The sequence below is a fragment of the Neovison vison genome, chromosome 1 (genome assembly GCF_020171115.1).
Source record: "Neovison vison isolate M4711 chromosome 1, ASM_NN_V1, whole genome shotgun sequence".
Lineage (NCBI taxonomy): Eukaryota > Metazoa > Chordata > Mammalia > Carnivora > Mustelidae > Neogale > Neogale vison.
Window position 1 is genome coordinate 83,384,447 of NC_058091.1, and position 144,179 is coordinate 83,528,625.

The 144,179-nt window shown below is 40.9% G+C and overlaps 2 protein-coding genes across 2 annotated transcripts; one reads left to right on the forward strand and one right to left on the reverse strand.

Annotated features, from left to right (window-relative positions):
- The first annotated feature begins 25,361 nt into the window (after positions 1-25,361).
- On the forward strand, positions 25,362-59,975 carry KCTD20 (potassium channel tetramerization domain containing 20). Its single transcript, XM_044250200.1, has 8 exons — positions 25,362-25,451; positions 44,933-45,136; positions 47,681-47,954; positions 51,473-51,575; positions 51,927-52,047; positions 53,308-53,505; positions 54,880-54,990; positions 56,315-59,975. The coding sequence occupies exons 2-8, from the start codon at positions 44,977-44,979 to the stop codon at positions 56,605-56,607; spliced, it is 1,260 nt and encodes a 419-aa protein (XP_044106135.1). The 5' UTR covers positions 25,362-25,451; positions 44,933-44,976; the 3' UTR covers positions 56,608-59,975.
- A 3,857-nt stretch (positions 59,976-63,832) lies between these two features.
- On the reverse strand, positions 63,833-106,069 carry STK38 (serine/threonine kinase 38). Its single transcript, XM_044250209.1, has 14 exons — positions 105,834-106,069; positions 100,561-100,696; positions 88,384-88,435; positions 87,376-87,498; positions 85,517-85,600; positions 81,498-81,621; positions 79,037-79,191; positions 75,059-75,161; positions 74,184-74,245; positions 68,829-68,946; positions 67,657-67,780; positions 67,349-67,444; positions 66,328-66,422; positions 63,833-65,846 (listed from the first exon to the last, which is right to left on the reverse strand). Exons 2-14 carry the CDS (start codon positions 100,689-100,691, stop codon positions 65,716-65,718), a joined length of 1,398 nt encoding a protein of 465 aa, XP_044106144.1. The 5' UTR covers positions 100,692-100,696; positions 105,834-106,069; the 3' UTR covers positions 63,833-65,715.
- Between the last annotated feature and the right edge of the window lie 38,110 nt (positions 106,070-144,179).

The window sequence follows — 144,179 nt, forward strand, 5'->3', positions numbered from 1 at the left end:
ACCCCAAACCACAATGCATGAAAATGGAAAATGGATCGAGGCGGGTGAAGGACTTAGTCAGGCCTAAGTGTTTGGAGAAGGAGAAACCAAGGAGAAGCAAGGCGGGTCACCCTGAGGAGCCCTGAAAAGACTCATGAACTAGAAGTAGGTAAAGTGCAGAGAGAAGTTAGAATGGAGATGGGAGGGGTGTAATGCTGAAAAGGAGATTTGTTTGAAAATCCGTTTAACAATTGGACAGATCCCCCACGTTGTCATTCCACCTGATAGAATCAGGCTATTGCTTTTACCTCCACAGGAAACAGGAAATGCCACCTTTGGAGAAAGTAACCCAAAGGAGTTATAGTTGTGGCAACACAAGGCATAGATCTGACTGAAAGAAAAGAGGAATTAAGTCTGAAACTGAAAATGAGGCACCCAGTCTGCTTCTCCGGCTCACAGAACTCTGCCACCAAGTTCTACTCTCTAGCAAAGAATAAAAGAAAAAAATGAACCATGCCAGAAAAAAGAGCCACAAATACTGACATTTGGAGGTCCCCAAAGGAAAAGCCTTTAATTAACAAGACTCAGACACAAATCAGGGCATCTGCTCAGCTTTTAGGACTTCACTCTTAAAATCTGAATGATAAAAATCACCAGATACCAGAGGGAAAACTTCAACATGAAAAATTTAAAAAACCTCCGACATATAAGAATCAGGGAGAGAAAAAGAATCACAAAAAAAAAAAAAAAAAAAAAAAACAAAACCAGAGACAATGCAGGGAGCATAAAAATACTTCAAAGAAAAACACCTGGGTGTCTCAGTTGGCTAAGCATAAGCATCTGCCCTCATCTCAGGTCATGATCCCAGGATCCTGGGATGGAGTCCCACATCAGGCTCCCTGCTCAGCGGGGAGCCTGCTTCTCCCTCTGCCTGCCACTCACCCCGGTTGTGCTCGCTCGCTCTCTCTTTCTCTGACAAATAAATAAAATATTTTTTTAAATACTTCAAAGACATTGTAGTGTCATCAGAAAATTATTGTATCCATGAAACAAGAACAGGATGAGAAAAGAAAAAATCATCTAAGAGCAAGGAGAGCAGCTGAAAATTACAAATACTAAAATTCAGTAAATTCAGTAAAAAACTATATATTGAAAAAAAAAGATAAGTCCTCTGAAATAGAATAACCTTAGAAGTTGATACAAGTCAAAAAAAAAGTCATGAGGACATTCTACAAAAATAACTGGCTGGTCTTTTTAATAAAATTAGTCTCATAAGGAGATAAAATAATAGGCAGATGGACATTGCTCTAGATTTTAAAAAAAGCTAAAGAAATAAAACAACCAAATGCACTGTGTGAACTTTGGATACTAGCTTTAAAAAAAAGAAAGAAAGAAAAGAAAAGAAAAACTACTATTAAAAAAGTTATTGAGGAAAAAAAAAGTTATTGAGGAATTATTGTTTCCTTTCCTGAGCACAATAATGCTATTACAGGCATACAGAGATTGTCCTTATTTTTAGGAGTTACATTTTAAAATATTTGGAGGTGAATATCATGTTGTCTGCCCACTTTCAAAAGATCAGCAAAATAGCTAAATAAATATATAAAGCAAATATGGGGAAATGTTGACAATTGCTTAATCTAAGTAGTGGATATATTAATGTTGATCATACAGTTCTCTCAACTTTGAAATTTTTCATAATAAATTATTACAAAAATAAGATAAATATGTCTAAATGTTGATTATTGTTGCATCTAAGTAGTGGTTACATTTTTGTTGAATGTATCATATCCTCATTTTTTCTTTGTGTTTGAAATTTTTCATAATAAAAACTTATGGGTAAAGGTCATGAGAGAGATCTAAAATTTTATAGACCTTTGTGTTAATTCTGTAAGAGTTGTGGCCTCTTTTGTTGTGTGTGTTTACCAATTTGTGATTTAAATTCAACTTAGTTAACATAGTGTATTATTAGTTTTAGGGGTAGAATTTAGTGATTCATCAGTTGCATGTAACACCCAGTGCTCATTACATCAAGTGCCCTCCTTAACACCCATCATCCAGTTATCCCATCCCCCACCCACCTCTAACCCCTCCAGCAACCCTCAGTTTGTTTCCTCTTATGGTTTGCCACCCTCTCTGTTTTTATCTTATTTTTCCTTCCCTTCCCCTGGTTCATGTTCGTTTCTTAAAATCATATGGCATTGGCTTTCTCTGATTTATTCCACTTAGCATAATATCCTCTAGTTCCATCCGTCATTGCAAATGGCAAGATTTCATACTTTCTGATGGCCAAGAAATATTTCATTGTATATATAATCTGCATCTTCTTTATCCATTTATTTATCTCTTGATGGACATCTTAGCTCTTTCCATAGTTTGGCTATTGTGGACACTGCTGCTATAAACATCTGGGTGCATGTGCCCCTTTGAATCACTATGTTTGTATCCTTTGGATAAATACCTAGTAATGCAATTCCTGGGTCATAGGGTAGTTCTAGTGTTAACTTTTCGAGCACCTTCATACCGTTTTCCGGAGTGGCTGTACCAGTTTGCATTTCCACCAACAGTATAAGAGGGTTCCCCTTTTCCTGCATCCTCACCAACATCTGTTGTTTCCTGAGTTGTTCATTTTAGCCATTCTAACCAGTGTGAGGTGGTATCTTATTGTGGTTTTGATTTGCATTTCCCTGATGCTGAGTGATTTGGAGCATTTTTTCATGTGTCTGTTAGCTATTTGTATGTTTTCTTTGGAGAAATGTCTGTTCATGTCTTCTGCCCATTTCTTGACTGGATGTTCTGGGTTTCGGCTATTGAGTTTGGTAAGTTCTTCTTCTTCTTTTTTTAAAATATTATTTGTTTATTTGACAGACAGAGATCACAAGAAGGCAGAGAGGCAGGAAGAGAGAGAGGGAGGGAGGCAGAGCCTCTGCTGAGCAGAGCCCCAGTGAGGGGCTCCATCCCAAGACCCTGGGATCATGACCTGAGCCGAAGGCAGAGGCTTTAACCCACTGAGCCACCCAGGCGCCCCCTAACTCCTTATTTTTAAAATATTGATGTTTGGTTGATACCATGCCAGATATCTTAGAGTGTACCACAGGTGCCCCAAGTTTGGTAAGTTCTTTCTAGATTTTTGGATGCTAGTCCTTTATCTAATATATCATTTGCAAATATCTTCTCCCATTCTATAGGTTGCCTTTTAGTTTTGTTGACTGTTTCCTTTGCTAATGAAGTCCCAATAGCTCATTTTTTGTTTTGTTTTCCTTCGATAGTGCCTCTTTTGAAAATAATTCAAAATAGAATGAAGCTGTCAATAAACTGGCTGAATCCAGTCAAATGGGGTTGCTATTATAAGTCCTAATCAGATTGAAAATTAGTTAATGATATAATTGAAATCCTCCTTAGTTTAAGTGGAACTGTTTGGGTGTATAAAGGCCAAATGAAATCAAACCTATATTTCAGATATCCAAGAGAATTTGGCATATAAGAGAACTAACAATCACTCATATTTATAAGTTTATTAGGCTTACAATAATGCACAAGTACTTGAAAAGTCTTGTCAGTCAAACAATTATGGCATGCAAAAAAGAAAATAGTTTAAATGTAAGTAATTTGAAAAGATTTCTATTTAGTTAAGCAATCAACTGCTAAAATGTGTAGACTTTCAACCAAAGTAATAAAATGTATCAGCTAAAATGTTAACATTTTCTTTTTATTCTTCTTTTAACAGTTTAGGGGGGTTAATTTCTGAGTAATATTTTTCTGTGGTTAAAACCCTTCTGAGTAATATTTTTCTGTGGTTAAAACCCTTCTTGAAGTTATTAAAAGTCAAACATATTGACAAAAGAAGAAAAAGAGAAGACTAGAGGATCTAGAAAGTACAATATCTAAATAATAGGAATTGCTGGGGTGAAGGAGAGAAAACACAGAGGAGGGAGGGGCTCATCAAAAGAAAGAAGTAAACCAATAATGATGGGGGGCAGGGGGGCATAACAAATTCTTTATCAATGATTGCTTTCAAAATTATGCGCCTGGATTTTTTTTAAGATTTTATTTATTTATTTGACAGAGAGAGACACAGTGAGAGAGGGAACACATGCAGGGGGAGTGGGAGAGGGAGAAGCAGGCTTCCTGCTGAGCAGGCAACCCAGTTCGGGATTGATCCCAGGACCCCGGGATCATGACCTGAGCTGAAGGCAGCCACTTAACAACTGAGCCACATAGGCGCCCCCCTGGTTTAGCTTTTTAAAATTTAAAAAAATAATAATAAGGAAGCAAAGCAAAAGGAAGCCAGTGTGATTGAAGAATAATGGATAAGTAGCCCCCAAAAGAAAAGATTTATAGACAGGAGTCAAATCATTCAGGGCTCATATGTCCTGCCAAGAGCTTTAGATTTTATCCCAAAAGAAGTGAGATGGGGTGCCTAGGTGGCTCAGTTTCTTAAGCGTCCAACTCTTGATTTTGGTTCAGGTCATGATCGCAGGATCATAAGATTAAGCCCCCAGGTGGGGCTCCACACTAGACTGGGGCGTGCTTGAGATTCTCTCTCCCTCTTGCCCTGTTCCTCCCCTGTTCATACTCTCTTGAAAAAAATAATAACAATAAAAAAATAAAAGAAGTGAGACACTATTTGTGGGATTTAAATAAGGGAGTGACAAAACCAGATTTTTGTTTCAAAAGACCACTCTGGCTACTGAATGGAGGGGGTTTGCAAACAGACAAGAGATGACTATATTTCAGTAATCCACTAGGGTGGTAGCAGCGGAGATGGAGAAAAGTGGTTACATTTGAGAAGACTGAAGTAGAATTGACTGATTAGAAAACAGGATGAGTAAAGCCTAGGGGGTTCAGTTAGTTAAGCTTCTGCCTTTGGCTCAGGTCATGATCTCAGGGTCCTGGGATCAATCCCTGAATCAGGCCTCTCTGCTCAGTGAGGAGAGAGCAGATCTGCTTCTCCCTCTCACTCTCCCTCTGTGCTCACTCTCTCTCTCAAATAAAGTAGATCTTTTAAAAAGGAGAGAGAGAGAGAGAGAACAGGATGATAAGGAGATGCCCAAATTTTTGTTGAGGAAGTAAGTGGATTATGGTGGCATATACTAAACCAGAGAACTCCAGCATAAAATTAACATTCTGCCTTGTTTGATGATAGGTTTTATTTGGGAGAGGGGTATTGGTGACAGGAAATGGTAAGTTGGATATATTCAATGATGTCTCTGAAAATCATTCAAGTAAAGAAGTTAAGTGAGCACTTGCCAAGACAAATTTGGAGCTCAGAGGAGAGATCAGGGCTGGAAATTTAAATTTGTGAGTCATTATCCTAGAGAAGATGAAAAATGCAGTGTAAGTGAAAAGAACACCCTTATGTTCAATCACTAAAGAAATATTTAATAAATTCCTACTATGTGCTAGACAATATGCTAGGCACTAGGTTACAATTGTGAGCAAAACCTTTATGATACAGGATATATAAGTGGACTCCACTGTTGTTGAAAACAGTGTGGCGTATTTGTATAGTGATATTAGTGGGGGGTTATATTCAGATTTAACACGTCCAATCAGGTATCATAGACCTACTCCAATGCCTGCCAAGATCCTGCCCACAAAAAAATTGTCCTACAACCTATATGCTATTATTTGTACTATTCCTCTGGATATTCATGTAGGTTAAAAAACTATATACATCATGTATAATTACCTAAGTTTAGAATTTAAGGCTGTTTCGCATATAAATCCAAAGATTTTTTGCATGGATTTTATATACACTGGAGTTTCTAAGAATGCATTACAGTATAAATGCAGAGAAATCAAGAGAAACATACTTTTATTGTTACTATTTTTCTGAACTTTGCCAAAATTCGTTTACTATATCAGAAAATCAGATCATAGACTACACGCCACACATGGTAATCGAGTTCCTAATTTAATATACCTTATCAGACTGTATTTGTGGCTGTCACATTTCCAGTGATTCTATGTATAAGTGCAACCAAATGACTACTTAATTGAGTTTTCTCTTGTATTATATCTGAACATATATTGAAAAATATATATACAGTAACTGCTATTGTAAATTACTTTCCGTTCTTTTTTTCTTTTCAAAGATTTCGTTTATTCATTTGACAGAGAGAGAGACAGAGAGCACAAGTAGGCAGAGCAGCAGGCAGAGGGAGAGTGAGAAGCAGGCTCCCCGCTGAACAGAGAACCTAACATGGGGCTTAATCCCGGGATCCCGAGATCATGACCTGCGTTGAAGGCAGATGCTTAATCAGCTGAGCCAGCCAGGCACACCAATTAATTACCTTTCATTCTCCTCTATGAGAAGATAATTATATAGATTTTTTTAAAAATTGGATTTGTACATAGTTCCTATAAACCATACATGTCATTCCAGGATAGAAGATGAGGTGTGACAACACAGTTGTTTTAAAAAGTGACTTTCAGGGATGCCTGGATGGCTCAGTCGGTTAAGTGTCTGCCTTCAGCTGAGCTCAAGATCCCAGGGTCCTGGGATCAAGGCCCACACTGGGCTCCTTGCTCAGCAGGAAGCATGCTTCTCCCCCTGCTTGTGCTTGCTCACTCTCTGATAAATAAATAAGTAAAATCTTTAAAAAAAAATAAAAATAAATCAATCAATAACTAAAAAGTGACTTTCAGAATGTTCTAAGGCCCTTATATTATTCCAGAAGAGGTAAAAGTACAAATGTAAATTTATGTTATACTTAGGAAGTTATACTTTTTATATGATATAAAATTAGATCTGTATGAATGGCTTCATGAAACTGTGACAGTAATGGCAGTGTGCTAGCTCCAACCTGGGCCTGAAGAGGCCTAGTGTGTGTCTCTGTTTGCCCTTTTGTACTTCTTGCCATCTCCAGGAGAAGAGTTTTCCCTCCCTGGGTAGCTGTTGCCCCTCAAACTGAGCACCAGAAAGAATGCCAAACAGAAGCCAGGAAAATGGCTAGAATTAGGGATTCTTCCCCCTCCCTTTTCCCAAAGAAATGAATTAGCAATTCTTTATTCCACTCCCTATTTTCCAAATTTTCTAAATAAGCATAAATTACTTTTCATACTCAGAAGATAGAAAGGTTACTAAAGAAATGAAATCATTAACTCTTCTTGCAGTAGAGTAATGCATATTTATTTTTCCTAGGACACGAATTTATTAGAGTGCACACTGTAGGCAATAAACATTTGTTGATGAAAAAAGGAACCCTCTTAACTCTTCTCTGCTCGGCAAGTCTGTTTGTTCTTAGTCTTTCTCTCCCTTCTAAGACCAGCTTCCTCCTTTTCTCCACTTCTGGTTTCTCTCTTCCTGACTCCTCCTTCTCCTTCCCTAACCCTTTTTTTTTTTTAAGGATTTTATTTATTTATTTGAAAGAGAGACAGTGAGAAAGAGTATGAGATGGGACAAGGTCAGAGGAAGAAGCTGACTGCCCGTGGAGCCGGGAACCTGATGCAGGACTTGATCCCAGAATTCCTGGATCACGACCTGAGCCAAAGGCAGTTGCCTAACCAACTAAGCCACCCAGGCACCTAGCTTTTTAAATAATTCATTCTCTATATTGTCCCAGCATTTTGTAATTTTGGGGGGGGAGTGCAGAGAGATGGGGAGGGAGAGAATCCATAAGCAGACTCCCTGGCTGAGCACAGAGTCCAACTCAGGGCTCTATCTCAGGACCCTGAGATAATGACCTGAGCCAAAATCAAGAGTCAGTTGCTTTAGTAACTGAGCCACCCAGGCACCCTCTTCCCTAACTGTTCTTAGTCACTCTTCTTTTCCTTCTCTCCGGCTCTAATTTTTCTTCCCATGTTTCTCTCCTTTTCTTTTTTCTCCCTTTTCTCTTTAATTTAGCATTGCCTCCCCCCCTTCTTTCTTCTCTCCTCCTTCCATGGCAATTCTACCTCTTAACTAGCCACAATAAATAATTATTTATAATGTTTATTGAAAGTTTTATTTACAGAAATTTATCCTGTTTTTAGTGTTTAAATAATTTTAAAATGTAAAAATAGATCAATACTTGTGCTTAATTTTTTAAAGTTTTTTTGATGACACATTAACAGCTAAATTAAATTCCTTTTTCATTATGTGTGATTCTTTTTTGACTTTTCGGTGGTTGGTGATTCTAGGTGAAAGTTTCACTACCTCAATTTATATGTCTCCAAAGAAAAGGACTGTCCTCCAGTGACCTGACCTTCAGGTCAGGAATTTCCAGTGACCTGGAAATTCCACTTATTTGGACAGACAATATTTACCAACATAACCAAGGTCATCTTTAAGAAGCTTTAGGAACCCAGTCCAAATTCCACCTCCTGACACACCTTCTTAAATATATATTTCTACCCAGGTAGAGAATCAGGTTACAGAGTATTCATTATAGGCAAACCCGGAAGGGAAAATAAGTTACAACCATGAGCTGATCACTCATCCTCTTTGGATCTTAGATTCCTTCTTAACAACTGAAAAACCTGACACTTATGATTTCTAAGGCCCTTTCCACATTTGGCATTTCATGACTGAATCCCAAACCATGAAATTTCTAAAAGGGAAACATGAAACCCAAGGGGTAGAATTTTCTCAGTAATCCTAGAATTTCAAAGCTAAATTGGTTCCATGGAGTTCACCTAATGTGGCCTAAAATAACTTCATCTCTTTGAGCCTTGATTTCTGTATCTGTAACATGGAACTAATAAACCCTGTCTTGCCAGGCTGCTAGGAGACTTAGAGCTACTATCTGCCTACTGGTAAAAAAATAAGACAATAGGCGCAAAATGGGATTGCTTCTGCTAAGCCCCACATCACCAAATGGAGACGTAATTACAGGTTTGGCTCTCTCAGGAATGGAATCTTAAACCAGTCAGTCAGGAACCACTGATCAGCACTAGTGAGGTAATCTACCTAACAGACCCCCACCCTCCAAAAACCCACAAAAGGAAAGTAACTTTGCAACAACCAACCCGCTTTTCTTGCCAAGTAATAACTTCCTTGTTCCTGCTCCCTTCTGCCTATAAGTCTTTCATTTTTACAACTCCTCAGAGCTCCTCTGTCTACTAGAAAATAAACTCTTAATTTTTTAACTTATGTATATTTATTGAAGACAAATTGACATACAATATTGTATTAGTTTCCAGTGTACAACACAGTGATTCAATATTTATAGACATTATGAAATGATTACCACAGTAACTCTAGTTACCATCTGTCACCACACAAAGTTGTTATAATATTATTGACTATATTCCCTACCCTCTATGTTTCATCTCTGTGTCTTATAACTGGAAGATTGTACTCTTAATCCGCTTCACCAATTTCATGTGTCCCCTCCTCCCTGCCACAATCTTCAGTTTGTTCTCTGTATCTATGAGTCCGCTTCTGTTTTGTTTTATTGGTTCATCTGTTTCTTAGACTCCACGTATGAGTGAAATCATACAGTATTTGTCTTTCTCTTATTTCACTAAACATAATACTCTCTAGGTCCACCCACATTGTTGCAAATGGCAAGACTTCATTCTTTTTTTATGGCTATAAACTCTTAAAATTTTTAATGTGCCTCAGTTTATCTTTTAACACTACCCTATGGAAGGCGGCCAATAATGGCAGCTATCATTTGATCTAAAACTCCTGACCTAAATTTCTTTTAAGATTTATTTACTTATTTGAGAGAGAGCGAGAACGAATGGAGGGAAGGGTCAGAGTAAGCAGGAAAAGCAAGCTCCCCGATGAGCAGGGAGCCCAATGGGGGACTCAATCCCAGGACTCTGGGATCATGACCTGAGCTAAAGGCAGCCGCTTAACTGACTGGGCCACCCAGGTCCCCTAAACTCCTTTTAGATGAAAAGAAATTACATATAGAGCTAATGACTGACCCACAGGCAACCAGGCTGGCACCAGATGCCTGATCAGCCTTCTTTCATCTGACTCCTTCTCAAAGTCACTTTCTAAGTACAGGTTTCCCCCACTACCTGAAAGTAGAGCGTCCTCATGAAAACTTTTGTAACCCAAAATGGCATAAAGAAGAAGAAATCACCAGTTATTTATGTAGAACATTTTTTGAACATTCTCAGACCCAAGCAAATAACCTCTCTTAAGCTTTTCTTATACCTTAAGGACACATCTTGCTAACAGATCCACAAAATACACTGAGATAAAGCACAGGTGTTCAGGTCATGGCACCTTGATGCCGAGATGCTGAGCACAGTTCTGGGGGAGAAAACTTATGCTCAGGTGTGAGCTGCTTGAACAGTTTCTTGTGAGATAAACACTGAATGCTGTTTTTCTTTTTTGCCTTTTTTCTTGTAAAAAATGAAAATCCTCTTCGGATTTCTCTCATTTGGCAAAAACAGTTACTAATGTGGGTCTCTTGTGAAAGTAAAGTAGCATAAGTTGAACTTTCAAAAATCAAGGGGTACTTGTGTATGCTATCCTCTCCAAGGCCTGAACATCTACTAATTTTCAGCATTTTAGGGCCTATCAGCATTTACAAGAAGCAAGAGAGAATACCCCAAATTGCTATCTAAACTTAGGGTTAAGTGCCTTAGAAACCAGAAGCAAGAAGACACTCTTTTTTAAATTTGTATTTAGATTCAATTAACTAACATATAATGTATTATTAGTTTTGTAAGGGCCTATTTAGCCCGAGCAATTCCATCTTGTTTAACAGCGATTTTGTTGTTTATGCAGTAAAACTTAAACTGACCCTATCTCCCCGCTCCCCTTCAGAAAACTTACTTAAAAGCAAGTCAGGGAACCCAGACCCAGGTAACAAAGCCCAAATACAAGGGTGGGTCAGGCCAGGTGGAGACATCCAATCAGTGGGGCGCACATACCGTCTCCCTAGCTACCAAGGAGTGTGGGTCCCGCCTTTTGGGCGCCAATTCTGACCAAGGTGATAGGCTAGTTCAAATAGCTACTAAGGTAAATTGTAATTCAATTGGCCACCCGTGTGTGACCTAGCATGACTGTGCAGCTTTCTCTGTGTGCTACAATCTTATCGGCCACCTGTGTGTGGCCAGGCCCAACCCCAGGGCCTTTGCTCTAAAAAAAAGTTAGTCTGGGGGTGCCTGGGTGGCTCAGTGGGTTAAGCCTCTGCCTTCGGCTCAGGTCATGATCCCAGGGCCCTGGGATCGAGCCCCGCATCGGGCTCTCTGCTTAGTGGGGAGCCTGCTTCCCTTTCTGTCTCTGCCTGCCTCTCTGCCTACTTGTGATCTCTGTCTGTCAAATAAATAAATAAAATCTTTAAAAAAAAAAAAAAAAGTTAGTCTGTAAGGCAGGGAGGGGTCGTCCTCTCCGTAAGAGGCGGCCCTAACTGGTCAGTTTGATTCTCGATGCTTGGCATGAAATAAAGCTTTGCTTGACCTTCACTTTGTATCAGTCTCGCTCCTTTGATTATGGACCTAACAGTTTCTGAGATAGAGGTCAGTGGTTCATCAGACTTATATAATATCCAGTGCTGGGCACCTGGGTGGCTCAGTCGGTTGAACATCTGCCTTCAGTTCAGGCCATGATTCCCAGGGACCTGGAATCGAGCCCTACACTGGGCTCCCTGCTTAGTTTCTCCCTCTCCCTCTGCCTGCTGTACCCCCTGCCTGTGCTCTCTGTCAAATAAACAAAATCTTTTAAAAAAAATACCCAGTGCTCATTACATCATGTGCCCTCCATAATGTCCATCATCCAGTTACCCCTTCCTCCTACCCCCACTCCCTCCAGCAACACTGTTTGTTTCCTATGCTTTAGAGTCTCTTATGGTTTGTCTCCCTCTCTGATTTTGTCCTGTTTTATTTTTCCCACTCTTCCCCATGATCCTGTTTTGTTTCTTAAATCCACATATGAGTGACATCATACGATAATTATCTTTCTCTAATTGACTTATTTCACTTGGCATAATACCCACTAGTTCCATCCACATCGTTGCAAATGGCAAGATTTCAATTTTTTTGATGGCTGAGTAGTATTCCAAAGACAAACTTTCTGAATTGCTCTCTTCAACCTTTGTATATGTTGCTATCATGTGATTTGAAAAGAGTGATTGGGGGCACCTGACTTACTCAGATGGTACAGCATGTGACCTTTGATCTCAGGGTTGTGAGTTCAAGCCCTACTTTGGACTTACGTCAAAAAAAAAAAAAAATCAAGCAGTGGCTAAGGAAGGACTGAGTTAGTAATTTCCCACAATTCCTTCAGCTAAGGGAGGGTGTGCATGTGTGTGGGTGTGGGTGTGGGTGCGCACGTATGGCAACCCTTAAAAATAAGAATCTACAAGGACAATTATTTACTACACCATTACAAAACTGCACTAGAAAGCACACATCAGATAGAGAACCAAATGCCCTCTTAAGAAAAGATGTTAAGGGGAGGATTGGGTAACTGGGTGATGGGCATTAAAGAGGGCACTTCATGTAATGAGCACTGGATATTATATGCAACTGATGAATCACTAAATTCTACCCCTGAAACTAAAAATAGACTATATGTTAACTACATTGAATTTAAATAAAAATTTTAAATTAAAAAAGATGTTAAATTCTCTTTAAAAGTAATTCAATTGTTACCAATGACTATGGCTAAAAAAAATACTGAAAATATTTTATCATTATAACATGGTTTATTTTCATTCACACTGCATAATGTTAAGGAAAGCAGTATATTTTGATACATAAACTATTTATGGTTGACATTAATGAGGACCACTTTATGTCACAAAAAAAGTCTTTGGGATTTCTTTTTTTTTAATATTTTATTTATTTATTTGACAGAGAGAGAGACACAGCTAGAGAGGGAACAAAAGTGGGGGAGAGTGTGGGGAGTGGGAGAAACAGGCCTCCCACTGAGCAGGCCGCCCCATGTGGGGCTCCATCCCAGGATCGTGACTTGAGGCCATGGCAGCCACCTACCAACTGAGCCACCCAGGAGCCCCTGGGTGTTCCTTTTAAAGATAATATTGGTTCAGATGGAATGTGTATATCTGCCATTAATAGTCAATACTTCAATAAAAAATTGTTTTAAGTAAAAAATAGCATTAATATTAATAGCACCTCGAATTTCTCTAGTGCTTTGAGATTATGGATTTTTGCATACATTTTTACTATGTTTTCTTCCCCATAACAACCTCAAGGCAAAGGTTAGTCGGTTATTATGTTACAAATTAGGAAATCCAAGCTTATGCATGACTTGCTCAGCCAGTAACTGGTGGAATGGCCTCAAACTGAGGTCATCTGGCTCATCTTCCGATATTTTCTTGCATTACATTGTACTGCCTTATGAATCTGATATCACTTCATGTTTTTGTACTTCCTTTTTCATGTACTTTGTACATTCACAAACACTGATGTGCTTCCAAGTGGGCATGGTAACTCCAAATAAACAAGAACACTTTGGGCTCTTGGTTAGCAAGCAGAAGAGACATTTCTGAATCCACTTAGTTCCTATTATTTATCTTACTATCTGTTCACTTTTCTTTTTTCTTTAAGATTTTATTTATTTATTTGAGAGAGAGACAAAGAGCACAAGCAGGGAGAGGAAGAAGCAGACTCCCTGCTGAGCAGGGAGCCTAATGTGGAGCTAGATTCTGGAATTCTAGGATCACCACCTGAGCCAAAGGCGGACATTTGACTGAGCCACCAAGCCGTCTCTGTTCATTTTTCATTATAAAGCTTCCCAAAGAGTGGAGGTGAGGGGCCAGGACACATGCTTTGGTAAATTTGCCGTATATCAGTCACTGTGAATGTTTGGGGAAAGGAGGATGTATGATTTGAACAAGGTGAAAGAATCTCCTGGTTTTCTATGGTGACTCAGTGGTAACTGGATTCTATTTTGCAAGCCTAAAGCTTATTAGTTCAAACCCTAATTTGAAGAATGTATATTTTGGGGCCTATTTGTTTTCTTTTTCAGATAGAGTTCATTTAAAACTCGTATGAAGTTAAAAAAGAACTTCCCAGCGTTCTTAGTATTGGGTTCAAGAATAAGACTTGTGTGTTTATAAACAGAGGCAATGTGTGTTGACAGAACTGGTGCATGGGATTTCGAAGGTCAGTCTGTTTGCAAACTGTAACAGGAGTAATGACAGATAAACATATTATCAGTTTACACTCAGCCTCTGCTGAAGCCTCAGGATAACATATTTCTACATTTTCTGACTCCTCCATTCTGACTCCCAGCAGGACTTCTATTTACAAAGGTTTATTTGATTCTTGAATCTCAAGCTGAGCATTCTATGTCCTTTTAAAAAATCACAGAATTCTGAGATGAATTGTCCTCACATGTGGATGGGCAAGGGAGGGAGCTCCTGCACTTGGCAAAATCTCAATGGGTAAAGTAATAGATCACTCTCCTGACCATTACTGGAATTTAACCATTAAATCTCAAGAAATTGTTCCTTATCTTTCATCATTCCATTCACCTTTTTCCTAACATTCAAAACACACTCTACTACCTACCTGTCCATCACTTTCTAAAAAAAAAAGACAGTACCTAAACAAAATTCAAAACTGTATTACAATGTGGATTGTCTTTCAAAGGATTCAGGGTTTTTTTTAAGCCTTTTGCTTTTAAAAATAATTTCACCTTAATATTGTTCCAGGAAACCAAACAGATATACTTGCAAATAGCTAGGTGTGGAGAAAATGCATTTCAGCTCTTGGGTAGGACTGGCCTGTCCCTCCAACTCTTTTTTTTTTTTTTTAAATCTTTTTACCATAAAATAAAACACAGAAACAGAAGACACTAGAAAGAAAATGTTCGCCTTAATAAATTATTTTAAGGAAAACCCCCTTGTAACTAACCATCACCAGGTCAAGAAACAGAATTTGGCTACCTTCCCTTAGAAGCTCCTTCCAAGTAAGTGTCCCTTCTTAATCATTCCCGGCCACCACCATCTTCTAAGTGACCATGATCCTAACCTCTGTAGTATCACCTTCACTTCTTTTTTTCTTTAATGGTTTCTCCACCCAAATGTTCACCCCAGACAGTACAGTCTCTCCCCCAACAATTACAACACACTTTAAAAAAATAGTTTTTTATATCTTTTAAGTCATCTTTTTTTTTTTTTTTCAACTTTATGGTTTATCTCGTAAAGAACGGAAGCCCTTTGACTTGTAGAGTTTTCCAGTCAGGACTTTGCAGATTTTATGACCCTGGTACAGTTCAACATATTCCTATATTTCCTACAAACTGGAAGCTGGATCTCAAGTCTGCATTAGATCTAGCTTCAATCTCTTTAGCAGCATTTTCAGTGGCGGTGTGGTCTTCCCTCAGGAGGTACAGAAGGTCCACCTCCCTTTTTATTATCTTAAGAGCTGCTGATGCATAATGCCCATATCTATTAATTCACAGGGAATTACAAACCTAGGATAGCCTATCATTTCTCTTTACTTAATAGTAGAATACTTTAACTAGATTCACTTACCCTTATCTCTTATTTGGTTACCCAAATAAACAAACCCAACTTTTATAAGTTCCTTTAGAGGAGAGATCCTATAATCATTATCTACATAATTCTCTTGGGGTCCTATACCATTGGATTGTGCTATGTTTTTGTTGAATTTGCAGATGAGACATTATAAATGAGACTAAAAGACTCACTGAGTTTGCATGTAAAGCACATTTATACTAAGAAGGATCCAGTAGCAAATTCCAGCCACTAGAAACTCAAATTCGTGATCCTTTGGTTGTTTATGTTTTCAAGATCCAGTCTTTGTTTCCAGTTGGTCATTAGCCTTTGTGACGTTCATGAAGAGACTGCTAACAAAGGTGAACTGATAGAGTAAAGGAAAAAGGATTCTTGTGAATCTATTTTGCAGGGTTCCAGCATGCCCCCAAAAGTCAGAAATTAGTTATTTACATCTATATTTGAGCACAGTTTTGGACTTCCAAATGGAAGTGATTATTCTTTCAAAAAGTCTCATTTTATATGTCTGCAGTAATCCAGAAATCATAAAATCTAGATCATTTAGTTAAAAATGCAAATATGATTACTTTGAGAGTTCAGAAATCTTGGGATTTTTGCACTGTTTTTACATTTACTACATATGATGTAGAAAGGATAGTTTCTTATACAATAACTGATACCAGCTATTACTTTAAAAATATTTTCATTCTGGGGCACCTGGGTGGCTGAGTGGGTTAATCCTCTGCCTTCCAATCAGGTCATGATCTCAGGGTCCTGGGGTCATGATCTCAGGGTCCTGGGATCGAGCCCCAGATCGGGCTTTCCGTTCAGCCAGGAGCTTGCTTCCCCCTCTCTCTCTGCCTGCTCTCTGCCAACTTGTGATCCTTCTTTTTCTGTCAAATAAATAAAATCTTTTCTAAAAATTTTCATTCTAAGATGGAGTTGTTTGGTATTGACAGCTGAAGGCATTTAAGGTATCTCCTGGAAGTTCTCAAGAGTTCACCTGGAAGCAATAAGAGAGAATTGCCACACACTCAGTGGATGCTGAGCAAAACTTTGGGGTCAGATGATCCAAGTTCTCAACCCGCCAGCATCACTCTGTAGTTTAATGACCTTAGATACTTAACTTGTCTATGTCTTGTTTTCCTCATTTGTAAATCTGAGTAATAAAATCTATCCCCCAGGGTTGTTGAGAAGTTTAAGTGATGTGAAATATTGGAAAAGGCATTTTGCAGTATTTGCTAGTAGTGGACAGCATATTCAAGGAGACTTAACACAGTTAATTGTATGAACTGTATTGCCTTTTGAATTAGCCATCATGGCAATGGAAAATTCTAGGTTTGCCAATCTGACATGAGAAAGGGTTTCAGCTTCAGATAGAAATGCATCTGGGGGGTGCCTGGGTGGCTCAGTGTGTTAAGCTGCTGCCTTCGGCTCAGGTCATGACCTCAGGGTCCTGGGATCGAGTCCCACATCAGGCTCTCTGCTCAGCAGGGAGCCTGCTTCCCTCTCTCTCTCTCTCTGCCTGCCTCTCCATCTACTTGTTATTTCTCTCTGTCAAATAAATAAATCAAATCTTTAAAAAAAAAAAAAAAGAAATGCATCTGGGAGGGGATGAGTCAAGAGAAGTAGCAGAAGTCAAGAGAAGTAGCAGGCTGAGGCTACATCAGGTAGCAGGAGATCAGCTAGATAGCTTATCTAAAGATTGCAAACACCTACAAATCCAACAGGAGATCGAAGAGAAGAAGAACAGCAATTCTAGAAACAGAAAATCAACCACTTTTTGAAAGGTAGTACTGGCGGAGAAGTGAATCCAAAGCGATGAGAAGATAGACCGCGGGGGAAGGGGCCGGCTCCCGGCAAGCGGAGGAGCAACAGAGCACAAAATTGGGACTTTTAAAAGTCTGTTCCACTGAAGGACATCGCTCCAGAGGCTAAACTGGGGTGAAGCCCATGCGGGGTCAGCGTGGCTCCAGGTGCCGCATGGTCACAGAAGGATCGGGGGTGTCTGAGTGTCGCAGAGCTTGCATGTATTAGAACAGGGAAGCCAGCTACAGAGACAGAGCCAGGGAGTGAGCTCACAACTCGGGGTTACCTTGAACCAGTCACAGCCTGGGTGAGCTCGGGGCGCGGCCAGAGGCCAGAGGCTAGGGAGACAGGAGTTATTGGGCGCTATTCTCTGAGGGGCCCAGAGCTCTCTGCTCCTCCAGGCTGGAGACTGGGAGGGCCGCCATTTGTATTCCCGTCCTCTGGAACTCTGAAAGCGCTCAGGGAACAAAAGCTCCTGAAAGCAAACCCAAGTGGCTTACTCAGCCCGGCCCCTGGTAAGGATGGTGCAATTCCACCTGGGGCAAAGACACTTGAGAATCACTACACCAGGCCCCTCCCCCAGAAGATCAACAAGAAATCCAGCCAAGACCAAGTTTACCTACCAAGGAGTGCAGTTACAATACCAAGGAGAGCAGCAGAATTCCAGAGGAGGAGAAAGCAAAGCACTGAACTCATGGCTTTCTCCCCATGATTCATTAGTCTTGCAGTTAATTTAATTTGGTTTTTTGGTTTGCTTGGTTTTTGTTTTTTTTTTTTTCATTTTTTTTTCTTTTTCTTCTTCTGCTAATTTTTTTTAACTTTTACCCTTTTTTAACGTTTTTTAACTAGTTTTTCTAATATATATATATTTTTCTTTTTTATATGTTTTCATTATTCGTTTTCTTTTTTTTAATTGTTTCTTTTTTTTTTTTTCTGAACCTCTTTTTATCCCCTTTCTCCCCCCCACGATTTGGGGTCTCTTCTGATTTGGTTAAAGCATATTTTCCTGGGGTCTTTGCCACCCTTTTAGTATTTTACTTGCTCCTTCATACACTCTTATCTGGACAAAATGACAAGGCAGAAAAATTCACCACAAAAAAGAACAAGAGGCAGTACCGAAGGCTAGGGACCTAATCAATACAGACATTGGTAATATGTCAGATATAGAGTTCAGAATGATGATTCTCAAGGTTCTAACTGGGCTCGAAAAAGGCATGGAAGATATTAGAGAAACCCTCTCAGGAGATATAAAAGCCCTTTCTGGAGAAATAATAGGACTAAAATCTAACCAAGTTGAAATGAAAAAAGCTATTAATGAGGTGCAATCAAAAATGGAGGCTCTCACTGCTATGATAAATGAGGCAGAAGAAAGAATTAGTGATATAGAAGACCAAATGACAGAGAATAAAGAAGCTGAGCAAAAGAGGGACAAACAGCTACTGGACCACAAGGGGAGAATTCGAGAGATAAGTGACACCATAAGACGAAACAACATTAGAATAATTGGGATTCCAGAAGAAGAAGAAAGAGAGAGGGGAGCAGAAGGTATACTGGAGAGAATTATTGGAGAGAATTTCCCTAATATGGCAAAGGGAACAAGCATCAAAATCCAGGAGGCGCAGAGAACCTCCCTCAAAATCAACAAGAATAGGTCCATACCCTGTCACCTAGTAGTAAAATTTACAAGTCTTAATGACAAAGGGAAAATCCTGAAAGCAGCCCGGGAAAAGAAGTCTGTAACATACAATGGTAAAAATATTAGATTGGCAGCAGACTTATCCACAGAGACCTGGCAGGCCAGAAAGAACTGGCAGGATATATTCAGAGCACTACATGAGAAAAACACGCAGCCAAGAATACTATATCCAGCTAGGCTATCATTGAAAATAGAAGGAGAGAGATAAAAGGCTTCCAGGACAAACAAAAACTGAAAGAATTTGCAAACACCAAAACAGGAAATATTGAAAGGGGTCGTCAAAGCAAAGAGAGAGCCTAAAAGTAGTAGATCAGAAAGGAACAGAGACAATATATAGTAACAGTCACCTTACAGGCAATACAATGGCACTAAATTCATATCTCTCAATAGTTACCCTGAATGTTAATGGGCTAAATGCCCCAATCAAAAGACACAGGGTATCAGAATGGATAAAAAAACAAAACCCATCTATATGTTGCCTACAAGAAACTCATTTCAGACCCGAAGACACCTCCAGATTTAAAGTGAGGGGGTGGGAAAGAATTTACCATGCTAATAGACATCAGAAGAAAACAGGGGTGGCAATCCTTAGATCAATTAGATTTTAAGCCAAAGACTATAATAAGAGATGAGGAAGGACACTATATCATACTCAAAGGATCTGTCCAACAAGAAGATATACAATTTTAAATATCTATGCCCCCAACGTGGGAGCATCCAACTATATAAACCAATTAATAACAAAATCAAAGAAACACACCAACAATAATACAATAATAGTAGGGGATTTTAACACCCCCCTCACGGAAATGGACAGATCATCCAAGCAAAAGACCAACAAGGAAATAAAGGCCTTAAATGACACACTGGACCAGATGGACATCACAGATATATTCAGAACATTTCATCCCAAAGCAACAGAACACACATTCTTCTCTGATGCACATGGAACATTCTCCAGAATAGATCACATCCTGGGTCACAAATCAGGTCTCTACTGGTATTAAAAGATTGGGATCATTCCCTGCATATTTTCAGACCACAATGCTCTGAAGCTAGAACTCAATCACAAAAGGAAATTTGGAAAGAACCCAAATACATGGAGACTAAACAGCATCCTTCTAAAGAATGAAGGGTCAACCAGGAAATTAAAGAAGAATTGAAAAAATTCATGGAAACAAATGATAATAAAAACACAATGGTTCAAAATCTGTGGGACACAGCAAAGGCAGTCCTGAAAGGATAACATATAGCGGTACAAGCCTTTCTTAAAAAACAAGAAAGGTTGGGGCACCTGGGTGGCTCAGTGGGTTAAAGCCTCTGCCTTCGGCTCAGGTCATGATCCCAGGGTGCTGGGATCGAGCCCTGCATCGGGCTCTCTGCTCAGCGGGGAGCCTGCTTCCTCCTCTCTCTCTGCCTGCCTCTCTGCCTACTTGTGATCTCTCTGTTCAATAAATAAATAAAAAATCTTTAAAAAAAGAACAAGAAAGGTCTCAGGTACATAACCTAACCCTACACCTAAAGGAGCTGGAGAAAGAACAAGAAAGAAACCCTAAACCCAGCAGGAGAAGAGAAATCATAAAGATCAGAGCAGAAATCAATGAAATAGAAACAAACAAACAAACAAAAAAATAGAACAAATCAACAAAACTAGGAGCTGGTTCTTTGAAAGAATTAATAAGATTGATACACCCCTGGCTAGGGGCCTTTCTTCTCCAAAAGAAAAGAGAAAGGACCCAAATAAATAAAATCATGAATGAAAGAGGAGAAATCACAATTAACACCAAAGAAATACAAACAATTATAAGAACATGCTATGAGCAACTCTACGCCAACAAATTTGACAATCAGGAAGAAATGGATGCATTTCTAGAGACATATAAACTACCACAACTGAACCAGGAAGAAGTAGAAAACCTGAACAGACCCATAACCAGTAAGGAGATTGAAACAGTCATCAAAAATCTCCAAACAAACAAAAGCCCAGGGCCAGACGGCTTCCCAGGGGAATTCTACCAAACGTTTAAAGAAGAACTAATTCCTATTCTCCTGAAACTGTTCCAAAAAATAGAAATGGAAGGAAAACTTCCAAACTCATTTTATGAGGCCAGCATCACTTGATCCCAAAACCAGACAAGGATCCCATCAAAAAAGAGAACTACAGACCAATATCCTTGATGAACACAGATGCAAAAATTCTCACCAAAATACTAGCCAATAGGATTCAACAGTACATTGAAAGGATTATTCACCACGACCAAGTGGGATTTATTCTAGGGCTGTAAGGTTGGTTCAACATCTGCAAATCAATCAATGTGATACAACACATTAATGAAAGAAAGAACAAGAACCATATGATACTCTCAATAGATGCCGAAAAAGCATTTGACAAAGTACAGCATCCCTTCCTGATCAAAACTCTTCAAAGTGTAGGGATAGGGGGCACATACCTCAATATCATCAAAGCCATCTATGAAAAACCCACCGCAAATATCATTCTCAAAGGAGAAAAATTGAAAGCTTTTCTACTAAGGTCAGGAACATGGCAGGGATGTCCATTATCACCACTGCTATTCAACATAGTACTAGAAGTCCTAGCCTCAGCAATCAGACAACAAAAGGAAATTAAATGCATCCACATCGGCAAAGAAGAAGTCAAACTATCACTCTTTGCAGATGATATGATACTATATGTGGAAAACCCAAAAGACTCCACTCCAAACTGCTAGAACTTGTACAGGAATTCAGTAAAGTGTCAGGATATAAAATCAATGCACAGAAATCAGTTGCATTTCTCTACACCAACAACAAGACAGAAGAAAGAAAAATCAAGGAGTCAATCCCATTTACAATTGCATCCAAAACTATAAGATACCTAGGAATAAACCTAACCAAAGAGGCTAAGAGTCTATACTCAGAAAACTATAAAGTACTCATGAAAGAAATTGAGGAAGACGCAAAGAAATGGAAAAATGTTCCATGCTCCTGGATTGTAAGAAAAAATATTGTGAAAATGTCTATGCTACCTAAAACAATATACATATTTAATGCAATTCCTATCAAAATACCATCCATCTTTTTCAAAGAAATGGAACAAATAACCCTAAAATTTATATGGAACCAGAAAAGACCTCAAATAGCCAAAGGAATATTGAGGAAGAAAGCCAAAGTTGGTGCCATCACAATTCCGGACTTCAAGCTCTATTACAAAGCTGTCATCATCAAGACAGCATGGTACTGGCACAAAAACAGACACATAGATCAATGGAACAGAATAGAGAGCCCAGAAATGGACCCTCAACTCTATGGTCAACTAATCTTCGACAAAGCAGGAAAGAATGTCCAATGGAAAAAAGACAGCCTCTTCAATAAAAGGTGTTGGGAAAATTGGACAGCCACATGCAGAAAAATGAAATTGGACCATTTCCTTACCACACATGAAGATAGACTCAAAATGGATAAAGGACCTCAAAGTGAGAAAGGAATCCATCAAAATCCTTGAGGAGAACACAGGCAGCAACCTCTTCGACCTCAGCCACAGCAACATCTTCCTAGGAACATCACCAAAAGCAAGGGAAGCAAGGACAAAAATAAACTATTGGGATTTCATCAAGATCAAAAGCTTTTGCACAGCAAAGGAAACAGTGAACAAAATCAAAAGACAACTGACAGAATGGAAGAAGATATTTGCAAACGACATACCAGATAAAGGGCTAGTGTCCAAAATCTATAAAGAACTTAGTAAACTCAACACCCAAAGAACAACTAATCCAATCAAGAAATGGGCAGAGGACATGAACAGACATTTCTGCAAAGAAGACATCCAGATGGCCAACAGACACATGAAAAAGTGCTCCATATCACTCAGCATCAGGGAAATACAAATCAAAACCACAATGAGATATCACCTCACACCAGTCAGAATGGCTAAAATTAACAAGTCAGGAAATGACAGATGCTGGCAAGGATGTGGAGAAAGGGGAACCCTCCTACACTGTTGGTGGGGATGCAAGCTGGTGCAACCACTCTGGAAAACAGCATGGAGGTTCCTCAAAATGTTGAAACTAGAACTACCCTATGACCCAGCAATTGCACTACTCGGTATTTACCCTAAAGATACAAATGTGGTGATCCAAAGGGGCACGTGCACCCGAATGTTTATAGCAGCAATGTCCACAATAGCCAAACTATGGAAAGAACCTAGATGTCCATCAACAGATGAATGGATCAAGAAAATGTGGTATATATACACAATGGAATACTATGCAGCCATCAAAAGAAATGAAATCTTGCCATTTGCGACAACATGGATGGAACTAGAGCGTATCATGCTTAGCGAGATAAGTCAAGCGGAGAAAGACAACTATATATGATCTCCCTGATATGAGGAAGTGGAGATACAACATGGGGGCTTAAGGGGGTAGGAGAAGAATAAATGAAACAAGATGGGATTGGAAGGGAGACAAACCATAAATGACTCTTAATCTCACAAAACAAACTGAGGGTTGCTGGGAGGAGGGGGCTGAGAGAAGGGGGGTGGGGTTATGGACATTGGTGAGGGTATGTGCTTTGGTGAGTGCTGTGAAGTGTGTAAACCTGGCGATTTACATACCTGTACCCCTGGGGATAAAAATACATTATATGTTTATTTTAAAAATTAAAAAAAGAAAGAAATGCATCTGGGAGATTCAGGTTTGGAGAGGCATTAATTTACAAATGAATGATAAAAATCAGCATATACCAGTGCTTTCTGTGAATATACATTTCTCATACTTCATCTACTTGGTGTCTACCCCAAGAAAGTGCCAGGTGTGATACGCTATTTATGACATGAAAGTAGAGACAAAAATAGAACAATTTAGTCTGAACTACTAATTAAGACACAGTCATTCGCCTGATTGTTTGATCTTTCTGCCAGATTTTTGTGTTACAAATCTGCAGAGAGAAAACTTTCCAGAAAGGAAGAATGTGCTTCAAGAACTATCCTGCAGTTCTGGGTAGCTCAGTCGGTTGAGTAGATGCCTTCAGCTCAGGTCATGATTCCAGCAGGCTCCTTGCTCAGCAGGGAGCCTGCCTCTCTCTCTGTTTACTGCTCCCCCTGCTTATGGTCCCCCTCCCAAAAAAAAATTCTTTAAAAAAAAACCTATCCTGCAGGAATATCAAGAAGGTTTTCTTCCTTTCCTTCTTTTCTGCTCTCAGGCATAATATTGTATTTTATAGAAATGGAAATAAAGGCATTAGTTTGAACAATCCTCTACTTTGTTAAGTTTGGATCCTAAGATCCTGGAAGACCTATACAGTCAAATTATAATGAAAAAATTGTATAGCTTCAGCTTTTAAAATTAAAGGTTTTGACCCTGATAACGCAGTTTTGCCATACACACTATAGCAACCTCCTAGAATGAGAGTCAAAACAATTTTCTCATATTCCTACCACTTCAACTCTAATCCTAATCTTTGGCCTCAAATTAGTTTCTAGGGACTTTTGTAACCAACAAAAACAACAAAAAGTTGACTCAGCATTTAAGAAATCATGCTATTAATTTACGTAGTTTTCAACAATTTTTTTTAAAGATTTTTTTATTTATGAGAGAGTGAGGGAGGAGTAAAAGGAAGACAAATAGCCTTCCCCCTCAGCGGGGACCGCTACTCCAGCTCTGTCCCAAGAGCGAGATCACAACCTGAGCAGAAACTGAGTCCCATGCTTAACCCACTGAGCCACCCAGCTGCCCCAGTTTTCAGCAATTTTAAAATAAAACTGTTTGCATAGTAAGTATAACTTACTTTTAAAAATACAAAAATCCCTAGAAATCAGGACAATAAGGACTGATATTATTTCCTTCTTTTATGTTTTCAGCCCTCAAATTATAGGACATTGGCCATACGTTAATATTTTTTGAGCATTGAAATATTTTACTCGTAACAGCCAATTTTCCAATAATTTGCTTTCGGTTGATTTAAAATTTGCAATTCAACTTTGTTTGCTACATATACCATGTGGTTTCATTAATTCAAAGTTTGAGAAAAATGAGGATTTTTTTTTTCTTCTTTGGTCAGAATGCATACCCAGGATAGGGGCTTCTAAGCAAAACGTGTTTAAGGAACTCCGTCATTCTTACTACATACCCTCTGCCCAAACGCGTGAAGACAAGGAGGCTCCACAATGTCATTTAAGCATTAGCTGTCCTGGGGCTGCGCAAGATTATTTTACAACTCCGGTAGCTACTAACGTTCCGTTTTATACCTTTAATAATTGAAAAGGGGGCATCCGCAGCTCGGAAACCAAATCCACCCCCGCAGTGCAGGTGCGAGCCAGTTGTCCAGCAGGACCCGTGGGCGTAGAGGGAAAGACACAGGTTACCTACCAACCGCAGCCCCAGGCGACCGGCCCGGAGCCTGGCCTTCCCGGCGTGCCCCGCGCGCTGAGGGGACTTTTAATATGAAGCTCCGGGTGACTCAGCCGCGTGGCCGCGCCGGCCAGGGCGGGGGGCGCGCGCCGCTGCGGCACGGCGGCTTCTCGGGGCGCCGAGTGCGCGCGCCTCCCGGGCCGGTTCGGGCCCCGAGCGCGAGAGTTCGGCGGGGAGCGTCAGGTAAGTGTGGCTCGGGACCCTGTAGGGCGAGTGTGGCGGCGGACAGGGCCCGGGCTTTGCCTTTGTGTCGGGGGGCTTGAGGGCTGAGGGGGGCCGTCTCCTCAGGCTGCCGCTGGGGCGGGCGCCCGCCAGGTCAGGCCGCGGGACTGAAATCATCGCGAGGAAAAATGTCCGCAAGTGGGTTTCGGCGGCCCGTTTTCGTGTTGAGGATAAAGTCTTACAATCCGGGAAAGGGGTGTCGCCTTATATGGAAATCGTAAACGCAGTCGCGGGGACAGCTAAAGAGTAACTTGACTGTTTTCTGCAGGCCTGGGGTGTTTTCATCCCGCCAGCAGGTCGAGGACGGTAGCGCCGAGTGTTTCTTGATAACGCATTTGCAGACGCGGTTTTTTCCTGGCAGCTAATGGGACTCATTAAAAATCAGGTAGTTGGTGGGACTTCCTGTCAAACTCTGTCTGGAGCGGAGAGTGCGTCTTGCTCACTCCCCACCCCTCCTTCAGAGTCTTCCTTCTCTGCCACCCCCAAATTACTGGCTTTCATTAGAAGTTCCGAGTGCAGATGAGCTGGGCAGAGCCTTACCCGGGGATCTTCTTTTCTTTTGAGTGAAATCCTACTTTTTATAGCAGGCAGTGACTTCAGGTTTACAAGCCTGGTTCTGCACTATCAACACACACACACACAACCAAAACAAAAAGAAAACTCCAACCCCCAAACAAAAACCTCTTATATTTTGGAGTTTGTGATTCTTTCTGAAAATATCTGGGTTGGGCCGGTTTATTTTTAAATAAACCAGTGAAGCCAGTGAACAAACAAACATGGTAAACAAGGCCGTGGAGGAACTCTTTAACCAGTTCATGAAAATGCATTTTCCAGGCCCTTTCATTGTGCCCCTGTGAACTGTTAGAGGACTAGCTGCAGGTTTTACCTGAGAAATTGAGGGTTGTTTTTTTTTTTTATGGTCCCCAAAGCAAAGTAGCCTAGTCATATGTAATGAATCCAGAGTCAAAAGAACCTCACCTTAGTTCCCTATCCCCATCCCTACCCCATCCCCACCTCTCATCCCCCACCCCCATTCTGGGACAGTAGTTCTCAAATGTAAATGTGCTCCTTAAAAATGCGAGTACCACTCCCAGAAATTTGATTCTAGAGATCTGTGATGAGTCCCTGAAACTGCCTCTTAAGCAGGCACCCCCATCCTTAGTGTGGTATACCATACTTTGAGAAACACCACCATAAGGTTGGCCTGGGAATCTTGAGAACTGCCCACCTCCCTCATCCCTTTGTTAATTTACTCTCCCTTCCCTTCCAATCAGTCACAAGCCAAGAAACCAGCCTCTCCAGAGGGAAACAAGCTAGTGCTTTCTTGGACTCTGACACCAAAGTAGGAAATAACTTTCATACATATTCTGGTATTGCCTTGGTGGGTTAGAGATAGCCTGTGCCTACTAATCTGTACTTGTTCCTTCTGGGGCTGCTTCTAGCATCCTCATAATTTAAGCAGTGCCATCAGGCCACATCTTGGCATCCCATCTGACTCAGTCCCAGTCTTCCCTTTAAAACCAGGACAGCCAATGGCATGTAATTTCACTGGAGTCCTCAGATTTCATGGTACCTAGCAGTACTGGTAGCATTTATGAGAGCTTTCAGTTCAGGTGAACTCTAATTCAGTCATTAAATACCCCTGTAATGCCTATTTTGTGCAAAGCCTGTAGGGGGCCGCTTTAGCAACAACATTGAGAAGATTGCACAGAGTTGCATTGCTCCCTTGAGCTGGAAATGAGGACTGTGTAACCTCTACTGCTGAAAGCTTTTTCTCTTTCTTAGTCGTCTTAAATAGATATGTAGGCATGAGGTTAGAGTTAGGCTGTTTGACTTCTGTTTTTGACATCTTTTTTGTCTCATATCTCTTATTAATCTTCTTCTAATTGGTTCACAATTTCCTTCTATAACTCCAGACTTCCTGATTATTGTGTCTTCCTCCTGCCCCTGAATTTGAACATGCCTGCCCCTCTTTGGCTAACTGGAGTAAAAAGTTTAGGAAAGTTGTTGGAATGCTGAATGACTTCTTGCGGGAAGACCCAGAATCGTGGAAATATGAAGCTTAGAGATACAAGGAAAGCTATTACAAATTTATTTAGTGCAGTCCTCTCATCTTTCAGATAAAGAGATGAGATGGCAGAGGTGAGGACCCCTGGCTCCTAGCCCAGTGTTCTTCACGCTAAATCTTCTCAAGAAAGATGCTTCTAAAATGGAAAAGGTCAAAAGAAATTCTGTTATAAGTAGAAGAGGAAGATGAAGAGATTTCCACATGACTACAAAAGCAGTATTTTCTGGAAAAATGGAGATTGAAGGAGAATGTGATGTAACCATATAAATCTGGAGTAAAGTACTAAGGACTCTGAAGCTTGAAATAAGTAGTAGAAGTTCAAATAAGAGCAAACAGATGGTTACCTTGTAATCCTGAGAGACATTACAAACTTAATATTTTTTTCAAGAATTCAGTAAAGGTTAAGATAAGTATATTGGCGAATTTTTATTAAATATTAGATGTTTGAGCAACGTCCAGAATGTTTTAAAGTTGTAGCCATACCTGTTATAAAAGTTATTAGATGTTCTATGGGAGACCATATAAAACTGATCTAACTACTAATCTGATTTAATATGTTTTCTTAGGGGAAATAAGATTAATGACATGCATTTCTAGAATGTAGGAAGGAAATAAGTATGGATAAAAAAAGTTTTTGATAATTTTTTTTCTTTTGAGAGGGGGAGAGAGTGTGAGTGCATGCACTGCATACACACATGTGGGAGAGGGGCAAAGGGTGAGGGAGAGCAAGAATCCCAAGCAGGCTGTATGCCCAGTGCAGAGGCCTATGTAGGGCTCAGTCCCTCGACCTTGAGATCATAACCTGAGCCAAAACCAAGAGTTGGACACTTAACTAACTGAGCCACCTAGGTGTCTCAGGAGAACCTTTTGATATTTTTGCTTGGAGTCCTCAAATTAAACATTGTTGGATTCTCCTATTCTCCTTGTATATGAAAGTAGATTAGAGGGGTAAGGGCTTAATAGTTAGACATTATGTGCCAGACACTGTACTAAATGCTTTTGCATCCATTGTCTTATTTACCTCCATTATAGAGCTGAGGAATCTAAGGTATAAACAGCTTAAGTTTGCCCAAAGTCATACCCCTAATAAGTGGCAGAACCACTGTTCAAACTTAAATCTGCCTACCTCCAAAGCCATTAAGATTTATGCTCAGTAGGGCGCCTGGGTGGCTCAGTGGGTTAAGCCGCTGCCTTCAGCTCAGGTCATGATCTCAGGGTCCTGGGATCGAGTCCCGCATCGGGCTCTCTGCTCAGCAGGGAGCCCGCTTCCTCCTCTCTCTCCCTCTGCCTGCCTCTCTGCCTACTTGTGATCTCTCTCTGTCAAATAAATAAATAAAATCTTAAAAAAAAAAAAAAAAAGATTTATGCTCAGTAGTGCCCTCATTATACTTCATTGGGTGGCAGTTCAGAATGTGGGCATTGAAGTCAGTCTTTCCTGGGTTCAAATCTTAGTTCCTTTATTTATTAACTTGGATAAAGTACTCATCAGTTTCTAGGTCTCTGAAATAGAGATTGTCACAGTTATGATCTCAGAGGGTTATTAGGGTCGAGTTAATTCATGTAAAGTACTTAGAACTACCTGACACAGTAAATTCTCAGGAAATGTTGGCTTTTTTTTTTTAAGATATTCTTTTCTTTAGATTCAGATTATTCTTCCTACTGTTAAAATACTAAGGCTTTATGATAAATATAGATATAAACTTTATCTGTGTTCTTACTAAAATGTGGAGCCTTATGAATATTTTGGAAAATACTGGGGTATAGTGCAAAGATCTGGGACTGGGACTAGAGGGTTTGGTTTTTATTTGTTTCATAGAAAAGTTTGTAAGGATCAGATAAAGTAACAAATATAAATGAAATTAAAATAGTATTTTATATTTGTATAGCATATACAGTTATTAAAAGTAGAGGAAAGTTACAGTAAGTTATTGACAAGATTATTAAAGTCTGACTTCCTTAAAATAGCTATTGATTTACAGTTCTATAGGAAGATCACAGTCTATACATAGAATTATGTAAGATTCCTTCTATGTGTTTGTCCTAAATCTCTTTTGGTGACAGAACCTGAAATTTAATTTTCGCAGTTGTATCTGTATATCATTTTGCTAGGGCTGCCATAAAAAAGTATCACAGACTGGCTTAACCATCAGAAATTTATTTTCCCTACAATTCTGGATGCTGGAGGTCTGAGATCAAGATGTTGGCGGGATTGGTTTCATCTGAGGCCTCCTTGCTTTGTAGATAGACTCCTTCTCCTGTGTCTGTGTGCTTATTTCCTATTCTTAAAAGTCCTATTGGATTAAGACCCACCCTAATAACTTCATTTAACCTTAATTACCTCTTTAAAGTCCTTTTTTCCAAATAGTCCCATTCTGAGGATTTAGGAGTTGAAACCTCAACATATAAAGTTTAGCTCATAACAATTTGTTTAGGGAATTATTTACTTTTTATTTTTTATTTTCTGTTTAGGGAATTATATGCCAGGTAATCTGAATGTTCCTATTGCCTTTATTGTTGAGTGCCCTATACCCTGGGGCTCAAGCAGCATCATCCTTTATCTCTGTGCCTGCCTGTCTATCCTAACTTCCACCTGTTACTTAGAACCATGCTTGCTGTCAAGTACCCTAAGAAACACATCATGCCTCTGCATTAAGTCATTGCATTTGGATTTAAAGCAAGAATCTGCTTGAGAAACTATTCCATATATTTAACCTAATAAATTACTAATTTGTTTGGTAAGCATATTTCTTAATTTTAAATCTCTTGTGTAGTAATATATTTTTTAAACTTTAAAACATTTTTTTTTCTTAAACCATTTTAAGCCTTTTCTAAGAAAAAAAAAAAAAATACTGGGGTGCCTGGGAGGCTCAGTAGGTTAAGCATCTGCCTTTGGCTCAGGTCATGATCCCAGGAGGCAGATGCTTAACCTACTGAACCACCCAGGCATCCCATAATATGTGTATTTAAATTGTATGTTATTGAATATTCCAAAGTCTCTAAATGTGTTATAACTTTTAAAATGGGAAAAAAGAAAAATGTATCTAAAAATGGAATTCTTCAAGAAAATATTAAAATGTTGTTTTGGTTTTTTTTTTGTTGTTGTTTTCTTTTGTTTTAAGATTTTACCTATTTGTCAGAGAGCAGAAGTATACAAGCAGGTGGAGAAGCAGGCTCCTTGCCAAGCAAGGAGCCTGTTGCGTGACTCAATTCCAGAATGTTTTTCCCTTAGAAAAGACTTAAAGTACACTTCTCCCTCTGACCCTCCCTTCGTGCTCCCTGAAATAAACAGATAAAGTCTTAAAAAAAAAAACTACACGCATACATCATGAGCCTACAATGAAGGGAGAATAATTAGTATTTTTAGTCTTCTTTCTATGAATATATTTATTTCAAACTGCCTTTTTTTAAACCTAGTATATCAATACTGTTTCATGCTCTTTTAGGTATTAATCTCAAATCTATTTCTTGGGGTGCCTGGGTGGCTCAGTCATTAAGCGTCTGCCTTCAGCTCAGGTCATGATCCCAGGGTCCTGGGATCAGGCCCCTCTCCCATTCCCCCTGCTTGTGTTCCTGCTCTCGCTCAGCATTCTGGGATCAAGCCCCACATCAGGTTCCTTGTTCAGTGGAGAGCCTGCTTCTCCCTCTCCCACTCCAACCATCCTCATAATGTATTATCCCTTTTTATGTATCTGGATTTAATTTTTTAATAATGCTTAGGATTTTTGTGCTTATGTTTCTGAGAGAAAATAACCTCCAAAAATGAATTGGGAAATAGTCCTTCTTTTTCTATCTTCAGGAAGAGTTTGTATAAGATTGGTGTAATTTCTTCCTTAAAGATAGGGAAGAATTTGCTAGTCAGGCCATTTGGTCCTGGAGTTTTTTTTTTGAAAGGTTTTATTTTATTTATTTATTTTTAAAGATTTTATTTATTTATTTGACAGAAATCTCAAGTAGGCAGAGAGGCAGGCAGAGAGAGAGGAGGAAGCAGGCTCCCCGCTGAGCAGAGAGCCCAATGCGGGGCTCTATCCCAGGACCCTGGGATCATGACCTGAGCCGAAGGCAGAGGCTTTAACCCACTGAGCCACCCAGGCGCCCCAATTTTGAAAGGTTTTAATTACAGATTATGGTTCTGTGTGTATATACATCACAATAACATATATCCTCTATCTATAAATACATACACACACACCTAATATATGTTAAGATATTTATCACAGAAAGTTGGCTTTATAGAACTGTGGGGACTAGGCTAGACCATCAGGAAGGATGTTCAGGTTGGAGCTCTGAACAGGAGTTGAAGCTGCAATCCACACATTAATTTCTTCTTAGAGAAACTTGAATTCTGCTTTTAAAGCTTTCCAGTTGACTTGGTGAGGCCCACTCAGATTATCTAAAATAATCTTCCATAATTAAAGTGATTATAGATTTTTAATCACATGTATCACGTGCTTTCACAGTAACATCGAGATTAGTGGGTTTTTTTTTTTAAGATTTTATGTATTTATTTGACAGAGAGAGATCACAAGTAGGCAGAGAGGCAGGCAGAGAGAGGGGGAAGCAGGCTCCCTGCTGAGCAGAGAGCTCGACATGGGGCTGCATCCCAGGATCCCAGGATTCCAGGATCCTGAGATCATAACCTGAGCCGAAGGCAGAGGCTCAACCCACTGAACCCCCCAGGTGCCCTGAGATTAGTGTTTTGATTGAACTAAGACTGTAGCTTAAGCAAGTTTACATATAAAACTGACCATTATAGCTTCTCTCTAATCTTCAAGTCTTGGCTACTTTACTTAGTTGTCTGATGCCTTCAAGCAGTTGTTTTTGTTTTTTCCATTTTTCTGAAGGATTCCAGGCAATAAGACTAAAATGAAACATGGAAGTCGTGGGTGTGGGGAGGAAGGCAGACTTCAGCTCAACTCAAAAAGGAGAAATGATTTTCCCCAAGGATTGCTATTCAGTGATTGAGCAAAGCAAGAGACTCTTTATTTTTGGATATTTTTAGGTAGACTGGACTGAACTGGTAGAAGTATTTTTGTAGTCCTAGGTAGATTATTGGGATCCAGATTTTTTGAGATTCATGATTGGTAAAATGTGGGGAAGGAAATTGGGAGCGCATCAGAAGGTTGCCAGTATCTTCGTACTTTAAAAAAAAAAAAAATCTGGCCATCATTTTCTGCCCTCATTATTTCATAAAAGACATTTAATACCAAAAAAGAACTGAAGGTTTAATTTAGGTATAAAGGACTATCCTTCCCAAGAAAGCATTACATTAACATATACTATAATTTATACTTTAGTTCAAACTTTAATATTTTTGAAATCATGATGTATCTTAAAGTCATGTATATATCTAATATGCTAGTATTTCTTTTTCCTGCAAAACTATTAGATTGATGATGTCTCAGTCAATGCTCCCTGTCTTTGAACTGGAGTGATCTGTCTGTGTATGTGTAGATTGCATTGTCCTCATTTCTGCCAAGAATTCAGTGAAAACTTTTGACACTAATTGGTACTGGTCCTTGAACCATCTTTTGATAGTGATTTTGGGTTGTCTCCAGAATTTTCAGCATGTTCTGTAGCTACAGTACTGATCCATGGGTCTCTCCCCTAAGACCTTCAGATCTTTCTTGCTATACATTCACTTAGCTTTTTCCAATAAAATGGCCAACTGTGTTGACTGATACATTTTTAAGTTTTGTAATTGCACTGCCTTGCACTGTTCCTTTTAAGACGTTGGTAATAGTATGGCCCTTGGATATTTCCTGGAAGTTTGCCAAAGTAACCTTTTAATTGTATATCTCTTCATTTAAAGAATTATAAGCTTTTAACAAGAAAAAGAGTGTCCTGGCCATTAGGGACCTCACCCTGGAGATTGTATATGTTGACTGGCTTTTTCTTAGGAATCCTAAGCTTTTCCTGGTCTGTTATGTGCCCTGAATTGTTCTTAGCTTAAAGGTGTCACTAGCATGACTACAACTAGTTGAATCCAATCAAAAGATAGAAATACTTGTGTGGAAATTACAGAATTTCATCTATACAGTTTTTAGTTGATAATTTTGAAAGTTAAAGCAGAATTAGATAAGATCTTTGAATTGTGGGAAATTCACACTGTAAAATCAATCCCCGTGTGGAGTTAGTTGATTTAGAAGTCCACTCAACTATTTAAACAGAAAAGGTGCTATATATGCCCATTATTGTCACAGTGAGGTTGTATACCCAGGCCCCAGATCTTAGGCTTGGAATTATATCTCCAAACCTGTGCAACTTAGATAGAAATCGGGAAGTAGATGAGACCTATAGGAGAGGTATCACAGCATGATGGTAACAGTAGACAGTGAAGCCAGAAGCCTGGTTTCTAAACCTGGCTCCACTATTTATTAGCTGTGTGAATGTGGGAACGTTCCCAAACCTTCCTCTGTTTCCTCACCTATTAAATGAGGGTTATAATGGCACCTACTTCCATGAAATTTTTTGACGATTAAATGTTTATGGAGCACCTGGATAGCTCTGTCAGTTAAGCATCTGCCTTTGGCTCAGGTAATGATCCCAAAGTCCTGGGATCAAATCCCATGCTTGTTGTTGGGCCCTGCTCAGTGGGGAGCCTGCCTCTGCCCTTACCCCTTTCCCACCTCCACTCACTCTCTCTGTCTCTCTCAAATACGTATAATCTTTTAAAACTAACATCAAGTACTGAGAACCGTATGTAGCACATGATTCGTGTGAATAAAGTTCATGGCCATCTGTACTTAAAATGTAGGGTTTGTAGCAATTTGACATATTCAACAATCTCAACTGATTCATTTGTGATTCTAATGTAGAATGTGTTCTTGAGTAATTGGGTTTGAGATTTGATTACTCATTTAAGGATGGAAGAAAATGTTGCTGTTTGAGACCTGTTTGAGACTGTTGCAATATTTAAGAACTTGAGATAAACTAGATTCATCAATTTAACTTTTTAGATTTACCAGAGTTTTTTCATTACCTAAAGATTTACTTGGTAGGCAGTGGAAGTGCTCAAACAAGAAAAGAGTATATATGAAGATTGAAGATACAGTTTGAAATATCTGATGGAAATACCAAACTTAGGGTAGTGGCTATAGAGGATTTAATATTACCATGTTTTATATTTTAAACTGGGTGGTAAGTATAAAAGTTTTTATTATATTGTTTAAATTTTTTTGTTTCTAGTACCGTATTTTTTTTAATTTGATAAATTTGTAAAAGAAACTGAGTAAGGGCAGTCTTCGTTATAAATTGAACACAAGGTATTAAGTCTTAACTTAAATCCAAGTAATTATAATATAGCCTTTTTGTGCACAAAACCCATTCTTGGACCTAAGTTATATTGACAAAAAGGTACTGGGGGCAGTAAACTGGGGATGTCAAGTAGAAAAGACAAGAAAATATATCCACGCAATTATGAACTTGTCATTACTATTATTGTGCTTTTATCTGCCAGCCTATTAGCATGGCCTCAGCAATTCACTGGGGAGAAGGAAAGAAAAGGGAAGTGGAAACAGAATTCCAGCCTTTCTGTCCTCTTCTCTCCTGCATCTCTTCTCTCATTGTGACTCTCTTCCAACGTAGAAGAAATGAGGAACAGAAGTGGCTCTGCCAACAGACATCTTTGAAATTTTTTTAAAAGATTTTATTTATTTGACAGATCACAAGTAGGCAGGGTTGGGGGAGCGCAGGCTCCCGGCTGAGCAGAGATCCCAATGGGGGGCTTGATCCTAGGACCCTGAGATCTATGACCTGAGCCAAAGGCAGAGGCTTAACCCACTGAGCCACCCAGGTGCCCCCATCTTTGAATTTTATGCCTTCCCCAACTTCTGTAGTTTTTTGCCTTACATTCTGTTTTGTAGGCTATTAATATAGTTTCACCTTTAACTGGTGATCAAACTTATCCCCTATAGTGGGGTAACCTGGCATTATGTGCCTCTAATGTGATGTTTGGAAGGATACAGTTGCCATCTGTCATATTCTTATTTAATCACAAGAAAATATTTTACTTATATGGAAATAGATCCAGGATGTTGGAACTGACCTATACTTTTTTAAAATGTCAGTTTCAGGGGTGTCTGGGCAGCTTAGTCATTTGAGCTTCCAGCTCTTCAATTCAACTCAAGTTGTGATCTCAGGGTTATGCGTCATGAGATCAAGCCCTGTACCCTGGACAGGGCTCCAGCTTCTTTCCCTTTCCCCGTCTGTCCTCTCTCTTTAAAATAAATGGTTTTTTTTAATGGGGGGGAAGGAATATGTAATATTAAAAGATTGAGAATAGCCAAATGCAAGGAATGGGCCTTGACTGGATTATGGATCCCCAAAAAAGGCTATAGAGGAAAATTTGAGGCCAAATTAGTAAATTTGGTTATGGATTATATGTTGAGATTATAGAATTGTTCGTTTTCTTAGATGAAAACGGTACTGTCGTGTTTTATAGGAGAATGTCATAATTCTTAGACTATGCATACAGAAGTATTAAGGATAGGAAGTACGCCTATCTGTAACTCTCAGGTGATTTGGAAAATGTATGGGGAGGGGAAGGAAGTGTAAGCACACACAAATGAGACAAGATGATCATTGTTAAGTCTGAGGGGTGTATATGAGTGTACTGGTTGTAATGACTTTTCCATTTTCCTGGAGATTTAAAAACTTTCAAAATGAGGGGCGCCTGGGTGGCTCAGTGGGTTGGGTGTCTACCTCCAACTCAGGTCATGATCTCAAGGTCCTGGATTAAGCTCCACATTGGGCTCCCTGCTCTGCAAGGATTCTACTTCTCCCTTTCCCTTTTTGTTCCCTACGGCACTTGTGTGCTCTCTCTCTCTGAATGTCTCAAATAAATAAAATTTTTAAAAAAGAAAGAAACCTAGCTGATAAAAGTGTTTATCAGAATCTTCTGTTAATACAGAAGATTCATTAGAAAGCTATACAGTTTTCTCACTAGATAGAGCACACAGCTCTTGATCTCGGGGTCATTAGTTCAAGCCCTGCATTGGGTATGGAGCCTACTTTCCAAAAAAGAAAGCTGTGTAGTTTTTAGTTCTAAAATTACAGGTTTGGTTTAAAGAAGTAACATGTCTTTTATCAGTAAATGTTTGAAATTAAGAGTTAACAGTGGTATCATAATTGAATTTTATTACCTCTGCAAATGGACACATTCAAAATCCAGCAGTTATTCTTAATATAAAAAGTACAGCTACACACAGATAAATAGAGGTTGTTGGTATTGGAATGGAGATGAGGGATGATGTGGTAGGTAGGTAATAATGCAAGAAAAAAACAAGCAAAGATTTCAGAATATTTTTGAATATGATTTTAATAAGCCTGAAGCTACATTTGAATATATGAATAGTAACAGCTATTTTCAGTGTTTACCATATATCAGAGATCGTACTCAATCTAAAGTATTTGTGATCCCTAAAATAGCTCTTCCAAATAGATATTATCAGTTTACAGATGAGAAAATTGAGTGTCAGAGAAATTACTCATGTGCGCAGATTGACCTAGCAAATAAGTAGTGGAATCAAGAACCAAACTATGCAGTCTGATTTCAGAGCACTTTCTGGCAAATATGGGTGGCAGCATAGGTTATGGTTAAATATAGCTTCCCTTAATTTGAGACTTTTTTAAGAAATGGTACGGTAAGTGGGAAAACATTTTATAGCATCAATTCTTTGAAAAGAAGTAGAAACCTGAAAGATAAAGCAGTTAGGGCAAGGGGGTTGATCTTTACTAGGGATTAATAGGCTCATGTAGAGAGTATGTAAGAAGGGCATGTGTAAAAATCTTGACCGGTATTCAAGAAGTACAGTATCTTGAGTTCTTTTTCTGCATAGAAGTCTTCTAGTATAGCTGCAGTATTAACCTAGACAGCATAATTTCTTTAATGCATATGTATTTTTATGTGTTAAAATAGCTAAGGAAACTTAGGTTTTACTTTGGAATTAAAAATTTGATTAAACAATGTCTCAACAATAAACAGCAAAATTGCTTTAGTTTTAATAGTTTTCAGTTATCCATACATACTCTTAATATTTCATTGGAATGAATTATGGCAGTAATCTTTTCAGGTAAAGTGAATTTTTACTTCCTATAATAAAAGATGGAACAAGTGGGGATCTGGCTGGCTCAGTTGGTGGAGCATGTGACTCTTGACTTCAGGGTTGTGAGTTCAAGCCCCACATTGGGTGTAGAGATTGCTTAAAAAATAAAATCTTTAAAAACAAGGCTACAGTTTGGATAACAAACCCGGTAAAAGGAATCTGTGTGTAATTGCTATCCATTAAATGTAATATTCAATGACTTATCACAGTGATTTTAAACTAAATATGTTACTCAAGGCAGAAAAAATATAAATAATTTAAGACACGATGTTAAAAATTAGAAGAAAAAATTTTCCTGTTTACAACTTAAAAATACCATTTTAGAGGGGTGCCTGGGTGGGCTCAGTGGGTTAAAGCCTCTGCCTTCGGCTCAGGTCATAATCCCAGTGTCCTGGGATTGAGCCCCGAATCTGGCTCTCTGCTCAGCAGGGAGCCTGCTTCCTCCTCTCTCTCTGCCTGCCTCTCTGCCTACTTGTGATCTCTGTCTGTCAAATAAATAAATAAAATCTTTTTAAAAAAAAAATACCATTTAGGAACTTCTAGCTAAGGGACATAGAAAAATGATGGCAAGATTGTTCAGTTGAAATTATACATGACATTGGCACAGAAGTAGATGAATTGGTGGAACAGAGTGTAGAAACCAGATCAAGCATCTATTATCTGTTAGTTTTTGATAAAGGTGACATATCTCAAATCAGTATGGGAAAAACATGGACTCTTAAGAATATATTAAGGCAGTTAATTGGTTAACCATTTGAATTTTGGTACATCCATACCTCATGCTGTATACAAAACAAATTCTCTATGGGGTAAAGATTGAATGTTAAAAAAAAAAAAAGGCAATAAAACATGAAATTTGGTATAACCACATAATAGAATGTTAAGTACCATTGAAAATGATATGAGTGTAATTGTTGACCTACAGGCAAAATCATGGTATGTTGGGAAATATAGCATAATATTAACAGCAGAATTTCAAATTGTAAAAATAAAAAAATATATCTATGTATTTATGCTTAGGAAAGTCTGGAAGAGGAATTATGGGTGATTTTTATCTTAGTATTTTCTGTCAATAGCAATAAATCTGTACTGCCTGAGTGCAGGATTATTCTTTGTTTTTTAAAATTCTGCAGGAGTAAAATAGCTAAAGAAAAGACAGCTTGTCAATAGAAGAGGAAGATATGGTGTTTTCCTGGGTTGAGTTGGGGGGTGGGAGAATGGAAAGACACAGAAGGTCAGGTGCAAATGAAAAATTGGGCAACTGAGGCCAAAAATAATTTGTAGAATTCCAGCAACAGTACAGGGTATCATCTCACTGAATCAAAATGAGGAAGGTGGCTGAAATCAGAACTGGACAATAGTCAGAACGTAAGTATATTCAAAAATAGAGGATGAGTGTGAGGACAGGCTTAGAGAGCTAAAGAAATACTGAGCTGCTGTATGTGGGAGATTGACACATGTCTCCCAAGCTCATCTCTTGCCTTTTGTATGGTGCCTCATGAGTTCTGAGCACTTTGCCCTGCATCCTGTTTGAGAAAGGTTTGTCTGACTTGGTAATGGCAGACATCCTCCTCTATTTTTTTATGAATGAAAATACAGAAGCTTAAAGAATGTTTTGGTGACATGGCTAGTTAGTAACAAAGCCGAAGCCAGAACCTGCTTTGCTTCAGTCTAGTGGGTGGTCTTATAATCATACCTCGTTCTCTCAGACTTCCAGGGAGATGAGAGCAGTCCTGGGAAACACCCAGTGATTCTAGTTCAGCCTGCCAAACTTGATATGAATAAATCACTATTACCTAATACCTGCCGGCATGGTTGTTTTTCCCCACCCACCCAAAGGTAAAATTTTAAGGATCTCAAAGGTAAAATTTTTGATGAAAAAAATAATGGAAATGACTTGTTAATTTATCACATTAAAATGAGCTATCACATTTCACTTACCAGATTAGTAAAGATAAAGAAAACTGAAACACTGTTAGCAAAAATTCTGGAAAAAGTTGTAATTACTTTCTAAATCCAATTATGGCGTATAGGTGAAGGGTAGATTGGTTTATTTACCGAATTCTGTGGCATCCTACCTCCTCTTCACCACCCAGCTTACTCTGAAGTTAAAAAAAGAAAAGAAAAGAAAAGAAAAGATACTGCCTTTTAAAAAAGATCATATTCTGGGGTCCTGGGATCCAGCCCTGAGTTGGGCTTCCACTCAGCAAGAGGTCTGCTTCTCCTTCTTCTTCTGTCCCTCTCCTGTTCATACTCTTCTATCTCATATGAATAAATAAAATCTTTCTAAAAGAATAAATAGGGGCGCCTGGATGGCTAAGTAGGTTAAAGCCTCTGCCTTCGGCTCAGGTCATGATCCCAGGATCCTGGGATTGAGCCCCGCATTGGACTCTCTGCTCAGTGGGGAGCCTGCTTTCTCCTCTCTTTCTCTCTCTCTCTCTGCCTGCCTCTCTGCCTACTTGTGATCTCTGTTAATTAAATAAAATTTTAAAAAAAGAATAAATAAAAGATCATAACCCTTGTACCATTTACAGTCTGAAAGTGTTATGCTTTTGAGATAGATTCATGTTAGGGTTGTTTGCTCCTGACCCTATTATATCTAGATTTTAAAAATCTGAATAGTTTTAGTGCAAGATACTGTACCTAATGGCACAGTGATCCATGTAATTACCTTGTTTTCTTCAGAAATAATTGATTAGAATGAATCCCAAGTAAGAAGAAAATACATAGATTTATTATAACTAGAAGTTATTTTGGATTAATACTCAAGGTGATTATGTTCTTGGGAGAAACTGGTGTGTCTGTTTTTAGGTGCAAGAAATATGTGGAGATAATTCCACTACCAAAGATTGTATCTAAATTTTCCAAGATGGGAGATTATGAAGCTAAGTGGTCTTGCTGTTCCTGGTCTGCAAAATCATGACTTAACAAAATATGAGCCTTCATGTGAGGCCTGTGGGGAAAAATTTTTTTATTAATTATTTATAATTTATATTATAATTTTATAATGTATAATTTTATAATATTATAAATATATAAAATACAATTTTATAATATTACAAAATGCTTACACATACTGTGTGGAAGTGAAGCTCAAGCTGCTTGCTGGATGTTAAGTTTTCTTGATGGCCATGTAGTCTGAGCTCCATTATTAATATATTTCTGACTCCTGGGGCAGCTGGGTGGCTCAGTGGGTTAATCCTCTGCCTTCAGCTTAGGTTATGATCTCAGGGTCCTGGGATCGAGCCCCATATCGGGCTCTCTGCTCAGCAGAGAGCCTGTTTCCCGCTCTCTCTCTGCCTGCCACTCTGCCTACTTGTGATCTCTCTGACGAATAAATAAAATCTTTAAAATATATATATGTGTGTGTGTGTGTGTGTGTGTATATTTATATTTCTGATTCCTACTCCTTTCCTGAAGCAGTCTCGTCAGCTACTGTTCAGTGTGCCAGGGGCAGCACAATCCTTCGGTTTTTGTCATTGTATGCTGCTATGACTTTTTAGGACTGCATTTTGGCCAAAAATAGTTTTTTAGCAATAGAGACTGTATTGTTTAAGTGCTTTGCTTTTTCTTTTTCCTTTTTCTTTTTCCTTAGAACTGTTCTGAGGGCCACAGTTCATTTGGGGGGTGGTTACAGAATTGAACCAGGTTGGCAGTGAAAATACACATTCAAAGTTGAATGAATGCCTCATCCTGCAAGGGGAGTGGTATTAGGTTTAAACGGGCTACTGTAAAATCTTCTGGTGTCACTTAACTTTTTTGGTTTCAAAGTTTAAGAGAGTTTCATTCTGTCATTCTAGGATTATAGAGGAATTAATTCATAGAAGACTTTGGGAAATGTTGCATTAGGCGATTTCTTTTTTTTTTTTTTAATTTTTTATTTTTTATAAACATATATTTTTATCCCCAGGGGTACAGGTCTGTGAATTGCCAGGTTTACACACTTCACAGCACTCACCAAAGCACATACCCTCACCAATGTCCATAACCCCACCCCCCTTCTCCCAACCCCCCTCCCCTCAGCAACCCTCAGTTTGTTTTGTGAGATTAAGAGTCACTTATGGTTTGTCTCCCTCCCAATCCCATCTTGTTTCATTTATTCTTCTCCTACCCACTTGAGCCCCCATGTTGTATCTCCACTTCCTCATATCAGGGAGATCATATGATAGTTGTCTTTCTCTGCTTGACTTATTTCGCTAAGCATGATACGCTCTAGTTCCATCCATGTTGTCGCAAATGGCAAGATTTCATTTCTTTTGATGGCTGCATAGTATTCCATTGTGTATATATACCACATTTTCTTGATCCATTCATCTGTTGATGGACATCTAGGTTCTTTCCATAGTTTGGCTATTGTGGACATTGCTGCTATAAACATTCGGGTGCACGTGCCCCTTTGGATCACTATGTTTGTATCTTTAGGGTAAATACCCAGTAGTGCAATTGCTGGGTCATAGGGCAGTTCTATTTTCAACATTTTGAGGAACCTCCATGCTGTTTTCCAGAGTGGTTGCACCAGCTTGCATTCCCACCAACAGTGTAGGAGGGTTTCCCTTTCTCCGCATCCTCGCCAGCATCTGTCATTTCCTGACTTGTTGATTTTAGCCATTCTGACTGGTGTGAGGTGATATCTCATTGTGGTTTTGATTTGTATTTCCCTGATGCCAAGTGATATGGAGCACTTTTTCATGTGTCTGTTGGCCATCTGGATGTCTTCTTTGCAGAAATGTCTGTTCATGTCCTCTGCCCATTTCTTGATTGGATTAGTTGTTCTTTGGGTGTTGAGTTTGCTAAGTTCTTTATAAATTTTGGACACTAGTCCTTTATCTGATATGTCGTTTGCAAATATCTTCTCCCATTCTGTCAGTTGTCTTTTGATTTTATTAACTGTTTCCTTTGCTGTGCAAAAGCTTTTGATCTTGACGAAATCCCAATAGTTCATTTTTGCCCTTGCTTCCCTTGCCTTTGGCGATGTTCCTAGGAAGATGTTGCTGCGGCTGAGGTCGAAGAGGTTGCTGCCTGTGTTCTCCTCAAAGATTTTGATGGATTCCTTTCTCACATTGAGGTCCTTCATCCATTTTGAGTCTATTTTCGTGTGTGGTGTAAGGAAATGGTCTAATTTCATTTTTCTGCATGTGGCTGTCCAATTTTCCCAACACCATTTATTGAAGAGGCTGTCTTTTTTTCCATTGGACATTCTTTCCTGCTTTGTCAAAGATTAGTTGACCATAGAGTTGAAGGTCTATTTCTGGGCTTTCTATTCTGTTCCATTGATCTATGTGTCTGTTTTTGTGCCAGTACCATGCTGTCTTGATGATGACAGCTTTGTAATAGAGCTTGAAGTCCGGAATTGTGATGGCACCAACTTTGGCTTTCTTTTTCAATATCCCTTTGGCTATTCGAGGTCTTTTCTGGTTCCATATAAATTCTAGAATTATTTGTTCCATTTCTTTGAAAAAGATGGATGGTACTTTGATAGGAATTGCATTAAATGTGTAGATTGCTTTAGGTAGCATAGACATTTTCACAATATTTATTCTTCCAATCCAGGAGCATGGAACATTTTTCCATTTCTTTGTGTCTTCCTCAATTTCTTTCATGAGTACTTTATAGTTTTCTGAGTATAGATTCTTAGCCTCTTTGGTTAGGTTTATTCCTAGGTATCTTATGGTTTGGGGTGCAATTGTAAATGGGATTGACTCCTTAATTTCTCTTTCTTCTCTCATTGTTGGTGTAGAGAAATGCAACTGATTTCTGTGCATTGATTTTATATCCTGGCACTTTACTGAATTCCTGTTCAAGTTCTAGCAGTTTTGGAGTGGAGTCTTTTGGGTTTTCCAAATAGAGTATCATATCATCTGCGAAGAGTGATAATTTGACTTCTTCTTTGCCGATTTGGATGCCTTTAATTTCCTTTTGTTGTCTGATTGCTGAGGCTAGGACTTCTAGTACTGTGTTGAATAGCAGTGGTGATAATGGACATCCCTGCATTAGGCGATTTCTTAATATGTACCACTAAGCGTTAATCCTAGTGAAGGCTGAGAAACCATATCTACAGGTTAAGTGAAACATTGTCATTCAGAACCAGTTAAGCTTAAAGAAACACCCACTTTTGGTCTTTCCAATGTTGGCAATTAGCTCTTTCCAGTTCCATGGATCCTTTTCTTACCCTGTTCTATAGACCTGATTTTGACATCTGAATAAAACTTGAGGGCAGTGGTGGTTTTGACTTTACCAGTTGCTAGGGATCTGTTTTAACTGCTACATGCTACATGTTACTGTCCTTAGTGACCTAATTTCTTCCTGAAATGGTGTTAGCATGCAATCCACTTGGATAAAAATCAGTGGTGATGTAAGATGATTCTTCCACTGAAATTGCAAGTAGAAATCAGTATAATAGAATAATAAGTAAGGTGAACTTCAGGAGTATTTCACATAGTTGTGCATCCCCTAAGGATGGAACGGCTGCAAGGCAGGATTACCTGGAAGAGAGGTATGAAGCTTTTCACATAGTCCCCCCACCCCCTATTCTGCCCGATGAGCAAATGCCTAGCACAGCAAGGTAGCTCTTTATGTGTTCCTCCCATGACTGGACTGCCTGGGGGAGTTAGCCTTCTAGCCAATGATGTCTTGGTGTAATTTTGAGTTTGGGGTTGGGGGTTGAGCATAAGGTACAGAAAGTGAAAGAGAACTTATAAAGAGGAACCTGGGTACTGTAAGTCAAATTTTGCTTGTTTGTTTGTTTGTTTGTTTTTTCTTTAGTGCAGGTGATTTCTTGTTTCAACAACCATAATGCTAATGCAAGATTTGATAGTTTTCATTTCCTAGTGCTTAGTTGTTGCAGGAACACATGTGTCTTGATTATTTTTCACATATGGGCAGGTTTTCTTTAATTGACCTGTTGAATTCTTCCCCTCTTTTGTGACTGTGATCTAAACAACACCAAAATACTGCACTACCATTTAACCTGTAGAACTGATCATGATTGGGACCAAAGTGGTGGGTGTGATGTCTGGTTTTGGATACAGCTTAAAATTATTCTCAAATAACAAGTTGATCAACATTCTTAAATTGTTAGTGATTTGGTAGAGATCATTAAATAAGCCCAGTTCCTCCCAGTATAAAATCACAGAAATAAGTTTAAGATGTCATTTCTTCTTCAAACAAGAATGTGAGCCGTCTGTGAGTTCTCCAGCTCGGCTTTCATGCTTCAGAAGTCCTTGGAAGTCTGTTGGAGAGTGTTCTAAATCCTGCACATTCCTGTCTTCCAGGCTTTTTCTGGCCCAGCAGACAGTTCAGGATCCAGAACTCAAGGATGAACGTTCACCGCGGCAGCGAGAGCGACAGGGCACTGCGGCAAGAGGGCAGCTGCCTAAGCGATGACCCCACAGCTGTGGCCCAGGAGAGAGAAACAAATAGCCTGGCTGCTTCTGCTCTTCAGAGTCTCACTTACCCTCTAGGGCCCAGGAGTGATGGTACGATGGTTAGATCTTGACTGAATTTGGAGGGCTTTCTGACCCGTGAGCGTCCACTCTACCCGGAAGGCATAAATAACCTCTCCAGCAGACTGGCTTAGTTACAGAAGGTTGACTGCCACATAACAGCCCCACTGACTCACTCAGTCCCACACGTCTAACTCAGCGGTAACGGTATGAGAAAGATAGTCCTGGGTCTGGAGTCACAAGACAGATTCAGAGTCTAGCTGTGCTATTTATCATCTATAACGGTGGATGAGCTCCTTAATCTTTCCGAGCCCTGCTTTCTTAATCCGGAAAACAGGGATGTTAATATTCTTACTTCACAGGACTGGGAGACTTCAGAGTTAATGGATGTGCAGGCTCTTGATAAACTGTCCACTTCTTTTTAACTTTGAATAAAGGCAGCGGCAACACTCACAATAGCAGTTACTGTTTATTGAGTGCTCACTGGGCTAGGAACTTCACATACATGTTTTTAGATTAAGGATGGCATACTGTTGCCAAATCTAAATCATTGCCTGTTTTGTACATTTTTAAAATGCTGCCATCATGCCTGTTTGTTTACATATGGTCTTTGGCTACTTTCCAGCTATAGTGGCAGAGACTGTGACCCACAGAGCTTTCTGGCCCTTCACAGAAAATGTGCTGATCCCTGCTTAGAGTCCTCCTCCTTGTGCAGATGAGGAAAGAAAGGAAATTTCAGGAACTTACAGAACGTGCTCAGGCCCACACTGCTAGGAGGTGGGCAGCTGCCATTTGAACTCGTGTCTTTCTAACCAGCCTGTGGTATTCTAGATGCGTCCGCTGGCAGAAGAGCAGGGCATGCCTGCCATCCTAGAGTGTGCCATTGGGGGGAGTTTGTGCACCGAGTCCCCCTTCCCGCTCACCCATGTACACCACGTGGGACTTGAGGCGCCCTTCAGGAATCAGCCCACTGGAACTGCTTCACTGTTGGGGGGTGGAGGGGGTAGGGAACCAAGCATCCTGAATTTATGGTGTGGGTACCTACTTTCATTTATAACAGCATTTTGAAAGTGAAAGCCATCTTGGTGATGTAAGCGTTTCTTGCTAAAAGCTTGTCCATGGGTGGTATGGAAGCTTGGCTCTTGTGCAAACAACAGGGCCACACTGAATTTGTCCAAAGCTGAAGAATGTGAACCCTCAGTTGGTGTTTGGTCTAGATTTTTGTTTCCTTTCCTTCAGAAGCAAATGGGGAAGAAATGTGAGTGCACTCTAGCTCACAATTTATTTGGTTATCTAAGGGCCTGAAATCAGGCTTATTTCCTGCAAGTAAAGAGCAGGTAATCCTGTTCATGAATTATTGTATACAGACTTAAAATTCGTGTGGGATAGGAGTCAGACACTTGGTTGTATCTTTAACCTGTTACTTTTTTCATAAAAAGATTTTAAGAAAATGTAGAAAAGTGAATTAAGCTTGTTAAATCTAGGTGACAAGATATGCATATTGTGTTAACTTTGGTATGTTTGAAATTTTTCGTGAAAGAGACTTTTTTACATTAAAATATATTAGGAGATCTGCCAGTTTAAAAGAATCCTTTGATAATGCTTTCATAAAAATTTCTCCCAGTTGTCTTCTGCATTATATCCAGATTTCACATATTTGGTTTTAAGCCTTTTTTCCATGATATGGTATTAACACACTTTGAAGTGCTCTCACATACTTTAATTCAGTTGATAGAAGAATCCTTTGAGGGAGGTGAAGTGAACATGATTCTCATTTTAGAGACAAGAATGGTGTTTAGAAAATTAAATAAATTGCTTAAAGGAAATGCCTCCTTGGTGATACTAGCACAAAAATGGTTTCCATAAAGGAATTCTAACCCAAGGCCACTTGCACTGGAACCTTTCTGCTGAGGGCAAGCCCTGCCTCTTCAAAAAATGGTCCTGGTGATGTTAGGATTCTCCAGTGCATCGTGAAAATGCATTTTTATGTGAATTTCTAGGAAAGATAATGCGTTAGACAATTAGAGACTGTCATCCCTTCTGGGAAATAACATTTAGAAACATTTGGAAATTTTTAGAAGGATGTGGGAAAGGAAGAGTTTCTGCACCCAGAAGTAACAGTTCCTTAAATAAAACACAGGAACTATGAGAGTATTATTTAGAGCTAAAAGTGTAAACAGAAGTAAAAAGTGACTGCCTCTGTGAAACAAGACTGGGGGAGGGCATGGAGTCTGACAGAACCTTGCTGGTTATCCACAGAAATTCTCTAGTGTTTAAATATTTTTAAGCCATGCACATAATTTACTTTAAAATTTTTAAATCACTTTGAAATGTGGGCATTATTGCCTCCATTCTCTCCTCCCCAACATACAAACCTGTAAAAAAGCTCAGGGGGATCCAATATGAATCTCTAGCTTATTCTTCCTTTACTTGTTCAGGGCAAGAGTTTTTTTGCCTGCGAACACCTAAAAGTTTGAGGGGTTTTGTTGTTGTTGTTTTTTAAAGAAACGAGATTTTTCTTTTCCCCCAAGGCTTTTTGCTGTCTAGTTATTTTGGTTTGTTTGTATGCTCTTTTAGACCTTTCACTTGACTATGCCTCTCAGCCAGCAAATCTTCAGTTCCCTCACATAATGCCACTTCCCGAGGACATCAAAGGCTCCTGCTTCCAGAATGGGAATAAACGGAACCATGAATCCTTTATGGCTCCAGAACGATTTGGAAACAGCACTGTGGGCTTTGGCAGTAACGTTCATTCCCAGGCACCAGAGAAAGTGACACTTCTTGTAGATGGCACACGTTTTGTTGTGAATCCACAAATTTTCACTGCTCATCCGGATACCATGTTGGGAAGGTAATTGATGATAATTTCCTTCCAAATTCACTGTGTTCTCTATGAATAGAAGTACCTGCTGTTTATCTTGCACTAGATGTGAGGAAAAGAAGGCCTGCGATTGCTTATTTTTCTACCTTCATATCTTTGTGAGACAGGGAGGGCAAGCTTGTACAAAGCTATTTATATGTTGACAATTTGGGGGATGTACTCTGTTTACAAAGCCAGTACAGCACAATGGGCCCCCACAGAAGGGCGTGCAGTCAGGACTATGGAGAATAATCTGCTGAATATTCTTCCCTCTTCCTCAATAAACTCCCTCTAAAACAGAAGTCACACACCTCATTTCTTACCCATCTTATCCATAATAAGATGCATAATAAGTACACCCTCACAAAAGTAATCTTGCCTGAGTTCCACAGGTCAAAGACAGGGTTAAGGGGAGATCTAAGTTGTGGGTTCTTTTTTTCTTTTGTCTTTTAATAAAAAATAGAAATGTGGGACGCCTGGGTGGCTCAGTTGGTTGGACGACTGCCTTTGGCTCAGGGCGTGATCCCGGAGTCCCGGGATCGAGTTCCACATCAGGCTCCCAGCTCCATGGGGAGTCTGCTTCGCTCTCTGACCTTCTCCTCGCTCATGCTCTCTCTCACTGTCTCTCTCTCTCAAATAAATAAATAAAATCTTTAAAAAAAATAAAAAAAATAAAATAAAATAAAAAATAAAAAATAGAAATGTGTTCCAAATGACACAATAGCAAAGCTGTTTTATGGAAAAGACTTTTGCCTGCCATCTGTCGCCCACTGTGCTTGGCAGCAGGTGTCATGCTGTCATTTTCTGATACCTCCGTCTCTATTCAAGTTTTCCAAAATGGAGTCTTTATGTCTGCCTGTTGTATTGTTTTGTGCCTGCTCTCTCTTTTCGTCATGTTCCATTCTCTGTGCTGCTTCACTGAGACCACAATCTTACCCTCCTCTCCCCATCTCCTGCCTCCAGCATTTTAGGGTTAGAGTTTAGGAAATGGAAAAAGCCTACCAAGGAGGAGACTGGCCAGAAAGTGTTCTTGGAGCCTGGGCTGGGAGTTAGGACATGCTCCTTCTGGCCAACCGGAGACCTTAACATGAGGCAGAGCAAATTGGGATAAGAGTAAAAATAATAATGTGTGTATGTATATTACACACAGACATTTGGCTTTTGAGGACTTTCATCTACTTGGAAGTAGATCTTATATAAAGATTTAACCTCACTCAGGACTTTGGACTAATTTGAACTGATTTAGAAATCAGAATGGAGGGGCACCTGGGTGGCTCAGTGGGTTAAGCCTCTGCCTTCGGCTCAGGTCATGGTCTCGGGGTTCTGGGATCAAGCCCTGCATGGGGCTCTCTGCTAAACAGGGAGCCTGCTTCCCCCCTCTCCTCTGCATGCCTCTCTGCCTACCTATGATCTCTGTCTGTCAAGTAAATAAATCTTTAATAAAAAAAAGGAATCAGAATGGACCACACTCATTTGTTGAATTTTAGGCTAAATGAAATCCAGCTACTCAAATATGCTTATATTTGAACATATACATACAGATTCATGATGAACCACTTTTAGCCAGAACCAAATCTGAATACTTCTCAAACCTCTGAATTAAGATTAAACTAGAACAAGCAAGCAAGCAAACAAAAAAAGACTAATCTAGAACATTAAAACATTTTCGAGATTGGCCCTACATTTTATCAGATTTGACTTCCTGTCCTCAGTCTTGGGGTCACTACCACTGCCCACCCCACCACCACCATACACACACCCAAAACTGGCTGGCTCTTCAAAGTAGATTGCCTTTGACAGTAGTGATCATAAGAAGAAAGGCAAGCATTTTCTGTTTGATTAATAGATTCTTTTTTTTTTTTTAAGATTTTTATTTATTTGATAGATCACAAGTAGGCAGAGAGAGAGAGAGGGGGAAGCAGGCTCCCTGCTGAAGCAGAGACCCTGATGCCGGGGCTTAATCCCAGGACCCTGAGATCATGACCTGAGCTAAAGGCAGAGGCTTAACCCACTGAGCTACCCAGGCACCCTTGATTAATAGATTCTTAGCTGACCCTCATTCTTTGAATCTAGGAATGAGTTGTTCCATGATGAAAGAGTCTGATTCTTAATCTAGGTGGTTCTTCAGCTGAGGCTATTGCTCCCGAGAGTTACTTAGGTTTGCTCTGTCCAGAGGTTACATACAGTGTTGGTAAGCCTAGTCAGTGAGCTTAAAAAATGTGAGCCATTAGTCACAAGGGGGACGGGCTGAAAGATCGCAAGTGGATTAATGTTCAGCCACACCATTACCAGAAAAATAACTCTGAGCTAGGTCTTGCTGATGAGAATTTGTGGGGGGAAGGGGGCATTGCATGGCATTTTGTTCACTATTTTGATTCATAGCTGTTTTGGTTGGACTTTAACCAGAATGTTCAGAAATGTCAGCATTCTTTGAAGACACTTTTATCAGGATGGATTTCCTATGTATGGTGTTAGTGTTTGGAAAGTATGTGATTTGGAATCTTTTTCAGACCTTTGAAAAGCAGGCAATTTAGGGTAGAGGAAAAGAGTTTTAACACTGAAGAGCCAGCCAGGCTTCCCAGCAGGTTGAGGAAGGAAATGGCGACGGCGCCATTGGGAACTTAAATCAAGCTGGCCGAAGAGCCTGCCCGCCTGCCCTGTCCCTCACACTGGTTTCCCATTCCATAGCTCAGATGTGCAACAGGAGTGGTGGAAGTCAAGGGGCCAGTTTTACTGGAGGGGATCTGAAAGGGAGGGAGGAAGAATGGAAAAGATGAGTAAGAAAAGGCAAGATCTTCCTGTGCCCTCCTGACCTCTAAGTTCATGTACAGAGCAGGTTCGCCTCTCTAAACTATGCCGAACCACTAGATAAGCCTAATACCTCCCATCCCTATCTGCTTGACCCGAAGTTCCTATCATTAGAGTTACTCCTTGGATTGAAGAAGGGTATTTTCCCCAGAGCTCCAGCATCAGAATGTACCAGGAATGGGAGGACAGTAACGTCTGCACCCACCAGGACAGATGCATCTATCACATTAGATATTGAAAAGCAAACCAGAGAACCACTGCATGCTAGATAAGGTAGGTTAACAAAGGAGGGAAAGGACCAGGAAGGGTTGGGAGCAGGAGAAGCACAGTCTTCCTGAGCTGCCGACATATGCATGGGCACTGGGGAGGGCAGGAGAGGCAGCCCTCACACACACCAGAGATTTTCCAAGGGCCAGCTCTGCAGATGCTGCTTTACTTCATTTGCTGTCCTGGAAGTTTACCACTGGTGATCCCTGAAGACTTGGCTGCTTCATTTCTCCTTGCTCCCAAATGCTGCAAGCAATTGCTACCACCTTTAATGTCTAAAGGGAGCTTCTTCATAGGGGTTGGGTCTCACTGATGTGTTTTTAATTTATACTATGAGAACACGGAATGGAGTCTTCCAGAATGAGGTGAAGAAGGGAGTGTTCCTCATGGGTGAAGAATCCAGCTGTCTGACATTGTTGTCTGATGTCTTTCAGAATGTTTGGACCAGGAAGAGAGTACAATTTCACTCGGCCCAACGAGAAGGGAGAGTATGAGATTGCCGAAGGAATCAGTGCAACTGTATTTCGAACAGTGCTGGTGTGTAGGACCCTTCTTGTGGCATCATCTTCCCCGGGGGCAGGCACAGGCAGAAGCCTCGAGAGTTCCATCAAATTGTTACTGACTTTAGGGTCTCTAGTTCCAGTTCCCGTTCCCTCTATTTTCTCTCCCTGAAGTACCTCTTGTTTGTGTGAGCTCAGTCAGCTATCAGGTTGTGATTAAGCACATCAGAGAGCCAGGAGCCACTCTGCCCGCTGACAAGTCAGCCAGCGTGGTGACAGTTCTAGTAACCTACCATTTTAACAGAACCAGGAATGGATGAGGGGTTGAAGAGGTCATTCCTCATCTTGGTTCTTTGCCTACATTTCTTCTTTTTTAAACTTTTTACAGGATTATTACAAAACTGGTATCATCAATTGTCCTGATGGCATCTCTATTCCAGATCTTAGAGATACATGTGATTATCTCTGCATTAACTTTGACTTCAACACTATCCGATGTCAAGATCTGAGTAAGTACAAGAGCAGCTCTGAGCTGCATTTGAGAAGCTGAACTTTGAGTTCGCTTGGAGTCAACTGCTATTCTTATCACTAAAAAGTTTCGAGCGTGGGTTGAAAACCATTCGCAGAGGCAGAGACGTGATACTAACCTTTCCCTCTCCTGCTTCACAGTTCTTTGAGGACGTGGAGTAAACCAAAGAGAATGTGTGACAGGTTCTGAATCCAGCTTGTCCAGTGAGGCACTGAGCTAACTGCTTCCCCTCTCAGGGACCTTGGTGTCTCAGCTAATAAATAAGGACAATGACTCTTGGACATTAGTGAGCAGAGTCAAACAGCATAAATTGGCTGGGTTCTTCTTAGAATTCTTTTTATCATTAACTTCATGTTTACTTAGTGCTTTCTAGATGTGAACTTGCTTAAGTCTTAAAGCAGTGAGCCCTGCAAGTTGGGTAATAACCCCATTTAACAAATGAGAAGACTGAGAAATTAACTTGTTCAAAACTCTAAAAAGCTGGGATTAGAGCTGATCGTCTGACTACAAACGCCATTCTCTTATCATCACCTAGGCTTCCTGAAATTATTTAAAAAATTATTCTTTGAGGTTCATGATACATTTCCCTGCATATTCCATGAAGTTCTCTAGACTTGTGGTCTCTCTACTGGGTCTAGCGCACACTTAGAGCAAGTCCCTTGGTGTCCTCAAACTTCAGATGATCCCTCTTCTGTGGTACCATAACTCCATGAAATTGGGGTCCAGAGCATCTTCAGAAGAGGTACTACAAATGATGGTTCTTTCTCTTGTAGAATTAATGTGTGTGGTTTGACATTGTATCGCTAACAAAACTTCAGTTGGTCAAAGTGCTCAGGGATTATTCAACATGAGGGGGGCACCTGGGTGGCTCAGTTGGTTAAGCATCTGACTTGGTTTCTGCTCAGGTCATGATCTTGGGGTTGTGGGATAGAGCCCCACATCGGCTCCACACTGGGCTTGGAACCTGCTTGGGATTCTTTCTCTCTCCCCTTGTCCCCCACTCCTCTGTCCCTCTTGCTAATAATAAATAAACATGAGAAAAGTTAGAGTGGTAAAATGTGCAACATATCTAACAAAATCTGCTTAATTAGTGCCTCAAAGCAAAAAACCATTTCTGCCTTTAATGGGCTACGTCTCTAGAACTTCTCAGTGATGACAGCCAGTACCTCATAGTCTTTTTCCCGCCAGTAAGATCTGCACTCGGGCCAAGAGGATGCTCACCTACAGCGTCTCTCCCCAGGTGCTTTGCTGCATGAACTGTCTAACGATGGTGCTCACAAGCAGTTTGACCACTACCTCGAAGAACTCATCTTGCCCATCATGGTGGGCTGTGCCAAGAAAGGGGAGCGAGAGTGCCACATCGTTGTGCTGACGGATGAGGATTCTGTGGACTGGGATGAAGACCACCCCCCTCCCATGGGGGAGGAATATTCCCAAAGTAGGCAAAACCTACACGGTATAGATGTTTTCCACAACAAACGTGCTGCCCAGAGTAGCATTCCCGAAGCACCGGGAATATCACTGTTGAGCTGGTGATGAGTACACTCACCTGCACAAGCAGTGTGCTTGCTGCAGGGCTAAAGTTTGTGCCGAGCCTCCAATGTGTACACCTTCCACTGCTGCCCCTGGTTGTCTGTCGGAGACGGTGGTGATACGGAGGCCACACTGAGGCCCTTAAATGGTGTCTTCTCTCTGCTGGTTTCATTTTTAAATCCTTTGAATTGGTAACAACTCAAAGAGTACAAAAGGATGGATATACATTGAAAAGTCTTGATCCTAACCCTGCCTCACCCACCCGGTTTTCCTCCTGTTTTTTTTATATCCTTCAGATGTAGTTAGTGCACATACATAAGCAATTACACCCACGGTTTTTCCTTTTCTCCAAACGCTTCCATATCAACATATTCAACACCATGTCTAACATAGAAATTTTCCACGATCTTTTTAATGGCTGTATAGTATTCCACCATGCGACTGTGCTGTGACTGATTTAACTAGCTCTGTTGTTGGACTTTGAAACTATAAATTACAAATGATGCTGCAGTAAATACCTCTTAAACAGTCTTCACACATGTGTATCTCTAGAGAATAATCTTCCTAGAAATGAAATTTGTGTGCCAAAGCTTTGTTATTTCATAATTTTGATAAATGTTGCCAAATTCTCCATATTACACTTACAAAACAATATATGACAGGTTTGTTTCCCACATCCTCACCAAAACAGTGTTTTACTGAACTTCTTTGTCACACCGATAGGTAAAAAATAGCATTGCATTTATGTTTTAATTTGCATTTCTCATTTCATGATCAACACTTACCATCTTTTTAATTTCTAAAAGCCTTTTAATTTCCTTTTCTGTAACTTTATATGAGCTTTTGCTCATTACAGAACTGATCTGTGAAGGCTATTTGTGACCACTCTATATATAGTAAGAAAATTAGCCCTTTGTAATGTGAGTTGCAGGTATTTTTTTCCAATCGACTTTTGTTTTCTTTTAGCTTAGTTACAGTGGTTTTGGCTAAGCAGAGATATTGTATTTTTAGGTAGTTGAATGTATCAATTTTTATATTATGGCCCCTGGTTTTATGTTGTACCCAGAATGGTCTTCCCCACCCTGAGACTAGAAGAATTTCTCATGTCGTTTCCTTCTTATGTTTGATCCATTACTTAATATTTCATTTGTGATCCAGCTGGATTTTTTTTTTCCCATCAGAGTCAGGTATACCTTTCATTAGGCTGATTCTTTTAGCTCATCTCCCTCCTCTTTTAGAAGTCTTTACTGTATGGCTAACTCAGTTTTTCTTTTTCCAGTTCTCTATAGCTCCAAGCTCTATAGATTCTTCAAATACATTGAGAATCGTGATGTCGCTAAAACAGTGTTAAAGGAGCGAGGCCTGAAAAATATTCGCATTGGAATTGAAGGTAATAAATATCCCAGTTAGTGTTCAATTTGCATGGCTCAAGAGAGTAGGCTGTATCTGTAGGCACAGCTTATGTCCTTAAAACCCGGCTTCCAGAGGACCTGGAGAATAGGCACACATGAAAACCACATTCCTACCTGTGTGAAGGATTCCTGGTTTTGTTTTTGTTTACCCTTATATTTTTCATTTTATTTCCAGTCATAAATGCTTTAAAGCAGTTGCAGAAATAAGTTCGGGTGTACTGCTTTGGGATAAAGAGCAGTGAGGGCTAAGGACACTGGGGGGTAAATGGAGCAGGGCCCGTGGGCTTACCAAGTGAGAGAGCCATTCTACCAGCAGTTTGGTGAGGATCTTTTGGGGATCGGGAAGGGTCCTTCTGAAAACTGTAGCTTTGGAGACTCAAAATTTGGATTTATTCCACTACACACCTTTGAGGAATGTCTGTGTGTATGGGTAGAATGGTTTGAAATGGTCGTGAGCAGGTGGCTCCCAACCTGTGTTCTCCATGGAAGGGTCTGAGACACTGATTCTTTGAGAATGCTGAAGCCATCCTGGTCTCCCCTCATGAGTGTTTGACTCTTTTGTTTTTCTGTTCTTGCTGTCTCAGTCTTACCTACAGAACTCATCAGGTCTTCACTGTGTGTGACTTAGGTTGGAATTGCAGGTGGGAAGAGATTTTTGAGGTCTATTAAACCTCTTTCCATTGTGTCCCTCCTTTGTCACTGGAAACCCCGGGAACAGGGTGATAAGGATTATTCCATTTCCCAGAGCAGCCCATCAGACTGTCCTACCATTAGAACATTCTTCCATGTATCCAGTAGATAACTTCCAATCTCTTCAGTCTTCCTTCTAGTTCTAGCCTCTGAAGCTACTCTAAAATTTCTCCCATTTCCATATGGTAGCCTTTCAGATATTTCAGGCAAATTCCCTGTTTTTTCTTTAAGCTACACATTACATGCTTTCTTAACCTTCTCCTACAGTGTGCTCTCTAAGCACTAGAGACTGGACTTCACCATGGCCTAGTAGGATTTCTCTTCTTTGGCACTGGTGCCAGTAAGTACAGGCTTCTGAAATTACTAAGAGGCTGTTCTTGCCCTGCCATTAGAGGAGATACAATTTTTGTTACTTCCATTCCAGGAACAAGACCTACTAACCTGGATGGGTGGGAAGTGAGCATGTGTAGAATGTTGTTGGGAGTGGCAGGGCATGGTCAGAAGTCATTTCCCCAGCCTTTGAATTTAGGAGGAAATTAATGTGGTTAGAGAAGAGAAAGCATGGAGTGGGTAACTTCCCGGAGTCATAAGAATGGCCTTCTTCTGTTTCAGGTTATCCTACTTGCAAAGAAAAAATTAAGAGAAGGCCTGGTGGCCGCTCTGAAGTAATCTATAACTATGTGCAGCGCCCCTTTATCCAGATGTCCTGGGAAAAGGAAGAAGGGAAGAGTCGCCATGTGGATTTCCAGTGTGTCCGAAGCAAATCCCTCACTAATCTGGTAGCTGCTGGTGAAGATGTCTTAGAGGACCAGGAGATATTAATGCACCACCCACCTCAAGTGGATGAACTTGACCGGCTGAATGCCCCACTTTCTCAGATGGCATCTAGCGACTTTCAGGATTAGGGCCAGCTGTGGACTGTGCCTCTTCGGAGCCCTTCTCTGTCTGGGATGCCCACAGCCAGTCCTTTCTATGGTTTGTCTCCCCCTGAGTGTCAGGAGACCTGCTTCTCCATCCTTTCCCTTTCTCCCACAATTAGCGTATGTCCTTGTCATTACTGAAAAGTCTGTGCCTCTAGCAAGGGATAAAAAAGCACTCACTGGTAAATAAGCTACCGGCTTTGCAGCAGCCCTGGTAACTTGAAAAATTTGGGTCTGGTGCCATTTACGGAGTCTTTGCACAACTGCAAAAAGCAGGAAAGGAAGTCAAGGCTCCTATTGCCTCATATTCATCAAAGCTGTCCTCTCATCCTTTATACCTTGTTTTTGGCTTTTTTTGTTTGTCTTATACCAGGCAAGTTACTTAGCAGCAAAGGGACCAAACCTTAAAAAGAGACAATCTCTAGCTTCCATAAGCAGGCAGTAATAGGATTCTCATTAGGGGTCCGTGAAGATCCCATTCCTGGTGGCCTCTGTGCCCAGACCTGCATCTGGGAAGAACTAGGCTCTCATCTAAAACATTCAAAAGGAGATTTCTTAAGAGTTTAAATTAAGTTTTGTTTTTCATTAATGCAATGAATAGTTCAAAACCACACAGCTTCTTTGACAGAAGTCTGGTAATAGTGTAACAATGTTTATGAACCCTTTTTATGTTCAAGGTTTTTGAGTCTAAAGAAATTATTTGGAATGATCATTTGGAATGAAATTCACAACTCAAGTAGAAGAACCTGTTCAGATTAGGCCACTTTGATTATCATGGCTTGGAATGTGGTGTGAAGCCACAGGTCTTCTCCCTAAGCAGCACATTGCTGTGAGTGTGGCTGGGAAACTTTCCTTAGATGATATGACTGAAAGGCTTGCAAGAGATGGGCAGAAATTTCTCACAAGTGCTCTGTTTCTCCATAGACTTGTAAAAGCTCCAGGGAAGAGGGCATTTAGGGTGAAGCTGGGTAGGAAAACATCACTTGCCCAGCCCTTGTCCCAGTGCAGGATTTTTCTTTGTATTTCTTTGTATATTCTTTACATACTGTGGGATTTTTTTTGGATCAGGATATTTGTCCTTGAAGTAGCCTTTCACACTGCTCACACTGGGTTAGAAAACCATACTACTGTCATCCCCAAAGGACAGATGAATTGAAGGGGTATTAGGCCTAGTAGTTTTGTTTCATCTGTTGGCTCCATTAGTAATGCATGGTGTGTGACAGCCCAGACCACTCCTCCCAGTACTGAACCATTTTCCCTTGTGTCCTCATGGCTATTAACAGCAGAGCTAAATTCAAGAGTCTAGAGTCAGATGTTAAGTATCTAGGGATAATCTCCCATTTTATGGTAAAGGTTGGCCTTCTAATCACCTACCCAGAGCCTTTACTCATCACAGATTTCAAAAAGGTACATAGATTCCTTTAAGTTCTTTAAGATAACATGACTAGTTTTCTTAAATTCCATTCCCATTAAGATACCATAGGGCAAGTTAGGTGATTCCATTTTGACTGCCCTATTTGTAGTCCTCCAAAGGTAAAGTCGATGGCTGTCAAAAGCTGCTCTTTCCAGGCTTGAAGAACAAGAATGTTCTTAAGAAGGGTGTTCTCTGCACATGTGACCACAATCACAGTGGAGATCAATGCTCCATTCGTTATTCAGAAAATAGTAGTAGTAAGGGGTTTAACTGAGCCATCTCCCACCCAGAGTTCTGACTACCACTAGCATCTAGCTTGTAAGGCTGATGGTAAGTGTTAAAGTTTAGGGTGAGGGTTTTTTGTAGCCAGAGGGTAATTTTATGTCTGTGAAACTCCTTGACTCCTATTTGAAGTCAGTTTGTTTTTGACCATGCCAGTATTTCATTCTTCCCCACTGATAGGTGTCCAGCCCAGATAATCATTTAATGGTGCTTCCTTTCTGCTTCTCAGTTGACACCACAAAGGAAATCTGAATGAACTGTGTTAGTCTAGCAAGTGTAACTTCTGTTCTCCAGCTTCTCCATTAACATTCAAGTGTGAACATGCTGCAGCTAACACTCTAAAACCAGTTAGTCCTTGCTTAGGTAAAAAGCCAGGTATGAAAGTATGGTGTGTACTTCGCACTCTGTTCTGTGTAAGTGATTAATTCCCTCAGGCTTTCAAGTATTAGGTCTCCCTCCCTCCCTCCACCACCCAAACTGGGTTAATGTGCTTTTGGCCCCAACCCATGGGATGAACTGGAAATCTATACAGGTAAACCTGCCAGTGTCACTAGATGGTGGTGACGAAGGGAAAGGTGGGGCCCATGGGTCCCTTCTGGTGAAGAGGGAGGTCTCTTCTGCACCCACCACCCTCCTGGCTTGGAGCCCAGCATCACTAATTTAGAGCTCCCCTTAGCCATAGTTGCTCTGTTCCTGGGGCCAAGACAGTCCATGATGGCAGGACTGCTCAGTCCCCACAGGGACAAGGGCTGGGGTGCAGTTATTCCCTTCAGAGTCCGTTACTGGCTAGCTGGGCAAGAGCTATTTCTAATAAAGGTGGAACTCAGGTTTGCTGGGTCTTTTGTTTTTCTTCTAAGTGCCTAAATAAGTAAGCCAGGCTGTGTATACTGAACCATCTTCATAAGATGGTTTTGCTCAGACTGTCTTACTCAGAGGTAGCTCAGCAAGCCAAGAGGAACCTGAATTTGAGATTTAGAATGCATCATTATCATGTGTTATTGATTGGGAAACATTTGGCATTGAGCTGGAGAGTGGGCAGAGTGGGCATGAGATGATCATGGTTTCTCCAAAGTGGAGGAAGAATACTGAAAAGAGACAGCAAAAATGGTAAGGAAGCTAGAAAGTACATTTAGTGTGTAATACATAATAGCAAATATTATTTTACACTAAATTCCAAGAAACCAGTATGTCATCTAATGTATACAGGTCTATGAAAATACTGTGGAATAAGCCCAGGAAGGAAGGAAGGATATATTTTCAGAAAACAATTGGCATAGGCTTTAAGTCAAATTGTCAAAGTGTGATATGGAGTCTTTTTTTTTTTTTTTAATCAAGTTTCAATAGAAAGTTAAGAATCGAGGGGTTTTAGTAATTTATTCAATGCCACTTCTTGCCATTGTTTTGAAATTGTTAAAATGGGCATACGAGTTCAGAAAGCATACCTGCTGCCTTCACTGGGGGACATGGAGCCACATTCGTGCTCTGGGTGGGATCACTTCTGCAGGAGAACATTACATATTCTCTTAAAGGCAAAATGCTTGTAGATTTTGCCTCTTTACTTTGTATTTACTTTTTTAAATTGCACTTGTTCACCTACAGTGTTTACGAAATCCTTTATGTGGGATGCTTTTTCTATAATAAAATATTATCATTTGTGTCCATGTTGTTTTTTTAGTAGAAAATAAAGCCAAAAGTCAAGATTTTCAAAGGGACCCAAAACAGCAGCATCTTGACTGCCCAGAACAGAACCTCTTTTCTGTGCCACAGGGTCACTTTGAGTCAGGGCATGCCCTTCCCATTCTACTAACTCACAGTTCCAGAACCCTAATATTCTGCCTTCTTGAGTTCCTGGCTAATTTACATTCAAGACCTCCTGAATCCTCATATCCAACCAAGTAGGACCCCCACAAAGCCAAGTATAAATCTGGAATGTAAGAGGACTCATAGACTTCTATGTTCTGGTTTCAAACAAGCGAGGAGCCATGGCAGGAATGAAAGGCAGTTCCCTTGGAAACATTGCTGTAAAGCTTCTGGCTCCTCCTTTGATCTGATTTGGCCCAACTCTAGTCAGGTGCCTCTGGAGTTCCTCAGCTCACTTAGCCTGGGAGCTTATTGGTGATCCAACTTCAAGTGGCACTAAAGCCAGCATCTCCCCAGCAGGCCCGCCTTTACCAGCAGAGGTAAGGACATGCTTTGAAGACATGACCTGCTCGGTATATTCTGTGCCAAGCACTGCACGGCCACAGGGACACAATGACCAGAACGTTAGTTCCTCTTCCTAGGGGTTTTTATACTTGCGGGGAAAACAGATCTATGAATAGTCCAGGTCACTCAGGAAACCCAAAAGGATAGAGCAGCCACTTTTTACCATGAGAGTTCACAAGAGAATTCTAGAAGTGATAACGTGAACCAAGCCATGAAGAATGAATACTAGTTGTTCATGATCCATGAACATGCAGGGAGGAGGATTTCAGACCAATTAACTATGAGCAAAGATGCGAAGGTGAAATGATCAGGGAAGATGGGGTGATGGGGTGATGCAGAGATGAAGCCAGGCGAGGAACGGCCCTTCTACCTCAAAGGTGTTTGCTCTCATTTATATAAACCACTGGGAGCCTGAACAGGTTTTATGCAGGAGAACGACATGATCAAACCTGAAACTTGAATTTCTTTGGCAGCAGGTAGGGCAGCGGACTTGAAAGGGGAAGGACCAGGGACAGAGTTCAGCTAAGGGGTCACTGCAGTAGATGTAGAAAGAAACGAAGGCACTGGTGGGACAGATGGCCATGCCCCAGAGTTGTGCTTGTTTACGACAGGAGCTGTATAACACGTTTCCAACTGGACAGCTGAGTAGACGGAGTCAAAAAGGTAATGGGGGGCGCCTGGGTGGCTCAGAGGGTTAAGCCTCTGCCTTCGGCTCAGGTCATGATCCCAGGGTGCTGGAATCGAGCCCCGCATCGGGTTCTCTGCTCAGCGGGGAACCTGCTTCCTCCTCTCTCTCTGCCTGTCTCTCTGCCTACTTGTGATCTCTCTGTCCAATAAATAAATAAAATCTTAAAAAAAAAAAAAAAAAAAGGTAATGGGATGCAAGAGGAACTCCATTTGGAGTAGTGTTAGTTTGAGCCTTAACAAGCCTTCCAGATGGTGATGTCTAAGGGCTCTTGGCTATATGGGATCTAGAGTTCTGGGGATGGAGCTGGGAAGCTGGTCACTTTGATGACTTCACCACAAAAAATGGAAGCTGAAGCCACAGTGTTGGGGAGATCACTGAGATCACATGAGTAAAAAGAGGGCAAAGGCATTGCTTGGATGATTACTAGCATTTAAGTGGTGGCAAGGGAAAGAAGTCGGGTAAGAACAGAGTTTTTTGCGGGTTTTTTGAAGTTAACAGTATGCGTGCAACAGGTTGATCAAGTAAGATGAGGGCTGAAAGGGCTCCTGGGTGACTCAGCTAAGCAAGCTGCCTTTGGCTCAGGTGCTGATCCTAGGGTCACAGGATCAAACTCCACAGTTGGGGGGGGGGTCCCTGCTCAGCGGGAAGCCTGCTTCTGCATCTGCTGCTGCCCCTCTTCCCCCCCGCTCTCCTCTTTCAAATAAATAAAATAAAAAACAAAAACCCACAATGAGGGCTGAAGGGGAGTCAATGGCTACGGCAGTCAGGACATGCATGACCAGAGCAATGACAATGAAAATGAATAGTATGCTTTATACCTGGGCCAATGAAAACATGTTTTCACATTTAGTACAGAAATTAGATGAGGTGAAGTGGAAGAAGGAAATGAGGAAGTAACAAAGACCCCAGAGTGTTCCTTCCAAAGTAACAACTCCACGACTCTGCCATAGCACAAGACCAAACCTACTAGCCTCCAAAATCCTGGGCTGTATCACCTCTACAAGTCACTGCAACTAAAAAACTTCTGGAAGCTTCCCTCAGCTTCCCTAACAACTCTAGGTCAGCTTCACAGTACTGCTACACCGTGGTACTGCGTGCTGTTAAGCCACTTGGTGGGAATTCTCCAATTGCTCTGCAGTTCAGGACCATGATAGGCTCCCCAGTGCCTCCCAGAGTGCCCAGCACTGTGCTCTGTGCGTGATGGACGCTTCAGTATGATTTGGGCTGAAAGTATGCCTGAAAATGCATCACGGCGGTTGTTTTTAGGTCAGTGTTGACTTTCACAGGTCATTCCAGGGAAATGTAAACTACCTTGCAAAGGAAACTACATAGGCCCAGGAGAGACAAACAGGAGAGAGTGAAACCCGAATACGCCTTCCATATAAGCTATTCAGAGAGAAAGCATTAGCAGTTGATGGCAGAGAACTCCTATTACGCCATACAGATGAGCTTGGAACCTGTGACCTGCTATTCAGAGCCTGAATATTAATCCCAAAGGAACTCATCTGTAGCTTACTTTTGAAAGTAATTCTAAAAAGAAACAGGTACTGGGGGGCACCTGGCTGGCTCAGTCGGTAGAGAGTGTGACACCTGATCTCAGTCGTGAGTTCAAGCCCAATGTTGGGTGTGGAGCCTACTTTGAAAAAACCTAAAAAAGAAAAACAGGTACTGAAGAAAATCCTGATGCACCCCTGAATCAAGAAGAGACTGGGTGACATCAGTATGCAGTTTCACTTCTGTGGGCAGTATGGTTCGAGTCCTATTTCCTAACCCCCCCTTAAGAGAGTGGGAAGCAGAACTATCTGCGAGGAGCACCAATACCAAACCAATGGTTTCCAACATATTTCTTGAAATCCTTAAGTTTTGCAAAGACAACATACATTCTGGCTGTGTTCAGCTTCCTCCTACCCGCACTTCAGACCCTGGATGGCCTTTGCTCTTCTTGCCTCTTTCTGAAGCTCCTCTCCCTAACCCAGAGAAGGGGCTAATGAGGGGACCCCACAGGACTCCGGCTCTGGTGAACCCAGAGGGCTTGGCAGAAGTCCTGTCCTAAGAGCCTGTGAGGTTCCTGGTCAACCCCAGGCTGGGTAAACAGCTGTACGAATGTCCACCAACTGACAGCACTTGTTGGCAGGTGCCCCCTTAGCCCTGCTGCAGGGGGAGAGCCCACTGCCCCACAAGCCTGAGCCAGGTGGGAAGAACACATGCAGCCAACAGAAGATGGGTCTCTGTGTACAAACCAACTCAGAAGACTCCTCAGGGAAAAAAACAGGCCCCAGCCTCCCTGAGACAGAAAAGCATGTTGCCTAAACATGGTGATGAAGTGTTCCAAAGGTACACAAACGGGTTCAAAGAAGCCACCAGCAATCTGGTCCCTGTCAGTTACAAGCCACATTTGCTTTATTTTTTTTTTCCTTTCAGATTTTATCTATTTGAGAGAGAGCACAAGCGGGGTGGGGGGGAGAGGGCAGAGGGAGAGGGAGAAGCAGGCTCCCCACTGAGCAGAGAGCCCAATGTGGGGCTCGAACCCAGGACGCTGAGATCATGACCTGAGCCGAAGGCAGACGCTTAACCGACTGAGCCACCCAGGCGCCCCCACATTTGCTTTAAAACACATCATATTCACACTGTTTTCACACTGTTTATTCAGAAGTCTAAAATGTGGGCATTTTCCCCTAAAACAAATCATCCCTTGCCACTCCCCACACACAGTCTATCACCACTCCTGTGAACTTTTCTCTACCGTGCTTACCACACATACTTGCAAAACACCGGGGGGTCAAAACCTCAACTATTTGGTAATACAAAGGAACTACAAAGTGACACAAAAGAATCTCATTTACTTCCTTTTCACTAGCAGAGCATGAATGAAAGATTAAGGGGCAAACATTACCTTCATCCAAAGTTAATACTTCCCTAATTTCTCTTTTTTCTTCCTCTAAGACATTAAAACCCAAAGCAGTTTCGTTTACTACTATAACTCTGATATCCCATTTTTCGTTTCTGAATGGCTCAGCCAGGACATACTTTCAAGTTGATCTTATCCTCAAGACTGGCAGAAAGCGGCCTCCCAGCTACAGCTTGGCCATGATGCTTTGCAACAGGCAAAATCACCACACAGGTTCAAATGATGCTTTCAGAGTTATCAACAATTTTAAAATGCATTAATATGGAGCCTCCACATTTTTCTGATGCAGCAAAATTCCTCTGAAGGTGGCGGCATCTGTGAAAGAAAAGGCACTTTGTGCTAAAATTCCGAGGGTCTCTCTTGAGAATGCCACAGCAGAGGCCTGGTCAGCCCAGGCTGCAGGCTACCCTTTAGGGTAGAGAGGAGCATCCCCCAGGAAGGCATCTGCAAAGGAAATATCTGTAATCATGATTCCAAGGCAAAATGGTTACTTAAATTGGAGAGGACAAATACAAAGACCGACAGAAGACAAAGCACAGTTGCACCAAGGACTGGGGAGTGAACTTTACAGGGATTGGTAGGCTGGCTCTGCACTTTCTATTGGGCTGGTTCCTTCGCTTCCAAGGAGGTTCTGGAGACCAAGCAGGAGCAGCACCTTAGCCAAGAGAGTTCCAGGCCTGCTGCCTCAGCCTGGACTCTCCCTGCTGTGTTCCCAGGACCAGAGTGAGTTCCTGCTGGCAGCACCTGTGGCTACCGCTGGTCCACGACAACATCCGTCTGAGGGATTTTCTGATCCAGCCATGAAGAGACGGGAAGGGTTTGCCACATGATCTGGCAGTCCTTGGCAAAGCCCAATGGCTTGGGTCTTCTGAGATCAACAACAGATCACACTATTATCCCCCATCAACACTCAGAAAAGCAGCACGAGTGTTTTAGACGGGCAGGAGGAGAGAAATCAATGGATTGAGGGTCTTTATCCTAGTACCATAAATAAAGTGCACCATGAATGGAGGCTAACAGGAGCCACTCGCCCCAGGCCGAGGTACGGGGAGAAACCACCATCACCACCCACTCAGAGGATGGTGGATCATTTCCTTCAGCCAGAATGCTGGCTGCTGAGGCTTTCGTTATTGCTTTATTTCCTTAGTACTATGGAACTTTTAGCTGTAAAGGAAAAAGAAATACTTGGTGGGCTTGGCAGAAAGCATGTCTGTCATAAAATCACAGAAATTGGCTAACAGTCAATAAGTCTATGTTACAATCTCAGTAATATTTGATGATGGATGTTGTTTCTTCATTCTGATGAACTTAGGAAAAAAAAGTTTTTCAAAACCTCTATCAAATTGGCTCAGGAGGCTTCTAAAGAAGCAGTACAGCTGTTATGGCCGATGTGGTAGAAATGGCTGTCTCTGTTCTACAGGTTTCCAGTGTATTATGGAAGAGAATTCACTTACTGTCACATTCAGGAGAGTTTACCATGACACACTGGGGGGGTTCCATAAACTTCTTGGAAACTCTTTCAAAAGAGTGTGTAAGAGGAAAACCGTGATGATGTACCAATAACTCCGCTCCACTGAGAATTCTGTTTCAAGGATACTATTTGGCTGCTTTCATGTAGGAAGGTATTGCCCCCCGAGCCGTCAGGCCCTCAAAGCGCTTGTATGTGTAATTGATGAAGACCCAGTCTTTATTCTTGTAGTCAGTCTCAGGGTGATTACTGGTAGCCACTGGGAAAGAAACAGATGTGAGAGCTGATTCACCGTCTTACCCCAAGGGACTACTCAGTACCGAGGACAGGACATTGGGAAGAAGGGAACCACAGTTTCTACTTGGGAAAAATTGTTTTTCAATCTGCAAATCGTCTACGTTTGCTTATCTATGTTCTTTGAATCTCCTATTTTTCACAAATATTTTTAAAGTTTTACTTCCCCATTTCTGTCACTTCAGGTTACCTAACCTTTAATTTAATAAATAAAAACAAAAGAAAAAAAGTTATGATTTCCCCACCCCATCCAGCACTGAGCATGGGAGTCTGTATTCATTCTCCATTGAATAGGGCACCGCTGCTTCCCAGCACCAGCACTAGAAAACACTTAAAAAAGAACGTGAAGAACTAAAATTCCTCTGGCTGACCTATAAACACAACCCCCAGACTGAGGGGCAATAATGTGCTTATAATGCAGCAGGAGGCACTGTTGGTGATGTTACCTGTTGGCTTAAGAATATCAGATTCTGGAAACTCATCGAAGTTTGAGGTATCATCAATGCTTTTGATCTCAATAGATATTGCAGCAGGTCTCTCTCTGCCAAGAACAGACATGATTATTATGGTTAGTAACCATGTGGATCACAGCTAATTAAGTCTTTCTCCACAGAGCCCCTGGCCTGACATGGGGAGAATATCCACTGGCGGGCAGGAGCTATTTTCTCTGAAAAGCTTCTGACACTGAGCAACCATGCCACCTGGCCACATCCAAACAAAATGAGAAAACAGAACTAACAATGATCCATAGCTGGAAATAAAGACAAAAATCATGAGAAAAATTAAAATCCCAAGTTAATGCACTGCCCTCATGACTGTAAAAAGGGGAACCCTTTGGGCGCCCCCTCAGGTGGGTTTCTGCCCTTCTACTGGAGGTGCTAATGAAGAAAGGGTTAAAAACGTGGCAAAAAGAAGCCAAAGGTAAAACTGTGAATAATGCAAATCAGAACTCAATCATGGAAGAGAGGACAATATATTCACCTTTGGTTTGGCAACTGCCCAATGCCAAACACCAGGTGAGAAGGGCTGCTGCGGGCCACCCTCCACAGTCCTCCACAGTCCTCCACAGCCCCTGAGGTGGCCAGCTCACTCTCCCTCCACACGCCCCTTCTGACTCCAGCTTCCTGTGGCCAGGGACAGCCCTGTTGGCAGCTCCCAACACTTCAGAAGTTGGAGTATTCTAGGTAAGAGCAAGGGCAACACACTTCTTAGGTGCTCCCTTCACCATGGAACCCAAATGTCCCTTCACTCAGGAAATAACTGCTGGCTTCACCACATCCCCTGGCACATGGCTGATGGAAAGCCCCAGCTCCCAACCCTCACCACGAAGGAAAATCAAGAGAAGACCCTAAGTTTCTAAGAAGTCCTCTTTCCTTACCTGGTTTGCCAATAATAGTGCTTCTAAATTAGTATGAAGCAAATTATAGCCTTTCTGAAATAATCCTGAAAGTTTTTATATGGATATACCTGATGTGTTCCCAGTCAACGCCTTCAAAAAAAGGATTGCTTTTGATTTCCTCAACTCCAGGGGCTCCAATTCTATGTTCCCACTCACAGCAGAATCTGGAAAAGACAGAAGCCTTTCAGCATACCTCACATAGTCTCTTTGGAAAAAGAAAAGGAATAACTCCTCCCCCACCACCTTTTTTTAAAGAGAGAAATGGGAGAGAGCAGGGGACAGACCCAGGTAATAATTTAAGTTTTAAAAAAAAAATGAATTCACTCATGTCAAAAAACCTGGATGGGAGGTGGGGGAGATGTTCTCTGACTAATACCTCAAAATTAGATCCTTGGCTTTCTCAGAGATAGGAACTTCTGGAGGAAAAGTCAAAGTTTCTTTCCAGTTCATCACCTTCTTATATGTCTCTTGAGGGGTCTCAGAACAGAAAGGTGGGTAGCCTGTAATAAAAAAGGAACTTCGGAGCTTTGACACTCCAGAACTTTGAATCTGACGAAGAGCATTCTCCTTAATATGATTCTATACATCTTTAGCCCTCCACATAACCTCTTCTGTGACTTCCATTCATTCCAGAAAACATCTAATTTTTCATTTTCCCCTCAAACTCCTAAGCCTAAAGTGAATTTGTGCTTCTGGTGCCACAAGGGAAGCAGCTAACAGCTGAAGCTGGAAAAGGAAAGGAGGACAAGCACAGCCTTGCACATGTGCACACTGTGCTCCAAGAAGAAATGAAAGGATGAAACAACATCACTGAGAAACGACCTTGTTCTTGGAATATCATTACATAGGTAAAGTGCTAAACAAGTTGAAAAGGAAAAAAGCATAGGTTTTAAAGGTGACAACCATACCTCTTCTTGAGAACAACAGACAAGGGGATAAATACTCTCAGACCATATTACTTGGCATGGCCTCCACACAGATCATATCCACCTCCACAGGCATCCATCCAAAGTTCCCAAAGACAGCGCAGCCAGAAGCCATACTAGTCGGCCGCCGACTCCCGCACTCAGGACTGCCATGGACACTCATGCTCTCGGGCACATGGCCACCCACCCCGTCACAGTGTCCCCTAAATACACAGACACACCATACCAATAAGAGAGAGAGAGATCAGAGGGTTCCATGCTCTGAAGGCTTAGAGAGAGGAAGGGGTCAGCAAGAAAGTAGAGTACGTGAGGCCAACGCCCAGTTAAAGTTCTCGCATACAATGAAGTGGAAGAAATGCTAGAGACTCAAAGAGCTGCTAGGAGAGGATGAAAAAGGGGAAGAAGAACAGGATAAATGAACAACAAAGCAACCACAAGGTGCCAGGAAGCCAGACACTAAAGTTGACTATTTGAAGGCCACAAGCTTTCTATCTACGAGACTTCATGTTAAAAGACAAGAGGGGAAAAGTGCTTGGATCACCCCCAACTGAAACAGTCTATTATCAATATGGGACTCTTTCCTGGCTTTACAGAAAAAGTCCTCTGAAAGCATGCAACTTACCGATGAGCATCTCATACATGATCACCCCAAGCGACCACCAATCACAGAGCTTGTTGTACCCGGTCTGCATGAACACCTCAGGAGCAATGTAGTCAGGAGTGCCTACCGTGGAGAAGGCCTGAAACACGTACCATACATCAGGGGGGCCCCACAGGCAGGAGGGTGCCCAGAGTTCTGTTCTAGAGACCAAAGGTTCCAAGAACCACCTACAGGTACCCACAAACTAACTGAGTAGGATACCCCATAGCTTCACGGCAAAACTGATTTTGATTATGATTTTGCCATTTACTCATGTAGCTCTGGCTTTGCCAGAGCACTTCCAAAACAAACAATAACACTTGGTCAGGGAGGCAAGAGACCATTCCTAAATAGAGCCAAAGCCCATGGTCAATCAGGACAGAGATATCCATCTTAACAACTTGTACCATGGTTCACTGAGCACCCAGTGAGTGAGTGCACGGCTCCATACTTCTTGTATACTTCGGAGCCTATTTCGTCCTGACACAACTTAGCAAAGGGCTTTACCAGAAGATAAAAAAATGTGACGCCCAAAACAGCTTTGTTCATGGGCTCAGGACTAATTAAGTGGCAGAACTCAGTTTGAAAATGAAATACCTTGTCTAAATTATCCCTTTTTCTGTTATAAATATTCCTTGATTTGGCAAAGTCAGAAAGGGAAGCTTTATTATTACAAGTTACTCATATCCTATAGGTTAGAAATGTATGTCTATTTACCAAACATACTCATTTATATAAACGGTTCTTAGGGGAATCTTTTCTAAATTCAAGTAATCTACTCTCATATACCAGGACTACAATACTCAAAGCCTGCCAGTGCACTCAGCATTTGAGGGTTTATCACATAGAAGGCTCTAATCTAAGCACTTTGATATTATAGAATTTCTAACATTAAAAATAACACCTGTGTTGTCTTTTGAAAATGTTTATTACAGAATGCTGCAAACATACAGGAAAAAAAAAAAACCAGCATACAACACACCTGTACCTATTGCCCATATTAAACAGAGGTTAATCATCTGCCATATTTGTTGTAGATCAGTTGTTTCTTTTTAAAGACAAAAAACTATAGGAACAATTAAAACCATAGTCCCTTCCTCCTTCCCTACTGAAGTCAAAACCACCCTGAAGTTGCTGTGCTATGCTTATATGAAGATTTGCATAAATGACATAATATTACTTCCTGAATACTTCCACTTTTAATAAAGGGTTTCACTTGGTACTTGTTAGTCTACAATGCTACAACTTGTGTTGACTCAACATTATGATTTTGCCATTTACTCAGGTAGCTCTGGCTCATCCATTTCACTGCTATACAAGTACTCCATTATACAAATGTAACGATGTTTTGTTTTTTATCCATTCTCCTGTGGCTTCCAATGTCTCACTATGACAACACCTGAATAAACACTCCTGCGACCCCTCTTGGCCACTAGAGCAAGAATTTCTCTAAAGGATCTACCAGGAGGAGTACCACTGGGTCTTGCATTATGAACATCTTCAACTTAGACATCTTTCAACTGTCCTCCAAAGTGTTTATACCTATTGAAACACCTGCTGTGGGGATGAGCTCCTGGTGTTCCATATCTCACCAACACCTGGTTCTGTCAGACTTTTTAACTTTTGCCAATCTGATGAATATGAAATGAGATCTGGCTGTTTTAATTTACATTTCCTTTATTTCTAGCAAGGTTGATCATGTATTCGTTCACTGATTAGCCAATTAGATCTTTTTTTCTCTGAATTCTAGTTCGGATCCTTTGCCCATTCGTTTTTTAGTTGCATTATCTTTTTTCTTATTGATTCGCAGGAATTCTCTATGAATCCAGGGCATTAATCCTGATTCAGGACATAATCCTTTACATATTGGAAATAACTTCCCCCTGTGTGAGGTTATCATTTTTATTACGGTTTTTAAGTGCTGTTATATATTATATATACCAAAAAATATGTAATTATCAAGTTATGAAGCATAATAATGAATAACCATGAGTTCAACTAAAGAAATGAATCATTACTAATGTCATTAGAACTAAACATGCACTCCTCTCCTTTCCATCCTCCTGCCTTTCCTAACCCCTATGGTTCAATTTTGTTTATCATTCCTCTGCTTTTAAAAAGATATTTATTTAATTTTGCCCCACATCTGTCTCTAAATGAGATCTTAGCTTTATTTTGGGACTTTGCAATTTGCAATTTGGGATCATTCTACACACAGTCTTCTGCTCCTTGATTTTTTTCTTCTCAACATTTTGTTCCTGAAATTGATCCATGATGTTCCATGTAGTTTTAAATCAATTCCTTTCACTGCTGTAAAACATTTTACCCCACAGTGAAACCATTTTCTGTCAGTGGGACACAGGGTTATTTCCAGTTTTTTTGTTATTACAAAAATGTAATAAACATTCTTATACATGGCTTCTGGTTCACAAGTGCAAATTTTTTCAGACCATATTACTATAGGTAGAATCTCTGGGTTGTAGGGTATGTACATGAACTATAACATAATTCCAAAGTAGCGGGACCATATGTGGCTTATCATTTGTTTATGTCTTTCCATATATAAAGGGGTTTTTTTCTTTAAAGTAAAATCAAATTTTCCTTTATGATTTGTACTTCTTGTATCTTAATGATTTGTACTTCTTTTTTTTATTTTTAAAGATTTTATTTATTTATTTGACAGAGAGAAATCACAAGTAGATGGAGAGGCAGGCAGAGAGAGAGGGAAGCAGGCTCCCTGCTGAGCAGAGAACCCGATGCGGGACTCGATCCCAGGACCCTGAGATCATGACCTGAGCCGAAGGCAGCGGCTTAACCCACTGAGCCACCCAGGCGCCCCCCCCCTTTTTTTTTTTTTTAAAGATTTTATTTATTTATTTGACAGAGAGAAATCACAAGTAGATGGAGAGGCAGGCAGAGAGAGAGGGAAGCGATTTGTACTTCTTGTATCTTAATGTTTTTTAAAAATCCTTCCTTACTCCAAGATCACCCTTTCAAGATCACCCTATAATATTTTAAAATTTTTAAATTTAAATTTAAAATTATTTAAAAATTTTTAAAGGTTTTAAGTTTTATTTTATTTTATTATTTTTATTATTTTTTATTAGTTTTATTTTATTATTTTTATTTTTCCATCTACAACTTATTTTTTATATACTATAAAGTAGGAATCCATTTTTTCCAACAACTGATACAAGTATCAATTGTTATTTTTAAAGTTTTAAAGTCTGTGACATGGACTGTGCTCTCCAAGAAGTATATTCATTCTAATCATAAAGGTTAAGAAACTACAGAAACCCCTCAACTTAGAAATTAGATTTATTCCAGCAAAGCTGAATGTTAAGTAGATCTTATTTTTAAAAAAATTTCTATTATAAAACCAGAGACTGGGGCACCTGGCTGGCTCAGTCAGTAGAGCATGCAACTCCTGATCTCGGGGTTGTGAGTTCAAGCCCCATACTGGGCACAGAAATTACTTTACATACATACCTACATACCTACATACATACATACATACATACATAAGCACTGTGGCCAAAGGTTAACTCTTGGCTTGCTTTAAAAAAAATTTTTTTAAATCAGGATTCCTTATCTTTTGTTAGCTTCCAAAACACAGGTAAATACCAGTTTAAATAATGCAGAGCTATTGTTTGAGAAACAGTTATTTTCAGTGGAGAGTCTCAACCTTTACTGTACAATAAAATCACCCAGAGTCCTTTCAAAAAATCAGATACCCAGATTATAAACCCCAAACCAACTGAATCTATATCTGGGAGTAGGACCCCAGGCATCAATAGGTTCTAAAGCCCTGCAGGTGATTCTGATGTGCAGCCAAGGTTAAGATTTACTACTCAATGGAGAGATGTAATAGAAGCATCTGACCAAATTTGTTCCTAATATTTCCTCAATAAGCTATGTAAACAGTTTTTCGACCACATACAGAATTCAGACACTTAAAAAAGAGTATCAGAGTCCGTAAGAAAAGGAGACTCTGATATATCTGACTATACCAAAGTTAAGTATCCCAGTTCATGTGAGAAAAAGATATCCACGATGAATTTCAGTTACTACATCTCTAGAAGTGTTTGGTTTAAGATAATGCCTCTCCCAGGGCTCAGGCTGACTAAAAAAATCATTATACTCAAAGCACAGTCTGGCATGAGGCCCACTGAGAGGCTTAAAAAATGCAAGCCTTTCTTTTGATGCTTTCTTAAACAACCTTATAGGCATCCACTTCCACTAGGACAGACAGCTACTTCCCAGTGACCTACTCACCGAGTTATTAAAGATACTACAGAGAACTCTAGTTCAGTATTTGACTAGGAAGTCTGACTGAAATACAGTATTTGGCAAACCCACCAAGTTACTACTACATACACCGACAAGCAGAAGTGCCACCATTTCTAGGCACACATTTACATGAGCACACATGTACACATGTACATGACCATCACTCTGAATTAGCCATCGTCTTCCATGGCTGCTGTTCTTGCTTTCTACACCCAACTGTTAGCTTAGCTTTACCGTCATTTATTTCATCCACTATGTGTTTCTAGCAAAACCTAAATATGTGGTGATATACATTTCTATTGTCTCTGGTCTATAATTTTCCAATAACTAGACACTGGGACATAGAGATTATACTTCAGATATAAACCAATGAATTAGAATAAAAGTCTGCCTAGAAAGCAATATTTCACTGGTGAATTTGTAATATTTAAATAACTTCCAACATATCATTAAGGTAAATGCAGTAATGATAATTATTTTTAGGCTTGTAGGGCATAATGTTATATGTACATACTTAAATACTTACAAAGTTAAAAGCACTTTCCTTAAATTTCTCTCCAATTTTTATCACCAAGTTCTCTTTTCCACCACAAAGGAGGAAAGAGTAAGGCAGGTGAACTGAAGTCTTGACTTGCACAAGTGAATCAAAATTTTAAAAGTTTGAGAACCACTGCCTTAAAGCTCTGGGTAAGATGTCTGTAACTAAGTTTCATCTTAAGAGACCTCCAGTTTAAATATATCTCATTTACAACACCATAAAAATAGGGAACAGGTGGAATAGGAAGGAAAGGGGTTGTCACCAATGTAAAGGATTGGAATGAAGTCCTCCATTAAAACATCACAACCAAAACAACCTAATATTATCTTCCCTCTTTCAAAAGATTACCTTTGGTGCCACTGGCAGTGTGACAATGTTCTATTAAGGTAATCTTAAAAGCAAGGAATAGATATGCTGTAAACACTTGTTGAATGCAAATTCACGTACCTATTTTTTAAATTTATTCATACTCAGGTTGTAGCATTTAAGAAGCCACAGATATTACTTACTAGCTGACGTCTATTTCTTTTCCAGGTTTCTGCTTTCCTTTTGGAATTCATGTTCTGGAAAGCTAAAAGCAAAGAGAACAATCAAAGTTTAGACGGGTATGTTTACTACTTTTTTAGGCTCTGGTTCAAGCCCCATGAGATCTTAAAGTCTTGCCTTTCTGCCCATACATTAGTAACTCTAGATAACATACTTCCCAGCAAGTCTGTAAACCCAAATCAAAGGCGTGGAAGCATTAGCTCAAGAATCACAAAGTCATGTGGGTCATGTGACCACAAAAGACAGTCATTCATCAGAATTACAGGACTAGTTTCATCAGCAGCAAAGGTCCCAAACTGGACCGAAAATATTGTAATTTCTCAAAATTACCATCAAGTAATTTCCATGAGTAATAACTGGTCCATATTCACAGACTTCAGAATTAAAATACATTTTTGATATAAGTTACTCCAGGATGAACTGTAATTATACAACATAGTTTCAATGGTTTCACAGTGTTGGAGTGAAAATAACACTTACAAAGATCAATTTCTTTCTGCCATGACAGAAAGAAGCACGTAGGATAAATCTAATCTGGAGTTGGTCCCAGGACTTGTTCCTCTACTTCCGCTTGCCTGCCCTATATTCATTTCCAGTAACCTTCTCAGCAGAGTTCCTAAGACTGCTCTTTTCAATATCTGCCTCAATATATCTGGTAGCACTCATCTTGCCTCATCATACAATAAAAACCACAGGCACACGTGGGAGGATACTTTTATTCTCTAGACTCATGCTGTGAAAATCTCCTAATCCACCCTGCATATTTTGGTTACCAAGAGAACAGCTCTTCCAGGCCCAGGTAAGGGATAAAAAGGCTGACACCACTGTTTACACTTACTGAAATCACTGGGGAGGCTGTGGTTCAGATTCCTATAAAATTCTGTCCTGTGTGCTTTTTTCAGTCCTGTGCAAAGGCCAAAGTCAGAAAGCTTCACATGGCCCTATAGGGAAGAAGAAACAACGTAATGGATGAACATCCAGAAATGGGGAACAGACATTATACTCTCAGGCCCCTTCCAGTATCCATTACAGATCCAGAGTATGCTCTCTTTTTTTAATTTGTTTATGGGGAAAAAATAAATAAAAAATCAAATTTTAAAAATCCTATTATACTAATTACTATTAATAGAAGTATTTCAATTTTTACATATTATCTTTTTACCCAAATATAAACTTCCCACAGTTTGAACCCTCCATGGTATTTAAAGATACTTCCATGACTTTTTTTTTAAGATTTTATTTATTCATTTGACAGACAGAGCACAAGCAAGGGGAGCAGGAAGCAGAGGGAAGGGAGAAGCAGACTCCTCAGTGAGCAGAGAGCCCCATATGGACCTCGACCCAGGACCCTGGGATCATGACCCGAGCCAAAGGGAGACACTTAACTGACTGAGCCACCCAGACTCCCCCCGCCTTTTTTTTAAAGTAGGCTCCATACTCAGCGTGGAGCTCAATGTGGAGCTTGCACTCAAGACCTGAGCTGATATCAAGAGTCAGACTCTTAACCAACTGAACCACCTAGGTGCCCCCTCTTATTACTTCTTAAACTCATTCACTCAGTCCTGTGTTTCTACATGGTTTTCAAAATCACCATTTTTAAGGTCTACATAATATTCAAATGACTGAGGGGGTGCCTTCAGCTCAGGTCATGATCCCAGCATCCTGGGATCCAGCCCCATGTCCCTGCTCAGCCAGGCATCTGCTTCTCCCTTCCCCTGCTCTTGCATTCATGTGCTCTCTCTCTCTTCCTCCCTCTCAAATAAAATCTTTTAAAAAATTTCAAATGACTTAGCACATAATTTTTTACCTAACCATCGTCCCAATTCTGGATGCTTATTCCATTTCAAATTCTTCCCTCTCATATAATGTGGATTATAAGGACCTCTGTGATAGAGTCTGTGTTCCCAACCCTAACCATGCAAGGTACAGAGGATAGTCTCAATAAATGATTGTGAAATAATGAGTAAATGAACAAATTTTTGTTCATGTAACTTTGCCTCTTAAATTGTTTATGATATAGCCCAAGAAATAAATAATTCCAAAGACAGAGAATCAATGTTATTGCATCGTTCCTGACAAATGTTGCTATACTATATTTTAATCTTAAGTGTCTGGCTCTATCAGTCTCTTCAAGGAACACTTACACCTCCTCTGAGCCAAGCCTCATGTTTTAAATGTGTCGTCTCATTTTATAACTCTTAAGCCACACTTCAATGACTCAGACTCATTAAATGGCTTGCTGGTGAAATGGCAGAACCAAAGCCAGAAATCAATTCAAGTTCCTTTTCTCCAAACCAGGATTACCTACCCTCTCCAACCCCTTGATCTCATCTGGAAAATGGAAATAATGGTCTCTTCCTGGCAGGAACGAAGAGAATTAATGCATATAAGGCTCCTAACCTAGTGCCTGGCACATAAGCAGTCCTGAGGAAGAGGCAAGTGTTCTCGGAGTGATAAAATTTCAAGCAGTAAGGAAATAAAGCCAAAAACACAGAAGGAAATCCTCATGCTCAGGGATCTACACTGTTCAACATCACATAATTAGAAGTGGTGTGGCCAAGGTTTAAGTCCTGGTAACTTCAACATCTGTGGTCTTTCCATACCACACTCCTTCAGGACATCCTTAGGCCTTAACATATAAACTTCTCAGGATAGAGAAGGAGGCTACAGAAGCACCGCTCAGATGGGTGAGGTTTATATTGTTTCGTTTTACAGAAATCCCATTAGGTTTGGTGGTGTGTGTGTGTGTGTGTGTGTGTGTGTGTGTATACATAGGTACATGCACAACAAAGTAAACAGCCAAATGAAGACAGCTTTGAGCTTGCTAACCTGGCATCATTTTTTTCAGATCTGCAAGTAACTTGTTGTACAAGTAAAGGAAAAGAGTTTAATTCCAGTTCTCAAAACTAGACTTCACCTGGACACCTCTAAGAAAGGAATGTGTCTTAAAAATCATTACCTGGGGCGCCTGGGTGGCTCAGTGGGTTAAAGCCTCTGCCTTCGGCTCAGGTCATGATCCCAGGGTCCTGGGATCAAACCCCGCATCGGGCTCTCTGCTCAGTAGGGAGCCTGCTTCCCCCACTTTCTCTCTCTGCCTGCCTCTCTGCCTACTTCTGCTCTGTCAAATAAATAAATAAATAAAATCTTTAAAAAAAAAAATCATTACCTGAAGCAAATGCTATTCAAGCCTACATTCTCAGGGAATTCTGTAGCTATCCTAAGTATGCAGCAGGAACTCAAAACATCTAATTTCACTTCTAGAATCTGCACAGCTGAACACCTAAATAAGCTCGCTTGTGAGAATTTTTCTACAAGTCTGGGCAAGCATCTTGTAGACAGAGAATGTGCACCTAAAAGGGCTCCCGACTTCTCCTCAGCCACACTGAGGCCCCAAGTTCTTTGCCTTCAAGATGTTTGCTGGACCTCCACATAGACTACGGGGTTCATACTAAGCCTGCACTAAGACACCAAGAGTACAGGACCAGGGCATCTGAACCCAACCACATAAAGTAGGGCCACTGCTCTATTAAAAGTATATCTGAACACAATGACATAGAAAATTAACTTTATATACATTAACATTTTAAAAGCAGAATACCAAGCTACTTTTAGGATATTAACTGTACATAAATTATAAACACAAAGAGAAGAGGTACTGAAGATACTGTACCAAAATAGTAGCAATCTTCGAATGATGAGGTTATAGGTATTTTTCTTCTTTATAACTCTTTATACTGTCCAAATTTTCTACTATGTATACACATTATTCTTATGAAGAAAAAAGCTACTAACCAGAAATTATTTGGTAAATCTCCTGCCACCTCAAAATAGAAAGATAAAATTTTTTTAAAGAAAATATACCAAAAGCTCAGGTTTCTCAAAGATCACGAGCAAATTATCAAAAGACAGCACTGAGCTGGCTCAGTCAGTGGAGCATGTGACTCTAGATCTCGGGGTTGTGAGTTCGAACCCCACAGTGGGTGTAGAGATTACTTAAATAAATACAACTTTTTAAAAAATGGCAATAAAGAAAAATACCCTAAGAATTAAATTCACTGTTCTGTGTAAAAGAAGAGTTCAGCCCAGACAACAATTCTGTGTAACAGAACAAAACATCCTAAAATTTTAGAGCTGGAAGGGACTCTGGAGCTTCTCTGGATCAATATATTCACTTTACAGATACATGAGGTCTGGACAGTGGGGAGACTTGCCAAGAAGCAGCCAGCAATCTAGCAGCACAGGGACTCTCTTCTTATTTGCTGTGAGTTTAAGAACCAAGCAAGTGAACTCATTTCCATGTCTAAAGAAAAATACAATAAGACCAGTACAGAGGGTGAGCATGACTCTTCTTTAAGCAGAGGGCAAAGGATCTGGAACCTGAACTTGGGGACGGACCTCTGTTGTTGTTTTTGTTTGCCTTACTTCCTGTTTCTTGGCTGGGTTCCTCCTAATAAGGTTGCCCAACAGAGGGGTTCCCAATAGGTGATGCATTAGTGGAGTTAATTATATGCTAGGAAAAGATGACTATCTTTGGCTTTATTATAAAATAAGCTTCTAAATCAATTTTCCTCTTTCCAATTTTCAAAAAGGTCCTTTATTATTCAGAAGAATGTTCAATCAAATTATAGAGTCATACACCTTTCAGAGAAGGGAAGTAACAGCAAACTTACCTGTAAAAAAAAAAAGAGAGAGAGAGAAGAATATACAAGGCAATTCCTGGCTCCCTTACTATGATTACAAGTGGTACAGGTGTGAAAGCAGAGACTGCTCAGATGAGCAAACACACATCGAGCATGCTCCTCTCCTAGCACAATACCTTGCTGTCCAGGAGAAGGTTGTCTGGCTTGATGTCTCTGTGGATGAATCCAAGTTGGTGAATGGAGTCTATGGCTAATACTGTTTCTGCTATATAAAACTGAGTCTCCTCTTCTGTCAGGGTATCTTTCTTCATTAATAGGGTCATCATGTCCCCTGGAAACAAGAAGACACAAGCCACCATACACACACACACACACACACACACACACACGCACGCACACAACAATACATGAGTAAGTGCCAGTTTTCAGAAGGTCTTCCCTATCTGCCTACATAAGGCAGTGCTAAACAGGCCTCTTCTGTGTTCCAGAAACTGACCCCACACTGCCATTACGGGTGGAAATGGGAAGTAGTCTCTAACACTTAAAGGTAAAATACACAGCCATAGAGAGCAAAATGCTTTTAACCTAATCTGATGCTGACCACTGAGCAGTGATTTCCACTGCACTTAGGGGAGAAAAAGGATATTTCTTTCTCTCTCTCTTTTACACACACACGCACGCACAATTTGCTTAGGGTAATTTTTTTAACTTGGGAGGAAAACTGCTTTATTTTTCACTTTGCCTGCGAACTTCTCTATCCCTAGAACCGAATGGCATTTCCACATAGGTTATACTGCCCCTGTTGTAGACAGAGGCCAAAATGCTAAACAAAAAGTGAATATATGAGGAGGCAGAAAACAAGTTCTCCAGTCTCTACCTACAAAACACTTGTACATAAACAAATAAAAAGATGGGATTTAGGTAGCAGAGCATAAGTCAACAAAAGCTAAAAAGAAACTGAAAATTCTATCTCCTGGGATATGTAATGGCTGCCTCCCCCCAAGTACAGAGTGAACACCTCCCAAGATCAGTGGAGTTTTTTCTCCAGTGTTTTATTATAGGTAGTTAAATATACATCAATATGCTTTATGCAACTTTTATGACACAATTATCAGTATTCCAGCAGTTAAAAGGTAAACTCCCTAGTTTTCAGCAGAGTCAAAATTTAACTAGTTCTGCTTAATACCAGCAACATAAAATGGCGAAAAAAAAGATTCTGATCCTAACTCAATGGTCAGACAAAAGCAAAACAAAGAAAATATGTATAAGAAGTTTAAAGCTAAGAGAAACAGGAAAGATTCAGTTTAGATTCCATATAAAGCCACTTATGGTCAGAAAACAAGAAAAGAGAAAGAAACCTCTGATTTTCATAGAGCATCATGCTGGTTTTTTTTTTTTTTAATTTCATTTATAACTTTGGGGAATTTTTTTATATTCCTAGAAAAAAGGGGATATTTTAACACTCAGGCAAAACTCAAACCATTTATTAAAACGCTCTCTTTTTTTGAACCAAGACTTAAAAAACAGGATTCTCTAATCACTCCTGGCAGCTACATATTCAATCTGGAGGCACACCAGAGACACGGGGGTGGTGTACTCAGGCCAGCTCTAGGGTAGCTGTGTGGCCTTAGTGCAGTGGCCCAGGAGAATAGCCGGTGGCCTCACCTGTGCGAGTCTGCCCAGATGATCAGAGAGCTCAAGGCAGATGGTCTATGGCTCTGCAGGCCAGCTCCACCGAGTGCAAAGGGCGGGGTCCAGGAGACATGAGGAGCTATGGAAGATGGAGCATGTAAGGCTCGAGGAGACACGTGTCGAGGGGCTGGGGACTGAGCCGATTCTTATTCCTATTTAAGAACTGGCATCTAAATGTTCAGAAGTTTCTCCTAATGAGGAGACTCTTTCCTAACTTGCATTTTAACTGTTCATTAAAAATTGATGACCCTAGATCTAAAGAAAGGTTATCACAGGATAAAAATATTATGCCACAATTGTATTTGCTTTGTTATAGAACCAAAAAGAGAAAAAGTTTTCTTTTTTTTCTCCCACCAGGGTTTGCTCACAGCTCATCTGCTCACTTGCAAACAGATTGTGTTCCCCAGAACAGATGGTATGTTCTGTTACGGGTTCACTTTGGAGCAGTCTTAGGAGATACACATGCTGAGTTATGTAAAACTTGAAATCTCAGAAATGAGAAACTGTTTCTGGCTACTAATATAGGTAATGAGAAAGTCACTCCTTATTAATACAAGTTACAGAAAAAGAAACAAAAAAGTTGAAGCAAAGAATGTAATAGCTTCAATTCGGTCACCTGAGTAATTGATTATACATGATTCCCACTGACAGGAGAGCAGGCAGAGTCCCTATTTTATTCCTATATATTGAAAAAGAAAAAGAAAAGAAAGAAATGTCCATCTGAAATCATGAGAATGAATGAGAAGGTTACTTTTATGGCACTAAGAATTGTAGAAAGGCACCCCAGCACAAGACAGGTTACTGACCTCCTTTACAGACCTAAAAAAGATACAGAAAGCAACTTTGTGAGCACGGTTAAAAGTAGAAAGGAGGGTTAATTGACGTGAGAGTGAAAGAAATCACAGAACAAAAAGGAAAAATGACCTTTCATCGTCAAGTAATTACCTCCAGGCAGGAACTCCATGATTAGGTAGAGGTTTAGCTTATCCTGAAAACTATAGAACATTTTCACAACCCACAAACTGTCTGCCTCCACTAGAATGTCACGCTCCGCACGAATGTGGCCAACCTGGAGGTATACGCATTTGATTAATGACAAGCCTTGCTCTGCTTTATTCGACTGTATATTTGTTTAAACAATTTAAATACTGTTTGAGTATTAAATTGTGATGACGTAAAAGATCTAATTTGTGCTCAGGCAAACTTAAGAATTCAAAACGGAAAACATTTGACTTGAAGGTATTCAGGCATGAACACCTGAGTGATGAAAGGCTTAAAAAAATAACACAATGAATTGCTGTAATGCAAACGGCAACTTTCGCAGTGCTAGAAATTGAACTTCTGATTAGTTAAAACTACCATTCTTTGGCACAGCTTTTTGTCCCAATAACCTTTTAAGACAAAAAGAAGTCCCCGAGATGAGACTCTCTAAACAAGTCTTGCCTTGGATCTGCAAGGTTATCTGCAAGGACAGTGCCCTGGTTGACAGTTCTAGAACACTACTCCACACCATTTGGTTCACTGCTGCACAGAGAGTAAGTGCTCAGTTCTTACTAAATTCAATATAAGAACATCTAAGAGAAGTTACGGATTCAAATTTCTGGTATTTCCAGTTTTCTGCTCTTATAAACTATCTAGCTAAGGAGACCAAGTTGCCAAAAATTTGGGAAAACTGGCAGAATTACTTCATTATAATAATATTTTATTATCAAATTTACCTTATCTATTTCAAATATGTAATAGTAATCAAAACACTGCTGCATGTTATCAAATCCCAACCCCTCCTTACATAAGTGTCATAAGATGCAAAGCTGGGTTCATCCATGTCTATGTTTATTAAGACCCAGTCCAATCCTTGAGTAGAGGTTTTGCTCTTAACATATGCTGCGGGGCTTGAGTTCTCCTCTATATTTGGAGGTAAAGATGTACTAAAGCTCACAAACTTGCCCTTCTGTGGCAAACTCAGCCCCTGGTTGTTGTTTTATTTGCTACGATGTTCTATTTGCTTGCTTGTTTTATCGGAATCTCTTTAACAAAGTCAGGCACTCGCTCTTCCAGTTGGACGCAGCTCCCAGCCCTCTCCCATCTTACACATAAGCTGCCTTATTCTTTCTGCAGGCCTCAGGGCACTTGAGTTTACAGATTTCGGTTCCAAGGCTCTACTAAAATTGTTTAGGAACTTTTTAAATAGTTTCAATGTTGCAGAAAATTTCCACTTCGTACATCTCTACTTAGGGTATGAGGGTGGAAAAATGAAGAAAAGGGTGGTAAGGAACAGTGTTAGGAAATCAGGAAGAAACTGAGTAAGGGTAGATGTTTTTCCTCAGCTTTCATACAGAAGCAAAGTTTGGGGAAAAAATAATGCCACCTGCTTGACTGCAGCTGAAGCCAGGCCCTGGGCATTAGCGGACATGAAGACCATAAAAGTCAAACTCCCCCTGCCTCTGCTCCCCTGGCTGTGGAGAAGGCCTTTACTTGTCGCAGGGAACCAAAGAAAAGGGGAGGGACTACTACTACCACTCATCAGTCACCCTGGAGGACAGAACGGTGACTGCCACATTCTCTGTTTGCCAAGGGGAAAGCTCTAGGTCACCTGTGCATACCTTGCCCTTCCCTCCTGGGCTGAAACAGCAGCTAGGAACCCCAAGAGTAGAGTGGAGTCAGGTAAATACAGAGTCAGGGAGGGAAGAACCAGAGGTGCAACTCACATCAGAGGCTCCCTTTCCCTGTTCTGTAAATATATAATGGGGTAGGGAGCTAAATGCTAGCTGCTCCCCTAAGTGCTAGAAAAGCAAAGATAAAAGTGTGTATTTTGTCCCATCCTAATATGATATTGGCATCACAACTGGGGTTTTCCTTTGCAATGTAAGAGAAACATGAAAAAAAAAAATAGCTAAATGCTGGTTTCTTATCCTCTAAAATTTATTATCCTTAAAAATTTCCACCCTATGGATCAGGATAACAACCTGAACTCTCAGTGAGTAGCTTTAATTCCTTTTCAGTTTAGTAAAAGCAAACAACAAAGGTAGGTACCTCTACCTAAAAAAAATGAGGCTCTGAATCTAAACTTTGTCAGGCCCACTCAAAAGTGATGGATCTGGGGCGCCTGGGTGGCTCAGTGGGTTAAGCCGCTGCCTTCAGCTCAGGTCATGATCTCAGGGTCCTGGGATCGAGTCCCGCATCAGGCTCTCTGCTCAGCAGGGAGCCTGCTTCCCTTCCTCTCTCTGCCTGCCTCTCTGTGTACTTGTGATCTCTCTCTGTCAAATAAATAAATAAATAAATCTTTAAAAAAAAAAAAAAAAAGTGATGGATCTGCACTGGTCTACTTCCTGTCACACCCGACACAAACTATGCTTCAGAATGGCTGATCCAGGCAGCGTGTGGGGCCAGAGACTTTAACTGGGCCACCCTGAGATCAAACCCACAGAGTCCAGCAGCATGGTGAGCTAACAATTCAGTTAATGCATTGTTTAAAATCTCATTCTCAGAGAAAGCCCCTCTACTCTCATGTAGGAGAACTTTAGAAAATGATTTTGAAGAAAGTACAATATTCAAAAAACTATTTTTACACCCTATGCTTGGGATTGTCCTCTGTGACCCTGCTGGGCAACAGGCACACGCTATGAAGGATCAATAAGGGAAAATCCTCATGCACACTTCTTTTTACAATGTGATTCTGAACACTAATTGTTTGATGAAGAAATGTTTTAAAAGCCTTTGTTTTAAAAAACTATAGGAAATAGGTCTTGTAAAAATAAGCTTTACTTACAAAATACAAAAATACACTGACTAATCAATATAGTTTCACATTTCATTTTTCAAGACTAACTGAAACTCTTTCACTGCCTATACCCATTCCACACACTAATTTTAGATAACACATAAACAGGGCTGTTGAGCGTTCTGAATGGAGCCAGCATTAGCATTAGCTATGATGTCTGAAGGTTCACTGCCAGGGTATTTGATACTCTCAACCAAAATTCCTGCGACTCTAAGTTTATGGGTCGTGTATGAAAATTGAAGAGAAAATAAAAACTCCAAACGGTGACTGAAACTTAAAAGGCAGAGAAGCCTCAACGATCATGTCTCAAGAGGCAGAAGGGACTGGCTGCAGAGCTGCTCTCCATTCCTGCTCTTGCACTCTACACCCAGAGCTCTCCTTGCCACGGGGTCTCTCTTTGCCCTCCTGGAGCATCTGATCCTTTACAGGACATATGCAGGCATCACCCACTACAATCTGTTCTTAAGCAAACTGTTCAATGAAATTAGATTTACAGAAACACAGCATTCTTGTTTTTAATATATTATCCAATATTAAAAATTTTATTTTGCATAAGGTACTTCTCATCTTATATATCTCTACTCCAAGTAGGTTTAGGTTTTAGAAAGTGCTCTTAATCCTTAAAAGAGAATTTGCACTGCTCTGCCGTTTGCATTAGATTTTTTTCAAATTCATTCAGAAAGAAGACTGGTCTCTCTTGGGTAGTAATGAGCTACTCAGAAGACCCAACTTTGGTTTGAGGGTACAGAATGAAGCATAGTAAGACACATTTTAGATTCCAAATTCCAAATTCTGGTTCCCAAGTCTCAGTTCCAAAGTATATATATACAATTTCTCTTAGCATTCAGTAGGAACACGCTACCACAGCAAGTGTGACCTCAAAAACAGGTTCCTCCTGACAAGCACAGTTTGTAATCAACTGGGAGACACAAACAGCAGATGCTTCTAATAGGTTTTCAACTTTTAAAAGACCACACAACATAAGGCAGTACTTGTCCTTTTAAGATATATGTAACTGCTTCTTTGTTGGGGAAAGAAAAGTAGTATTATATGTATATTCACACATGACAGTGCTAAAGAAAACTGTAATAAGAAAATACATTTTGAATAAACAAAAAGAACATTTTTACATGACAAAAAATTTTATAAGTTGACTAAAATCACTGCTACAATTGTGGTTTACCTGCTCTTTTTCAAGCATATCTGCTTTGCGTAGTATTTTCATTGCATATACATGCCCTGTATCTTTCTTCTGAACAAGCCGCACCTAAAAGTTATAAAAGAAATGCCGAGTCAAAAGTTCACAATGTCAAGCTAGCACTTGCATGTACTACAAGAAATAATTTAAACCAAAAAAGTATTATAATATTAATATAAGCAACCAGCAATAACAAAGCAGAAAAAAGTACCTTTTAATGTTCCAAAATGGATATATTTATTATATACCATGAAGTCAGCCCTGGAAACATTCTCAAACATCTCCACATCTGAACAGCTTTGGCTCCCTAGCTGAACACATCAATCTAATTTAAAACCCTCACTTTCAAACTTAAGGACTCATTACACCCAAGGTACATGTCATCCAATCAGCTCAGAACCCTAAGGAAGTGATGACAACAATGTTTAATACAATAGCAAAAGCTCATGCATAGGAAAAATGTCTAGAAGGGAAAAAACCTTAAAATGTAGAATTAGGGAAATGGGGTTTTTGCAGTTTTCCTTTCTCTTTTTTTATCTTCCAATGTTTTGAGAAAGAACAGGTAATTTTATGATGAAAAGAAAACTAATGGCCTGCAAATCCAAAGGCAAACTTCTTGGCAAGTCCCTGCATACCACCCCCCCGCACCGCACCCCCTTCCCCAATAAGAATGCTTTCTTCTCCCTGCACCTTTCTTCAGTTTTTCCTGACTGAGTCCCATGTCCCTTCCTCCCTGAACAGAAAGCCCTTTTAGACGTGGTACTGTACCTTTCCCTCTCTACACAAGCCAACAGGGATTCTGAACACTGAGGGATCAATTTAATCTTTCACTTGTGCCTCTAAGTTCGTTGCTCACATTTCCCCTAGGTATGGCTTTTTAATAATATGCTGCTCCTTTTATACAAAGTTAATGAAACTATTGCATCAGTAAGCCGTTCACTTTGGGTGTTTTCCTTTAATGAAGATGACCTTGCAAGGGCTCATTCAAACCCTCCCCAACAGACTGCCCTTGTGACTAAGCAGGATGCGTCCACAGGACCAGGTGGGATAAAGTGGCAAATGCTTTCAACTCTCTACCACTACATGTATAACCCATTCTTATAAACTCTGTTTCCTAGGGCCATCATTAGAGCAATACAATCTGAGGGGAAGTAGGGTGGAGATATGCTGTTAGTTTGCTCCAGAAGAGGTAGTGTGATCCTAGGAAAAGCGAGAGCTTTAAGTTCAGGAACTCCTTTAAGAAACAAAGCAAATGGGCAAAGGGGGCAAAAAGAGAAAGAGGCAAACCAAGAAACAGACTCTTAACTACAGAGAACAATCTGATGGTTACCGTAGGAGAGGCGGGTGGGGGGATAGGTGATGGTGATTAAGGAGCACACTTGTTGTGATGAGCACCAAGTAATTAAAAACTAAAAAGAAAAAAAAAAATCAGGAACTCCTGGGCCCAACTTCTGGTACTGCTGCTCACTGGTTGTGTGACAATGGAACATTATATATCCCCCCTGAGTCTTAATTTCATCATCCATAAAATGAGTTATTGTCATGATTGTAAGAGAGAAGCACTCAGTAGATAATAAGTATTGATTTCTTCTACCTTTTAACTCTCCCTCTAGATCAATACTTAGAGCATCAACACCATCTCTGGCAAAACAGAAGAACAATCAGAGACCTGGGACAGTGGAGGGGGAAATAAAGGACAGATGGAGCAGTTACGAGGTGGGGCTGGCATGCCTGACCCACCTACCCCATATTGCAGATCTATCAACAATCAAGAACTCACGGGATGTCAGCAGCTTCAGAGTTGTGTGGTGTTTTTATATCTGATAAATAGCTGTGGCTTTTACCTCACCGAATGCTCCTCTGCCTATTACTTTTAAGGACTCAAAATCTTCCAATCCAAGTCTTGTTCTCTTCAAACGAAGAAACTCTGTTTCCTTCCGTGCATGCGCTGACCTCCTCAAACGCTTCTAATGTTTAAAAGGAGAGAGAAATGGGAAGGGGAGGAGCTGAAACTGCAACTTCATAGCAGTCTTATTTGCGAATGGGAAAGCAGGACCAAGCGGACTAAGCAGAACCTTCTGAACCCTTAAGAAGTCACATTTCTCCTCCCCAGCCTTTGGACACAATAACCAAACCATACTGAACAGACGAGTGCCTCCTCTGAGGACTCTGACCAACAGAGTTTGGCAATCAACTATCCTAACTTTTCTAAAGAAGGAAGAATAACCAATCAGTATTTTTCTTTAAACTTCTCTAAAATAAAAGGGTGTAGGGTTTTCTCTAATTTCCCTCTGGGTTTAGTCTTTTTTTATACATTGGAGTTCACTTTATGCTCTATATTTCCTACAAGTTTTCAGTATTTTTCACCATTTTCCTGAATTCTATTATTCATTCCTATTTTTGAAGGCATTTCCACTTTCAGTTCCTTGCATAGTTTCTTAACTATATTTTCTCCTACCACATCAGTAGACACTGGGAGGACTCATCTCTGAAGAGATATTTTGCCTGGATAATGATTTCAGAAATTTGCTCCACTCCTATCGAGACTTTTCTGTGATTTCCATAAGTATTCTATAATCTGTTGTTGTTGTTTTTTAATTTTAATGTGATCTCATCTCTTTCTTTTCTTGGAATTCTAAATCTAGTTAATTTATTACAACTGTGTCTAAATAAATCTTCCTCTCCCTGGTACTTAGTAATGAATTTCTCCCTTTGCATGAGTACCTAAATCCAGAAGTACATCAGCCCTCATAAATTCCTCTAAGCCAAGCACCCTATGTACCAAGGCTAACAACTTGCTGAACAAGATTTGCCATGCTGGGTTCAAGGAAAAATTTCCCAATATGAATTACCTCTTCATCTTTTAGGCCTTCTTCTTCCATCACTTTCTCTAACTTCTTTTGTCTAAAAATAAATAAAGATATTTGAAATAACAATTGAATACCTTTCTGAAAAGTCCATATAAACACAATATTTTTTTAATGGTAAAAACAGGTAAATCTCAAGTGCTCATTAAAACAACAAATTACAGGGTGCCTGGGTGGCACAGTCAGTTGGGTTACTGCCTCTTGGTTTCAGCCCAGGTCATGATCTCAGGGTTGTGAGATGGAGCCCCACGTTGGGCTCTGCGCTCAGCGTGGAGACTACTTGAGGATTCTCTCTCTCCCCCTCCATCTGCCCCTCTCCCCATCCCCACCACTTGTGCACATATGTGCTCTCTCAAAAATAAATCTTTTTTAAAAACACTACAGTTATTAACATAAGTGAAAAGATTCCCACCCTTTGTTAGTTCTGCATTTTGAAAAAGACCATATGTTAATGCAAGAAAGAATCCTATTTCAAAATGAAAAGTTCTCTCTCTTTTTTCAAGTATTTCCCCCTTAAACAAACCACAAACAGCTGGTGTTTGATAACCTCTTCTATCAGGGTGTCTCTCTCTCTCCCTGACTGAACTTCACTTCCTTTATTTTTATATCTTCCTACTCCTCCCTGCCATAAGCAAAGAGCAATAAACAACAGTAAAAGCAGAATTTAGAGATTCAAGGGGAGAGGCAGGAATGATCAAAACAGGTGACTGTCACCACTATTAAAACTTAGAAGACTCTGGAGGCACGTGGATGGCTCAGTGGGTTAAAGCCTCTGCCTTTGGCTCGGGTTGTGATCCCAGGGTCCCAGGATCAAGCCCCTCGTCAGGCTCTCTACTCGGCGGGGAGCCTGCTTACCCCAACTACCCCGCCCCGGCCGCCTCTGCCTACTTGTAATCTCTGCCCAATAAATAAAAACTTAAAAAAGAAAAAAAACTTAAGACTCTAAATCCCTGCAGTATTAAACCTTAAAAACTGTATCCAAGAATATTTTTTATCTACAATCTCATATTGATTTGATAGAACTAAAAGAAACAAGAAAAACTTCCTCAGAACTAATTCTATACAACATGCATTTTTTTCAGCACAGTAAGTGAAAGCATGCTGGCTGGGGTCTCTATCCCTTATCAGCGTTTCAGGTAACAGGCAATGTGGGCAGGACAGGGAAGAATGACAGTAGGAATATAGGGCTCCTGAGTGCTGCAGTCAGTTGAGGGCCCACCTCTGGATATTTGGCTGGTGTTGTGATCTCAGGGTCATGGGATCAACCCTGAGTCAGGCTCTGCACTAGGCACACAGTCTGCTTAAGACTTGCTCTCCCTCTCCCCACTGTGCACCCTGTCTCTCTCCCTATTTCTCTTTCTAAAATAAATAATAAATCTTTAAAAAAAAAAAAAGGGAAAGAAAGTAGGGAGTACATGAAGCAATACGTTGAACTCTAATGCAGGGAGGCATGCAGCACTTCAAATGTCACACTGAAAGGCCTGGCTCTTAGTGTGGAAACAACTAAGAGCTCCAAGGGTTTGTGTGTAAAGGAGTGATGTGAAGAGGTTTCTATTTTAAAATGACAGCCAGCATTAAGGAGCTGATAGACTGGCAGGGAAAGTAACTGACAAAGACTGAAGCAAACTAAAAGTTCTCATAATGATTCAGATACGGAGTCCAGATCTGGAACAAGGGTTGGAAACCTAGAATGCAGTGAACAGAGGGACTATATAAAGATGACTAAATGGCAGGAGGCGTCAAAGGAAAAATCTTAGACTTTCTTGTGTGGGAGGATAATGATGCCGCTAAATGAGATAGGGAAACACAGAGAAAGGACCACAAGAAGATAATGGGTTTTATTTGGGTCAATAAATAATTATTGCAATAACAGCAATTAGTTAAAATTAAAAGCATGTTAGAAATCATATTACAAGTCTACAGTATCAGATGATATATATCAAGTTGAGTCTAAGCTCTCAGGAAGTGAAAAGATTTACTCTGACCCTGTTGGGGGGATGGGGGGAGCACTTACGTGGCTTCCAGCCTGCCTACTTCTCTGGGTTTCCAGAATATTTTGTGATATGAATCTTTGTTTGCAAGTATATTGGAAGGATAAGGCTGTACTTACTGTTGGTATTTTCAGGAATATATGCTAATTAGTTGAAGTAGAGAAGAGTAAAAAGAATCAAAGATAACATCAATAACTCAACCATGGTTAGCTCTTTTTATGCCTCGAATATCAAACATCATCATACTTTCTGACTGTATTCTTTTGAATGATCACACCAGATTGAGCTAGAAGTCCAATGTGCTATCATACAATGTATGTTCTAGAGATGGCTGCTTCTGACTATATTTTAAATCTCAATTCAAACTAAGAAGTAGCTTGACTGCAAGTGTAAATTATTAAATTGCTTTCTGAACCTACCTGAGAGTAAAGTTATCAGAATCAACTCCTTGAACATAATCAGATTCTTCCATTAGAAAAAGTATCCAAGGGGCGCCTGGGTGGCTCAGTGGGTTAAGCCACTGCCTTCGGCTCGGGTCATGATCTCAGGGTCCTGGGATCAAGTCCCACATCGGGCTCTCTGCTCAGCAGGGAGCCTGCTTCCCTCTCTCTCTCTCTCTCTGCCTGCCTCTCTGTCTACTTGTGATCTCTCTCTATCAAATAAGTAAATAAAATCTTTAAAAAAAAAAGAAAGAAAAAGAAAAAGTATCCAGAAAAAGCCTATCATGCAGAATTATCCATAGTAATGATTTATTGGGTCTAAGCCAATGAAGACCTTAAAGACACCCAAAATGGCAAGGATAGCCTGAAATGAGGCTTACAAGTGACAACCTCTGTGAGATGACACCAAGAAATTACTGTTAACTTTGTTAGATTCATGGTGGCATTGTAATTATACAAGGAAATGGCCATATTTTTAGAGATGTACACTTAAGTACGAAGGACTGAAGTGACAGATGTTTGAAATTTGCTTTAAAACACAACAGGAAGAAAAAATAAAATGGAACAAATTTAACAAAATCTTGATAATTACTGAATCTGAGGGCTGACTATGGGAGTTCATTTTATTAGTCTTTCTGTGTGTGTGTTTAGAAGTGTTCATAATGAAAAAGAAGAGCAGGCCCCTCCACTGGTTGGTCTCTGATCAAAGATCCTTTGACAAAGCCATTCTTCCACACAACTCCAATGTTCCAGAGAAGAATTCTGGGAGAGAGACTGGTCACTTTCACACTTAGAGGCCACACCCAACCTCACCTCATTACTTTCCATGAGCTCTATCAATTTGCCTGTGAGCTCACTTCTCACAGAAGACAGTAAGATTTTTGGAAGGCAAGGCTCATATCTGAATCCTCCTTCTCCACGAAGAATAGTGCTTTGTACACGGCAACTTTATAAAATGTATGTCGCCAAATGGCGGATGGGGGGAAGGATCACAGTGTGTAATAATGTGCAGACACATTCATGACTATGTGTGTAATTAGCCCCCTTTGCTAATATTAAATTCACCTCACAGCACAGCTTGGTCAGCTTGGTTCAGAGGCTGCAGGGATAGGAGAAAAGGGCTAGTGAATTCTACAAGGGCTAGTGACCAGACAATATTTCTCATTTCTGTTGATGAAAAATTAAAAATGAGGAAAAATGGTACAGAAATAATCACTGTCATTTTCATGATCAAAACTGAGAAAATTCTCAAGAAATACCCTAAAAATGAATTTAACAAATCTCAACAAATTGGGGTTCCTGGGTGGTGCAGTAGATTAAGTGTCTGACTCTTGGTTTTGATCTCAAGGTCATGAGATCATGCTGGGGTCAGTTCCCCGCTTGGAGCTGAATCTGCTTGTCCTTCTTCCTCTGCCCCTCCCCACTGCTCTCTTAAAAAGAAAAAATCCAACAAATTACTTTGGTTTGACTGATGTATCTAGTCAGTGAATAACATTCAAAGGTCAAGACTTGCTCATCTCTGGGACTTAAATAAAACTGACACTTGCTCACTAATAATAATCACATATTGCAACTTAGTATCAGATCAGACCAAACACAGACACAAGAAAACCTGGGTAAAAATACCTAAAAGGAGGGCGCCTGGATGGCTCAGTTCATTAAGAAACTGCCTTCGGCTCAGGTCATGATCCTGGAGTCCAGGGATCGAGTCCCACATCGGGCTCCCAGCTCTACAGGGAGTCTGTTGCTCTCTCTGACCTTCTCCCCTCTCATGCTGTCTCTCAAAGAAATAAAATCTTTAAAAAAAAAAACCGAAAAGGAGTAGCAGACAGTGCTGGTTCTCAGTGGGTAAAATGTAGGAAAGTTTTTATTTGACTTGGGGGCTGGAGAGGAGGGAAGCATACCATTACTTCCTATTAAATTGGATTTTTGTGGCTTTAATTAATCCACCGAAATAGTATTCATGAAGAACAGAAACAACACAGAATATTTTATAAGAAAAAAATGTCAGCTTCCTCAGTTTTGATTTCAGACTGCTATAAATTATTTTTTGTATGAATAATTCGGCAAACATCAATATTTACTGGATACCTAGGATCACATAAGAGAGAGAACAGAAGAATTGCTATAACTAGATAACCTTACCATCAGAGGCAAAACAAAGATTAAATAAAGAAGATAAACTTGCAAAAAAAAAAAAAAAAAAAAGATAAACTGGCACTCCTGAGTGGGTTCAGTTTATAGTCTACCAGTAGCATTACCAGGAGACCATCAGACACCCAACTTAGGGGGTTTAATTGTTTATAAATAGATCAATAGAACTTGCTATAATGTTTCTAAACTCACTGAATGTTCTCATATTCTACTTCTATACAGGAAAGCATTCCTAAATGATTTTTCTTCTTTCTTCTCCCTCTAGGCTTTGGCTTCATCTCCCCTATCATTAAGTACTTTGTTTCAAATATAACCTAGTGTTCTAGTATAAATGGAACAATGCAAAAGGTGCATACATGTGGAAGAAATATTAGAGATTTTAAAGGAATCCAGACAAGGCATATATATTAAAAATTTATCCAACCTAATCTCAAAATTTACTAGCCCAATACTTATTTCAAACCACTCATCACATACTAGTAATATACTCATAATAATTTATCATTGATTGTCTCATATTATTTAGACTCTGCTTGTTTATCAAGGTTCTATGACATTTCCACCCATAACATGAAAAAGCCTGAAAATCCATTTCTTATAGGCTTGGGTTTTTTCCTTTTTCTTCCTTCCTTTCTTCCTTCCTTCTTCTCTTTCTTTCTTTCTTTTTCTTTCTTTTTCTTTCTTTAAGTAGGCAATGCGGGGCTTGAACTCAGAACCCTAAGATTAAGACCTGAGCTGAAATCAAGAGTCAGACACAATCAGCTGAGCCATCCAGGTGCCCCATCTAACAATTCTTTTTCTTTTTTTTTTCAGATTTTACTTATTTATTTGACACAAAGAGAGGGCACACAAGCAGGGGGAGTGGGAGAGGGAGAAGCAGGCTTCCCACTGAGCTGGGAGCCCAAGCCAGGCTCGACCCCAAGACCCTGGAATCATGACCTGTGCCAAAGGCAGACACTTAAGGACTGAACCACCTGGTGCCACCATGATATAACACTTATTAATAACATAAACAAAATCATATGTCATATTGTTCCTAGAGAATGTGATAATATTTTAATAATGAACCATAAGGCAGAGCCAGTAGGATTAAAAACTATTACTAAATAAAACAAGGTTCATGGGACGCCTGGGTGGCGCAGTTGGTTGGACGACTGCCTTCGGCTCAGGGCGTGATCCTGGAGTCCCGGGATCGAGTCCCACATCAGGCTCCCAGCTCCATGGGGAGTCTGCTTCGTTCTCTGACCTTCTCCTCGCTCATGCTCTCTCTCACTGTCTCTCTCTCTCTCAAATAAATAAATAAATAAATCTTTTTTAATAAATAAATAAATAAATAAAACAAGGTTCAGTTGGTTGAGCATCCAACTCTGGGTTTCGGCTCAGGTCATGATCTCACAATCGTGGGACTGAGCCCACATCAGGCTCTGTGCTCAGCGCAGAGTTGGCTTCAGTTTATCTCTCCTCCCTACAGCTCACACGCATGCTCATTCTTTCTCTCTCAAATAAATAAATAAAAGCTTTTTAAAATAAATAAATAAATCGGGGTGCCTGGTTTACTCAGTTGGTTCAGCATCTGGCCCTTGGTCTCGATTCAGGTCATTGTATCAGGTTCTTGAGATAAAGCTCTACATCCGACTCCATGCTAAATACAGTCTGATTCTTGCCCCCTCTCTCTGGCTCGTGTGTGTGCTCTCTAAAATAAAAATAAATCTTTAAATAAATAAAAGAAGTAAATTAATCAGAATTCAGAGTATTTGTTTTGTGACTACAACACCAGAAACTCTGATTTCAATAGAGTGGTTGTATTAAAAAGAGCTATCTAGTAGTGAAAAGAAGGGCCATCCATACCCCAATGTTTATAGCAGCAATGGCCACAGTCGCCAAACTGTGGAAAGAACCAAGACGCCCTTCAACAGACGAATGGATAAGGAAGACGAATGGATAAGGAAGATGTGGTCCATATACACTATGGAGTATTATGCCTCCATCAGAAAGGACGAATATGCAACTTTTGTATCAACATGGATAGGACTGGAAGAGAAGACGCTGAGTGAAATAAGTCAAGCAGAGAGAGTCAATTATCATATGGTTTCACTTATTTAACAAATAACACGGAGGACATGGGGAGATGGAGAGGAGAAGGAAGTTAAGGGAAATCGGAGGGGGAGATGAACCATGAGAGAATATGGACTCTGAAAAACAACCTAAGGGTTTTGAAGGGGCAGGGGGTGGGAGGTTGGGGGAGCCAGGTAGCCAGGTGGTGGGTATTATGGAGGGCACGCATTGCATGGAGGACTGGGTGTGGTACAAAAAAACAATAAATACTGTTACGCTGAAAAGAAATTTAAAAAAAAAAAAAGAGCTATCTATCTCCACTAGCATGCCTACAGATACACTGTGCAAATTTATTTTTGAATTCCCCATCTTCCTAAACAGGGCACTTACAGGCACTTGTCTATTTCAATAAGCAGCAGCTAGCTGTACAATATTTTGCTATTCCACATACAGCTCTGCATATTTAAAGTCTAATCATGAGTTACATCCTCTTGAAGAATGTGCCTGCAAAAGCCCTTATCAAAATATTAGCATATCAAATCTAGCAACATAAAAAAGAATAATACATTATGATCAAGACGGTTTTACCCCAGGAATGCAAGGTTAGTTTAACATGCAAAAACTCAGTCCATGTAATTCATCACATTTTTTTAAAGGTTTTATTTATTTATTTGTCAGAGAGAGAGACTGTGAGAGAGGGAATATAAGCAGGGGAAGCAGGAGAGGGAGAAGCAGGCTTCCCGTGGAGCAGGGAACCCAATGCAGGGCTCAATCCCACGATGCTGGGATCATGACCCAAACGACTGTGCCACCCACGCACCCCTGTAATTCATCATATTAATAGAATAAACAATGATGCAGAAGGGGATGCAAAAAAATTATTTGACAAAATTCAACATCCACTCTAGTTAAAAACTCTCAGCCAACTAGGAACATAAGAAAACTTCCCCAACCTACAAAGGACATCCTTGAAAAACCTACAGGTAACATCACAACAAAGAGTGAAATATTGAGTGCTTTCACCCTTCAATCAGGAAGAAAACAAAGCTCTCTAGTCTCAACCACTTAGATTCAACATTGTACCTGATATCCTAGCCAAACCAATAAGGCAAGAAAAAGAAAGAAAAGGTGTCTCTTAATCTCACAAAACAAACTGAGGGTTGCTGGGGGTGGGGTGTTGGGTTATGGACACTGGGGAGGGTATGTGCTATGGTGAGTGCTGTGAAGTGTGTAAAGCTGACAATGCACAGACCTGTGCCCCTGGGGCTAATAATACATTATATGTTAATTTAAAAAAAAAGAAAGAAAGAGAAAAGGTGTATAGATTGGAAAAGAAGAAGTAAAATTCTCTATTTGAATATGACGTGATTGTTTATTCAGAGTATCCTAAGGAATCTACAAAAGAAGTTGGTAAAATAAATAAATTAGCAAGTTACAGGATTTAAGGTCAGTATACAAAATTCAGTTCTATTTACATATACTAGAAGCAAATAATTGGAAAAATATTTTTAAATGTCCACTTAAAGCAGCATCAAAAAAAACCCCAAAATACTAGCAACAGAAGAAAAAAATAACATGTAAGACCCCCACACTAAACACTACAAAACACTGATGAGAAAAATTAAAGACTTAAGAGAATGCAAAAATATAGCATGTCCATGCATCAAAGATTAAGATGTCAGTTCTCCCCCAAACTGGTCTATAGATTCAATTATAATCATAATCCCATCAAGCTTTCCTCTAGAAATTGACAAGCTGATTCTAAAATTTATATAAAAATACAAAGAACCTAGAATATCCAAAATAATCTTGGGGGGGGAAAAACCCAAAACAATTAAATTTAAGACTTACACTAACTAGATGACTTCAAAACTTACCACGATACTAGAGTAATGAAGTGTGATACTGCCATAGGGACAAAAAGATCAGTGAAAGAACAGAAAACCCAGAAATCGGGCCCTAGTTGGTTCAGTCAATAGAGCAAGTGACTCTTGATCTAGGGGGAGTAAGTTCAAGCCCCACAATAGATGTGGAGATTACCTAAAAAAATCTTTAAAGAAAGAAAAAAGAAAGGAAGAAAAAAAGAAAACCCAGAAATACACACACCTTACATGATATTTGATTTTTGACAAAGGTGCCAAAGAATCTAATGGGGAAAGGAAATCTTTGCAGCAAAGGGTACTAAAACAACCGGATATTCATAACAAAAAAAATAAATAAAGCTCAACCCCCATCTCACTCACTTATTAATTCAAGATGGATCATAGAACTAAATGTAAAAACTAAATTATAAAACTTCCCAAAGAAGATACAGAAGAATATCTTTATGACTTGGGGGCAGAAAAGTTTTACTTAAAAAAAATTGCCAAATTAGATTTCTAATTTAAAAACGGAATTTAAAATTTCTGCTCATCTGAAGACACTATAAAGAATGAACAGGAGGGGCACCTGGATGACTCATAGGTTAAGCCTTCTACTCTTGACTTCGGCTCAAGGTCATGACCTCAGAGTTATTAGATTGAGCCCTGTGTTGGGCTCCAAGCTCAGCACAGAGACTTCTCAAGATTCTTCCCCCCCCTTCCCCTCAGCACGTGCCTGCGCGCGCGTGCTCTCTCTCTCTCTCATGCATGCTCTCTCACTCTCTCTCTCTCAAATAAATAAAATCTTTAAAAAAGGGGGGGGGGGACACAGACATTTTGTTAGCAAAAATGTAAAGCAATTGGAAGTATCACACAAGGCTGATGATATTCTGGAAAAAGGTCTAGCAGTTTCTTATAAAACTAAACATACACTTATGTATACTTATGGTCCAGTAATTCCACTCCTAAATATTATTTACCCAAGAATTGAAATCAAATGCTGACAAAAAGATCTATACACAAATGTTCATAGAAGCTCATTCAAAACAGCCCAAAACTCAAAAAAGCCCAGATATTTATCAACAGAAGAATGTAAAAACAGAGGTATAGTTAGAAAACAGAATGGTACTCAGCAATATAAAAGAATAAAGTATTGACACAATAGCAACATGGGTGAACCTTGAAAACATCAGGCTGAGTCAAAGATGCCTTACTCAAGTGAGTACTTACTATATAAATCTGTTTACATGCTTCATTTATATGAAACAGGCAAGACTAATCTATGATAGAAACAAAATTCCAACAGTGGTTGCCTGAGTTTGGAGGAATGTCTCCAGAAAGCAAAGAACTTTCTGGAATGATGGTAATGGTCTAAGTCTTGATAGGAGTTTAAGTTCCTACAAGTATATACATTTGTCAAAACTCATTGACTGGTACCCTTCAGATTGTGCATTTCAGATGGAACCCCACACTATGTGTAGAAATTACTTAAAAAAAAAAAAAAAAAAAAGAAGGGGCACCTGGGTGTGGCTCAGTGGGTTAAATAAAGCCTCTGCCCTCAGCTCAGGTCATGATCCCAGGGTCCTGGGATCAAGCCCCAAATCGGGCTCTCTGCTCACTGGGGAGCCCTCTTTCCTCCCATTCTCTCTGTCTGCCTCTCTGCCTACTTGTGATCTCTCTCTGTCAAATAAATAAATTTAAAAAAAAAAAAAAAAAGAGGGGCACCTGGGTGGCTCAGTTGTTAAGCCTCTGCCTTTGGGTCATGATCTTAGGGTCCTGGGATCGAGCCCCGCATCAGCCTCTCTGCTCAGCAGCAGTCTGCTTCTCCCTCTCCTTCTGTGCTCTTTCTCTCTCTCTCTCAAATAAATAAATAAAATCTTTACCAAAAAAAAAAAAAAAAAAGGAAAAAACACAACTAGAGGAAGATTGTGCATTTCACCATATACAAAATTCACACTCTCTTAAAAAAAAAAATACATATATATATAGAGAGAGAGAAAGAGAGAGATACAGATATATATATATAAAGAGAGCAAGCGAGTGAGCACAGACATATTACAGAAGTAAAACATAATGACACCGCCAACATATTTTGTATGTATAAATAATAAATTTATGTATAATAAATTTCTCTGTCAAATAAATAAATAAAATCTTAAAATACACACAGAGATGGGAGAGAGGGAATACAAGCAAGAGGAGCAGGAAAGGGAGAAGCAGGCTTCCCACTGAACTGAGAGCCCAATGAGAGGCTCGATCCCAGTATCCTGCAATCATGACCTGAGCCAAAGGCAGAGGCTTAACAACTGAGCCACTCAGGTGCTTCACCAACATACTTTGAAGCAAGTAAAAAATTAGGATGGTTTAATGAATGGATAGAGAGATGGACAGATGAATACATAATACAATAATGAATGACAATTATACAATCTAGATGATTTATAAAAGGGTATTCAGCATATTAATCCAATTTTTCTGCACTTTTGAATATTTTCATAATAAAATGTTGGGAATAAAATTTCAATTATGAATTACTACATGAATAGTGTACATTGGATCAATAACAACAGGTGCCAAGTGATTAAGTGATTACTCTGTGAGAAACACTATGGTGGTGACTCACATTCGTTATGTATAATCCCCAGAGCCAATATTGCAAGGAAAGTATTATCCCCATTTTCCAGATAGGAAACTGATACACAAAAAGACTAAGAAACTGGGGGGCTCAGTGGGTTAAGCCTCTGCCTTCAGCTCAGGTCATAATCTCAGGATTCTGGGATCCAGCCCCGCATTGGACTCTCTGCTCAGCATGGAGCCTGCTTCCTCCTTTCTCTCTGCCTGCCTCTCTGCCTACTTGTGATCTCTCTCTCTGTGTCAAATAAATAAATAAAAAGTCTTAAAAAAAAAAAAAGACTAAGAAACTTATTCCAGACGCAGACAGCTCCTAAATGATAAAGGCAGGATTCTTTTTTTTTTTTTTTTTTTTTTTTTTCCCCCAATTTATTTATTTTCAGAAAAACAGTATTCATTATTTTTTCACCACACCCAGTGCTCCATGCAAGCTGTGCCCTCTATAATACCCACCACCTGGTACCCCAACCTCCCACACCCCCCGCCACTTCAAACCCCTCAGACTGTTTTTCAGAGTCCATAGTCTCTCATGGTTCACCTCCCCTTCCAATTTACCCAAATTCCCTACTACTCTCTAACGCCTAAAGGCAGGATTCTAAACCCAGGTCTGATTCCGTAAGGGCTACTCTTTCCATTACGTCATTCTGCCTTAACAATGAATCCAAGGATTTGGCCCAATTAATTTCTTTATACTAGTGTGGAATTCTGTGGGGTTTTTTCCCCTAAGAATTAATTTTAAGTAACCTCTGCATCCAATGTAGGGCTCAAACTCACAACCCCAAGATCAAGAGTTGCATGCTCTACCAACTGAGCTGTCCAGAGACCCCTGTGCTACTGACTAGTAATAGAAAGAAGTGTGTGAATAGCAAGGGCTTTGGAAATCAATGACACTGTCCTTCCTTTGTAATGAGATAGGCTATTACATGGCTGCTGCTATTCTTACCTCCTTTCAACGATATTATGAATGTGTCTTATGATACTAGACACAAATGCCAAAACCATGACACAATTATCTCAAACACAGCCCTTTACCTCATTTCTCGTTCTTCATGTTGAGCGATAAGGTTGCTATAAAAATTCTCCAGTGTCACTTTGGTCATGGTCACCCTTTCCTTTGTGTGATTACTCATGGAGGAGCAAGGTGTTGAGCTTGTCATTGCCATGGCCGCTAGAAACAAAGAAAGAGGTATTAGTTTTGGAGTTAGAATCCACCAATTATGCACTCTCCTAACTTACTGGTAGGAAAGTAAATTGGTACAAGTTTTCTGGAGGACAAACATATAATATACAATAAAAGCCAGACAAACAGGATACTTGGTGAAAATAAGTATATAGTAATGTCCTATGACCCAGAAATACCACCTCTAGGTATAAGGCCTAAAGAAATTGTCTCACAGACTCTTAAGAAATGCACAAACTGGGGGCGCCTGGGTGGCTCAGTGGATTAAGCCGCTGCCTTCGGCTCAGGTCATGATCTCAGTCCTGGGATCGAGCCCGGCATCGGGCTCTTTGCTCAGCAGGGAGCCTGCTTCTCTCTCTCTCTGCCTGACTCTCTGCCTACTTGTGATCTCTCTGTCAAATAAATAAATAAAATCTTTAAAAAAAAAAAAAAAGAAATGCACAAACTTGTGCATTACAGGGGATGTTTATTATGCCATCATTTGTGTTACAGTAAGCTGAAGCTAGTTCAGAAAGAAAATAAAGAAAATGCTGTGGGTGCACATAAAGAAATAATATGCAGCGGTGAGAAGCAAATCTATTTGTATCTAAAAGTGACATGAATATATCTTTAAAACATATGTTGTAATTTTATTTATTCATTTATTTATTTATTTATTTATTCGACAGAGAGAGACAGCAAGAGAGGGAACACAAGCAGGGGGAGTGGGAGAGGGAGAAGCAGGCTTCCCGCCAAGCAGGGAGCCTGATGCAGGGCTCAATCCTTGCACCCTGGGATCATGACCTGAGCCGAAGACAGACACTTAAAGACTGAGCTACCCAGGTGCCACTTTATGCTGTAATGTTAAAAAGGAAGAGAATAAGATCACAATACCATAAACGCAAATTAAGAATATATAACACAGACACAGTTTAATTCTTTGTCATCCAAGAATCTACATTGGAGAAATCAAAGACCCATAAGGATTCATACACAGGGGGTTCAAAGTAGCACTTTGAACTTGAATATCCAACAATAGGAATGAGAAGTCCTACAGATAAATAATGAACAATTAAAATATGTTCAAATGTTGAACATCAGGGGAAATGTTTCCAATCCAAGTGGAAATAGGTCACAGAACAGTATACCATGATCTCAGTTTTATTTACATGTTTACTAGAGGTGCACAGAATTATTTGAAATATTTATCAAAAGGTTACTAATGGCATAACTCCAGGCAATAAGAATGCAATAGATCATCTTACTCTTGTTTGGGCTTTTCCACATTTTATGTATTTTCTTCAATGAGCATGTACTATTATTTTTAAATTACCAATAATTTTTAAAGACTATTTTTAAGTAATTTCTTCCCCCAATGTGGGGCTCGAACCTACAAACTTGTGATCTCTGTCAAATAAATAAATAAAATCTTTTTAAAATTTATTTATTTATTTATCTGACAGAGAACACAACAAGGCAGAGAAGCAGGCAGGGAGAGAGAGGGAGAAGCAGGCTCCCTGCAGAGCAGAGAGCCCAATGCAGAACTCGATCCCAGGACCCTGAGATCACCACCCAAGTTGAAGGCAGAGGCTCAACCCACAGAGCCACCCAGGTGCCCCCTGAATCATAATTTTAGTGATGGAAGGGATCTTAAAAACAAAAAACCCTAACTTCCTCGTTTTACATATGAGAAACTGGTATCAACAAGGTCTAAATAGCTTATAGAACATTTTTTTTCCCAAATTTAAATCTCATTTTCGCCCAGATATTTTTGCCAGCCCATACTGTCACACTTGGCCAGACCATTCACCAATCTGGACTTGCTCCAGCATTGGCAATAATGCTCAATATTTTACCCTTATCATGCCTCCCTCCAACATGACCTGCCTCTAAGTCTGTCCTTTTGTCCCAATACAAAGCGGAGAAAAAATCAGGAGGGGCCAAGGGCCATTTTCAAAGATAGTACACTTTATGAAAGTTTCCTTAAGGTTCTTCCATTAATATTTAGCAGCTTTTTAAAACTGTCTCATAGATTAAGGCTATTAAGGAATGTGCAAATGCTTATTACTACTAAGACAAACTTAACATTAAGCAATTTTATTAAAAGATACTCAGGGGAAAATCATGTAAAATAATCCTTTCAGAGCAGAGATTCAAAATAAAGGCTCTACTTCAAGTATTTTTATTCATGAAATGCCAAAATTATCAGTAATAACAAATTCAAGAAAGTGAACTCAGCTCTACCTTACTATGTTATTTGTTACAATTCTATTTTTTATGGGGAAGTTTCTGCCAGTACCAAAGAAAACCCAAATATTTTTAGGCTATCAGAATTGTTTAAAGACCTCTGTTTTATGAAGCTTGGGTGTGGTTCCTTATTTGTCAGCCTGTACCCCCTCCACCCACAATGAAAACCACATGCACTCTAAGTCTGGTGAAATTTTCAAACCAGATTTAAAAACAAGTCTGAAGCAAGGGAGTGCTCTATACTCCTCCCTTGTCTGAACATTTCTAGAGACCTTTTAATATATACATATATGTGGTTACATTTTAACAACTGAAATTATTCAACATAAAAATACAACTAAAATATTTAAACCTAAGACAACCAGTGCCTTTCATATCATAGGTGGTTAATAACAGTAAATTGAGCAAGTTAATGATTTTTTAGTTGTCAACAAAACTAAAGAACAAAATTACATTTACATTGGTTAAGTATATAAATCTGAGGTGGAGAAAATTTTTACTCATTTAACTCACTGGCATGGCTTTCTAAGCTTTTAAAAAGATCAACAGGAGATTAAGTGTACTCAAAGATGCTCATATAACAGATGAACAGATTTAGCAGAATGATTGTTGACCTTCACTAGTCTCTAATGTAATGGCAAAGGTTACACTATCCTTCCCTTTGACCTTTCTTCAAAACCTTCTCCTCCTTCCCTTCCTCCACTCATAAAAGGATTATCCTATTCTAATAACCTTCCATCAAAAGACACAATTACTATTGCTCTATAGTAATTTATAGCTTTACTGGGTCAACCAAATACTTTTTATAAGAGGGCTTTCCCTCACACTTTTGAGAATTCAAGCCTTCATGCCCTGACCCACAGGCCATCAGAGGTCCCTTCCCTGTTTGTTTCATTCTCCACCTCTGCAGAATTAGGGAATAGGTAGGTAAGAAATTCTTAAAAGTTTTAAAAATTTAAGAAAAGAGGGGCGCCTGGGTGGCTCAGTGGGTTAAGCCGCTGCCTTCGGCTCAGGTCATGATCTCAGGGTCCTGGGATCGAGTCCCGCATCGGGCTCTCTGCTCAGCAGGGAGCCTGCTTCCCTCTCTCTCTCTCTCTGCCTGCCTCTCTGCCTGCTTGTGATTTCTCTCTGTCAAATAAATAAATAAAATCTTTAAAAAAAAAAAATTTAAGAAAAGAATGTGGTCTTCAAAAATTAGGGGTAGGTACTGCAAACTTATATAAAAGTAGATCAAATGAGGGGGCGCCTGGGTGGCTCAGTGGGTTAAAGCCTCTGCCTTCGGCTCGGGCCATGATCCCAGGGTCCTTAGATGGAGTACTATGTAGGGTGCTCTGCTCATCAGGGAGCCTGCTTCCTCCTCTCTCTCTCTGCCTGCCTCTCTGCCTACTTGTGATCTCTATCTGTCATATAAATAAATAAAATCTTAAAAAAAAATAGATCAAATAAAAACAATTTTTTATTCAACCTAGATGGTTATCCTTGGTTAACTGACTTTACAACGGTACTGTTATCTCTATGAATACCCCTTCCCTCACCAATTCTTTATTTCTTTGTGACTGAAAATCCAGTATCTTCCATTTGGGCAAGTGAACACCAATACGAGTCCTTAAGAATCACGTATCTGAATTTGTCCTCCTGAACTGTAAGCCACAGGAAAACAAGCACCTGTCTTAGACTACTTTTAATACCCTTTTCCCAGGGGTGCCTGGGTGGCTCAGTGGGTTAAAGCCTCTGCCTTTAGCTCAGGTCATGATCCCATGGTCCTGAGATCGAGCTCCGCATCGGGCTCTCTGCTCTTCAGGGAGCCTGCTTCCTCCTCTCTCTCTGCCTGCCTCTCTGCCTACCTGTGATCTCTGTCTGTCAAATAAACAAATAAAATCTTAAAAAATATATATATATCCTTCTCCCATCTCATGCAAAATGCTATGCACTTAGCACCTTATGAAAGATTTACTGAGAGCTAAGGATTACGAGGAGCTAAGAATATATGTATCGTGGGGATAGAGCTGGGAGGTGAAGTTGTTTTCCATACAAAGCTGGAGAATAGAGTTCTGGTCCTGTTATGAGTGGAGCCTGTAATCGTGGTGTTTGTTTTATGTTCAGGGAAATGACATCTACTGCCTGGCTAAGTCTAATTTAGAGCCAAGGTGAATTGAAAGGGAGAGGAAGCACAAGGTTTACCTCACTTCAACCTTCCTCTGTACATTTCAAAAACAACAAGTTTCTCTTTGTGCCTTTTAGTCGATTCAAAATGCAAACTGGGAGATCTGATCTCTCCACTAGCTGCTTCTGCACACTTTCTGACACAGACTTTCCTCTAAGTCCTTATCGACTTTCCTTTTCCACTCTCTTCTTGAAAAAAAAAAAAAAAATCGTCACTCGATTTTCCTGTAATTTTAAGATTATTTGAAGCTCAGTACCCTAAGACTAGCCATGGGGAAGGAGGCAGACTCCAAGGAACCACACCCCAAAACGAGCTTTGCACATCTCTGCCTCACACAACAGCTCGCAGGTTCTCAGACCCCAGAAAAAAGAAAAGAGGTGGACACTGGTAATGACTGAGATCCCAGAGGGGACTTGAGCGGACGCGGCGAGAAGACAAAGCTGGCAACAAGGGAAAGAGAAGAGAGCCTGGCTCCCCGCCCCAACAGCACAAAAAGAAAGAAAGAATGGGGTGGGAAGCCTGAGACTGGGAGAAATGTGGCGAGGACCGACAGGGGAGCCTCTGGAAACCGGGAGAAGAGGGGAGGCTGTCAGTAGGCTGAGGAGAGCGGCCGCGGGGCCGTCAGGACAGGGCTGGTAAGAGGAAGCCGGCGGGAAGGGAGAAACCCAAAGAGTCGGGCGGAGATGAGGGGGAGAGCCTGGAATGGACTGAAGACAGCGGCAGCAAGACACTCACCAGAGCCCCGTGGGAGGAAGAGCTGGGGGCGGCGGACAGCCGCAGACGCCCGCCCGGCCAGCGACCTCTCTCGACCCGCGGACAGGCGAAGCCCCAGTGGCAGCAGCCCGCGGACTAGAGGAGAGGTGGGGACGCGTTAGGGTCTCTGAGGTAGGGGTCGAGGGGGCGGGTGCGGGTAAGTACAACAGGAAGCGCTCCAACTGCCGGAAAAGACGGCAGCGCGAAGGGGCCAAGGCAGCCGAGGCCCCCGCCGCGTAGAGGGGCTGGCGCGGCAGCCAGGGACCAAGACTGCGCAAGCGTGACTGCCCAGCGACGCGGCGGGGATTTTAGAACTGCGCGTGCGCGGCCGGGCCGCACCCACTCTCCCCGCCTTACCTGAACAGGAGGGGCCATGAGGAGGGCTGAAGCCGGGCATGTGGAGCGGTCTTGGTGCTGCTAGGCTGGGCTGAGGGAAGGTGCCATTGTTTTCTGGGTTTTTTGTGTTTGCTTTATTTGGAAATAATTATAGACTCACAGAAAGCTGCAAAGTTAACACAAGGAAGTCCCCTGTACCCATCACCCACCCAGCTTCCCTCACCGTCTTACATAACCACACTACATTAGCAAAACCAGGAAATTGACATTGGCACAATACAACTAACCAGACCAATACGACTGACTAGATTACAGACCTTACCCAGATTTAACCAGTTTGCCATGCACTCATTTGTGCCTCTGTGTGAGTTGGCGTGCTCTCACTCATCTACAGCTCTATGAAATTTTATCACATATCGTCGTCCTCCCTGATTTTTTTTTTAAGATTTTATTTATTTGACAGACAGAGATCACAAGTGGGCAGAGAGGCAGGCAGAGACAGAAAGAGGAGGAAGCAGTCTCCCTGCGGAGCAGAGAGCCAGTTGCAGGACTCGATTCCAGGACCCTGAGATCAGGACCCGAGCTGCAGGCAGAGGCTTAACCCTCTGAGCCACCCAGGTGCCCCCCTCCCTGATTTTTTATGATTGTAGCAATAAGACGGCTGGAGCCCTTGGTCCCATCTTACTCTTCCTCAGTTTAAGGACTAACACACCTTACTTGGGATCTGGAGAGCTCTCCTAATATCAGGCCATGAGGAGGGCATCCCAGTGTGCACAGAAGAACCTGCTTTTCAAAGATATGCAACCCCTTAGTCTGTACCACCCTGGAGTAAAGAGGACCCAAGCCTTTGCACGCTCATTCTTTCCTTGAGAATGGAGCACAGTGCTCTTGACCAGAAAGTGTCAGACTCCTGTAAACAAAGATGAGTAAGATATAGTGACTGCCTGCCTTCAAAAAGACCATGTAAGAAGCAAAATGTGCAAGTCATTTATTAGGGTGTTTTGTGCTAGTTTGGTGCCTCTCTCTTGAGTAACCGTAAGACTATAGAGCTTGGTTTTACCCTTCAAGCTTGGGGTCCTGGGGTTTGTTTCTTTAATGGTCTTAAAAACATGGGCATTCCTTGACTGCTTTCATCTTCCTAAACTTCAAAGCTCAGTTTCCTTTTGTCTCACCTCAAACAAAAACCACTTCAGCCTTCATTCTCTCTGCCCAAAGGCCCTTCTCCCCCAATACCTTTTGTTAAAGTCCTACCTGTCCTTAATGACTTAATAACAGTGCAAGATGTTTGCATAGTGCTTTTCAGTTTGGAAAGCCCATTCACTTAGTTAATCTAGTTCATCCTTACAAGTCTTTGGAGTCTTTGGCAGGTCACGCAGGATGAGTTTTTACACATAAAGTAACTAACACTCAGAGAAGCAAAGTGACTTGCCTGAATTGTCACAGCTAGTAAAACAAACAGCAAAGAGGGGAGTCCCATTTTCTGGTTGCAAATCCAATGTTCTTTCTGCTTTCCCCTTTCCCCAGCTGAAACCTTATCTTTTCCTTGGAGACTTCCCAGTTTCGCAAGAAGCATCTCATCCTCTATTCTCTATCGTTCTATATGAACTTATCTGTACCCTAATTCTAATAAACACTAAGGTTTTCCTCAAAATAGCTCAGCCAGAATATGCTGCTCTTCTCTGGTAGACTCCTTTGTGGCCAGGAAGTAGGCACAAAACCTAAATGGCACCAGTCACTTATACCCACCTCAGACTGTGAGTTGGAAGAAGTGAGCATGATCTGACCCTGCACGCATGGGACTGGGCTTTATTTGCTTCCCTCTGCTACTGGTGTTGTTGGATCCTGTCATTATTATAAATGCTGATCTTTTATTCATCATGCATCTTTTGCATTAATTTTTATTTTTTAAACACTGCATTAAAATATTATTTTGTTTACTGAGTCTTTTGCTACCCTCATAAATCTTATGTAGTATGTAGACATCCATATATAGACACTCCAAGGGAAGTGTCTTACTCTCCACACCCTACTCCAGGCCCTGAAAAGTCACTCTGACCAGAATAGCTGCTCCATATAGCTTCTAGAGACCTTCATAGAGGTCTCAGACCAGAACTGTGACACATGGCCACCCTTCTGGGGAGAGCAAATACTCAGCTTTTTAAATATTCTGTAATGGAGACTAGCAAAAAAGAAAGGGAGTGAAAATGGTTATTGGGTGACCCCACCAATAATGTTTGCCATGGAATATATATTACTTTGCTGTTCTCTTTTAATCTAACTCTCCAGTCTAAATGGAGAATGACATATTGCAGGATTTTTTTTAAGTTTGTTTTCTTTAGTAATCTCTATACCCAACGTGGGGCTTGAACTCAAGACCCCAAGATCAAAAATCACATGCTCCTCCAACTAAGCCATCCAGGACCCTTATCAATTGACTTCTGGTTAATGGTAACACGAAACAGAGTCAATCCCTTTATATTTTCTATTCTGTATTATCTCTGTCCTCATATAATTATAACTATAACATAATTCACCTAATCAAGATTCTCAGCTTGGTGGGGCTTTTTTCTATGTATGTGTCCTTTTTTGTCACAAAGTAGGTGTTCTTTTCATTAATCATACAAATAACTTGCTGTACTATCCCAGGGAAAACTGGAGAATTTGGCAGTCCAATTAGGGGTCTCCTGAGAGACCCACAGGCCAGTAGTATCGGCACAGAGTGCCCAGGTTCACAGTGTAGCTTGTCACTCACTCGAGTCCATCTTGCAGGTGGCTCTTTGTCCATGTCATGACTGGAGTGTCTCAAAGATGGCAGGGCTGGGGAATCCTCCAAGTTCTTAGGAAATTTCATGCCACTTCTCCTGCTCAGTAGTCTCTTGGGTTGACAGGGTATTCTGGTCTCTGTTTTCTTCTGCCTGGCCTTACGGAAGCTGGGGATTTCCCCATAGCCAGCTTGTCTGGGCCATTTTCTTAGAGCCATCCATGGAGTCCCCCTTCAAGCCCTGTGCCTCGTGTACCCACTTCTGTTGCTGCAGCAAGAGACCTCCATTTTGGGGTTTTGTTTTGTTTTGTTTTAAGATTTTATTTTTAAGTAATCACTATACCTAAAGTGGAGGGGCTCGAACTTACAACCCCCAGATCTAGAGTCGCACACCCCACCAACTGAGACAAGGCACCCCCCCAAGATTCTCCATTTTATAACAGATAATCTTATAAAAACTGCTGGAAAACCAACAACCTTAGAGTATACTGAGTTATCCTTCATCCTCATGGGACTTGAGTTATTTGGTCAGAATATTAGTACTTTTTTTCCTAAGATTATTTATTCATTTATTTATTTGAGAGAGAGGGAGAAAGAGTGAGAGCACAAGCAGGGAGTGCGGGAGAGGGAGAAGCAGACTCCCCACCGAGCAGAGAGCTAGACACAGGGATCCATCCCAGGACCCTGAGATCATGACCCAAGCAGAAGTCAGACACCTAACCGACTGAGCCACCCAGGTGCCCCACACTTTTTTTTTTTACCCAAGTTCTATGCTCAAAGCTGGGGTTCAAACTTACAAAACCAAGATCAAAAGCTGCATGCTGATGCCTGAGTGGCTCAGTTGGTTAAGTGACTGCTTTCAGCTCAGGTCAAGATCCTGGAGTCCCAGGATCAAGTCCTGCATCAGGTTCCTGGATCCAGGGGGAGTCTGCTTCTTCCTCTGATCTTCTCCCCCTCATGCTCTCTCTCTCTCAAATAAGAAAAAGACAGATTTGCATGCTCTGCCAACTGAGCCAAGCAGGTGCTACAAATATTAACTCTTTTGTCATGCTTGTTCTTTCCCCCAGTTTCAGACCCACTAACCTTTTCCTTCTCTTTAAACATTGCCGCCGGGGTGCCTGGGTGGCTCAGTTGGTTGAGCAACTCTTGATTTCAGTTCATGTCAGGATCTCAGGTCAGGATCTGAGGGTCAGGAGATGAGCCCTGCCTCAGGCTCCATAAAGCAGGGAGTCTGCTTGAGATTTTCTCTCTCTCCTTTCCCCGTTGCCCCTCCCCACCCTGAGCGAGAGCAAGCTCGCTCTCTCTCTCTCTCTCTCTCTCAGTGTCTAAAATAAATAAATAAATATATCTTTAAGAAAAAAATAGAAGTTGCCCCCAAATTGTTCTTTGTTCCAAGGAAATTACCTGTTTCTTGCCCATCAGGCTGACCTGCGATTGCTTCAATGGCCTAAGCTCATCCTCCTGTCAAAGACCACAATCCTCCAAAGAACGGGTATCTTACACACTGACAGCACGTGTCTCACCCAGTGGGGGCAATGACATCAGTGGCCTCCGAATATTCCTTCCATAAGAAGATAGGAACTGTTCTTGGTGCTTGCTAGCCCAGTGTTTTTCCAACTTTAACATGCACACAAATCCCCTAGGATTCAAATAAAATACAGATTCTGATTTAGAAGGTCTGGGCAGAACTGAGATTCTCCATTTCTTTTTTTTCTTTTTTCAAGATTTATTTATTTACTTATTTGAGAGAAAGAGAGAGAGAGAGCATGAGAGGGGAGAGGTCAGAGGGAGAAGCAGACTCCCCACCAAGCAGGGAGCCCGAGGTCAGACTTGATCTCGGGACTCCAGGATCATGACCTGAGCCGAAGGCAGTCGCTTAACCAACTGAGCCACACAGGTGCCCCTGAGATTCTGCATTTCAAACAAGCTCCCAGGTGATGCTAATGCTGGTGGTCCATATGCCACATCTGGGATAGGAAGGAACTTAAACATATATCCAAGAGAAAAATAAGAAGGGGAGAGTGCCTATGATCCAGTGGCCCTAGGTCCCTACCAGGGCCAGACCGGGGTAAAGCAAGTGAGGCACCTAGGCTCAACACTGGAGGAGGCTCTCAAGCTCAGCTGAGGCAAATGCACTGCATGACCCTGAGGGTGAGCATCTCCTTATATCGTGCACACAAGGCATCTTGTTTGCCTGCCCTTGTCACTACCAAGTCCCTCTAGAGTACTTTCTGATACACATATAAACAAATGGGGATCATAGAGTGTATGATTATACTGTATGTAATTATACCTGTGATATTGCACACACTATACTGTTCTTATTTGTTCCCTTACATCTTTATTATGATATTTTGAAAACCTCAAGCTCTGACAATTTCATTTCAAATTTGTTTAATAATCCTGTTCCTCTAAAATGTACACTGTTGCTTTCTCTGAATGGAAGAATGATGAACGATTATTATTTTCTCCTTTTGACTTTTCTCTGCTTTCAAAATTTCCCATATAACTTTTAATTTATTTTTATCAAAGTAAGGCACATGTAGACTTGGGGAAAAAAAGAAAAGAGGTCTACAAGACTTACAATGATAAACAGAAGCTCCTTGCCCCATCTACTCCTATCAGATTAAATCAGCAGAAGCAGCTGCTTTCAGCCACCTGAGTGGCTCAGTCAGTTGATCATCCAGCTCTTGATTTAGGCTCAGGTCATAATCTCATGTCAGGCTCTGAGCTCTGTACAGAGTCTGCTTGAGATTATCTCTCTCTCCCTCTCCTTTCCCCTCACTCCCTCCCTCTCTCTCTCAAATAAATAAATCTTAAAAAAAAAAAAGCAGCTGTTTTCAACATATAGTTGTTCTTCTGCTATTTACCTCCTTGCTTCTAAGTAGCATTGCTGTTTCTGAAATTTTCAGGCTTAGATATTTTTTAATTTCCTCAGTGAAGTTGAGGATTGAACTCAACACAACTTCCACCACTACTGTTCTCCTTAAATCAATATTTGGTGTTTGCAACTGACCTTAACAAGGCAGAATAATTACTCTGCTTTTTTTTAGGATTTTTTTAAAATTTATTTATTTGACAGAGAGAGATCACAAGTAGGCAGAGAGGCAGGTGGTAGAGGGGGGTTGTTGCAGGGAGCAGGCTCCCTGCTGAGCAGAGAGCCCAATTCAGGGCTCGATCCCAGGACCCTGATCCATCCCAGGATCATGACCTGAGCCAAAGGCAGAGGCTTAACCCACTGAGCCACACTGGCGCCCCTACTCTGCCATTTTGCACCACTTTTTGTTTTCCCTGAGGTTAAAAATTGTTTCAGTTTGGGGAGGTTTTTCCCTCCCTTACACAATTTTATTTTAAAATATCTCTCACTGGGCTGCCTGGGTGGCTCAATCGCTTAAGCGTCTGACTCTTGATTTTGGCTCAGGTCATGATTCTCAGGATCATAAGATCAAGCCCTGCCTTGGGCTCCACTCTGGGTGTGGAGCCTGCTTAAGATTCTCTCCCTCTGCCCCTTACCCCTCCCCGCTTGTGCTCATTCTCTCTCTCTCAAAAAAAAAAAAATAATAATAATAATAAAATATAATATCCATCACTGATTTATCTGCAAGCTCTCTATCAAAACTGGAAAACTTTTCTCGAATTATGTTCAGACTCTCAGCCTATCAGCTCCAGTTTTTTCTCTAGGGTCATCCTTCCTGGAGCTCTCTGTGTCAGTCAACATTCTCAAGAGTAGCAGAAGAAGTAGGATAGAACGAGAGAGATTTGTTTTAAGGAACTGGCTCACATGATCGTGGGCACTGGCAAGTCCTAAATCAGTAGGGCAGGCTGACAGGCAGGAACTCAGGCAAGAGTAGATGTTGCAGCCTTGAGTCTGAAATCCACAGGGTAGCCCAGCAGGTTGGAAACTCAGGCAGGATTTCTATGTTCTCATCTGGAGGCAGAATTGCTTCTTCCTTTGAACATCGCAGCCTTTTCCTAGAAGGCCTTCAATGGACTGGATGAGACCCACATACCTTATAGAAGGTAATCTGCTTAATTTTAAATTAGAGGATTATAAATATTACTTGTATCTAAGATATACTTTCACAGCAACATTTAAACTAACATTTGACCAATTTGAACACCACAGCCTAGCCAAAATAACCCATGAAATTAACCATCCCCCTAAGTGATCTCTCTCACCATAGTTTTGTTTTCTCATTAGTGTTCCCCTCCCACTCAATTTCATCTCTATGAAATTGCTATGAATTGCTATCTCCCTTTTAAATATCAACTGTAATATTGAAATATTACAGTTCTTTCCCATGGTCCTAGGAGAGCAGAAGGGACAGTCCTGAGCTCACACAGCATATACTCTGTGATAACTGCCAATAACCATACATGCCAGGAGAAAAAGAATTTATTTGTAGCTGCAGTCCCTCAGGAAGCATTTGTATAATTGACTGGGCCTGCCACAGCTGTGTGATCTTTCTTATCCCAATGCTTAGGCCTCAAACCTGAAAACCTCAAAGTAAAGAAAGCACTAAATGCAAACGTAGTTTTCCATTTTGTTTCTTGGGTGCAGACTAAAAATATGCCAATGCCTAATACAATAATAGCTTTGATCATATGACTTTGCCTGCTTAGAGATTTTTATTTTCTTCAAACTGCTTAATCATGGGGCCAAAATAATTGAGAAGTCTTCAGAAACATAGATTTTTTTTAAAAGATTTTATTTATTTATCTGACAGACAGAGATCACAAGTAGGCAGAGAGGCAGACAGAGAGAGAGGAAGGGAAGCAGGCTCCCTGCTGAGCAAAGAGTCCTACATAGGACTCCATCTAAGGACCCTGGGATCATGACCCGAGCCAAAGGCAGAGGTTTTAACCCACTGAGCCACCCAGGCACCCCCAGAAACATAGATTTTGAATCAGTTTTTTTCCAGATGATTGTGCACGCCTGTGTGTCATGTGTGTCGTGATGAGTCAATGTTTCTTTGGGAGTCGAGGGTGGAAAATCTCAAAAACAAATGAAGGATGCAAAGCATGGCAGGTTCAGTAACCAAATGACACATAAACTGTTCCCACCTCCCCATTTGGTAGTGAAAATATTAGGAGGGAAGAAATTATACAAACTTTATGGAGGAAGGAAAGAAAGAGAACAATAATTGCCGAACAAAGAGAGGGATGAAAACAAGTTCCCCAAAGGAAAAAAATACACTTGCTCTTAGCCAAAAGACCGAGAAGCAATCCCCAAAGCAAAAATAAATCAAAACCAGAAGTGAAAGGGATAAGATGTCACTGACCTCATTGTGCTTAGATGGGAACCTTCCTGTAAAACAAGAGAGATCCTGAGGTTTCTACTGTTGAAAGGTTTTCTTTCTTTTTTTTTTTTTTAAAGATTTTATTTATTTATTTGACAGAGAGAAATCACAAGTAGATGGAGAGGCAGGCAGAGAGAGAGAGAGAGGGAAGCAGACTCCCTGCTGAGCAGAGAGCCCGATGCGGGACTCGATCCCAGGACCCTGAGATCATGACCTGAGCCGAAGGCAGCGGCTCAACCCACTGAGCCACCCAGGCGCCCTGAAAGGTTTTCTTTTAATTGGTGGGGTGGAGAGCTTCGAGAGCAAGACTGACAGTCTCCCTTAGGAATGTACTAAAACTTCCCATATTCGTAGAGGCCCCAGAACTGCCCTAACTGCCAACTGATAGCTGATGTCATACATTCCCTAAAAATGGAAGCATGTGAATCCCATTTGTTCCCTAATAGGACACAGCAAAACATTCTATACCCATAAGTTTGAAATGTGCTGGGTTAAGTATAATTATGTGAGATTCTTTATGGCAGGCCTTCTCAGAACCTTTAATAGCTAAGTGACTCTCCATCAGGAATATTTATTATTCGAGATTCCATAGATGTATTTGAAATGTTTCACAGAGCACTAGTTAACATTTCCCTGAACTAGTACTCTGAGGAACACAGAAGTAGATGGTTACCACCAGACTCTGTGTGTGTGTGTGTGTGTGTGTGTGTGTGTGTGTGTGTGTGTGGTTATAGGAGAGAGGGGCCAAGATCATACGCTAGTTCTTATGTAGCTTCTAATCAAAGGGGCAAAAGGATACCCAACAGCCTGTTTCCACCTCCTGGCTTTGAAATATAAGCTCATAAATTCCCCTTCAGTTCTAAATTGCTAACAACTGTTTTAGAATCCAACAACCAACCTAAAAGGGAACCTAGAGATCACTTCAACTAATCCTCCATTTTACAGATGTGAAACAGCCTATGGACAAGAATTAAGTTGCCCAATGTATGGATACATTAAATTGCAAAGTTCAGCTAGAGCCAGGTTTCCTGACTTCCTTGTCCCCGATCTTTCTCCTGCTCTCTCGTGCCTCTCCATACGACTGAATCCACAGACTAGCAATGGGCTGTCATTGCGTAATTCTGACAAATCTGCCTATTACCAAAAATGAGATCTAACCCAGATGCTGTCCCATACGATCAATCTCTGACAAATCTCAATGTGATAAAATAATTCAGTCACAGTTATTGGCATTTGAAATAGCAGGATTTGACCTGTGGATTCAACACTGGATTCTTCATTTATCTCTGAGGGCATAGCTTCATGACGTCTTCCTTGAAAACTGAATTTTAAGTCATGTCGATGTCATGGCCCATCTCTCCTCATAAAGTTTTATTTTTTTAAAAGACTTTATTTATTGGGGCATCTGGGTGGCTCAGTGGGTTAAAGCCTCTGCCTTCGGCTCAGGTCATGATCCCAGAGATTCGAGTTCTCTGCTCAGCAGGGAGCCTGCTTCCTCCTCTCTTTCTGCCTACTTCTCTGCCTACTTGTGATCTCTGTCTGTCAAAAAATAAATGAAATCTTTAAAACAAAGACTTTATTTATTTATTTATTTGACAGAGAGAGAAAGAAAGAGCACAAGCAGGAGGAGGGGAAAAGGGAGAGGGAGAAGCAGACTTTCAACTCAGTAGGGAGCCCGATGCGGAGCTTAATTCCAGGACCCCGGGATCATGACCTGAGCCAAAGACAGATGCCTAACTGACTGAGCCACCCAGGCACCCCTACTGCTTATATAGTTTTGAAATGTGGAGCCTAACATGGGACTCAAATTCACCGCCCTGAGATCAAGACCTGAGCTGAAATCAAGAGTCAGATACTCAACAGCTAAGCCACACACTCGCCCCAAGAGTTTTTTTTCTTTTGAAGTTTGTTCATTTATGTATTTATTTATTTTTAGTAATCTCTACACCCAATGTGGAGCAACCGTGACATCAAGAGTCACATGGTCCTTGTATTTAGCCAGCCAGGTACCCCTCCTTCCAGAGTTCTTTATGCACATAAGGATAGAGAGTCATTTTTCTCCCTTATTTACATAAAGGGCATGATCTTTTATTCAGGCAAGTTTCTTCTCATTCAGGCCTTAGTTTCCTCATTTATAAAGAAAGGATAGGAGTGCATTAGGCTCTCTGCTCAGCAGGGAGCCTGCTTCCTCCTCTCTCTCAGCCTGCCTATCTGCCTACTTGTGATCTCTGTCTGTCAAATAAATAAATAAATCTTTAAAAAAAAAGAAGAAGAAGAAGAAAGAATATTGTACCAACTCTCTCCACCCACCCTCTGACATTCTCACATGCTGGCTGTGCGTTAAGCTCCCTTGCTACTTATTCTGCCCCTCTTGACAATATCTGGCCTTTTGGAAAGTCACACTTGCATGGCTGGTTTTGTCAGTTGACCTCAAATTTAGAACACTTGGGGTGTGGTTTATAGACTCTGGTGTTTCATGCTTTAAGAAAATCCAGGACACAAATGTCAACATTTCCAAAGCAAATGAGGGAGTGGCTGTTTGCATTACAAATGAACCTTTGCAAAATAATTCACCAAAGGCAACTTTTATGTATTTATATATATTTTATTCATTAAATAAATAATACTTACACTTGGTACAAGTTATGAAGGAGTGCACAATGAAAATCTCCCACCTTCATCCCTGTTCACCAAGTTCTCCTCCCCATGGGTCACCTCTGTTGTCCATTTCTTGTGTATCTTTCTATAGTTTTTGTGTATGCAAACCTATCCCTATATACCCTTTTTTTGAAAATAGCATTTTGAACACACTGTTTTGTACCTTGTACTTTGTCATTGAAAGAAAACATCTTGGAAATCGTTTCATATTAGGACAAATAAAACTGCCTCATTTTTAAGGGTTATTCTAATAACCCTTAAAATATTCTAATAACCCTGTTCCAATGGCCAATATGCCAAAATGAATTTATCTAAAAGGGGTTCTTTGCAATAGTGAATTCTGTTATTCCACTGACAATCTGATTTCATTCCTGAAGTCCTATTTGCAGCTGCACTGTATTGTAGGAACAGAATTCTCTCAGGGTACTCCCTTTTGTGCAGGAAGCACATTCAAAGCAGACATTAAAGCCTACGGACCAACTTGGGCCAAACAGAAACTCACAAGTTTCTAACTCCTAAAGTTGGAACTCAGATGCTTCAAGACCCTCAAAGCTTAATCTTCCTAATTTTTAGAATAAGACTTTATGGAGGCACCTTTTAGAATAAGGCATTCTAAGGCATTCTTAGAGGCATTCTTTTAGAATAAGACTTTACGGGTGGCTCAGTCCATTAAGCGTTTGCCTTCCACTCAGGTCATGATCCCAGGGTCCTGGGATCAAGCCCTTCAGTAGGCTACCTGCTCCGCAGGGAATCTGCTTCTCTGTCTGCCCCTGCTTCTGCGTGCTGTCTCTCTCTCTCTCAAATAAATAAAATCTTAAAAATAAATAAATAAGATTTTTTTTCCTGTTCCTAATTTTTAGAATAAACTTATTTCCCTCTCTCTCCCTCTCTCTTCCCCACTATCTCTCACTACCCCTTCCTCATGACCGAAAGCTGAACAATCTAATGTAGCTTTTTTTTTAAGTACCTAGATTTTGAAACCTCCCTCATTCTCCAAAGCTCTGACTAACCCCCCTAATGACCACAGACAGCTCTTACCCTGGGTGGTTCCCAGCTCTGCCCTCACAACAATAAAGCTCCTCTACCATCATACTCGCTATAAGAATAAGAAAAACTTTGATCAGAAGCAGAGGATGATAATAATAGCCCCCTTCCAGCCCTCAGTGTAGCCAAATGGACCCAGGCAGGCTTGGGAGCCTCATCACCCATTCACCACAGGAGATGTACTAATACTTTTGTTTTACTTGTTAAGGTTTTTATTTATTTAGGGGTGCCTAGGTGGCTCAGTCAGTTAAGCATCTGACTCCTGGTTTCAGCTCAGGTTGTGATCTTGGGGTCATGGAATTGAGCCCTGTGTCAGGCTCTGTGTTCAGTGTGGAGGCTGCTTGGGATTCTCTCCCCCCTCCCTCTGCCCCTCCTCCTGCACTCTCTAAATAAACAACAAAAAAAAATGTTTTAAAGATTTATTTATTTGAGAGAGAAGAAGAGACAATGGAGGGGGAAGAGGGAGAAGGAGAAGCTGTCTCCCCTGTGAGCCCAGAGCCTGACCTAGAGGGTGAGGGGAACGATCCCAGGACCCCGAGACCATGACCCAAGGTGAAGCCAAAGACAGACACTTAACCAAGTAAGCCACTCAGGTGCCCCAAATATTGTGGTTTTTTGTTTGTTTTTTTGTTTTTTTTTTTAAGATTTTATTTAGTTATTTGACAGAGAGAGTGAGCACAGGCAGATAGAGTGACAGGCAGAGGCAGAGGGAGAAGCAGGCTCCCCGCCGAGCAAGGAGCCCGATGTGGGACTCGATCCCAGGAGGCTGGGATCATGACCCAAGCCGAAGGCAGCCGCCCAACCAACTGAGCCACCCAGGCGTCCCCCAAATATTGTTTTTTTAATGTGTGACCATGAGAATGGTTGATGAGCCCCAGTGAGCATACGAGGAAACACTGTCCTTAGCACATTTTGGCACACAGTGTGTTCTGGTGCATATGATTGATTACTTGGTTGGATAATATAATCAGGCACTGGAAATTCAATAAAGAGTGGCCTTATATAAGATAACTATATATCTTCTCACTTTTTTTGTGTGTGCGCCAACCCAAAGAAAGAAGACATGACACCCACAGATATTTTATAAACCTAATCCTAGCTGACCTCTTATTCTACTTACTTAAAAATTTTCACTTCCCTTAGTTCTGTGATATGACATTCTTCCGCTTTGCTTCCTACCTCTACAATCTCCTCTGCTGATTTTTCTTCCTTCTATTGAGCCTTCAGATGTTGAAGTTTTTCCAGGTTTGGCTCTTTTTCCTCTTTTCTCTCCCTGATCCATGTCAATGACTCTTGGGCAAACCCTGTTCTGAGGAACCCCAAATTGATGTTTTCAGCCCATATCCTTTCTTTAAGCTCCAGACCCATTTAATCCGACTTCTCTCTGTCAGCCCTTCTTGAATTGACTCAGATGAAGCATCTGCCACCTAGAGGAATGAGACCTCAAAATAGAAATCAAAGTACTGAAATAGAAGGAGTTTTGTATGCATCTAGAATTTGTACCCACTCTACCAGCTGTTTCACGTCTTTTCCCCCTTCTTTAATTCTTTGATTTTACCAACCTTCCCACCCTGCAACCCATCCCAGTGAGCTGATCCTATCAATTCCCACTTCACAGAGACCCATAGGCAGCTCCCTTACCTTCTGCCACCAAATTTACAGATAACTGAACCCTCAGCCTTTTCGTCTCCTACTTAGACCAATTCCCTATTGGGTCTTTGGTTTGGGTCATTTCTAGTTCCACAGGGGTCCTTTGCTACCGAGTGTCCCCCTCCTCTTTCCTTGCTCTCCTACCCGCTCTTCTTGCTGCTTCCTACCTCTGATTATGCATACTTGAAGGCTCCCTGCACTAAAAGCCTCTTCATTTGACCCCATATCTGGCTCCCACCTACTGCCCTTTACCGTTCCTTTTGCAGCCAAATTTCAAGGAAGAGTTGTCTCTGTTTACCATCTTTAGTTCTACACCTCCCATGTCTCAGTCTCCTGCAATTTTATTCCCTGTGCACCACCTTCCCGGTCTGCAGAGACTAGCCCCGACAAAGTCAACACCAGCATCTTCTGTATTCTTTAAATCCAGTGGTCTTCACATTGCCTGACCTCTCTGCAGGGTTCACCACCACTGACCAGTCCCTTCTCCTTGTTCCGTTGCTTTTTCCCTTTTGACAACATTTCACAAACGGTTCTAGGTGGGTCACCAGGTCAACAGTCCCTGGCCAGCCCAGGGACTATATTTGCTTTCTACCATCCCAGACACCTCGTTATCTCTAACTCACTCCTCAGGTCTCAGCTCAAGTCACCCTCCCCTTTCCCCAGAAAACTGCACGATTTCCTGTGTTTTGCCTGAGTAACAATGATCACAGATTACAGTAAGATATGTTAGGGTCATTCTATACCCCCAGCTTTTCCCCAGAGTTGTATCTAATATCCAGGGACTGCCGTGGTGTCGCGAGACACAGGGGAGGGGCCCTTTCTGCTCCTGCAAATAACCCCGGGTACTATCCAGCTGAAATGTACCAAGAGCTCACAGTCCTCATGAATACTAGTTTAAAAGGTTCGGAACACCCTCCTCACACAATGAAATTGCTTTTCCTCTGTTCTTCCAGACTTTGTCCAAAGTGATCATTAGAAACAATTAAAGCAACCGCCCCCGAGAGTGGCCCGATGGAGGCCACACAGCATCTTTGTGTAAAATTTCACCTCACAACAATCACTGAAGTCACCAAAACTGTAACAGTTTTGGGTCACCACCCTCATGGTGGTGAGGGTCATTCCCCTCACCACTGTCCCTACCTCCCACCCCAGAAGTCCTGGTCCAGCTGTGGTGAACACAGCACAAGGCCTGGAATAAACAAGCTTCTGAGTTCTCCACTCACCATCTCCTCAGTCAGGGGACCCTGATCTCACCTAGAGGTCAAGAAGACTCTTCCAAACCTCGACAGCTCTCTTTTCATGAGTCTTTTCCGTTACCCACATGGTCCTGGCTCCAGAGCTGCAAGAAAAGACTCTTCTTTCAGATAGGTCCACCCTGCCCTAAACAACAAAGATTTGGTTCACCAAATGGGCAAAAGGCCATGGAGAAAAGAAAATCCTGGGGACAAAAGCCATCAGTTGATATTCTAAAGGAGCCTCCCGACACAGTACTGTGGATATTGAGACTCCAGAGAAATACCGGTTTGGAGATAATAGATAAATCCAGAACTGCCTGGTGTCTCTGGCCAATAAACAGATATAGCAAAGAAAAAAAGCATTTTGCCAGAGAGTAGAAAAAGAAGGGCCGTTTCATCTTCAGCATTACACAGAGCAATTTCCAGAGGAAAATGTGAAGATTTTGTGACTGTTGAATTTCAGAGGGTATGAGTCATTTGTAAATATTAAGGAAACTAAAATGTGTACTTGTGCCTAAATGTAGCTAGCAAGAAGATTAATAATCACCCACATATCTCCCCTTAATTATCTAATTAATATAATTACCTCCTACCATCTCTTGACCTTTCTCTTCCCACATATCCCCATTTACCATGTATTACCTAAATGAAACAGCAGGATCACCCCAAACAAAAAACCCACAGATAACCAAGAGATGCCACACATATGAGAAAGAGTTCCATTATATTTTCATGTAACTCTGTATTAACACAGCTCTTTTGGGGGCACCTGGGTGGCTCAGTGGGTTAAGCCTCTTCCTTCAGCTCAGGTCATGATCTCTGGGTCCTGGGATCAAGCCCCAAATCGAGCTCTCTGCCCAGCAGAGACCCTGCTTCCCACTCTCTCTCTGCCTGCCTCTCTGCCAACTTGTGATCTCTCTCTCAAATAAATAGATAAAATCTTAAAAAAAAAAAAAACACTGTGTTTTGTTTTGTTTTGTTTGTTTGTTTGCTTTTAGAATCTCAGTCCCTAAAAGGAGAATGGAAGATGCAAGTTGAAGGCAATGTGACATGCTTTCCTTCAAATTCTGCTGGTTCTCCGTGGGGCAAGAAGCCAACTCTAGAAGTCTCTTGCTTTGTGATAATCATTCAGGACACAGCCAAACAATAAACACCAAGTGTCTGCTTACAGGGGACTAAAACCTGACACAGGCCATAGTGGGGGTCTATACAATTGCCTTCTTTCTCGACAGCAAGATGCACCTTGAAAGCTGCCTCTCTTCCACTGATGGAGAAAGACTTAAAATGGTTAAATATCTTTTCTTCTTGTTGACATCCCCACAGTGGAAATCTGGCCTTTGGGGGCCCCTGCAGATGACTTTCTCCCATGATATTCTATCTGCCTTTGTTTTTAGATGCTCTGTTTTCTTATTCTTACTTAGACTTCTCTTTGGAGAAACCAGAATAATTGGACTCCAGGGAGAGTTAAATTGCAGAGCTGAGGCTTAAACGAACTGACAAACTAATTTTCTCTACATCATGTTTTAAATTTCAAAACCTGGTTAGGAACCGGCTTATAGTTGAAGTATTCTGTTTTTCTCATCATCATCATTATTATATACATATTTTTAAGATTTTATTTATTTTTTTGACAGCGAGAGAGGGAACACAAGCAGGCAGAGTTGGAGAGGGAGAAACTGGCTTCTGCAGAGCAGGGAGACCAAGGCAGAGCTCTATCCCAGCACCCTGGGATCATGACCTGAGCGGAAGGCAAACGCTTAACCAGTTGAGCCACTCAGGCACCCTGTCGCTATCGTATTATTGTGAACAATCACTTATTGCATACTTAATAAACATTGTGCTAGGCCCTCCGACGGACCCCCTGGCATCCCTAAGAAGCAAGCATCTTTAACCCTATTTCAAAGATCTGAACACAAAAGAAAGGGCCAGTGAGGGGCCATCAGAGGCAAATGAACCAGGAAGGTAATGAAACTAAGGAAACTGAAGATATCCTCTCTTCCATGGGCCTCTTTCCAGACCCTGCATCTAATTCTGTATCCATAAGCTTTATTCTTCTCCTTAAAGGGAGCTTTCAATATCGTATAAACGTCAGTCCCCACCAAATCTGGTTCTGTCCCTGCTGTGGAGCTAGTGTCCGAACCCAGAATTATCTGACTTTGAAGTCTATGCTCTTCACATGGAACTCTTATTCATCTTGAAATTCAAAAGTCAGGAAAGAGGCTCCCTAACTCTGCATCGTCTTGAATACGCCAATACCCTTAACAGAGCACACTGTTCAAATGCTAAATGAATCACTTGTTTGGAGAATCATGGACATGTATTAGCAGATATTCATTTCTCACCATGTGTCTGGTGGGATGAGAGGCATGGGAGACAGTTTCAAAGGACAGGCTTTGGGGCTGACTCCCAGGGTTGAAACTCTGGTTCTCCCACTTCATCCTTGGCTGTGTGTGCTTAGGCAAGTTACTCAGCCTCTCTGAGTCAGAATTTCCTCTTCTGAAAAATAGATACAAGAACAGTTTTTTCCACATGGGAATTTATGCATGTCTACGTGTAGTAAATGATTTAAAAGTGTTTTTCAAACTGCGAGTCAAGACCCATTAGTGGATCACAAAATCAATTTCATAAGTGAACTAGCATTTTTTTAAATGAAGTAAATCAGAATATATTTTAAGATACCAAAACGCATTCATTACACACAGGGTAGGTAATTGGTTTGGGTTTTTTTTTTAAGACCATTTATAAATGTTTTATTTGTTTTACTTTTTAAAAGATTTTATTTATTTGACAGAGAGCACGTGAGAGAGAGCACAAGCAGGGTGAGCAGCTGGCAAAAGGAGAGGGAGAAGCAGGCTCCCCACTGAGCAGGGAGCCCAATGTGGGACTCGATCCCAGGACCCTGGGATCCTGACCTGAGTTGAAGGAAGACACCCAACCAACTGAGCCACCCAGGCATCCTGGTAATTGTTTACTGAAAGCTTTTGTTTCCATAGTATATAGTCTGAAAGTATATATGTAGGAGTGTGCTACATTGCTCTGTAAAAAATTTTCATGAGTCACCATCCAAAAGGTTTGAAAACCCCTCAATAAATATAAGCAAAGCAATTAGAAGTATATGGAGTACCTTGCAAACACTCGGGACATGTTAGTTATTATCATAGTGGTAGACCCAGAGAAGCAGCCATAGGTGCATTTAATGTAGCCCTAATTCTTTATCTGTATTACCTATTGTCTCGTATAAGTCTAATATTCCTTTAAAAACAATGTTTTGTCAGTATAAAATTCTGCACATGCAGAGTAGAAAGGTAGAAAATCCAAGTAGGCAAAAACAAGAGAATAGCATCATCCCATTATCAGAGATTACCACTGTTAATATTTTAGTGAATTTCAATCGGTATCTTCTTCTATACCCACAGTTTTTAATTCAATAAAACTATCTCCTTCATATTATTCTGTAACCTTTTCTTCAGTCACCAATCTCTTCCTCTTCACTCTTGTAAACTTTCATTTTATCTAATATCCAAATTATACTCAAACTTTGCCAGAATGTCCTTCTCAGCAACCTTTTTTTTTTCTTCTTTTTTTTTTTTTTTTTTTTGAAAGAGAGAATGAGAGCACGCGTGGTGGGGGGGAGCACAGGCAGAGAAAGAAGCAGGCTCCCCACTGAGCAGAGAACCCTGATGTAGGGCTTGATCTTAGGACCCTGGGATTATGACCTGAGCTGAAGGCAGATGCTTGACCAACTGGGACACTCAGGCACCCCTCAACAAATTCGTTGAAACCAGTATGGGTCCATTAGTGTTCAAAACCCTTAGCAATTTCTTCTCCTTTCATCCCAACATTGACTTTCAGAGAGGACAGGCCAAGTGTCCTGCAGAACATTCCACTTTCTGATTTCTCTGTTTACTTTCTTGTGCCGCTGTTTATCTTGCACCTTGAATTTACTGTAAATTAAAAGCTGTGTCTAGGGGCGCCTGGTTGGCTCAGTCGGTAGAGCATGTGACTCTTGATCTCAGGGTCATTGAGTTTAAGCCCCACGTTGGCCATAGAACTTACCTTAAAAAAAGAAAAGAGGGGTGCCTGGATGGCTCAGTGGGTTCAGCTTCCGTCTTTGACTCAGGTCATGATCTCAGGGTCCTGGGATGGAGCCCTGCATCAGGCTCTCTGCTCAGCGGGGAGCCTGCTTCCTCCTCTCTATCTGCCTGCCTCTCTGCCTTCTTGTGCTCTCTCTCTCTCTGTCAAATAAATAAAATCTTTTTAAAAAAGAAATTTATATCTAAAGGTGTGAGAGATTCAATTTAAACATTTTGGCTAAGTTACAGTTTAAGTAGTGCTGTGTATTCATACCACATCATTGGAAGATCCCTGATATCTAGACCCATTACTGATGCTAAAATTCACCAGTCTCAGGGAATGATACTCTGATTCTCCCACAATATGATCACATCTACTGACCTCCAATCTGAGACTAAAAATGAACCAATATAGTATTAATTGACACTATTTATACATTCAGTTCTCTATCAACCATTTTTTTTAAAAGATTTTATTTATTTGACAGAGAGAGAGAGAGAGAGCGAGAGCGGAGAGAGCACAAGCAGGAGGAGCAGCAGCAGAGAGGGAGGGAGAATCAGGCTTCCCGCAAGCAGAGAGCCCCTTGCTCAGGACCCGAGAAGGCCTACACTTAACTGACTGAGCCACCCAGGCGCCCCTCTCTTCCACTTTTAAGGAACTTTTTGATTATATATGGCCCACCCAGATAATCCAGGATAACTTCCTTGTGTTAAGGTCATCTGATTGGTAAACTTAATTCCATCTCTTAACTTAATTCCATTTTGCCATGTAATATACACATTCATAGGTTCTAGGGATTAGGAAGCAGACATCTTTGGGAGACCATTATTCTGCATACCATGATCTGCTCTGTGATCCCCAAAGATTTATGTCCATCTCATATGCCAAATATATTTACTCCATTCCAAGATCTCCAAAATCACAATCCATGAGAGCATGAACTCAAAGTCTAAAATCTCAACATTGAAATCACTTAAATTAGGTATGGGTGAGACTCTGGATATAGACCATCCTGGGGTAAAATTCCTCTCCATCTGTGGACCTGTAAAACTGGAAAGTTTTCTGCTCCCAAAACACAATGGTGGGACTGGCACAGGACAGCAGTTATAAACATTCCTATTTTAGAAGGAAAAAAAGGAATCACTTGTCCCAAGAAATTCCAAAATTCAGTCAGGTAAACTCCCATCAGGTTTCAAGGCTTTGGGAATAATCCTCTGTGATCCTTACCTCTGTTTTCTGGGTTTGAGGCTTCGTCCTGAGTTGTCCTCCCTTTTTCATGAAAGGATTAAGTGTTCAAAGCTGAATAGTTTTATCAGCCTCCTTCCTGTCTATAGAATTTTAGGGGTCTGGCAGCCTTTCATTTTATCTTCTTCATCCCTTTCAGTCCAAGCTGCTCCACTGAGTATAAACTTCTCAAGAGCCTTGTGGGTCTCCTGTGAATGGTGTGGGGATTCATTCCAGTAGACAAGAGATCTTTCCACATATCTTTTCTAGATAATCCTACTTTTTTCTTTTATTGAGACGGCTAAGGGGATCTATGAGTCATACCCTTAATATCTTCGAAGAGTTTTTTGGGCCTTTACCAAGAAATCCTCTGCAAACATTCGTGTATAAGTCTTTGTGGGGACATACACTTCTATTTCTCATGGGTTAAATATCTAGGCGTGGAATGGCTGAGTCATATGATGGATATTTGTTTAACTTTTTAAAAAATTGCCAAACTGTTTTCCAAAGTGTTTGTACATTTTACATTCCCTATCCCCTCCCCGCATTGCACGAGAATTCCAATGCCTCCAAATCCTTGCCATTTAGAATGGTCGGCGTTCTTAGTTTTAACACTAGTTGACAATCCTTGCTTGCATTAACTTTATTAGAGCTTGCAAAATGCTGATTTTATATTTCTTTTTTTTTTTTAAGATTTTATTTATTTGAGAGAGAATGAGTTGGCGGGAGCAGGTAGTGAAGAGAGAAGAGCAGACTCTCAGAGGAGCCACAGAAGCAGGGATCCCAGGGAGCACAACAGGGGCCTGGGTCCAGGACTCTGGTATCATGACCTGAACAGAAGGCAGGCGCTTAACTGACGGAGTCATCCAGGCACCACTGGTTCGTTCGTTCGTTCTTTCTTTCCTTCTTTCTTATTTATTTGAGAGAGAGAGGGCACATGCACATGAGCAGGGGGGAGGGGCAGAGAGAGTGGGAGAAGCAGACTCCCTGCTTAGCAGGGAACCCAATGAGGGTCTCGATCCCAGGACCCTGGGATCATGACCTGAGCGGAAGGCAGATGCCCAACTAACTGAGCCATCTAGACTGGTAATATCAAACCACTGGTTTGATATTACTAACATTACTTCTACACTGATAAGCTGGTTTTCTTAGTAAAATGGAGCTTTCTCTCATCAACTGAGGTTACATAGTTACCTTAAACATAGTTTGCATTAGAACAGAGCTTAAATCTTTAAGCTCTCCCTTTAATTGCCCATTTTCAAAACAAAGAGTTGTTTTAATTCTCACATGCCTTTTTTGATTCAGGTCAGTCATTCTTCTTTTCCTAATTTGTAAAACAAGAGATATGATAGCGAGACTCAACGGAGTTCAAGACTGAAAAGCTGCTGAAGGTCTCAGTCTTAGCCAACAATCAAGAATTCTGATATGAGTTTGCTTCAAGACTTAAAGGTCTCAGTTGTTAAGGTACTTCGAAGACTTGTCACAATATGCTCTTCCTGGGTGCCTGCTTCCTAGCAACATGGTCAGAGTCTACTGAGCATTTTTTCTCCCCGCCATTAACTCCCTCATTGGCAGCAGGGTCATTACCAAGTGTCTCCCAACATATTACATCGCGCTTCCCAGCACCTGCCGGTGTGTCACAGAATCTGAACACTGTGGCCCAACAGACCTGGAATACATTCCTTTTCCATTAAAGCCCCTTCATTGACTTCTGTCTGAGCAGACTGCTTTTCTCTCAGAAATTAGAATTAATTAGGCGTGACCTCCTGGGCTGTTTTCCAAGCAAGGATGAGGCATAAAGTAGTGAGAAGCAGAAAAGCCAGGAATCTGAAAGCAGGTTTAGACACGAAGTTAAGGGGTAGACAGAACTGATTTTCAGTTGGAAGTCTCTGGAACAGAGGTAATAGTTGTTAAAATATTCAAATACTGGAGCGCCTGGGTGGCTCAGTTGGTTAAATGTCCGAGACTTGATTCTGGCTCAGGTCATGATCTCAGGATTGTGGGATCAAGCCCCTGAGTTGGGTTCCATACTGAGCATGGGGCCTGATTAAGATTCTCTCTTGGGGCGTCTCGGTGGTTCAGTGGGTTAAAGCCTCTGCCTTTGGCTTGGGTCATGGTCCCAGGGTCCTAGGATCGAGCCCCACATCCGGCTCTCTGCTCTTCAGGGAGCCTGCTTCCTCCTCTCTCTCTGCCTGCCTCTCTGCCTACTTGTGATCTCTGTCAGATAAATAAATAAAATCTTAAAAAAAAAAAAAAAAAAAAGATTCTCTCTCACCCGGGTGTCTCAGTGGGTAAAGCCTCTACCTTTGGCTCAGGTCATGATCTCAGGGTCCTCAGATCGAGTCCCGCGTCTGGCTCTCTGCACAGCAGGGAGCCTCCCCACCCCCCCCCACCCCTGTCTGCCTCTCTGCCTACTTGTGATCTCTCTCTGCTGAATAAATAAATACAAATCTTAAAAAAAAAAAATTCTCTCTCTTTCCCTCTCCCCCTGCTTCTCCCCACCCCGCTCTCTCTTCGTTTACATGCTCTCTCTCTCTTAAAAAAAAAAAAACAAACTTCTGTTTATTGGTAAAAAGCTGCTACTCTGAGAACCCCATTCCCTATCCCAGGACCTAACCCATCTTGAACCCTAGTCTCTTCTCTTGCCACCCACTCATGACTGTTTTCATCAGCTGGGGTCTAGGCTCAACTAGGGTTAAATATTTTGAGTAACTTCCCTGGGTGTGGACACAAACTGGATTGGAATTCTAAATGGTGTGACCTGGCACCTGTATTCTAATTTGAACATGACCCTAGTGTTGTCAACCACTGTGGAGATGTGCCCACTCTTGGGTCGTATACTTGTGGGTACTGGGTTGTGTTGTCACACATATTTTTTACTGTTGGGGGTCAAAAGTTTGAAAAACACTATCAAGGGCATTCCAGGCAAAGGAGACCAAATACAGAGGTATGCAGTTTGTTTCTGAAAAGGAAAGACAAGATGACTAGAAGGTAGGTAGAGCCAGGTATGAAGGCCATGATGCTCCCTGTCAGTCAAGAGTAGCCTGGAAGTTGGAGTACCTGGGTGGTTCAGGTCGTGATCTCAGGGTCCTGGGATGGAGCCCCAGGGAATCTGCTTCTCTCACTCCCTGTGCCCCTCTCCCACCCCATTTGAGCACTCTCTCTCTCAAATAAATAAATAACATCTTAAAAAAGTGGGGTGGGGGGGCGGGGAGTAGCCTAGAAGCAGTGAGACTCAACTGTGGGGCATAGAATGGAAAGAGTGAATTGGGGTCTGAAGAATGCTGGGGACATAAGGGCATGTATAATATTTGGATATATGGGTTTGTTTGTTTGTTTGTTTTAAGATTTAAAAACAGTTCACAAGCAGGCAGAGAGGCAGGCAGGAAGAGAGAGGAGGAAGCAGGCTCTCCGAGGAGCAGAGAGCCCGATGCGGGGCTCGATCCCAGGACCCTGGGATCATGACCTGAGCTGAAGGCAGAGGCTTTAACCCACTGAGCCACTCAGGCGCCCCTATATGGGGTTTTTAAAATTTTATTTTATTTTAAGTAAACTCTGTGGTCAATGTAGGGCTCACATTGCTAGATCTAGAGTCACATTCTCCATCAGCTGGGTCAGCCAGCTGATGTATACTGTATAAAACATACTTGGATGTATGTTTTAAGCATGAAGGGAATAAGCACCCCACCAAAGATAAAGCAAAGAACTTAGGTCCTGAAACTAGACGAGCTCCGTCCTGGAGAGAGATATACAGGGAGTCAGGAGGAGACAGTAGAGGCCACTTTTATCCAACAAATTTGAGCACTGAAAACCTGAATAAGGCAAAAGAGCCCACAGTACCTGTCCCCCCCCATCTGAATGCAAATAGACTCATTTGGTGACCCACCTCAAATCTCCCATAGGCCCTAAAGGATCAATTACAACCAGGCACAGCTCCTAAAATTACCAAAAAAGGGAAAATTCCATTTGTCCTCATACTCTCTCAATCTGCCCTGTTACTCTACCCCACCAGCAGCAGCTTGTCATAGACAGTCTCTCCTTTGCCATCCTGCCTGCTGTTCCCTTGCAGAGTAGTCAATGAACTTCTACCTCTTTTGTTCTGCTTTGGGTGAATTTTTTCATTGCATACTGCCAGCCCCCTCCCAGTTTGGACACCCCACATTTGGTGGCCCCCCATCCGATTGGAGCACCCCACAGAGACCGAGAGGAAACCATGAGGGTTCCCTGCATTAGTGGGCACTGAGAAGGAGGAGCCAGATAGTTGGGAACTTATAAAACTGAGAGGGAGGAGGGGCACCTGGGTGGCTCAGTGGGTTAAAGCCTCTGCCTTTAGCTCAGGCCCTGATCTCAGGGTGCTGGGAGGGAGTCCCACATCAGGCTCTCTGCTCGGCAGGGAGCCTGTTTCCTCCTCTCTCTGCCTACTTGTGATCTGTCTCTGTCAAAGAAATAAATAAAATCTTTTAAAAAATTATTAAAAAAAAACAAAAACTGAGAAGGAGGAGACAGAGATGTTGGAGGAAGGGAATCATCTGTGATGGGTTAGGTGGAGTAAGGAATCAGATACCCGGAGGGCTCAGAAGCAGAGTGGGCCCGTGGCTGGTATCCTGACTCGGGGGTCAAACCTGGCACTGGTAATTCTGAGCTCTGGGACCTTGAGTAAGTGATTATTTATTTATTTATTTGATGGAGAGAGAGATCACAAGTAGGCAGAGACAGGCAGGGGGGCGGGGAAGCAGGCTCCCTGCTGAGCAGAGAGCCAGATGTGGGGCTCAATCCCAGGACCCTGAGATCATGACCTGACCTGAAGGCAGAGACTTCACCCACTGAGCCACCCAGGTGCCCCAAAAATTAAATCTTAAAAAAAAAAAAAATGAGTAGGGGAAAGAGGAGATAGACACTCTTTAAACCCAGTTTATAAGGCTGTTTAAGTGCTACAGGCTGGCATTGCTAAATTATGACAACAGTTATAGTACTAGCTACCTAAAATTTTTTGCACTTTCTAGACTTGTGAGTTTCCTTGGCTATAAACTAGAGATTGGTGTGTAGGCCCTAGCAACTCAGAAAATAAGGGAAAAAAGAAAGATAGCCGTGGGGGGAGCTGAAAAATCAATCTTTTTCCAAGCACAGAATTAAGCACACACTAGAACTTGTGACATCTTGATACCTTTGTTGGCCCTCTTCAGTTGCTTCTTGTAGTTTCTTTTGAGCAAACTCATTTCCCTACATGTATAATTTCCACAGGACCAGTCAGGATCCATGAAATAAAGATTTCTCATCCCCTAGCTGCAGAAGCAATTCCTTTACTCAGGCCTGGATCCTTTTCCAGACCTCTTTGTGGGCCTGAGAACCAAATAAGGCAATACACCGAGGCAGGCAGGCATTGACGTTTACCCGTTTACCCGGAGGGGGTGGGAGTAGAGGGTGGAGCTGAAGTCAGCAAGGGAGACTCAGGAACCCAGCTGCCAGAGGGGGCTGGCACAGCAAGGAAGGACATGTGTTCATGTAACATGTTGTTCCTTGGAGCTGAAAAAACAAACACACACACCCAGATATGTCAAAGGCAGCCTTTCCAAATGGCCACAATTTCTGAACATTGCTACATTGCGCTCCTGGGATGATCTTCAGGCTCCAAAGCCAGACCTGAGGTTTGAATCCCATCTCCATCCCTTCCAAGCTGTGTGACCTCAGGCAATTCACTTAACCCTTCTGTATCCCACTTTCCACTTGTTTCAAGTGTACAATTAATATTTTATAAATCAGGTAAATCCCAGAGAAAACCAAGGTGAAAGATTAGTGCCTGTGTTGGGTTGAGGGTAGGAAGCTGCTACCTAAGGAGAAAGGTGTTTGGTGGGTAGGCACTGGGGGCGGGTGGGTGGAATGGAATTACTCAAATTAGCTCTCAGCTCCGGCTCACACTTCCGTGGTCTTGTGACCCCCCCCCAAGTTAGGAGAAATCGGATTCTTAACTGATGATTATTGGAAAATGGGAACCAACTTAAAATAAAAGTTTGAAGGCCTGAAGCTCATTGTTTCCCAAACTTGCTGATTCTGTTACCCACTTTGATAGGACTTCACCTTCCCTAGACACAACATGGTGAATGAGAGAAAGGAAGTATAACTTGAACAGAAATCTCAGCTCTAACTTGGATTGAACACCCCCAACTTGCAGGCCCTGCTCCTTAAACTTTAAGAACAAACAAAAACTCATGAAGCAAGCTACAGATTTTTGCCTGGAGAATAAAGCTTCAGCTAGGTACACTTGTAATTTAAATTCTAAACTAAGTAGTGTGAAGCAATCAAATCTGGCTTGGAAAGGCTTGGAAAGGCTGGAAAGAGACCAGGAGCAAAAGAGGTGCTATTGTGAGGGGTCCCTATGTTATAGTCTGTCTTCGCTCTCAGGCCGAGCTTGAGAGGAACTGATGGCTGCAGAGCCTCTGGGCAAGTGTGGGCAGGGCTGGGAATGAGAGCTTTCAAACTCGCTTCTGATGAACATTTATTGTTTTCTATGTGTCAGTCTGGCCTCAGTCCCAAAGCGGGCAGGCTTGTGGTTGGCAGGGAAGAAGTTTACCAAGAAGCTGGGAGCTCATCTATTATCTCTGAATGACTGCATGTAAATGTGCTGTAATCCAGAGATTCTTCTTTTTAAAAATTTAATTAATTAATTAATTTTTTTGGGAAAGAGAGGAATTGCGTCTGTGTGTGCACGGGTTGGGGGAGGGGTAGAGGGACAAGCAGACTCCCTGATGAGCTGGGAGCCCAAGTTGGGGCTCCATCGCAGGACCCTGAGATCATGCCCTGAGCTGAAGGCAGATGCTTAACCAACTGAGCCATCCTGCGCCCCTAAATGTGCCATAATCTATAAAATGCTACACTATTATGACATCAGCAGCAGGATAATTATTTCTTCTCCCTTGTTCTTTCCACTCTCCTCTTTCTGCTTCTCTCCTTTTTTTTTAATTATGGAAAATTTCAAACATATAATAAAAGTAGACAGGAGAGTATAATGAACCCCATATCTGTTGCCCAGCTTCAGCTAATCCTTCTCAGCTTGCTTGATCTGTGCCCCCATCCACTTCCTCCATCCCCATATTATTTTGAAGCAAATCTAGAACTTATCATTTCATGTGTATCTCAGCACATATCTTTAAAAGGCAGACACTTTAAAAATCATAAGCATGGTATTGTTAAAATTCTTTAAAGATTAATTGTAATTCCTTAATGTGTGTCAAATACTTAGCTTTCAGACCCCACATGCTGGCCCAGAGTCAACACCCTGATGTATCATATCTATAGATTTATTAATTTTTTTATTTTGTATAGACTTGACTTACTAAATGTCCTAGCTTGGGCTGCTCTAATGCTGTAGAGTACTGTAGGTTAGGTGGCTTATAAACAACATAAATTTATTTCACACAGTTCTGGAGGCTGGAAGTCCAAGATCAGGGTGCCAGCCAGCCTGGTCTGGTTCTGGTGAGTCCCCTGTTCAGATTTGCTATGTGTCTATATGTCTCTATATGTGCCCACTTCTCTGTGTCTTCACATAGTCAAAAGAGGGCTGGAGAGTCCTCTAGCTTCATCTTATAAGGGCACAGATGCCGTTCATGAGGACTCCAAGCTCATGACCTAATTACCTCCTAAAGGCCTGCCTCTAAATACAATCACAAGGATTAGCATTAAAACATATGAATTTGGTGGGGGGGGGGGACACAAATATTCAGCCTATTATATTACATTTATAAGAGTTCTCTTAGAGGTTTAGAATACTCCAAAAACATTTTCATCATCCCCAGAGGAAACCTGGCACCCATTAAGAATCTGCTCCCCGGGGCCCCTGGGTGGCTCAGTCGGTTAAGCATCTGCCTTCAGCTCAGGTCATGATCCCAGGGTCCTGGAATAGGGTCCCAGGTCAGGCTCCCTGCTTGGCAGGGGAGTCTGTTTCTCCCTCCCTCACTTGTGCCCTCTCTCTCTCTCCTCAAATAAATAAAATCTTTAAAAAATCTGCTCCCCACTCATCTTTGACAATTCCCAGTCTGCATTCTAACTGTGAATTTACTCATTCTGAATATTTCCTATCCACGGGATCATACAGTATGTGACCTTTTGTGCCTGGCTTCTTTCATTCAGCATGTTTTCAAGGCTCATATACCAGTACTTTATCCCTTCTTGTAGCTGAATCATATTTCATGGTATGTATATACCATGATTTGTTTATTCATTGATGGACATTGGGCTGTTCCTGCCTGTTGGCAATTGTGAATCCAGCAGCTGTGAGTATGTATGTGCCTGGACTTGTTTGAGGAACAGTCTTCAATTCTTTTGGGTCTATACCTAGAAGTGGGGCTACTTTGTCACAAGGCCATTCTATCTTCCCACTTTGTGAAGAATGGCAAAACTTTTCCATAGCGGCCGTACTATTTTATTTTATTTTTTATTTTTATTTTTTTTTTAAAGATTTTATTTATTTGTCAGAGAGAGAGAGGGAGAGAGAGCGAGCACAGGCAGACAGAATGGCAGGCAGAGACAGAGGGAGAAGCAGGCTCCCTGCCGAGCAAGGAGCCCAATGTGGGACTCAATTCTAGGACGCTGGGATCATGACCTGAGCCGAAGGCAACCGCTTAACCAACTGAGCCACCCCGGCGTCCCTTTTTTTTAAAGATTTTATTTATTTCGGCTGTACTATTTTACATTCCCACCAGCTGTGTATGAGGTTCTGATTTCTCCACACCCTCCCCAGAATTTGTCATTTTCCTTTCAAAGATTATTATAGCCAACCAAATGGGTGTGACGTTATATCTCACTGTGATTTTGGTTTACATTTTCCTAATAATTAATGAGGTTGAGCATCTTTTCAGGTGCTATTGGGCATTTTTTTAATTGAGTTATCTTTTTGTTATTGAGTGAGTTGTAAGAGTGCTCTATACTAGTTCCAAGTATTAGACTCTTACCAGATATATGACTTCTTTTTTTTATCGAATATGTGATTTGCAAAATATTTTTTCTTTTTTCTTTTAAAGATATTATGCATTTGCTTGAGGGAGAGAACAAGAGAGAACATGAGCAGGGAGGAGAGGCAGAAGCAGGTTCCTTGCAAGCAGGGAGCCCAACACGGGGCTCGATCCCAGGACCCTGAGCCCAAAGCAGATGCTTCACTGACTGAGCTGTCCAGGTGCCCCTGAAAAATATTTTCTTCTGCTCTGCAGGCTCTTATTCCGTTTCAACTCCACTTGTTGCAATTCATCTTGATATTAGACACCCAGAGTTAGTGTCAGAAACTAGAAGCTTAAGGGTACAGTTCCTGACAAGACAACGTCCACTTCAGACACCACCTTCAGCATCTGGAGGTGCCCAGGCCACCTGCACTCTTGAACATGTGGGTTTCCATGACCCCCTAGGTTGGATAATTCACAAGAGTGACTCATAGAATGCGAGAAACCATTTTTATGCAGTTCCATTTTTATTATAAAGAATGTAGGTCATGGCGTGCCTGGCTGACTCAGTCGGTAGAGCATGTGACTCTTGATCTCAGGGTCCTGAGTTCAATCCCCATATGGTATATGGAGATTCCAAAAAAAAAAAAAAGGAAGAAAGATAGGATATAGGTCAGGAAGAACCAAATAGGGAGATGCATAAGGGAAGTACTGGGAGGGGAGCATCCCCAGCACAGAGCTGGGCTCTCTCCTCATAGAATCAGAGTACATCACTCTTCAGGCACATCAATATATTTACCAACCGGAAAGTTCCATTGAGCTTCAGCCTAGAGTTTGTTTGTTTGTTTTTAAAGATTATTTATTTATTTATTTGACAGAGAGAGAGAGAGAGAGAGATCACAAGTAGACAGAGAGGCAGGCAGAGAGAGAGAGGGGGAAGCAGGCTCCCTGCTGAGCAGAGAGCCCAATGTGGGGCTCAATCACTGCACCCTGAGATCATGACCTGAGCGGGAGGCAGAGGCTTCACCCACTGAGCCACCCAGACACCCTCAGCCTAGAGTTTTTAATGGGAGTTTGATTATATAGGTTTAACTGATTAAACCACTGGCTACATAATTGATTTCATCATCAGGCTCCACCCCCACCTCCCTCTGCCCAGCAGTAGGGCTGGTTGCTCAGGAAATTCCAAGGGTTTTAGAAGCTCAATGTCAGGAGACTGAGACACTGACCAGACAAATTCTTTTTTTTTTTTTTTAAAGATTTTATTTATTTATTTGACAGAGAGAGATCACAAGCAGATGGAGAGGCAGGCAGAGAGGGAGATAGAGGGAAGCAGGCTCCCTGCTGAGCAGAGAGCCCAACGCGGGACTCAATCCCAGGACCCCGGGATCATGACCTGAGCCGAAGGCAGCGGCCCAACCCACTGAGCCACCCAGGCGCCCCAGACAAATTCTTTATTACAGAGTAGATGCCTGCAAACTTTTAAAATAATGCCTTTTAACATGCAAACATTTTTAATTTTGATGAAGTTCAATTTCACTGTTTTTTTCTTTTGTTGTTAGTACTTCTGGTGTCATATCTAGGAATCCATTGCCAAATTCTAGGTTATGAAGATTTACCCTCATGTTTTCATATAAGAGTTTACGGTTTAGAATCTAATACTCAGGTCATTGGTATATTTGCAGTTAATTCTCTTTTATATTGTATGAGGTAGGATTTCAACTTTTTTTTTGCTTGTGGATATTCAGTTGTCACAACATCTTTGGTTGAAGAGACTATTCTTTTCTCATTGAATAGGTTTGGCCTTGTTCAAAAATCAGTTGCCCACAGATGAATGGGTTTATTTCCAGACTCTTAATTCTATTCCATTGGTCTATATGTCTATCTTTGTGCTACTACTACAGTCTATTGAGTACTATAGCTTAGTACTATAGTAGGTTCTGGAGTTAGGAAGTGTTAGTACCCCAAATTTGTTCTTATTTTTTAATATTATTTCTGTTTACTGGGGCCTCTTCTGAAATCATATTAATTTGAGGATTGATTTGTTCATTTCTGCAAAAAACCTTTAGAATTTTGGTAGGGATTACTTTGAATCTGTAGATTGCTTTGGGTGGGATTGCCATCTTAACAATATTAAGCCTTCCAATCCATGAACACCAGAGATCTTGCTTGTTAGACTTCTCAGTCTGCTGTGATAGACCATTGCAATGTTTCAGAAAATTCAGTGTTAAATGTGTAAATGTTGTTGGATATATTTAAAGGAATTAAATCAGTGAAGTTTATAAGGTTTGGTTAGGGAAATTCTGATTAATTTTTTATTCTATTACCTTTCTTTTTTTTTTTTAAGTAATCTCTACACTCAACGTGGGGCTTGAACTCACAACCTGAGATCAAAAGTTGCATGCTCAACTGACTGAGCCAGGCAGGCATCCCAAATTTCTGATTCTATTAAAGATTTATCTAAGGACAGTGGGAAATATTTATTTTATTATGAAACATTAGTTTTTAGAAAATAAAATAACAATGATTGGAAGTTTAACTTAACGGTACAAAAAGAAATGGATTCAAGAATTTGAGGCTGATTAATTTAATATTAATCAAAACACCAGAATTAGGGGTACCTGGGTAGCTCATGACCTTTGGCACAGGTCATGACTGGGAGTTCTGGGATAGAGCCCCATGTCTGGCTCCCCGCTCACTGGGGAATCTGCCATCTCCCTTTCCCTCTGCCCCTCCTCCTGCTCATGCTCTCTGTCTCTTGCACACAAATAAAATCTTAAACAAATAAACAAAAAAACAAAACAAAACCAACCCCAGAATCAATCATTATTCCTTTCCAGGTACAAGAACTCTGCCCCACTTTGAAAATAAAAAGTCCAGGGGCGCCTGGGTGGCTCAGTGTGTTAAGCCTCTGCCTTCAGCTCAGCTCCTGGGATTGAGCCCCACATCGGACTCTCTGCTCATTGGGGAGCCTGCTTCCCCCTCTCTCTCCTACTTATGATCTCTGTCAAATAAATAAATAAAACATTAAAAAAAAAATAAAAGAAAAAGTCCAGTTGTCACCTGGAACATTCCATGTGGAGGAGGAGAAAGTCTAGTGGGTACATACCTTTTTCTTTTTCTTTTTTGGTGCACATACTTCTAACATAGCATTATAGCTACAGCTCTCAGCCTATCTCAGAGAAACGTAAATACTCAATTAATTTGATTGACTGAATGAATGTGACTGATCGATCTTTTCAAAAACATTTTTTAAATATTTATTTATTTGAGAGAGAGAGAGAAATCATGAGCATGGGGGAGGGGTGGAGGGAGAAGCAGACTCCCCACTGAGTAGGGAGGGAGCCCAATGCAGGTCTTGATCCCCCCGGATTACAACCTGAGCCAAAGGCAGACATTTAACCAATTGAGCTACCCAGGCACAGTATAGTTGACACACAATGTTACATTAGTTTCAGGTATAGAACATAGTGATTGGATAAGCTTATACATTTATGCTATGTTCACCCTAAATGTAGCTACCATCTGCTACCATATGTTATTACAATATCATTGACTATATTCCTTACTCTGTTTTTCATTCCCAAGATTTATTCATTCCATAATTGGAAACCTGTATCTCCCACTTCCCTTCATCCATTTTGCCCATCTCCTTACCCACCTCCCTCTGGCAACCACCAAATACATTCTCTGTACTTACAGGTCTGATTTTGCTTTTTGTTTGTTTATTCATTTGGGTTTTTTTTTAATTCCACATATGAGTAAATCATATGCTATTTGACTTTCTCAGTCTGACTTATTTCACTTAGCATAATACCCTCCAGTTCCATCCATGTTGTCAAAAATGGCACAAACTCATCCCTTTTTATGGCTGCATAATATTTGTCACTGATCCACCTTTCTTCTTTGAAAGCACTTAGTAGGCACTTGGTAAGTACTTGTTGATACATGTATAAATGAATATTTTACATATTAATTAAATTTCAAATTATTCCTTTGTGTTGCAGCCACATTGGATTTTTTTTTTAACTCCTCTAACTTACTACAGGAACTTTACACATTCTGTACCCTTTTCCAGAACATTCTCTCACTCCTTTCACAAATTTTGCCCTCTTGCTTTTGCTCAATCATAACTTCCTTTGGAAAACCTTCTTGGGCCAATCTTTCCTATGATACACTCTTTTTTTTCCTCTTATGATGTGTTCTTCTTTTTTTTTTAAGAAATTTAATTTATTTATTTATTTGAGAGAGACAGAAAGGAAGCAAGAGGAGAAGTAGAGGGGAGAGAGAGAATCTCAAGCCGATTCCATGCTGACCACAGAGCCTGACTCGGGCCTCAGTCTCACAATCCTGAGATCATGACCTGAGCTGAAGTCAAGAGTTGGGCACTTATCCAACTCAGCCACCCAGGGGGCCTTCCTATGATACAGTCTTAAGGCACCATTTCCCTCTCTGGATCATTTTGCACATAAATAATTTCACAACTGCTTGTGTCATTCTTTATCTAATTCCCCCTGTATTCGAATTTAGCCCCATGATGTCAGATGCCTGAGGCTCTGTTTGGGCTTATTATTATTTTTTTTTTTTTAAAGATTTTATTTATTTATTTGAGAGAGAGAGAGACAGTGAGAGAGAGCATGAGCGAGGAGAAGGTCAGAGAGCGAAGCAGACTCCCCATGGAGCTGGGAGCCTGATGTGGGACTCGATCCCGGGACTCCAGGATCACGCCCTGAGCCGAAGGCAGTCGTCCAACCAACTGAGCCACCCAGGCGTCCCTGGGCTTATTATTTTTTCCTCCAAATCCATCTTGGCATTTGGAAAATAGAAGGTACCTAATAAATGCTTTTTGAATGAATGAATGAATGAATGATTATTAAATATGTAATATGATCCCCAAAACTATTAGAAGGAATCACATAAAAAAAAAAAGCATAGAAAAGTTAGCTTTCAAAGCACTTAGGTTAAAAAAAGCTTAAAATGATATAATTTTCAGAAACACTATTTTCAAGTAATTGTCCAGGAATAGAATGAGTTTTTAAATGTTTATTAATCATAATTGTCTGTGGGTTTTTTTCATTTGTCCCTTGAGATCAACACCATCCAATAGAAATATAATGTAAGCCAAACATGTAATTTTATTATTTTTTAAATTTTTTAAAAAGATTTTATTTGGGGGCACCTGGGTGGCTCAGTGGATTAAGCACCTGCCTTTGGCTCCTGGGATGGAGCCCCGCATCGGGCTCTCTGCTCAGTGGGGAGCCTGCTTCCCTTTCTCCCTCTGCCTGCCTTTCTGACTACTTGTGATCTCTTTCTCTCTGTCAAATAAATAAAATCTTTTTTAAAAAATTATTTATTTATTTATTTGATTGAAAGAGAGAGTGAGTGCACACAAGCAATGGGGAGGAGCAGAGGGGGAAGGAGAAGCAGACTCCCTGCTGAGTGGAGAGCCTGATGCAGGATCTACCCTGATCACAACCTATCTATCAAATCACAACCTGACCGAAGGCAGACGCCCAATTCACTGAGCCACCCAATCAACTGAGCCACCCAGGCTCCTCTAAACATGTAATTTAAATGTGCCGGTAGGCACAATTAAAAAGTATGAAGAGGGGTGCCTGGGTGGCTCAGTGGGTTAAGCCTCTGCCTTCGACTCAGGTCATGATCTCAGGGTCCTGGGATCGAGCCCCGCATTGGGCTCTCTGCTTGGCAGGGAGCCTGCTTCCTCCTCTCTCTCTCTCTGCCTGCCTCTCTGCCTACTTGTGATCTCTGTCAAAAAAAAAAAAAAAAAAAGTATGAAGAAAGAAATGAAGTTAATTTTAATAATATCATTTATTTAACCCAATACATCAAAAAAATCATCATTTTAGTATACCATCAATATAAAAATGAGATATTTTACATTCTTTCTTTATACACTAAGTGCATGTATTTTACATTTACAGCACATGTAAATTGGGACTCAAATAGCTATGTGTGTCCAGTGGCTGCTGTATTGGACAACACAGTGCTGAATCAGTTTTCTGATCTTCTCTAACCTGCTCTGTGCCTGTGAGGCTGACCTCTAAGCTTGCATCACTCAGCTCTCTTACCCTCAGGTTTCCTGATGGCTTTTGGGCAGTGGGAGTCACCATTAAAAGAGGGGATATGGGAAGAGAGGTTAAGTCCAGTTATTCCACTTCCAAACATCCCTACTCCCCCCACCCCACCCCAAACTGGGCTGCTGCAGTTTCTCTACCTAAGGCCAGAGTGGCCTCTATTCATAGCCATAGCATTTGGCTGCTTTTGGTAATCCTGCTCCATTTCTTGCTTCATGGGGTCTGAGAACTGCCACCGGGAGCAAACTCTTCCCAAGCGGGTTTCCTTAGCCCTGTAAATAATTACCTTTTCAGTTAACTCTTTGTTGAATGTGCCATCTGCTTCCTGCCAGTACAGTCACTGATCCAAGTAGTTAATCAACTATTGTCATGGCCCATGCTCTTACTAGATTTTCTTCTATACTTGAAGTCAATCACAATATTTAAAGTATTAATTTTTTTTTTTAAAGATTTTATTTATTTATTTGACAGAGAGAGATCACAAGTAGGCAGAGAGGCAGGCAGAGAGAGAGGAGGAAGCAGGCTCCCTGCCAAGCAGAGAGCCCGATGCGGGACTCGATCCCAGGACCCTGAGATCATGACCTGAGCCGAAGGCAGCGGCTTAACCCACTGAGCCACCCAGGCGCCCTAAAGTATTAATTTTTAAAAAAGATTTTATTTATTTGAAAGAGAGAGACAGCGATAGCAATAGTGAGAGAGAGCATGAGTGGGGAGGAGAGGGAGAAGCAGGCTCCCTGCTAAGCAAGGAGCCCGATGCGGGGCTTAATCCCAATGATCCGAGCTGGAGGCAGACACTTAACCGACTAAGACACCCAGGTGCCTCTAAAGTATTAATTCTTTTTTTTTTTTTTAAGATTTAATTTATTTATTTGACACAGAGAGAGAGAGATCACAAGTAGGCAGAGCAGAGGCAGAGAGTGGGGGGGAAAGCAGGTTCCCTGCTGAGCAGAGAAAGCCCAATGCAGAGCTGGATCCCAGGACTCTGGGATCATGACCGAGCTGAAGGCATAGGTGTAACCCACTGAGCCATCCAGGCACCCCTAAAGTATTAATTCTTATACATAGATATTTATGCGTGGCCATCAGTCATTTTTTCCCTTAAAAAGAAAAAAAGTACTTAGGGAATTGGTAAGGGGTGAATTTGCGAATCAGAAGAAAACTCAGTGCCATGATTCTCAACTTGAGGTACTGAGAAGTGTGTGCCAGAGTAATTTCTGTATTCAGAATCTTTTTTTAAAATTCATTTAATTGGATTAATTAACATATAATGTTTATTGGTTTCAGAGGAAAGGTCTGTGAAGTATTTGGAATCTTTCTGTTTGCTAATGTCAGGAAAATAAAAACAACTTAACTGGCTTAGGCAAATTGGGTGAGGTGTTAGGGAAGGTACATTAGGGAATTCCAGAAGTGGAACTGGGTTCAGGGCCTCTTAAACAAGAGTTCTAGGACTCTGTTCTCCATCCCTCAGATCTCTCCCTTCCTTCAGATTGGATCCACTGCAGTCTGCCTCTTTCCTCATGGAAACAAGATGGCTGCCCAGGCTCAGGAGTCCACTAGTCAGAGAAATGAGTACACCTCTGGTTGACCTAGCAGTAGGGCTGGAATTAGCAAATTAGTCGCTGACTGGTCTGATTGGATTGCTCATCCATTCCTGAACTAATTGGGGTGGGGGAGGAGTGCTAAGCACTGGAATGATTTAATTAACCCAACCACCCCTGAATCAATACCATGGTCTACGATGAGAAAGGTAGTTCCCCAGAAGAAATCAAGAGATGTTTACTACAATATATGATCCCCATTCCCTGTCCCCACCAAGAAATACTGATATGGCCCTTTGAAGATTCATATGGTTTATGAGAGGCTGGTGGTTGAATAAATTTAAAGTAACATTAAAATAATCTATAATTTAAATGGATAATTCACTTTGTATGCTGTTATCAGAAGATGGAAAGTGTATGTGGTTGGCTGTAGGAGGTTCAAAATGTATTCTGGAATACAGCTGGAGGGATTAAGAGTGCTCCATTGAAAGATGCACGCTGGAAGAGCATTACATACAGAAACCCCCCCAAAACAGGAAAGATGGTAGGAAAGAATAGGATACTCTTTGAAAAGAGCATTTTTTGAATAGAGTTTGTCAACTGATCTACATACATACTTTCTTTAGGTCATTAAATGGTTAAACAAATATGTTTAGGGGCACCTGGGTGGCTCAGTTGGTTAAGCAGCTGCCTTGGGCTCAGGTCATGATCCCAGGGTCCTGGCATTGAGCCCCAAATCGGGCTCCCTGCTCAGTGGGGCGTCTGCTTCTCCTTCTTCCTCTGCTTGCTGCTTTCCCTGCTTGTACTCTCTGTCAAATAATAAATAAAATCTTAAGTATCTATCTATCTATCTAAAATACATTTATGTGCTCTGTGCCAGATTTGTTTCTAGGCCCCAGGGCTGCAGGAGTGACCACAACAGACAAAAGCTGAAGTTCCTGTGGGAAGAGACAACACATAACAACCCTGCAAGGCTGATATTATTCCATTTTACAGAAAAAAATAATTCTGAGACAGGTTAAGGGGTTCTTCTCAAGATACTTTAGTAGTAAGTAGGGGGACTTGGGTAGTTCAGATCCAGGAATGTCTGCCTTTAAAGATTTTGCTTTGCAGAAGAAAATAAAATTTAAAATAAGAGAAAAGCTTACGCAGAGGAAGGGATCAAATTAAGGCAATATAAGTGAGCCAGAAGAGAAAAACATACAGAGAAGGAAAGAAAAGTAAGAAGAGGAAGAGAAAGGGTTTGCTAAAATCCCCCCTCACCTGGGAAACACCCCAGGTTAGGCCAGCACATGTTCTGGTTCAAGACTGGTTCCCATTCCCTCTCTTTCCCTGCAGTATGAAATTCCTATTTTACAGTGAGAAAACTAAGGCTCAGAGCCATTAAATTTCTGTATTTTTTCCCCCCACGACGCATAAATGTTTTAGAGCCACAATAGAGGATTTCAAAAGAAAATATCTGGGAGCAGTAAGTAAATAATGGCAT

Coding starts and splice junctions, on each gene's coding strand:
- KCTD20 (XM_044250200.1), top strand. CDS start 44,977: ATGAACGTTCACCGCGGCAGCGAGAGCGACAGGGCACTGCGGCAAGAG. Junction 53,506..54,879: donor GGGGGAGGAATATTCCCAAA/GTAGGCAAAACC, acceptor TTCTTTTTCCAG/TTCTCTATAGCTCCAAGCTC. Junction 54,991..56,314: donor TATTCGCATTGGAATTGAAG/GTAATAAATATC, acceptor CTTCTGTTTCAG/GTTATCCTACTTGCAAAGAA.
- STK38 (XM_044250209.1), bottom strand. CDS start 100,691: ATGGCAATGACAAGCTCAACACCTTGCTCCTCCATGAGTAATCACACA. Junction 85,601..87,375: donor GCAGAGGAGCATTCGGTGAG/GTAAAAGCCACA, acceptor TATAACTTTTAG/GTGCGGCTTGTTCAGAAGAA. Junction 66,423..67,348: donor GTTGACTGGGAACACATCAG/GTATATCCATAT, acceptor TGTTCTTGGCAG/AGAGAGACCTGCTGCAATAT.